Source organism: Mus caroli, unplaced genomic scaffold, assembly GCF_978045245.1.
Source record: "Mus caroli unplaced genomic scaffold, Mus_caroli_1 scaffold_3, whole genome shotgun sequence".
In the NCBI taxonomy this organism is placed as follows: domain Eukaryota; kingdom Metazoa; phylum Chordata; class Mammalia; order Rodentia; family Muridae; genus Mus; species Mus caroli.
In genome coordinates, this window is record NW_028227258.1 from 77,460,585 (window position 1) to 77,604,763 (window position 144,179).

The window sequence follows — 144,179 nt, forward strand, 5'->3', positions numbered from 1 at the left end:
TCAAGTTTCAAAGTTGGGTTTTTTTTTTTTAACTATTTCAAAGTAGAACAAAGCAAAATTAAAACTCCTCTGACTTTTAAAGCTAACCTTCTCAAAAACTAAAGGCATCCCCCAAGTAAACCAGGCAGTGTCGAAAAGCTAACCTTATCTAATGACTCCAGGGCCTTTGGAACTTGACAAGATTTCCAGAATTGCTCATGGGGGCTTGGGATGTCTGCAGTCCCCATAGGAGCAGCTAAGTCACTGAAAGTGTTGGCTTTTTAATTTGCCTCACAAAGGATGCACTACCTGCCTCCTGTCCTACAACACCGGCCAGAAGTGTTTAACTGGTTCCGATACAGTGAGGTGGTGCTTGGGTGGTTAATTAGGAACTGCACCTTTTCCACATGCAGAGAGGTTTGTAAATCGCTCAGCAGAGTGTGTGCCTGCTACACACACTGTGGAAAGAAGGAAGGCTGCCTAAGCTTGTGGTGAAGGTTCACACAGAAAATACAAATGTGAACTCTCTGATAACCAGGGACAGTATGTGGGATAAAGTTGGCATCTTTTTTTTTTTTTAAAGATTTATTTATTTATTATATGTAAGTACACTGTAGCTGTCTTCAGACACACCAGAAGAGGGAGTCATATCTCGTTATGGATGGTTGTTGTGAGCCACCATGTGGTTGCTGGGATTTGAACTCAGGACCTTCCGAAGAGCAGTCAGTGCTCTTAACCACTGAGCCATCTCACCAGCCCCCTAAAGTTGGCATCTTGTTAACTAAATAAGATAGGGTGGGGCAGAGCAAGGTGATTCAGACTACCCATTAAACTAATGTTTAAAAAGCTGCTTTAACATGCCACCCAAACCATCGAGATGACACTTCAGCCATATCAGTGAAGAATGACTATTGCTAACATATTATTTATGTACTTGTTTATTGATCTCAAGGGACATTTTTTTGAGGGAGGGGTTTGGTTTTTCAAGACAGGGTTTCTCTGTGTAGCCCTGGCTGTCCTGGAACTCACTTTGTAGACCAGGCTGACCTCGAACTCAGAAATCCGCCTGCCTCTGCCTCCCGAGTGCTAGGATTAAAAGCATGCACCACCACTGCCCGGCGTGGGGACATTTTCTTGGGGATGTTGTGTTGAACTGGCACTAATCAGAGCCCAAGACTAGGCAGGCATGGGCTCACCCCAGGGGCGCTGGGCCGCTTCAGCACTAAGTCAGATCCCACAGTCCCTGGGCCTTCACATAATGTCCCTTTCATTGACTTTGATTGTAATACTTATTCATGGATGAACTTTTTATGTCAATTCCTTCAACTATTTGTCCGTGGGTTCAGGACCCAGCAAGAACCAACATTCTGTTAGCTGCCCAGTAGAGTGCAGAGAGGCCTGCTGCTAAGAACCAACGTTCTGTTAGCTGTCTAGTAGAGTGCAGAGAGGCCTGCTGCTAAGAACCAACGTTCTGTTAGCTGCCCAGTAGAGTGCAGAGAGGCCTGCTGCTAAGAACCAACGTTCTGTTAGCTGCCCAGTAGAGTGCAGAGAGGCTTGCTGCTAAGAACCAACGTTCTGTTAGCTGCCCAGTAGAGTGCAGAGAGGCCTGCTGCTAAGAACCAACGTTCTGTTAGCTGTCCAGTAGAGTGCAGAGAGGCCTGCTGCTAAGAACCAACGTTCTGTTAGCTGCCCAGTAGAGTGCAGAGAGGCCTGCTGCTAAGAACCAACGTTCTGTTAGCTGCCCAGTAGAGTGCAGAGAGGCCTGCTGCTAAGAACCAACGTTCTGTTAGCTGCCCAGTAGAGTGCAGAGAGGCCTGCTGCTAAGAACCAACGTTCTGTTAGCTGCCCAGTAGAGTGCAGAGAGGCCTGCTGCTAAGAACCAACGTTCTGTTAGCTGCCCAGTAGAGTGCAGAGAGGCCTGCTGCTAAGAACCAACGTTCTGTTAGCTGCCCAGTAGAGTGCAGAGAGGCCTGCTGCTAAGAACCAACGTTCTGTTAGCTGCCCAGTAGAGTGCAGAGAGGCCTACTGCTAAGAACCAACGTTCTGTTAGCTGCCCAGTAGAGTGCAGAGAGGCCTGCTGCTAAGAACCAACGTTCTGTTAGCTGCCCAGTAGAGTGCAGAGAGGCCTGCTGCTAAGAACCAACGTTCTGTTAGCTGCCCAGTAGAGTGCAGAGAGGCCTGCTGCTAAGAACCAACGTTCTGTTAGCTGCCCAGTAGAGTGCAGAGAGGCCTGCTGTCCTCCCTTGTTCTTTATTTCCTCCTACAATGGGAAGGAGTAGCTTTGAGTGTCTGAGTGTTTGAGTAGTTTTGAGTGTTAGGATGCTCCTTTTGCAAGCAGGTGCCCTTGAACTCCTCAGTGTTCAGTGAGGAGTGGCTTGGTGTAGAGGGTAAGGCCCTTTCCCCAGAATCTCCTTTTTTTTTTTTTTTTCCTAACATTTTCCATCTGTTCTGGGGCCCAGGGCTCTGCTTATAGTCAAAACTTTCAAAAGCAAAGATGGGAACTTTTTCTCCCCTCCCTGTCCCTATATGTAAAATGGCTATTGAACCCTAACCCAGCTAATTGATCAAGGCCAGGCCTCCTCTACCTCAGGCCAGTTCTTCCTCTGGACGTTTCCTTCAGTTCCTAACTGATGGCGGCATCCTCCTCCTGAGCCTGACACATGAGGCACTCAGTGATCTCTCCCATCTTTCCTCCCTTGCCTAGTAAAACTCCAGTTTATCCCAGGAGTCCAGAACTCAGGTTTTGGCTCTAGACACCTTGCTGATTCACTCCATCTCAGGACCAGCTTCACGTTGCCTGACTTTGTAGACACAGATGCCATGTTGCCAGTGTTCCTGTCGTTACTGAACACATGCCTGCTTCCTTCACTAACCTGCCAATGTCACAACGAAGGCACTTTTTCTCCCTCTGCTCTTACCATTAACCTTCGGTGCCTAGCACTATGGACAGGATAAACCCTTCCTAAGGATCAGGCGCCCCTCCCCCCTTTATTAGAATCTTTGGTCACCAGATTTGAGCTGATTCTACTTACACCCCAGCAACTGAAAGTGAGGGGAAATCAATTTGTTCTTCTCAAAGGTTAATATGACTTATCTAACTGAACAATTGGGTCTGGAAAACAATGGTCAAATATGGAATAATAATAATAATAATGATAATGATAATAAAAAACCTCAACAGGGTTTAAAGCTGAAATTGCATAGCTCAGTTCAAGAGACGTTATAAAAGGTTACTCACTTGTGTGGTGGGTCTGACTTACATAATGTGTACATAGTTCAGGAATGAAGAAAACTAGTTTTACCCGCTCACAAGCCATCAGTAGAAATCAAACTTGATCTCTCCACTTCTATAGTTGTCTTTTGGTTCAAACTTTCTTCTGGCAATTATTCACATACTGTACAATTACTTCTAGGGGCAGGTACAGGATTTGCTATAGACAGGGCTTAACTCCACAGTGAACTGGTAGCTTCTTGATGTAGGGCAAGCAACACTGCATAAAGCACTCTAGGGGCTGAAAGGTGGACTTCCACACCCTCTTTGGGGAAAGTTCCTCATTTGTTCCCAAGGTCTCTGGAAACCAGTGCACAGTGCTGAGTTATAACTTTCGCAATGTGGAGGATAGGTGTGGTATCAGCCAGCAGCGTACCACAGTGACTGTGCATTCAGAAAGGGCTTACAAAGAGGAAGCAAGGGGAAACAGGTCGTGTCTTTCCCTTTGACTTGTTCCTAGGTTAGGAAGCTAGACGACTATCTTGACTCAGTTCTTACATCTGACAGGCATGCAGTCACACCAGGAGCCTGCTATGTATTTAGTATTCTCTAGGGATATAATAAGATTATACAACTGTCCCCACTTAAAAGAAGTTGCTGAAGGGTGACAGCTGAGAACAAATTAAGTAGACATGGAATGGGTGGGGGTGGGGATGGGGGTGGGGAGAGCTATGCCTTTTGATTTTGTTCTGACATATTACACAAGAGTTGTTCCATCCAGAAGGTGATTCCTTCAATTAGTGAATACATGAATGTGGCCATGCTGTTGATAGTATAGCATCCTGCACGGGTTTCACCAACTCATCTCTATGCCACAGTGCCTGCTGTATTGGGTTAGGACTCTAGGGTCTCCCACTGGCCATGACCTTCTGCTGACGTACCTGCTCTCTACTGTATTTCATTCAGGGAATCTTTGTGCAGCAGAGACCCAGTCCAGCTCCCCACTGCACAGTGAACCTGAAGAAGGCAGATGTCCACTTCTCAGTTTGTGCCTGTCCACAGGGAGCTGGGGCCCTGCTGATGCAGTAGGTTCGTTTCTCTTCTCCTGGGGGGTGTTCTCCTGGACAGCTTTCCTTCAGTTCCCCTTCTCTCCTCGATTCCTTCTTCCAGCTAATCTGTCTCTTATATAGTGAGAAGAAGGTTTGCAGTGAGGGCAGAGCCTGCCTAAGAGCAAGGCGGGCAGGATGAATCCCACAGGCAGCGGCTAGTTCTGCACCCTCCTGCTTTAACTTGAACTAAACCTTCCATTCAGTAGTTCATGAACAACTCAAAGGGAAGAATGTCCTGAATGTAATTCAAGATTTGTTCTTAGTAATAAGTAAAGATCACTGTCGAGACAGCAAGGACGTATAGAGTAAGAACAATGAAAAGAATTGAAAACCAGACTAACTGTAAATTTTTTTTTTTTTTTTTGAGAGAGACAGATGGGTGCTCAAGACCTCTTTTAGGTCCATGAGATTGAGCCAAATTAAAATTACACATCAAATTACAAAGTGCTTTTAATTTAAATAGTCAATGTTTAATAATAAAGGAAACTCCTAAAATATTAATACATTTTAGGGCTCAACTAAATCCTCAGAGCAGAGCAAATCAACAATAGAAAATAAGAATGGTTTGTTAAATTATTTTCTTCTAAATGTATAACCTTTTGGCAGATTAAGAATTCACAACAAATCATTATGCTTTGTATTTTTCTAAAATACTTTCCAAGGGAACCTAAGTTGGGTATAATAAGTTACGTAAACATGCTACTTAAAGCTGAGCAGTGGGAAAGGCTGGCACATTGTTAAAATTTTGTTCAATTAATATTTTTTAGATGGTGAGTAGGTAATTTCCTACAGTATTTTAATGTAATAAATTGGCAACACCTTCTCTGAAAAATTTTAGAGAAGAAAATATTGGAGGGAGAAAATTAAATACCACAATGTGCTAAAAATAAAATGCAGTAAAATCAAGAACAAAACTAGATTTTTTTTGTCTTTTTTTTTCTTTTTTTTTTTGTTGGATATTTTCTTTATTTACATTTCAAATGTTATCGCTTTTCCCGGTTTTTCCCCCTCCCGGAAACCCCCATCCCATTCTCCCTCCACCTGCTTCTATGAGGGTGTTCCTCCACCCACTCAAGCACTTCCACCTCCCCACCCTCGGTTCTCCTACACTGGGGCATCTATCCAGCCTTCAGAGGACCAAGGACCTCTCCTCCCATTGATGTCTGACAAGACCATCCTCTGCTACATATGCAGCTGGAGTCTTGTGTACTCAAAAACAAAACTAGATTAAAAGCTGAGCTCTTGAAATTTTTTAAAAAGCCCCACAAGTTTTCTTCTTGGTGACTCTAAGTGGGTCTTCAATTGCCTCCCTACTCAAATATAAATATGAGTTTAATAAATATTTCCCTTCAAGTATTTTCCCACTAAACAAGCACACACACATGCACAGCAGAAGGACCCATCTCTCCTGGTGATAGAAGGCAGAGCAATAGCTTTCCATTTGACTTAATTTGACAAGTAATTTGAAAGCAGCAAGAATCACATTGTTCATCATCTTGGTGCACAGCAGCTTAGAATATATTTTCATAAATTTTTTCAGTCTGGAAGATTAACTAATTAGAACATAATTTTATACTACTATGATGCTCAAAAGTTTAATTAGACTGTGTATATTGGCTCATACCGACAATCCCAGCATTTGAGAGGCCAAGGCAGGAGCACTGGCATGAATCTGAGGGAACTTGAATTACCCAGTGAGACCCTTTCTTTAAAAACCAACCAAAAAAAGGAAAGAGAACAAACGAATTCATTAGCATAGAGGTGGCATGCATATGACTTTACAAAAACAAATAAGCCTTTTTTTAAGACTACAAAGATAAAATATTCTAGAACATGATCTGAACTTAAAAACAAAGATAATGAAAACCTGCAATTTCATGCGCGTGAGTCAGCCAGCTGGCGTTCTTTCACACACATGCTAAGTTTCTTTCAAGTATAAAGCCTCTGAAACACATTTTTTTTATTCTCCCCAAACCTGCTAAACGGAATTTTGCAGTTTTACTGAGTCATTCTTTACTAGGGAGCCCCCGCGATGCAGATCAAAGGCTCTGCAGTTAAGCCACCGATTATTATCAAGCTTTCTCTCTTCTTGTTTAAGTGTAGTTTCTGTTTACATTCCTTGGGTAATAAGATACCCGAGGAAAAGTTACTGCTCGGCAGCCCAACAAAACGTGACTACTTAGGTGACAAAGCGTTAATAAAGTTTTCAAGGTCTGCTAAAGAACCGTGAAGTTCATCATTCAGGTCGTGACTTCTAAGAAACCTTTTCAGAGTGCCTACAGCTGAGAGCGCGTCCTTCTTGGATGGTGCCTGCAGATCCACTTCTAGCGCCCCGCTGTCCTCCTCCTCTTCATCGGAAGTATAAAGACCAGTTTCCTCTTGCTTACTTTCTCCGGCCCACTCGGCACCATCTTTCGGGGTGGCTTCACAAGTCTCCAGGTCCTCATCCAGGGCAGCGTATTCCTCTATGGACAAGCCTTCAAGAAACTCCACTCCTGCCCCCACTGCATGGGCAGTCAGGTCAAGAGCAACAGCAGCATCTGCACTGGCTGTGTCATTTTCTCCCTTTGGAGACCTGAATCCTGCTTCTTCATAGCTTTTAACAATGGTCTCTGGAGTTACAGCTCTCCAGCAGAGATGCAATGTATCAACTGCATCTAGAAGAGAAAATGTAAACTCTTTGCTACTTTCGACTGAACTTAAAAATTTCTTGATAAGACAATGCCGATATTTGATTTTAAGGCTTTTGATAACACCTTGATTCATAGCTGCAAACCCGGAAGACAAGCATGACGGGAAGAATGCTAACTCAATGGACTTTAGATTTTTCACTTCTGGATGTGCGGGGCAAGAGTCAACAAAAATCACCACTCTTCGTTTCTGGGCTTGGAATTTCTCATCCAGCTTCTGCATCCACTGTTCGAATATGGCTGCCGTCATCCACGCCGTTCTGTTAGCTTCATAGTACACAGGCAATGATTTTATGCCCTTGAAACAACGCGGAGCTCGGTTTTTCCCGATGGTCAGCAAAGGGAGCTTCTCAGAGCCATCCATATTTGTACCGAGTGCCAGCGTTATCCTGTCTTTGCACAACTTTCCAACTGAGCATGTTTCCCCTTTGAATGCAAAAGTATTTGTAGGTAACATTCGATAAAGCAGCCCAGTCTCTTTTACATTGAAAACATTTTTAGGATGATAATCATTTAAGTAATAAGGTAGCACATTTTGGTACCACACAGTGGAAGGGTCTATAGATATACCTGTGGCTTCTACGGGTTGTGCTCTGAATACTAAGCCATACCTGGACTTAAAACGATCCAGCCAACCATTGCTGCACTTAAAATCATTGTGTCCCAGCTTCTGCGCAAAATCATTAGCTTTTAGACGCAACATCGGACCATTAACTGGAACGTTTAGACACTGAGCAATCCGATACCACCTCATCAATGCCTCTTCTAGATCCGTATAAAACGCTGTTCTCAGTCTTTTTCTCTTCGGATCAAACCTCAAAGACTCAAAGGCTTCTAGAACTTTGTCTTTGTTTTTCATAATGGAAGACAATGAATTTTTCTTTATGCCATATTCAGCTGCAATCTCTGCCTTTTTCTTGCCACTTTCCACTGCATTTATGATGTCAATCTTTTCCTCGATGGACAGGCTTTTCTTTTTCTTCACGGTTACAGGCTGAGTCCCGATATCCACAGAGGCTTCTGCCATCTCAGATGCGGCTTGTGCAGACCTTGGCTCTGAGCTCCTGGTGTAAGTTTCCGTAATCAAATTTGGTTTTCAGTAGGATACAGAGCAGGGCTTTCTACCTATCATTTCCTGTATTAAAGTTGGTAAGTACCAACAGTCTCATTCTCTAGGAAAACAACCACTAGATACATCTTTTCCAAAAGTCTGAAGAAAAGTTCTATATGCGGTTAGAAGAGGCACCACCTTCTTAGGATCTTGTGTGGCTCAATTTATAGTTCTTCAGAGTTCCAGAAGTCAGGCTAAAATAGGAATGTCATTATGTCAAACCTGCCCAGTCCTGCTGGGGTATTTTTGGACCTGCAATCCTTTAAGACGATTCATTTTATCCATGCATGTCTTGTACTAAATTCTCCACAGCAGGTTCAGAGATAAGAAACATTCAAAAATGTTCATGGAAAGATATCCCAGCTTAAGTTCTAGTTTCTTCAAGGGTACAGAATGGAAAAAAAAATGGCACACTCCTTCTACTTCTTGAAAATGCCAGGGGAAAAGGCAGAAGTTTAGCAACATGGAAACTGGATACTGCCATGCTCAGAGCGACAATGAAAAGGAAGGGAAGAAGTTTCTGGAAATGTAGTAACCAAAGCTTCCAGACGGATGCTTGCTTCCCGAGTGGCCTCGCCATTAAAAGCTCTGCTCTGTGGCTTGCATCCCCCCTTGTGCTTTGCAATACATACTTCTAAAATACATTGGACAAATTTAATCTGCTTTGAAAATTGTTTGTGCATGCCAAAACTAAAGAACTAAAAATGATCCTGGATAGATTCTTGGTGGCTATTTTCTACATGAGGTCACAGACTGTACCCTCTGGCTCTACAAGAAAAAAAATAACCACAGACTGCAGTCATGAGCTCAATTTTTAATAGCACATAGGAGACGGTCTTCTTCATAGGAGTCTGCTAGAAATACTTCATTGAAATACTCAATTCAGGTGATGAATATATCCCATTAAAATGTCTAAACCCTATGCTCCCCAAAGCTAAAAAAAAATCCAGTAATTTTTACATCCGTTTAGTACAGTCTATGAATATACACAGGTCAGTGTTGAGAACATGCTTCATAATAAACACGTTGTTAAGGGATATAAAGTAGAAAATTATCTAGACTAAAATAAGAGAGTAGAGTGATCATGTTTCTTACCCTTCCAGGCCCTCTATGTTGGTTTGTCTATGTGTGGGAAAGTGACTTGCCATAGTATGGATCTTGAGAAGTGACCGCTGTTAGAACTTAAGTGGTCCTGGGTCTTAACCATTAAAGCCTCGGCCGCTTTACCCATAAAAGGGGAGAAACCACAGGACTGACTTCATACTGCTGCTGTGTACTTAGTAAGGCTCAGTGAATTTCCTAAGAGGCACTCAGAATAGCTTCTCTCTCTCCCTCTCCCTCTCCCTCTCCCTCTCCCTCTCCCTCTCCCTCTCCCCTTCTCCCTCTCCCTCTCTTCCCCCTCCCCCTCCCTCTCCTCCCTCTCCCTCTCCTCCCTCTCCTTCTCCCTCTCCCCTTCTCCCTCTCCCTCTCCTCCCCCTCTCCCTCTCCCTCTCCCTCTCCCTCTCCCTCTCCCTCTCCCTCTCCCTCTCCCTCTCCCTCTCCCTCTCCCTCTCCCTCTCCCTCTCTCTGTCTCACACACACATCTTTGCACATAGACCAGCTGGGCCTCAAACTTGCCATCCTCTTGATTCAGCCTCTCAAGTGCTGGCTAGGTCTAACAATACGAAACCACCATGCCCAGGATAACCTAATAGTTGAAGAAAGTGTCCAGCGAATGTGGGCTGATGCTTTCATTATCATGGTCTTCTCTTTTCAATCTTTTCAGCTCTAAATTGCAGATTAGGGGGCAGGAATGGCACTTAAAAATAGACTAGAGGGCCGGGCGGTGGTGGCGCACGCCTTTAATCCGAGCACTTGGGAGGCAGAGGCAGGCGGATTTCTGAGTTCGAGGCCAGCCTGGTCTACAAAGTGAGTTCCAGGACAGCCAGGGCTATACAGAGAAACCCTGTCTCGAAAAACCAAAAAAAAAAAAAAAAAAAGACTAGAAATGGTAGGGGGCGGGTCAGAGGAGGATGTTGGATTTCCTCTTCTTTACTCTCTGTCTTCTGCCTTTCCTTTCTTGAGACAAAGTTTTCCACTGAACCTGGAGCTCACCATTTTTCAATCAGGCTGGCCATCTGTCTCCATGCCCACCCCCAGCATCCAAGTTACAGGTGCATGAAGCTATGCATGTTTTTTAGGTAGAGGCTAGGCTCTAACAGAGGTAGGTAGGTCTTCATGCTTGAGCAAGTACCCTTAGCTGGTGAGTCCTCTTCTTTTGCCAAGACTCATTCTTCTTAAGCAGTAGCAGTGAGATCAGCCAGGGGTTCCAGGCAGGTTCACATTCACCTCCCAGACACCAGCTCTCTTGCCAGAATCTATCTATTCTGGGCATGCTGTGGCCAAGTCAACAAGAAGCTAATTTGAAAAGTGAACATTATTATGCGGGCACCCCAGTCTTCCTGTTGTGTCTCCAGCTTCCGAGATGACAAGATACATCTTTTTGCTTCTGTTTTGTTTTTAAGACAGGATAGCTCTGCATGATCTAGGCTCACCTTGACCTCATAATCTTCATATTTCACCTTCTTGAATTGCTGGGGTTGTAGGTATACCCAGCTTACAGAAAAGTTCTCATTAAAATTTTTCTACCCCTGTTGTCCAACTCAAAGGAGTAATTTGAATCACCAAAATTACAACTCATACATTTTTTTTCTAAATTGTTGTTGCAAAAAAGTTCTCAATAATAGTGACATCATCATGGCATTGGTTCTCAAATTGCTTTGCTGCCTATATTCCAACTAACTAAGGAGGTAGGTAGAACTGCATTTTAATAGTCTCACAGTTATAACATGTTTGGAATGAAGTTTATAATCTAGTCTTTTTAATGTCCAGTCTGTATTCTATTCGTTATATTAGAGTATATGTAAATCATATTGACAGGGCCTTCCCTGACCATAGTGTACAATCTGGATTCCCTGTACCAAACCAAGTCAGCTCCTACATAAAGCTTGCAGTAACCCCCCCACCCCAAGACAGGGTTTCTCTGTGCAGTCCTGGCAGCCCTGGAACTCCCTCTGTAGACCAGGCTGGCCTAGAACTCAGAGAGCTGTCTTTCTCTGCTTTCCATATGCTAGGATTAAAAGCATGTGCCAGCATGCCCAGCTTACAACAACAACTTAAAAAAATGTTTATTTTTATTTTATGTCCATATGTGTCCCTGAATGTATGTATGCATACTTCATGGGATCAGGAGTCTGTGGAAGTCAGAAGAGGCATTGGGTCCCCTGGAACTGTAGTTAGTTGTTTATCTGCCATGTGGGTGCTTTGTAAAAACAACTGCTCTTAAGCACTGATCCACCTTTGGTTTTTTTTTTTTAGCGCTCTCCAGCTCTAACAATAACACATTGTAAAGGCAATATTAAGTGTCTAAGGAAGAATAGACCATCCTGGATGCTGTGAGCATCCATAGCACCTTTAGCTGACTGTCAGGGAAAGCTAGGCTGGCTAAGGAAGTGAGATCTGACCATCTGACTCATTCCCAAGGAAAAACGTGTTCATTTCCCTGGAGGAACTCCTTGTGTATTCCTGCAAATCCGTGACTACCTTGTATGTAAGTATTTCTCTTATTAGTTTGGTATCAGCATCCAGGGATTCCCCCTCCCCCATCTTACTTTATTGCCAGAGATGAGCAACAAGGGCTGCAGAAATGCTAACTTCCTTTCTTTGTTCATCCTAACGAAAGAAAAAAAAAATGACTGAAAATCTCTAACCTCCAAATGTTAAATCCAGGAGACTTACTTACCGACTAGGGATGCAACCTGTGAAGTCCATGCGAATATTCCAAATAAAAGAGTCAAACTCTGAGCCTGGAGGTGGTGGAATATGCCTTTAATCTCGGCACTTAGGAGGCAGAGGCAGACAGATGTCTATGTGTTTGAGGACAGCCTGGTCTACATAGTGAGTTCTAGGACAGCCAGGGTAACACAGAAAAACCCTGTCTCAAAAACCAAACAAAGATTCAAACTCTGAAATACTTTCGTGAAGCCCTTCAGATAATGAATACTAAGCCTGTATACACAATCACAAAGACCAATTCAAATAGAAACGAGCGATATCTTTATTTAAGAAAATATTCAACTTCCATCTTGAGTCAACAGTATCATTTCCTTCAACAACAAAAGTCAAAATTTCCACAATGAAATGTAATACATTCCTAAAACAATCAAATATGTGATGTAAACCAAAGTAGACCTTTCCCCTAGAAAAGTATAATCATCAATACTGCCCAATTAATAAAATGGATGTTATTCAACCTCGCACAGAATAATGGCTGATGTTGGCTTTTGCAAGGAGTAACGGCAGTAACTAATATTTACTGTGAGTGCTCATCCTTTTAATTAAGCTCCGTATCCATTTTCCCCTGAACACACCGCAGAGGAGAAATGCTGTCCTACAAGCTAGAGAATATTTTCTTGATGTCAACAGTTAGACTAAGTAATAGTAACAGGCTTTGCCCTAAAGAATCCTACAAGTGGTAAGAAAAATATAAATCCTCTTTGATATGTTTGGATTTTTCCTAGGAGAGTGGTAGCATCTTGTGTTGTCCAGGGTATAGTTACATAGGTTGTTCTGAGGCACATCAATTGGTACAAAGCTTATGGGAGACAAATTAAGCAGTATGAAAGGAAAAACTTTAAATGTCTTTAACTTTTTAATCTTGAACGTCTGTATCTAGAACTCTATCTGGAATTGGAATTCCAGGCAATTGTGAACCACCACTGGGAGCTGGGATCACCTGGGAGCAGCTGGGGGGAGCTGGGGGGAGCTGGGGAAATGGGGGGAGCTGGGGGGGAGCTGGGGGGAGCTGGGGGGAGCTGGGAGCTGAGCCTCTACAAAGGTTTGCAAGGTCCTCTCCACTAGGGGCAGTAAGTGCTCCTATCCACTGAGCTCTTTCCAGTCCAGCAAGCATTTATTATCACAGATGTCCATAGGGCAGAAGCCCAGGAAAACTTAGATGGGTCTCCAGCATCTCACAGAGCAGAGATCAGGATGCCAGCCTCTTATCTAGAGGCTTCCAAGCCTCACTGAGGTCATCCAGAGCTTAGCTCCTTGCTGCAGTAGGGTGAAGTTCCTGGCATTTGGTGGCGGTTGCTGGAAATCACTCTCCACACTCAGAGCCCTCCGTCATGTCCTTGTCACTAGACTTCATTCCACAACAGAGAAAACTCCTGTCCATGTCTCCTTTACATTTTGACTTTCTTTGATTCCTCTCCTAACTGCTACAAGGTCCTCTACAAGGGTAAAAGTTAAAAAAGTAAATGATGAATCTACAGGCCAGAAAATATGGAAAATCACAACAGTCTGGCACACCACAGGTTCTTTTTTTGTTTTGTTTTTTGTTTTTCTATTTTTATATTTTATATAATTAATAAAACAGTGCTTGTATAAAAATTCACACAAAGTTGCTAGAGAGCATGCAAGTTCCAAAACTGTCCCAGGTCTGTGGTACATTCAGTTTTCTAAGGGTGCACTCAGATCAGTGTAGCAGGCAGACATGATGTGGTCTCGAGTTCTCTTTGGTAAACCTATGCTCCTTACTTACTCCTCACAGTATCGCTCTGATATCCACGTTGTGCAGGGTCTGCGCTTGCTGGGATGTCAGACATTAAGGCTGGATCTACAAGAGACAAGGACTGCCCACAGCAGTGACAGCCCCTGGGCCCTCACCCCCTACTTCAGAATGACCCAGTGACCTCCAACTAGGGGTCTTCAGGTCCCTCTGGATCAGGGAGGAAGCAATTGCTCCGGGAATGGTAGGAAACCAGGGCAATCTGTACAAGAACCCAAATGGCCACAGTGTGGCCAAATCCAGTCACCACTAAGTAGAACCCATTGGTCAGTTGATGATTATTGCTGATATGAACCCCTCATCCACTAACTTAATGGGAAGGAAGGTTTGGGGTTCAACATTGAAGGGGAAGGGCAGCGAGCACTGACACTAGACATTGATCCCCTGACAAACGTTTGCCATCAGACAGACAAAGCCACATGAACTAAAGCAGTATTCAGACACTGTACACTCAAGAGTATCTTCAGACATTCTTTAACAGCTTACTAACAGAGAAAACCAAGACCACTACCACCTACTGTGACATACGATTTTAGTGAACATCAGAATGTCGGGACTATTCTTTTTTTTTTAATTTTTAATATTTTTATTACATATTTTCCTCAATTACATTTCCAATGCTATCCCAAAAGTCCCCCATAGCGCCCCCCACTTCCCTACCCACCCATTCCCATTCTTTTGGCCCTGGCATTCCCCTATATTGGGGCATATAAAGTTTGCAAGTCCAATGGGCCTCTCTTTCCATTGATGGCCGACTAGGCCATCTTTCCATACATATGCAGCTAGAGACAAGAGCTCCGGGGTTCTGGTTAGTACATCATGTTGTTCCAACAATAGGGTTGCAGATCCCTTTAGCTCCTTGGGTACTTTCTCTAGCTTCTCCATTGGGAGCCCTGTGATACATCCAATAGCTGACTGTGAACATCCACTCCTGTGTTTGCTAGGCCCCGGCATCGTCTCACAAGAGACAGCTATATTTGGGTCCTTTCAGCAAAATCTTGCTAGTGTATGCAATGGTGTCAGCATTTAGAAGCTGATTATGCGATGGATCCCTGGATACGGCAGTCTCTAAATGGTCCATCCTTTCATCACAGCTACGAACTTTGCCTCTGTAACTCCTTCCCTGGGTGTTTTGTTCCCAATTCTAAGAAGGTGCACAGTGTCCACACTTTGGTCTTCATTCTTCTTGAGTTTCATGCGTTTAGCAAATTGTATCTTATATCTTGGGTATCCTAAGTTTTGGGCTAATATCCACTTATCAGTGAATACATATTGTGTGAGTTCTTTTGTGATTGTGTTACTTCACTCAAGATGATGCCCTCCAGGTCCATCCATTTGGCTAGGAATTTCATAAATTCATTCTTTTTAATAGCTGAGAAGTACTCCATTGTGTAAATGTACCATAATTTCTGTATCCATTCCTCTGTTGAGGGACATCTGGGTTCTTTCCAGCTTCTGGCTATTATAAATAGGGCTGCTATGAACATAGTGGAGCATGTGTCCTTTTTACCGGTTGGGACATCTTCTGGATATATGCCCAGGAGAGGTATTGCTGGATCCTCCGGTAGTACTATTTTCTGAGGAACCGCCAGACTGATTTCCAGAGTGGTTGTACAAGCTTGCAATCCCACCAACAATGGAGGAGTGTTCCTCTTTCTCCACATCCTCGCCAGCATCTGCTGTCACCTGAATTTTTGATCTTAGCCATTCTGACTGGTGTGAGGTGGAATCTCAGGGTTGTTTAGATTTGCATTTCCCTGATGATTAAGGATGTTGAACATTTTTTCAGGTGCTTCTCTGCCATTCGGTATTCCTCAGGTGAGAATTCTTTGTTCAGTTCTGAGCCCCATTTTTTAATGGGGTTATTTGACTTTCTGGAGTCCACCTTCTTGAGTTCTTTATATATATTGGATATTAGTTCCTTATCTGATTTAGGATAGGTGAAGATCCTTTCCCAATCTGTTGGTGGTTTTTTTGTCTTATTGATGGTGTCTTTAGCCTTGCAGAAGCTTTGTAGTTTCATGAGGTCCCACTTGTCAATTCTCGATCTTACAGCACAAGCCATTACTGTTCTATTCAGGAATTTTTCCCCTGTGCCCATATCTTCAAGGCTTTTCCCCACTTTCTCCTCTATAAGTTTCAGTGTCTCTGGTTTTATGTGAAGTTCCTTGATCCACTTAGACTTGACCTTAGTACAAGGAGATAGGAATGGATCGATTCGCATTCTTCTACATGTTAACAACCAGTTGTGCCAGCACCATTTGTTGAAAATGCTGTCTTTCTTCCACTGGATGTTTTTAGCTCCCTTGTCGAAGATCAAGTGACCGTAGGTGTGTGGGTTCATTTCTGGGTCTTCAATTCTATTCCATTGGTCTATTTGTCTGTCACTATACCAGTACCATGCAGTTTTTTATCACAATTGCTCTGTAGTAGAGCTTTAGGTCAGGCATGGTGATTCCACCAGAGGTTCTTTTATCCTTGAGAAGAGTTTTTGCTATCCTAGGTTTTTTGTTATTCCAGATGAATTTGCAGATTGCATTTTCTAATTCGTTGAAGAATTGATTTGGAATTTTGATGGGGATTGCATTGAATCTGTAGATTGCTTTTGGCAAGATAGCCATTTTTACAATGTTGATCCTGCCAATCCATGAGCATGGGAGATCTTTCCATCTTCTGAGATCTTCTTTAATTTCTTTCTTCAGAGACTTGAAGTTCTTATCATAGAGATCTTTCACTTCCTTAGTTAGAGTCACGCCAAGATATTTAATATTATTTGTGACTATTGAGAAGGGTGTTGTTTCCCTAATTTCTTTCTCAGCCTGTTTATTCTTTGTGTAGAGAAAGGCCATTGATTTGTTTGAGTTAATTTTATATCCAGCTACTTCACCGAAGCTGTTTATCAGGCTTAGGAGTTCTCTGGTGGAATTTTTAGGGTCACTTATATATACTATCATATCATCTGCAAAAAGTGATATTTTGACTTCATCTTTTCCAATTTGTATCCCTTTGATCTCCTTTTGTTGTCGAATTGCTCTGGCTAGGACTTCAAGTACAATGTTGAATAGGTATGGAGAAAGTGGACAGCCTTGTCTAGTCCCTGATTTTAGAGGGATTGCTTCAAGCTTCTGACCATTTACTTTGATGTTGGCTACTGGTTTGCTGTAGATTGCTTTTATCATGTTTAGGTATGGGCCTTGAATTCCTGATCTTTCCAAGACTTTTATCATGAATGGGTGTTGGATCTTGTCAAATGCTTTTTCCGCATCTAACGAGATGACCATGTGGTTTTTGTCTTTGAGTTTGTTTATATACTGGATTACGTTGATGGATTTCCGTATATTGAACCATCCCTGCATCCCTGGGATGAACCCTACTTGGTCAGGATGGATGATTGTTTTGATGTGTTCTTGGATTCGGTTAGCAAGAACTTTATTGAGGGTTTTTGCATCAATATTCATAAGGGATATTGGTCTGAAGTTTTCTATCTTTGTTGGGTCTTTTTGTGGTTTAGGTATCAGAGTAATTGTGGCTTCATAGAATGAGTTGGGTAGAGTACCTTCTGTTTCTATTTTGTGGAATAGTTTGTGAAGAACTGGGATTAGATCTTCTTTGAAGGTCTGATAGAACTCTGCACTAAACCCATCTGGTCCTGGGCTTTTTTTAGTTGGGAGACTATTAATGACTGCTTCTATTTCTTTGGGGGATATAGGGCTGTTTAGATCATTAACCTGATCTTGATTCAACTTTGGTACCTGGTATCTGTCTAGGAACTTCTCCATTTCATCCAGGTTCTCCAGTTTTGTTGAGTATAGCCTTTGGTAGAAGGATCTGATGGTGTTTTGGATGTCTTCAGGATCTGTTGTTATGTCTCCTTTTTCATTTCTGATTTTGTTAATTAGGATGCTTTCCCTGTGCCCTCTAGTGAGTCTGGCTAAGGGTTTATCTATCTTGTTGATTTTCTCAAAGAACCAGCTCCTTGATTGGTTGATTCTTTGAATAGTTTTTCTTGTTTCCACTTGGTTGATTTCACCCCTGAGTTTGATTATTTCCTGCCGTCTACTCCTCTTGGGTGAATTTGCTTCCTTTTGTTCTAGTGCTTTTAGGTGTGTTGTCAAGCTGCTAATGTGTGCTCTCTCTAGTTTCCTTTTGGAGGCACTCATAGCTATGAGTTTTCCTCTTAGAAATGCTTTCATTGCGTCCCATAAGTTTGGGTATGTTGTGGCTTCATTTTCATTGAACTCTAAAAAGTCCTTAATTTCTTTCTTTATTCCTTCCTTGACCAAGGTATCATTGAGAAGAGTGTTGTTCAGTTTCCACGTGAAGGTTGGCTTTCTATTATTTATTTTGTTATTGAAGATCAGCCTTAGTCCATGGTGATCTGATAGGATGCATGGGACAATTTCAATATTTTTGTATCTGTTGAGGCCTGTTTTGTGACCAATTATGTGGTCAATTTTGGAGAAGGTACCATGAGGTGCTGAGAAGAAGGTATATCCTTTTGTTTTAGGATAGAATGTTCTGTAGATATCTGCCAGATCCATTTGATTCATACTTTCTCTTAGTTTCTCTGTGTCCCTGTTTAGTTTCTGTTTCCATGATCTGTCCATTGGTGAAAGTGGTGTGTTGAAGTCTCCCACTATTATTGTATGAGGTGCAATGTGTGCTTTGAGATTTACTAAAGTTTCTTTAATGAATGTGGCTGCCTTTGTATTTGGAGCATAGATATTCAGGATTGATAGTTCCTCTTGGAGGATTTTACCTTTGATGAGTATGAAGTGTCCCTCCCTGTCTTTTTTAATGACTTTGGGTTGGAAGTCAATCTTATCAGATATTAGAATGGCTACTCCAGCTTGTTTCTTCATACCATTTGCTTGGAAAATTGTTTTCCAGCCTTTCATTCTGAGGTAGTGTCTATCTTTTTCTCTGAGATGAGTTTCCTGTAAGCAGCAAAATGTTGGGTCTTGTTTGTGTAGCCAGTTTGTTAGTCTATGTCTTTTTATCGGGGAGTTGAGTCCATTGATATTAAGAGATATTAAGGAAAAGTAATTGTTGTTTCCTGTTATTTTTGTTGTTAAAGTTGGCATTCTGTTCTTGTGGCTGTCTTCTTTTAGGTTTGTTGAGGGATTACCTTCTTGTTGTTTCTAGGGCGTGGTTCCTGTCCTTGTATTGGTTTTTTTCTGTTATTATCCTTTGAAGGGCTGGATTCGTGGAGAGATAATGTGTGAATTTGTTTTTGTCGTGGAATACTTTGGTTTCTCCATCTATGTTAATTGAGAGTTTGGCTGGGTATAGTAGCCTGGGCTGGAATTTGTGTTCTTTTAGTGTCTGTATAACATCCGTCCAGGATCTTCTGGCTTTCATAGTCTCTGGTGAAAAATCTGGTGTAATTCTGATAGGCTTGCCTTTATATGTTACTTGGCCTTTTTCTCTTACTGCTTTTAGTATTCTATCTTTATTTAGAGCATTTGTTGTTCTCATTATTATGTGTCAGGAGGTATTTCTTTTCTGGTCCAGTCTATTTGGAGTTCTGTAGGCTTCTTGTATGTTCATGGGCATCTCTTTCTTTAGATTTGGGAAGTTTTCTTCTATAATTTTGTTGAAGATGTTTGCTGGTCCTTTGAGTTGAAAATCTTCATTCTCATCCACTCCTATTATCAGTAGGTTTGGTCTTCTCATTGTGTCCTGTATTTCTTGGATGTTTTGAGTTAGGATCTTTTTGCATTTTACATTTTCCTTGATTGTTGTGCCAATGTTCTCTATGGAATCTTCTGCACCTGAGATTCTCTCTTCCATCTCTTGTATTCTGTTGCTGATGCTGGTATCTATGGTTCCAGATTTCTTTCCTAGGGTTTCTATCTCCAGTGTTGCCTCATTTTGGGTTTTCTTTATTGTGTCTACTTCCCTTTTTAGGTCTAGTATGGTTTTGTTCATTTCCATCATCTGTTTGGATGTGTTTTCCTGTTTTTCATTAAGGACTTCTACCTGTTTGATTATGTTATCCTGTTTTTCTTTAAGGATTTGTAACTCTTTAGCAGTGTTCTCCTGCAATTCTTTAAGGGATTTTTGTGCTTCCTCTTTACTGTCTTCTACCTGTTTACCAGTGTTCCTTTGTATTTCTTTAAGTGTGTTATTAAAGTCCTTCTTGAAGTCCTCTACCATCATCAGGAGATATGCTTTTAGATCCGTGTCTAGCTTTTCCGGTGTGTTGGGGTGCCCTGGACTGGGGGAAGTGGGAGTGCTGGGTTCTGATGATGGTGAGTGGTCTTGGTTTCTGTTAGTAAGATTATTACGTTTACCTTTCGCCATCTGGTAATCTCTGGGGTTAGTTGTTGTCGTTGTCACTGTTTAAAGATTGGAGCAGAAGCTGTGTTCCACTCACCAGCAGTCTCAAAATCCTGTGGCGGGGGTCGTGGGTAGCTGGCGGTACCCCGGTGCTGGTCCAGCCGGAAGAGGCCTGTGGTCCTACTCAGGCCGGTTTTTTGCTTCCCTAACTAATGCAGTCTCAGGTCCCTTGCGCAATTGGATTGGAGCAGAAGCTGTGTTCCACTCACCAGAAGTCTTAAGATCCTGTGGCGGGTGTTGTGGGTAGCTGGCGAGTGTCAGCTGACCCTGCGCCCTAGCTACCCCTGTGCTTTTCTGACCGGAAGAGGCTTGTGGCCCTATGTAGGCCGGATTTCTCTCTCCCCAACCAGAGCAGTCTCAGGTCCCGCGTGATTGGACTGGAGCAGAAGCTGTGTTCCACTCACCAGCAGTCTTAAAATCCTGTGGCGGGGGTCTTGGGTAGCTGGCGGGTGTCAGCCGACCCTGCGCTCTAGCTACCCGGGTGCTGATCCGGCCGGATAAGGCCTGTGGCCCTACTCAGGCCGGTTTCTGCTTCCCTAACTAATGCAGTCTCAGGTCCCGCGCGCAATTGGATTGGAGCAGAAGCTGTGTTCCACTCACCAGAAGTCTTAAGATCCTGTGGCGGGTGTTGTGGGTAGCTGGCGTGTGTCAGCCGACCCTGCGCCCTAGCTATCCAGGTGCTTTTCTGACCGGAAGAGCATGTCGGGACTATTCTTTAGTCCTCTGGATATAAGGCAAAAATAATCCAAAACACAAAAAAAGGATTTAGATGGGAACAGGGAAAGCAGTTGCCAACAGATTTCATGAAAACTAAATTCTGAAAAAATAAGTATTTTATATTTATATTGCTTCATGGGAAAAAAAAAGCCCACTGGAGCTCCTTGTATGGACGGACAAGTGAGGACACCATACAGTCCAGCAGTCAGGAAACAACTCCCAGAATGTCCGGCTCTTTTCACTGAAGGGACGATGAGGGATGGGGGTGGGGTGGGGGAGAGAATCCCTACATAGTTAAAGTATTAAGGAAACCAAAATACAGATCCCCAGAATTTAACATGCTCTGAGTTACAAAAAGTCCCGCTCTGTACCTAGAGCCTGCCTCTCTGATGTGAGTACACCATAGGTTCTTAATAACAATTTGTCAAATAAATGATGAAAAATATGAATAAAAAGACAACCAGCCACAATGTTGTTCATGCTAGAAAATGAACTGTGAGTTAAGCTAAGCCACCCACATTTCCTCCTTTTTACTTTTTAATTCTAATGCTCAGTCTGTGCCAGATTGTAAAAGGCCGCTAAGGCATGGGGAGACATAACACTGGCAGCCTTCCCGTTCAGATAGCGGGGTAGTAAATTACTCTGTTCTTATCCATGGCTTACAGCCCTCTGCAGAATCTCGACCACACCACTTCCCAGACTGAAAAGGCACACACTTTTGTCTTTCACAACTAGATAGCAAGTATGCACACTTAAGCCTGCCCACTCCACTTCTCTAAATAGCAGCAATTGCTGGTCTTTGCTACGTTTCATAGTGTGTTACAGATAACATGTTCTATAACCCAAGTACTGTTAACTTTCTAATGGTTCTGAAAGAATAAAACAAGTCCAAAGTTCAGTCTGCCAAAAAAGGATCCTGAGGGAGCCAATGAAGTGGCTCGAAGCTAAAGTACTTGCCATACAAGCCTGGTAACATAAGTTATCTTTTTTTTTTTTTTTTTTTTGGTTTTGTTTTGTTTCGTTTTGGAATAGGGGAAACAGACATGAAGAGTCAGCAGTGTAAGGCAGACCAACTGGGGTTCAAACTAGGGGCTGCCGGAAATAGGTGGCAAAAATGAATTCTCACAGGGAGAACAGGAATGGGTTTGTGACAGAAGCCAGGGCTGAGCTCAGAGCCATGTTGAGTAGGAGCGTGGTGGTGAGGTGTAGGAGAGGTCTGAGACCATCTCTGCAGAGTAGATGAGACAGCCGGCGTGTCCAGGACAGAATTACAGGGCTAGGAACATGCCAAGCAGATCTGTGTAATCACACCATCATCTCCCTGGCTGGCTGGCTGGTGTCGGCTAAATGAGCACTCCCACTCCACATACACAAGAGTGCTGATTTGGTTGATGAGTTATGCAACAGAAAACAATATTGGGGCCAGACCCTGGTGAGTCTTGCATATCGGTGCAGGAGGTCAAATTTATTCAGAATGCTACCAAAGCCAACTGGAGGTCCAGAGGGAGAAAGTTAGAGTCATATGAGAAGGTTCCTCTGTTATCAACAATAAGAGATGATATAATGAGATAATGAATTAATGAATGAATGACTTAGCGCCTGTGCTTAAAGCCTTCATACTACAAAGCTCACACAGTGTACTTTATACATAACAGGAGTGAAGCTGTACACATACTTACTAGAAAGCTTTCAAAAGTATAGTACCTTTACTTTTTTGTTTTGTTTTGTTTTTTTCGAGACAGAGTTTCTCTGTATAGTAGCTGTGGTTGTCCTGGCACTCACTCTGTAGACCAGGCTGGCCTCGAACTCAGAAATCTGCCTGCCTCTGCCTCCCAAGTGCTGGGATTAAAGGCGTGTGCCACCACTGCCTCGCACCTTTACTTTTTACTGTCTATCCGGGAGCTGCTGTTGCTGCTGCTGCTGCTTTTTCCTTCTCCTTTTCTTCTCCCTATCTTCCTCCCCTCTCCTCCTTCCTCTTCTTCTTCTAACTTTTATTGATTTTTTGTGAATTTCGAATCAGGCACTCCAATCCCACTCATCTCCCTGTACCTCCATCTGCCCTCCACACTTGCAGCCTCCCCCACAAACAAAACAAAACAAAACAAAACAAAACAAAACAAAACTCTAAAATGGAAGCTGAGGTGTGCCACGGTGTTTACCCTTCTGCCCAAACAACTTTCCTGGCAAATATTCATTACAATGAGTCATTGATCTGGTTAGAGGCCTCTGACTTTGGCTACTCTATCAATACTGGATCTCGCCCTCTCCCAGGGCTCCTCTTAGATATTCTGTTGTTACCCTGTGTCATGGAGATCCTGCAGCTTTGAATCTGCAGGGCCAGCCCTTTCACAAAGTCCAACAATTCATAGATGGAGTAGATGTTGGGGTGAGCCAACTCAAAGCCCTGGATCTGGGGAGAAGTAGCTGAGTGGCTGGGTTGTCAGTCTGCCAGCTCTCCTGAGCCCACACCACCAGGGCCAGCTTTCTCACTTTGCCCAGGTGAGGAACAGGACTGGCTTGAAAAGCACTGGCTGCTCTTTTTTGTTTTTGTTTTTTTGTTTTTGTTTGTTTGTTTTTGTTTTGCGGTTGTTGTTTTTGGATACAGGGTTTCTAAGTGTAGCTCCAGCTATCCTGGAATTCTATAGCTGGTCTCCAAGGAAGGTCTGCCTGCCTCTCAAGTGCTGGGATTAAAGGCTGCGCCACCAACTGGCTCATCTGGGAACTTAATCTCTTTGTTCCCTGAAGATTGCACTGTGTGATTAGTAACCTAAATATCTGTCCATGAAGAGAAACCTACTGACGAAGAGTGCTGGAAATTTTGACGCATTATCAGAATTCCCATAGACAAGATATGGATGTAGCACCAGCCGAGAACCTGTGGCTTATCTCCTTCCCTTCTTGATGATAAAATGAAAGGCAGGCAGTCTACTAATGTCCTCTACAACTCCAGGGAATAAAGAGTATATGACTTTGTAAAAGGTGAATACATTATCTCCATGTCATGATTATATGTGACAGCAAACTCTTTTCTCTTACCTCTCTGATCATATATATCAGCTGGGAGGAATAGGAATCTTTTATCCTTTCTAAGCAGAATGGATAGACAGAATTCTTTGGGGGCAAAAAGGGACAAAAATGTAGTAGAAAAAAAGGAGAGAAAGAAGACAGGAAGAAAAAAGAAGGAAAAAAGGAAGGAAAGAAAAATAAATTGTCACTTAAGTAGAAATAGGTTTAAACGTTTGGTATAAAAAATTGATCTCAAGTAACACACACACACACAAACGAGTGAAAAATTTCCCCAAATCCAAAGAACACAAGCCTCTGCTTCCTTCAGTCCAAATGATGTACAGAAGTATTTTGCAATTTTTCATCACCAACTGAAGCAGATTTCAGTGTTTCTAAAGGTGGGCCTATATTTGAATTTCTCTTGGAGCAAAAGAAATCTTGGAGAAATAAATTAATCCCATCATAGTCTTGCTCACCACACTATTATGGATAAGGATAATCATGCAGAATACCAGAACCTCACTGGACTGATCGATCAGTTACTTAGAATAGACAACTAATAGCATCTTTATCAAAGGAAATTAGCATTAGTTCCAAGTCCACCAGAACCATCATAAAAACTATCAGCAATTCTTAGAGAAAGTATACCACTTAAGAACAAATAGACAATAAAAGAAGCCAAGTATCCCCAAATTTAAAGAAACACCACCAGGCATCCTCAAGGAGACACCCAGTTTTGCTAAGTACTAGCTGTCCACACCATTCATACACAACTGGGCATTGCAAGACATGTTTTCCAAGTCACCCTTCAGAAGCCCTGTACATGATGACACTTGCACTTAGCTACAAGTCTTATTCAGTTCTTACATAATGAGAGCAAGAGTTACACTAGACAGGGGCCCCTTTCTAATAATGGAGAAGACTAATGGGTTTCAACTCAAGAGGATGGCTTTGACTAGGAAAATTCACAATACATTGCTGAGTAATTACAGATTGAGAGAATGCCCCCCCCCCACACACACACTCCCTTTATAGCTCAATTTCAGAACAGAAAAGCCCTTTATACAAGATTTATGTTTGGGCATGTCAGCACTGTTTTTGTTGATGTTTTGTTTGAGTTGATGTGCTAGCAATCTAAGACAATACCGTTATTTAGGTTTGAAATAAGTGTAGTGCATTATGTAAATGTATGTAGTGTTACTATTAACCAGACCGAGGAAGACACAGTACAGGGATATTTAAACTCATTATCTAACACCGTTGGGGATAGGGAAGATTCTCGCAGGTACCCCCAAAGCCTGGTAGGAAACGACCAAGAAGAGCTCTGGGAGAAGGGACAGTTGAACTGTTTCTGTGGACAGGGCGTCAACGATCTACTTAAGAGGGGATGATGAGCAGGAAGGCAGAGTTCGGTTGCCGGCAAAAGAGGAGCAGCGAAGAAAAGTACTATGAGCCCACTGTCAGAGAGCGAGCACAGAAACAGAGCTACCACCGCACGTTCACGGATGTCGGTCTTGACGCACAGACTGGTACGAGTGCGGTGGTCGCGGAGAGCTATCGAGACACCTAAGAAAGCGAGGGGCGGGCTTCCGTGCTGCCAGCGCCGGTATACTCATCTTCGCTCCATCCCTTCCACATCCCGTTCGTTCTCTCCGGTGGTTGACGAACTTTCGGCTGCGCGGTGGTGAGCTAAGGCCACCTCCACCCTCCAGACGCGGAGTACGCGTGTGGGAAAAGGGTAGAGGATGTCTGGCTGGAGGGCTGCACTTCGCAAACTACCGACTGTTCCTCCACGCTGCAACCCGGTTACCCCGGCAACGGCCCGTGCGGATTCCCGGATGTAGTTCACCGGCCGCGGCCCGGGGCGGAGTCGGGAGGACCCAGCCCCCTGGGAGACGGCGCGCGCACCATAGAGACGTGGCGGGGCCCGGGCTTGGCTTCCAGAGAGAGGCTGTCCGGGACCCAAGACCCCGCACTTCCGGTCTGCTCACTTCCGGCTTCGCGGGTAGGGTGCAAGCGTCGGAGGCCGGGTTGAGAGGTCGCGGGTGCAAGTGTCCTCGGCGGTTGGTTGCCGGGAGCCTGTGACAGCTGTAGCTGCTCCCCGCCCCCGAGGCGTGGGGGAGGAGACGAAGGAAAAGCTCCCGGTTGCGCTTCCGGTCCCTTCTGCCTCTGGCCGACGCGATTCCCGAAGGCTGCGACCGGGAGAGCCCGCGACGGAGCGCTGCCGGCTTCCCCGCTGACAGACAGGTGAGGGCGGGGCCGCGGCGGAAAGGATGGGGTTGGGGTGGCGTGCACCCCGACGGATGGATGAGTCGCCTGCGGCTACTCTCCTCAAACTTGCTCCTGGGCACTTCCATCCCTGGGAGCAGCCAAGTCCGCCCCTTGGTCCCTCCTGTCCCTCTGAGTCTGAGTGTGTTCTGGAGTGAAGGGGGGCAGCACCGGCCCCTGGGGCGGCTCCGCTCAGCAGTGGGAAGAGTTGGCAGGGTCTGGGGCTTTCTGGACTCTGTCCGAGTGGGCCGCCTTTCCCCCTGCTCTTCCCTGAGTGTCCTGCTTCCTCTCTCCTGCTGTGAGAGGAAGGGAGGTAGCAATCTCTCGGAGAGATTGCCTGACACCGTTGCCGAGGGAGGCGCCCTGCCTGAAAAGTCCCAAGCCTGAGTGCTGGTGAGGGCGTCCAAGGAATGCTGGAGTTTGGAGGAGGAAATTGTGGCCCTGCCTTCTGGTGCGCTCCTTATTGCAAGTTAACTACTCTTTACGTGTCTAGGAAAGGAAGCGTGTGTGTGTGTGTGTGTGTGTTAAGTGCTTAGATTCTAGACTTTCTCCCCTGTTATTGCTTCCTTGGCTTTGTTCTTGTTTTCCTCTTGAACCCTCTGATCTCAAAAAGTTTATATTTTACACTTCCTGCAGATCCTTTAAGTCATCCTTTCAGGATTTCTGTGCGTCCCTCCTTTATTTTTTCCTGAACTATCCTTTCTTGGTTCTTATCTGATCAGGGGGGCGGAGGACGAATGAAAGAATCGCAGAGCTTTTCACAACTGTGAAAAGTTGCTTTCACAACTGTGAAAAGTTGCTTTCACAACTGTGAAGGTGTGTTCACACTTGTCATTTGATTAACTTGATTGCTAAAGAAAGGTGCACCAGATTGGTGACGGTTGGTCAGTTCTCTGGAGGCTGCAGGAATGGCTTGGCTTGTATTTCGTGGCTGCTCTTTCAGAGCAAGTGTTTCGGCAATGTACACTTTTCTTGTATTTGTTCTATTTTTACTTGCTTTTAATTTTCGTTTTTGTTTTTCTTGTTCACCGTGACCAACGCTTCCTTCTAACTCCAAAGTTTAACAGTATATATGAAAACAGCATATTTCCACTATGATTTTCTGAATTAAAGGCTTTGCCTGAGCTGTTTTGTTTCCTGCTTGACAAGATGTTACTTTTCTTGGATTATGCTTGCTTTAATCCTGGGTTGGTGTCTCAGTCCAGGAATCAGGGGTTTTTCTATCTCTACCCCGAAATGTCGTGCAAAGTTTGTATGTGTGTGTTCTGGGGAAATGCATTCTTCTTATCAAATTCTTAAAAGACGTGGAATGTGCAGCATGATTAAGAAGTACTGGTCTAGTGTCTTGTTGAAGCTAAAGGAAACAGTTTATTCACGGAGCTGCTGTTTCCCCAAGTTGCACATGGCTTACTCGGGTGTTATGCAGAGTAGAGTGCAGGGATTTCAGCCTGGTCCTGAAATCTCACTACTTCAAAACTGCCGCATTTCTACATTCCTTTCTGGACCTATAGAAGGAACCAAGTTAGTTCCTGGTTGGTGGTTTTGAGGTTTCTTTTTAGGGAAGGCTGGCTGTGCCCATTGCTTTGCCAATACAGAGAATTTCTAAGCTGGTGTGTTTATCACTATTTAATGCATACTAAATATCCCCAGCCCACTGGGTACAACTCAGAATAAAGCATTGGAATGAAGGCTGTCCTTTACTTTATATTATCTTGCTTTTATCGGGAGCTGTCTGCCTTGGGCTTCCCTAAGGAAGGGCAGAAATGTTTTCTGTAGTCCATATGGCTTCAGCATTTTTGACACCCCCTTCTCTTTATTCCATATTATGCATGCTATTTATTGTTTCTTTCTTGTAAGTGAGGATCTTTCTAAGCTTTATGTAAGTCTTGGAGCACATATTTACTTACTGATTTGGTTTTAAAGTGTTTGGAGGTTGAAACTGTAACATTTTGAAGCTCATTTCATACAGTGTTACCTGCACAGCTCATAATAAGTTACCTAAAGTAACTAATTTCTTCTCTTCACAAAAATCATGATTTTCCCCTCAGTGTAGCATCCTCACTTGGCGGAGCAGTCAGTGCTAAGCTAGTTGCTTGTAAGATAAAAGCAGATTTAGAAGCTAGATTCTGTGTAGCCCCACAGTGACAGGTACATTTATTTGCTTGCTTTGTACATGGTGCCAAGTGCTTTTCACTATCGACCCATCCTCCTAGCAACCGTCTAAGGATGCTCCCTCCTCCCCATCGTTCAGATCAGCGGTCCTCAACCTGTGTGTCATGGCCTCTTTGGGAGCCTTTCGCAGGGGTGAACTAAGACCTTTGGGGCACACATAGTTACGGGATGCCTCATACCAGTAGCAAAATTACAGTTATGAAGCAGCAATGAAAAGAATTTTACGGTTGGAGGTCACTACAACATGAGGAACTGTGTTAACAGCTTTACGAAGGTTGAGAGCTACTGTTGTAGACGAAGAGACTGAAACGAAATGACCAATAGAGCTAACATAATTTGCCTAAAATAATCCTGGTGGAGCCAGGATTTGACCTTAGGTGTATGCCTGTAGATAGCTCCTAGAAACTTCCATTGTAACATTTGTGGAATGAGTTGGAGATAGCTTGTTGGTTATATCTTAGACACTGAGAAAAGGATCTTCTCCTCTATTACTCTTTAGTGGATGAGCACCTCCTTGAATATCGTATTGTAACACGGGACAAAAGGCCTATAGATTGGTAGCTGATAGGGCTCTGGAGAGAGGTACAAGTTTGTTGGATTGTATGAATTATCACCTATAAGATTGGAGACTAACCAGCCTTGGCCGAGTTTGGAACCATGAATTTCAGCATGATCATTTGGGATAGAGGGAGAACTAAATTTAGCAAAGTACTTAAATTCACATAGCCTTGGGTGGAAGCTAACACTACTGGTGGATGTTGGAAACTGAGTTACTCTAGGGGCTGCAGAGCATGGTGAGGTTGGGAAGATGGTGGCTGTCTGGAAGTCAGGCTGATAGCAGTGCCACCTCGGGGTTGTATAAAAAAAGGCTGTGAAACAGAAGTCTACCTGCTGAGCTATCTCTCCAGCCTTATATTAAATGGCCTCGAAATACAATTTTCAACTATATAATAAGCAGATGGAATGAAGATTTCTTCTATTCTCAGTATCCCACCCTTACCCCTAGGTCCCAGGTCCCCTCCCAGTTAATTCAAAATATATTGAGGATCAAATTAACATCAGGAAGCCTCTAATCTTGTGGCTAAGTTATTTGAAATTAAATAAAATTCTCTCAGTTGTACCAACCACATGTCAGTGCCCAGTGGTCACTTGTTTTGGTGCCTGCCTTTTAGGACAGCACAGATTTAGAACATTTCTAACAGTATTTTCCAACCTGGTAAACACATTGAAATGCTGTGATTTGTTACATAATTAGTATGTTACTGAACCAAGATGTGAAAATTTTCTATTTCCCCATGGTGTTTAGCAGCTTTGTTTTAGCTGACAAGATATAGCTGTGTTCTCTCTTGGCTTTCTAACTAACTCCAGATGGCCAAAGTCTAATGATTTTCTTGCATGTTTGGGATTATTATGCTGGTAACTCTTTTTCTAGGATAAAGCTGTCAGCTTTGCTAAGGGCATGTAGGTTTTGTGTTTCCTTCGAGCTGTAGGTTTGTACTCCTTGCTATCTGGTTGATGCCTTTCCTTGAGACCTAAAGATGTCATTATATCCAAAACTAGACTCATTTCTCTTCCTTCCTCCCAGACATTGCTTTTCTTTTCCTTGTTTCTGTTTTCAGTGAGTGATGACATTATCTGACATAAAATTTTGAAAATGTGGAACAATTCTTACCTCCCCTCCTTGGTAATGTCATATGTGTCAACAGATAATAATTTTTCTTTATAATGGCTCTTGACCCTACTTCCATGCATTGCTTTAGTTTGCACGCTATCATCTGTTGTTGAAAATATTTAATGGGGGGTTTCTACCTGCCTTGGATAATTCTGTTCCCAGGTGAAAGACACAGAACTTTTATATTTATAAGTAGCCTTTAAACAGCACTAGAGCTGGGCAGATATCTACTTAGTCAGGGTTTCTATTCCTGCATAAACATCATGACCAAGAAGCAAGTTGGGGAGGAAAGGATTTATTCAGCTTCATCACTGAAGGTAGTTAGGACTGGAACTTGGGCAGATCAAGAAGCAGGAACTGATGCAGAAGCCATGGAGGGATGTTCTTTACTGGCTTGCTTCCCCTGGCTTGCTCAGCCTGCTCTCTTATAGAACCCAAAGACTACCAGCTCAGGGATGGTCCCACCCACAAGGGGCCTTTCCCCCTTGATCACTAATTGAGAAAATTCCTTACAGTTGGATCTCATGGAGGCATTTCCTCAACTGAAGCTCCTTTCTCTGTGATAACTCTAGCTGTGACAAGTTGACACAAAACCAGCCAGTACATCTACCCTCTAAGCTATTGATATCTACTACCTTATCAATACTCCTAAGATATGACTTGCCATGTTCTGCTTGGGCTCTTACTTTAACTGGCCAGCCCTCAGGGCCAATTCTTAGGATCATTTACCCCATTGGGTAGAGATCTCCTCTCTCCACCTTCTCTTCTCTTCCCTTGTAGTCTCCTGCCTACCTCTCTTCTACTCAGCGATTGACTGTAGTCATCTTTATTCACCAGTCAGAAATAACTTGGTGGAGGCCAGGTTACATAGCCTCACTTGTGTCTGTGAGGATCTCCATCTTCTTCCCTGAGGCAGCCATGGCCAGCCAGTATTTAGCATTATAGTACATAGCAACCATCACCTTGCCTGAAACTTGTATGTAGCCTTCGTTTTGTGACTTTGCTTGCTTTTAGAGTAAAAAGAAAACTCCTTAACAGTTGTAATTCTTAGGCCTTACCTTGAATTATGTTCCATGAAACTACACTTAACCAAGCTGGCCTCCATTGGTCCTTAAAAGTTTTTTTAAATAACTTTTTTTTCTTTATACTTGTAAGTGTGTGTGCCTGGTTGTCTGTATTGTGGATGCATTCTGTGCTAGGTCTTTTGCAAGAGCAGCAAGTGTTCTAAACAGTAAGCCATCTTTCTAGCTCCTGGTTTATTAATAATTCATATATATTTATTGTGTTTATGTGTGTGTATGTAGGTGTACATGCCGTGGCTCCAGACCCAACATCTAAATATTTATTCATTATTCTAAATTGCTGGTATTAAGGATTTCAGCTCATAGCTTTTTTTGCTGTTTTTTTTTTTTAAAGATTTTTGAGTTTGAATTGTTATAATAATTAAAATAATAATACATTGTAAACTAAATTGCTGGTTTCTCAATTCTCATTAATACAATATTAATAATTTATAAAATAGTGTGATTTTTTTAGATTATTTTAATGAACTTTTGGCTAGACTTAGAGAATTGCTAAGAAGATGATTCAGAGGTACCCGAGCATTCCATTTCCCTATGAACATATGTCATTAGTGTGACACAATTATTTACATTGTGTCAGCTTTTCCCTACTGTCCTTTTTCTTTTCCAGGATCCCACCCAGTCATCAGGTATTCTTGGCATTGAAATTCACAGATTTCCTTGCTTTTTGCAGGGTGGGGATGAAGGTTGAGACAGGGTTTCTCTATGTAGCCTTGGCTGTCCTAGAACTTGATCTATAGACCAGACTGGCCTTGAACTCAGAGATCCGTCTGCATATGCGTTCCCAATGCTGAGATTAAAGGCATGCACCACCCCTGCCTGGCCCAGTTTCCTTGCTTGTCATGAGTTGGTAGTTTTGCAGATTACTATTTAAAGGTATCTTATACCTACATCTGTGGGGGTTATCTAGTGTTTTGTTGTGATTAGCCTGGGGAGGAGAAGCTCAGAGTAAAAGTGCCCTTCCTGACTGCACTGTAACCCCACTGCTGATGGTAACCTTTATGACAGGCAGGCAGTCTCGCTTTGTCAGATTTGTTTGCTGGGATGTTACTACTCTTTTTGAGCCCTTCCCTTTGAATATTGCCTTTTATAGAAGGCATTTCTGTATATGGTGCAACGATAGAAAGTGGAGAGCTATGTTATACTTCCTAAAGGGAGGAGTGTTCATATAAACATTTTGGAAATAAATTGATAGGGGAATATTTCTCCTTGTTTATTGGTTCATTCCGTCATTTCTATAAAATTTATATTAATTTAAGGTGTGTGTGTGTGAGTGCTGCCTGCGTAGGTGCCCATGGACTTCAGTCCCCCTAGAGCTGGAGTTACAGGTGGTTGTAAGCTATCTGACATGGGTGCTGGGGGCCAGTCTCCAGTCCTGTGTGAGAGCAATACGTACTCTCTTAACAGCTAAGCAGGATCTCCAGACTGTCTTGTTTGGACAAATGAATACATGTTTTATACTTTGGGTTATAATTCAGCAATGCTTTTTATAAGTTGTTCTTACAGCCTTTTTAATTGGTTTCTTGAAATACCTTTGCCATTATGTTGATTGGTTTTTTTTTTTTTTTAAAGCTCTTTTTGAGGTTGTTCATTTGGTTTTAACTTCTCTTCTGCCAGATACTCCTGGGTCACCTAGGGTATTACCTTCCCTGTTCTTGAACTATCCATTCTCCTAGCGTGACCGTTCTTTTTATTGGAAAATGCTATTAGAGATCAGTATCTGCGCTGTGTATGTTCTCTCTGCTGAGAATATTGTTTGTCATTGCTTCTAGGGCCTCTCAGGAGATAGAGCAAGGAAATGTTGTGTGTGTGCTGATTTGTACAGGAAGAAGAATGTATTTAAGCATTTTATATGATGATCTGTACCTGTCTGTATTAAACTGTGCTTACCATGAGCTCATTTTCTACTGAAGTTCTGCCTGTGAATTTTGAGGGGGGCTGTTATTTGATATGGTTTTGGGTAACTTAGTAACTTTCCAATGATCAATTACTAAGGCAGAAAAGTAGTTCATACCTGTAATACCGAGTAACAAGGAAGTTGTTGGATCTTGGAGTGAATAGCAATCACTGTAGTGCCATTGGTTCTGCTGACATGCTGGAGCCCAGCTAGCCATCTGTGAAAGACAGAGGCCACACTAAACGGAACAGTCTAACATTTATTTACAGCTAGCTTCCTTTTCAGAGAGTAATGCAGGTGTGAGAATCTTACCACTTTCCACTGCATTCGTTTCTCTGTAACACAATGGAGAAAAGAAAAAGGCTTTTCCAGATAGTTGATTTTATTACATATTTTAAAGGTTGGCTATGGTGGTAGGGATGGCTGTTGTTGACCATCTGTTAGGTTAACTTACCAGTTTTTCTCTTTATGACATATAATAAGAGCTAACTGTAATTCAAAGCTTTCTACTTCTGAATTCCAGACTGATGCATCAATTATTAAGTAATACAAACTCAACTTATTTCTCTATCAAGATAAACACTTACCAGATAGTTGTTGATACAAAGACAGAAGTATTGTTTCTTTTTATTTGGCTATCCTGCTTATGAAAAGGAATATAATATACTTTGAATATGTTGTATGGAAAGCCATTTTCAGTTTAGTATAATTTTCATTGGGATGTAAGGGAAGGATTTTTTGCTTTGTTTTAGGAAGACTGTCATAGAAGACAATTAAGTTGTTTTGACAGGGAAACATCATATTTTGGATATTACTTTCAACTCTAAATAACTCTAAATATATAGAGTTAATTAACAGAACTGCTCTATTTCTTAAGTTGTAAATTAGTCAATTTGTCATGAAGATTAGTCCTGAATTGTGGCATTAAAACAAGCCTTCTTGTTCATCACACTTAACTGAATGGAAAAAAAAAAATCTCAAGGAAATAGAGCCACTAGTCATTATAATGGTTATCAGGCTCTGGAATGTCAAACGTAAACACTGCAAAGAAATCAAGCAAAGTTAGATCAAAGTAAGTCCAAAGCTTGCTGCTTTCTTCCCTTAGTGTTCCGCATTACCCCATACCTCCTTGACTCCATTTGTAGTGTTCCTCAGAATGCTTTTATTAAAGTATTCCTACAGAGAATAACTCTTAAGACCTCTCTTTGAAGACTCACATTTTAATATTTTACAAAAGATTTTTGTGCTGAGATCTCATATAGCCCAGGCTGGCCTTGAACTCACTGTGAGGATGACTTTGAATTCTTGCCTTCACCTCTTTTTTTTTTTTTTTAATTGGATATCTTTTTTATTTACATTTCAAATGTTTTCCCCTTTCCAGGTCTTCCCTTCCGAACCTCCCATCCCATCTCCTCTCTCCCTGCCTCTATGAGGTTGCTCCCCCACCCACCCACTCCTGTCTTTCTGCCGTGGCATTCCCCTATACTGGGGCATCAAGCATCCTCAGGCCCAAGGGCCTCTCCTCCCACTGATGTCCAGCAAGGCTATCCTCTGTCACATATGCTGCCAGAGCTATGGGTCACTCCATGTATTATACTCTTTGGTTGGTGGTCCAGTCCCTGGGTACTCGGGGGGTGGGGGTGTCTGGCTGGTTGACACTGTTGCTCCCCCCAGGGGACTGCAAACCTCCTCAGCTCCTTCAGTCCCTTCTCCAACAGGGACCCTGCACTCAGTCCAATGATTGACTGCGAGCATCTGCCTCTGTATTTGTCAGGCTCTGGCAGAGCCTCTCAGGAGACAGCCATATCAGGTTCCTGTCAGCAAGCACTTCCCAGCATCCACAATAGTGTCTGGGTTTGGTGACTGTATAAGGGATGGATCCTGAGGTCCGTCAATCTCTGGATGGTCATTCCTTTCATCTCTGCTGCACACTTTGTCTCCATTATTTCCTCCTGTGAGTATTTTGTTCTCCCTTCTAAGAAGCACTGAAGCATCCACACTTTGGTCTTCCTTCTTCATGGGTTTCATATGGTCTGTGAATTGAATCTTGGGTATTCCTGGTCTTCCTTCTTCATGGGTTTCATATGGTCTGTGAATTGAATCTTGGGTATTCCGAACTTTTGGGCTAATATCTACTTATCAGTGCGTGCATACCATGTGTGTTCTTTTGTGACTGAGTTACCTCACTCAGAATGATATTTTCAAATTCCATCCATTTGCCTACAAATTTCATGAAGTCATTATTTTTTAATAGCTGAGTAGTATTCCATTTGTAAATGTACCACCTTTTCTGTATCCATTCCTCTGTTGAGGGACATCTGGATTGTTTCCACCTTCTGGCTATTATAAATATGGTTGCTATGGACATATGGAACATGTGTCCTTGTTATATGTTGGAGCATCTTCTGGGTATATTCCCAGGAGTGGTATAGCTGTGTCCTCAGATAGTACTATGTCCAATTTTCTGAGGAACTGATTTCCAGAGTGGTTGTACAAGCTTGCAATCCCACCAGCAATGGAGGAGTGTTCCTTTTTCTCCACATCCTCGCCAGCATCTGCTGTCACCTGCGTTTTTGATCTTAGCCATTCAGACTGGTGTGAGGTGGAATATCAGGGTTGTTTTGATTTGCATTTCCCTGATGACTAAGGATTTTGAACATTTCTTTAGGTACTTCTTGGCCATTCAAGTTTCCTCAGTTGAGACTTCTCTGTTTAGCTCTGTTCCCCATTTTTTAATAGGGTTATTTGATTTTCTGGAGTCTAACTTCTTGAGTTCTTTGTATGTATTGGATATTAGCCCTCTATTGGATGTAGGATTGAGAAAGATCTTTTTCCAATCTGTTGGTTTGCCTTCACTTCTTAAGTGCTGGGATTACCAGTGTGAACCATCATGCCTGGTTGAAGTATCACATTATTATTTGTAAAATCTGTAAGTTTCTTTCAAGTCTTATGTGTATTATTCATATGAATTTTGCTTTAGATTCCATAATATACTTTCTCACTAAAAGAAGAATTTACATTTATATTCAATATGATATTACCATGTATGTCTTGTTTATGTCTTCCTTGCAATGTCTGTTTTTCTTCAGCTTACCTCCAGAGCTCCTGGGGTATATGGCATGTTAGTTTGAAACACTCTGATATCTGTATAGTAGCTCTCATCTCATAGATGTTTAATATTCAGCTTCGGAATCTTAGACTCGGTGGGTCATAGAGACTATGACTACTGGGATTTTGTTTTTTTCTATGTTGTCCGGAGTTTTTTGATTCTTATTTTGGGGAACCAGGCAAATCTACTACCTGTTGCTCTATTTTCCCTGAGTTCTAAAAAGACCCTGATTGCATTTAAATTTTGTAGGACACAGAATTCCCCTTACTAAATTCTCCCACATTAAAATTTTTATTTGACTTCCCTCTGAATATGTTACTTTCTTCAGTTTGTAGAAATCAAGTGATTTTTATTTAGTAAAAGCTAACGAATCTCAAATCATTGTAATTGACTTATAAACTTGAAATATATATATATGTATATATATATATATATATATATATATATATATATATATATTCATTTTGCAACTGTTAAAGGACCTAAAATTAGAACAAGGGCTTTAAATAATAAGCATTTCTAAGCAGAAGTGGAGAAGCTACCTTGAGCTAGAAGGGGAAATTTCTTCCGCTGAGATGGGACTGGAAGGAAAAGGCCTACAGATGGAAAGTGAAAGACAGCTCAGGCACTCATTTATATATATATAAATTACTGGTAATTAGTAGTTTATTAGCTAATGAATACCTCTACCTGGTTATAGAGAATAAGCCTGAGATATAACGTAAGATATTTGGCCTATGATATAACTGGCCTATGAGGGCTTGAACATTATTGGTAATTTGTAGTAGTAATTTGTTACTCTGTTTGAAAGACAGTATTAAAAAATGGCTAAATTTAGCCAGGCAATGGCATGCCTTAATTCTAGCACTCAGGAGGCAGAGGCAGGCAGATCTCTCAGATTGAGGCCATTCTGGTCTACAGAGTGAGTTCGGGGACAGCCAGGGCTACACAGAGAAAAACCTATCTGGAAAAAACAAAAAGAAAGAAAAGAAAAAAAAGTTACCTTTCTATAAAGTTCAGAAAAGGTGTATCTTTTTTGTGAGACTAGGTAGGCTTTACTTCATGGCTTTGCTAATTCAGAGCACTACAGACTACCACTTGAGATATGCCTCTAGCAGAAAATGGATGGCTTACTCCGTGTGTGTGTGAGAGAGACACAGAGAGAGAGACAGAGACAGAGAGACAGAGACAGAGAGACAGAGACAGACAGGCAGGTACTCATTAGCCTAAACTGGTAAGGTTTGAGGCTTGAATGATCATCCTGCCTGTCATGTGTATGTATATATGTATATGTCTGCAGACACACACACACACACAGAGCACAAATTACAAGTCCCTAACTTTTTTTGTTTTTCAAGATAAGTTTCTCTGTTTTGCCCTAGCTGTTCTAGAACTTGCTGTGAAGATCAGGCTTGCCTTGAACTCAGCGATCTGCCTAATTCTGCCTATTGATTCCTGGTATTAAAGGCCTGCACCACTATGCCTGTCTCATTAACTTTATTTTTTTAAAAGTGTGTGCATGTGTGTGCTTGTGTGTGCGTGTGTGTGTGTGTGTGTGTGTGTGTGTGTGTGTGTGTGTGTGTCTGAGTCTACAGAGGTCAGAGGCGCTAAGTTCCTCTGGAACAGGGTTACAGGTGGTTGTGAGCGACCTGAAATGGGTGCTGGAAACCAAACTTAGGTCCTCTACAAGAGCAGTGTGTGTTCTTAACAGCTGAGCCATCTCTCCATCCCCACGAACATGGTTTTTAGGTCTCATGCCCACATATGTGTATTAGTCATCTAAGTTATGGATAAACATAACTTTAAAAAATAAGCATGGAATAGAATGGAACAGGTAAAATTGCATGGATTTAATATCTCTGCAATTCTCAGAAATGTTGTAGCCTCTGTCTGCCTTGATCATTTATTTAGTTGTCTCATAGTTTCCTAATTGCTACTGTTTAATCTTGGAGACAGTTACTCCCTTCTCACCAAAGAGAAGATAAGGGAAATGAGGGCCTGAGCTGTCTTTCATTTTCCATCTGTAGGCCTTTTCTTTCCAGTCCCATCTCAGCGGAAGAAATTTCCCCTTCTAGCTCAAGGTAGCTTCTCCACTTCTGCTTAGAAATGCTTATTATTTAAAGCCCTTGTTCTAATTTTAGGTCCTTTAACAGTTGCAAAATGAATTTCTTATATTGCTCACCCTGTTCCCCTTATTGCTAATGTCTTACATAACTGTAATTATCAAGAGCAAATAATCAACATTAGTATAAAATTACTGATAAGCTACCCTTGTTGAAATTAGCCTAAATTTTTAACTACTATTTTTCAATTATAGGATCCTGTCTAGGAAGGAACCTGCACTGAATTTAGTTCCGGTTCCATACTTTTCTCCTCTTCCTCTTCCTCTTCCTCTTCCTCTTCCTTTCCTTTCCTTTCTTTCCTTCCCTTTCCCCTTTCCCCCTTTCCCCCTTTCCCCCTTCCCCCCTTTCCCCTTTCCCCTTCCCCCTCCCCCCTCCCCCCTCTCCCCTTTCCTCTCTTCTCTTCTCTTCTCTTCTCTTCTCTTCTCTTCTCTTCTCTTCTCTTCTCTTCTCTTCTCTTCTCTTCTCTCCTCTTCTTTTTTGAGGTAGGGTCTCAATATGTAGCTCTAACTGTCCTGAAACTCACTTAGTAGATCAGGCTGGTCTCAAACTCACTGATATGTTCCTACCTCTGCCTCCTGAATGCTGTGATTAATGGTGTGTGCCACTATGTCCAGCTTCCATAGTCTTTTCTACTCTGTAAATTTCCTTTGTTTGTCATGAAAATTATACTTTTTGACAAGTATAATCAGATACTTTATAGACTGTGCCTTAGTGACTGTTCTATTGCTATGAAAAGATACTGTGACAAAGGCATCTATTTATCTATCTATAAATAAAAGAAAGCATTAATTGTGGGCTTGCTTACAGTTTCACAGGGAGATCATTATCATCACGGTGGGGAGCATGGCAGCACTCAGGTAGATATGGTGCCGGAGAGGTAGCTCAGAGTTCTGTGGGAGGAGAGGCAGGTGCGCATGCTCATGTGTGTGCATGCATACTGGGTCTGGCTTGGACCTTTGAAACCCAAACCCAGTGAAACACTTCCTCCAACAAGGCCACACCTCCCAAATCTTCTCAAATAGTGCAGCTCCCTGATGACTAGACATTCAAATCTATGAGCCTCTGGAGGCTCTTCATATTCACGTCACCACAGGGTCTCTTAATTTGTGTTTATTTTGTTTTCATGATTAGTTCAGGCCCACACATTTTTAGCAAGAACACCATGAAAACAATATATCTCATTTGTCATAGTTCCTTGGTCTCTTTGAGTTTGAATGCTGAATTTTTCCACTCTGAAGTTACTGGTTTTTTTCTCTTTTAGTTAGTTGGTAAGCATATTGTGGGAAAATCTGGAAAACCAACTTTGATCCATTTTTTAAAAAAATTGGCCTTCTAATTTTAGCATCTATCAAGTGGGTTTGGTCTGTAATGTTTGTGGTGTTTACCTGATGATCCTGTTTCCCGCTCTCCTCCTCAATCTGCGACCCCCTTTGAAGATAAAGGTCTCACTGTGTATCCCAGAAACTCAAGATGTAGCCAAAACTGGCCTCAGACTTGAGGTACTGGTGCCTCCGCCCGCCAGTTGTATCATTGTATGGATGGTGTATGAGCACAGTTGTGTGCCGGCTTGCTGTGCATTCTCAGAAACCCCAGAGGAGGCTTTCAGGGGTCTGCTCACCCACTCTCCACTTCATCCCTTTGAGACTGATTCCTACTTACTGAACTTGAAGCTGGCCTGGAGGCCAGGACACTTCAGCAACCCTTGCCTCCCCAACGCAACATGACCATGCCCAGCTTTTTATGTGGGTGCTGGGGTTGGACCTCAGGTTTGCACAGCGAGCGCTTTGAACCCATTGTGCCGTCTCACCATCTGCTTCCGTTTGTATTGTCAGTTCTGAGGGTCTTTTCCCCATTTACTTATTTATTTGCGAATATTGTTAAGGGCTGGCTCCTGGTAGTCTGTTTCCTTAAATGCTGTTTTGTTGCTGTTACTCAATTTAAGCCAACTTTAGCAACTAGTGGCTCCTTCAGCTGACACCTGTTTTCTTTGGATGTGTTCCCATTCTTTTTGGAATTTTTCCTTATTTCTCTGACACTAGATCATATTGTAATCTCTTCTGTTTTTCTTGACTCATCCTTAGAGTGAAATGTTTGTCCCCGAATCTTTATTCTTTTCATTGGAGAATGCTGTTTAGAGACCAAGACTGGGCGCAAGTATACTTAGTCTTTCTAGACTCCTCAGTACAGAGAGAAAACTAACGCACATATATGCAGACATATTAAAAGTTTGATTCCAGGCCAACCCCACAGGGTTCATGTTAGCATTTTCCTCTCTTATAACTTTCCTGTGACAGTTTGAGATGTAGTTCCCAATATCTATATTTTCTTTTATTCCTTTTTTTCCTTTAAAACAGATTTTCATTTAACCTTTAGGTAGCCTCCCGCTGTGCCCAGCTGAGTCTGATCTTGAAGTGCTGCTCCTCCTGCTTCTCCCACGGGTGTGTGTGGGGGGGGGTTACCCATTTGCTTCGTGACCATCTGCACACTCCATTTGACTTCCTTTTCCTCTCTGCTTTCTTAGTTATCTGTCTACTACACAGATTGGCTTCTTAGTATTTCTGTTTCTCAGTTTCTACTCACCCTGTTAGTTATAGTTTTCATTAAAATTATTTTCAAGGATATATGAGCATTATGACTCTAAGAGTCAGAGTTAGTTTTAAAACTATAGCTAGAGGTGTCAGTACCTTGCCATCCTCCCAACTCGTCATCCCACCATTTTCTCACCGCCCCTGTAGAGGAACCATCTACCTTGTTTCCGAGTTATGCTTCCTGCCCACTTTCTTATGTTCCTTCTTAGATAGAGGCAGCAAAATGAGCTTGTCAGACTTTGGTTTTTCAGTGAGCAGTTACAAAGTTTCAGACATGTCCAACCTATGGCTTGTGGGCCACATGGGCAACAGGTAGCTATAAGTGTGGCCCAGCACAAAACTGTACACTTAGGACATCGTGACACTTTTTCCTAAACTTAGCTACAAGGTTCTTGAGCATGAACCTTGTGAATGGCAACACTTCACAGTGGCAAAAGCTGAACTTGCCTGGTTTAGATGTAGTTTAATCACTTTTGTATGTATAGACATAGATGATTTCCAGTGTTTTATGGTCTCGAAGAATGCTACAGTGTGCATTTACACATTGCTTATTTTATTACTATTTAGTCTTGTTATTACAAATGGGATTTTTTTTCTGTCATTTGGCCTACTGATTGTTGTTACATATTCAGGCTGATGATATTTGAATATTTTGTATCTTGCTACTTCAGTGAATTCTTTTCGTTTTGAATTACTTTTATCATCGATTCTTTTAGGGGGACATGTACTGTCTATTGTTTGCAAATAGAGATAAAGTTCTTTATTATTACTCTGATTTCTCTTAACTGTTTGGAATGGTCAAGACTTCTAGTACAATGTTGAATAAGAGTGGAGATGGCTGAAATTTTTGCCTTATTCTCAATCTTAGTGGAAATGCCTGTTATTTCTTTATTAAATAAGATACAACACATGCTTGTACTAAGATGCTTTCAGTTATATTTCTATTTCTTTGAGTATTTAATTTTGAATGAGTGTTTAATTTTGCCAGCTATACTCCATCTCGGTATACTTGGAAAATACTATGTTTATCATGTTAAATTTATGAGGATAGTATATATTAATACATTTTTCGAATTGAACCAATCGTATGCTCTTGAGCTAAATCCCACTCAGCCATTTTGTATTCTTTTCTCTTCTTCTTCTTCTCCTCCTTCTCCTTCTTCTTTAAAGATTTATTTATTTTATGTATGAGTACATTAGCTGTCTTCAGACACACCAGAAGAAGGCATCAGATCCCATTACAGATGGTTGTGAGCCACCCTGTGGTTGCCGGAAATTGAATTCAGGACCTCTGGAAGAGCAGTCAGTGCTCTTAACTGCTTAGCTGTCTCTCCAGAACTGTATTATTTTCTTAATGTGGTGTTTGATTCTTTTTGTTAACAATAACAATGTTCTTTGTAGTCTATTTTGAGAGTAGAAGCCCATTTCTTGTACTTTAGGGCCTAGCATGATGTCTGGCAATTCTGTTTGTTTCCCTGATTCGATTGAGAGTACTTTTTGGAACTTTTGTGCTTACCTGAGCTCTTTTATCTAGTGACATTCCCCATGTATTATTGGATACATTAGAAGCAGGAGTAGATCATTAAGCTTTTATCAGATGGAATCTGAGAGTTGTGTGTCACTCACAGAGCAAGCAGTCACATCTGTTACAGGATTGAAGGTTACTTTTCCAGTGTATGGGCAAGAGACGTGTGTTCTAGTTTGCAGCTTTGCTTTGGGAGACCACAGATCACTAACATTTGGCTTTAGACATTTGATCAGTTTTTATCTGTCAGCTCAAGTTGATAGTCTTTTGAAATTTCTTATACATATATATGGTTTTATAAAATTGTTTTCTTCATTCTATATAAGTACTTTTTCTGGTTTTCTTAGAACCATTTACCTGTGTAATCAATAGATAATTTATATAGCTCCAGATAGTTTTGTAAAACAAATTCTGACCACAAATAAGTTAATTATGCTGTGCAATATTTATAAGAATGTCAGTGGTTGATGTCAGTCTTTTAACTGAATGTTTAATGTGTGCCTAACACGTCTCACTTTTAGGTCTGTCTGATTGTGGCACTGATGCTTCAGCTCTCGGTACAGCTCAGCAGCCACAGGAGAAGTCCAGTCTAGAGTTGAGGTGATTGGAGTGTTTGTATTGCTTTGTAAGGTCAGCCCATCTTAATCAAGGCCTCGGACTGTCCAGCTTGACTGAGTTGGCTAAAGGTATTCCATTCAATAATAAACTCTTATGCATAGTGACAAGATAAAATGGGAGAGGCTTCTTTAAAATAAGGAATAACTTACACTTGCTTTGGTGACCTAAAGCTTTATAGAATAGCTTTTTTTTTTTTAAAAAGATTTATTTATTATATACATATGAGTACACTGTAGCTATCTTCAGACACATCAGAAGAGGGCATTGGATCCCATTACAGATGGTTGTGAGCCATCATGTGGTTGCTGGGAATTGAACTCAGGACCTCTAGGAAGAACAGGAAATGCTCTTTGCCACTGAACCATCTCTCCAGCCCTATAGAATAGCTAAAAACCTAAAATTGCTTTATTGAAATTAACTCATAAATAAAAACATCACATAGCTAAATCCACTCTAACAAACACTTGTCTGGTCTCAAACTCTAGAAGGTAAAGCTTATTTGTCACATCAAAATAAAAATGAAAACTGTACAGGTTTTATTTACTATATAATGAAATATGACAGTGGTTCAAAGTTTCTATCAAAATACTAGTAGTATTCAGTGTCATAGGTGGCTCCCATTTTGGCTTACCTATTCCCATGAATGTTCACTCTCTGAGCGCTCATCTGAACCCACCTGGGAAGAGAGCTTTTAAAAATGACTGAATGCCATGCTTGAGACTCAGCACACCTGCAGTGATAGACACAGGGTCTGATTCCTGCTTTGTTTTTCTTTTTTCTTTTTTTCTTTTTCTTTTTGAAGGTTTTATAATTGGTTCTGATGAAACCCTATAAGGCTGACCATTGTAGCTCATCAAACTAGGGAGGAAAGAAAGAAGGAAAGAAAGGAAAGAGAATAGACTATTGTAGGTAATTAAATGGGGGAGAAAGAATAAACAATGACTTTGTTTAAAATGAGCTCAAGTCAGGATAGTTGTTTTTGGCACATAATAATATTAAGCACAAGCAATGCTTTCTTTTGTTCCACATAGATCTATAGAATAATTCAATTCCATAGTTAAAGCAGTTACTGATTTTCTATTGTTTTAGTTGAATAAACTTAAGTTTCAGACAGACAAAAGACAGGTGACTGACTTACAGAATTTGGTAAGGCAAAAATACAACATGGGGCCCATTAAATCCTGTCTTTTTCAATAGTGTGGATAGAATTGGAGCTCTTTATGTTTTGTGGAGTAAGCCAGGCACAACAGTAGTCCAGTTGTACCACTTGCTGAGATACTCACATATGCCAGGCATCGGACTAGGTTTACGCTATAATCTCCTTAGGTTTTCCTCCCAAGTGTACACAGTAAGACTTTGCATCTTGGAAAGATTAACAGAGTTATTAGGAACCATCACTTGAAAGTGGAAAAGATTAGACAATCTAAGAAACTAAACAGAAAGATTAAGACAGGAGCAAGAATTTGGGAAACAAACGTAGTATATTCTTTAAGTAACATCAGAGAAGACAGGTTGTATTTTATTGTTCTGGAATTATAGCCTGAGTTCTTTTCTGCCTTCCTCTTAATTTAGCAATTTTATATAACAACTGGTAATACTCATGGAAAGTGATAATTATTTGCATTCTTCTTTTGTGTAACTCTGAGGTCTAAACAGTAAATTGAATTTAGTCCTCGTGTTTAAAATGTATGCTGATTAATTGATGAAATTTAGAAAGAAACCATAAGGTAATAGTGCTTGTAGAGTGACAGATTAAGGTTGTGGAAGTTTAGAGGAATAGGATCAGGAATGTTGGAGACAGTGCGATTACACTCTTGATATGTGTGTAGAATTGAGCACGTGGGTGATGTCCTTTCCAAAGGTGGGGAGAGGAAATTGGGAAATAGGTATGTGGAGAGTGAGTTTGATTTAACAAATCTAAAGAAGTATAATTAGTGGAAAGAAAATAATTGGAAGGATTCTGAGGGTCAGGTTGAAGACTTGGCTTTTATTTTGTAGATAGAGACAGACATGTTGACTATATGTTTATTATTCTGTAGTATAATGTGTTATATGCCATGAAGCATGGCAAAAGGCTAAAAAGTGTCAAAGAGGACTCACTAACAACTTGGGTAAAGGTAGCGGTCTGAGGATACAAAGTTTCAGTAGAAAGTTGAATGACGTGAGAGTCATGCAAAAATCTAGAGTAAGAGTCTTCCAGGCAGGGAACAGCAAAGCTAAAAATAAGATTGGTATGTCTGAGGAAGGGGTGGAGGTCCTGAGGCCATAAATGGGTGATTGAGGGAAGAAGGGGAGCAGCTGAGACTGGTGCAGAGTAGACATGACAGTGACAAGCAGAAGATGAGTCATTAGATACAGTGGGACGCTCAAGATCATGATGGTCACGCTTGATTTGCAACAAATAAGAAAATGGACAAAATTCCCATAGACTTATTCAAATCCAATAATTGTCTGGATTTAGCATATCTGTTTTCTCTATTTATAATAATGGGATTGAGAATCCTCTGTCTATGGAAGCCATGGAATTATCAAAATAACTTAAAAGGTGAGGAGAAAAAAGGCTCTACACATTAACATTTATATCTGTAATTTAATTCTCTCTTGATTAAGGTCTGCTGTAGAAAACTATAGAGTGCCCCTCAAGTGGGTTTGGTGTTGAAGACAAAGTGTGAAGTGGAAATTGAAGGAAAGGCCATCCAGAGACTGCCCTACCCAACATACATTCCATATACAGGCATCAAACCCAGACACTATTGTGGATGCCTGGAAGGAAGTGCTTGCTGACAGGAGCCTGATATGGCTGTCTCCTGAGAGGCTCTGCCAGAGCCTGACAAATACAGAGATGGATGTTTGCAACCACTGGACTGCATGCGGGGTCCCCAACGGAGGAGTTAGAGAAAGGGCTGAAGGAGCTGAAGGGGCTTGCAATCCCATAGGAAGAACAACAATATCAACCAACCAGATCCCTCAAAACTCCCAGAGACTAAACTACAATCAAAGAGTAGACCTGGAGCTCATGGCTCCAGCTGCATATGCAGCAGAGGATGGCCTTGTTGGGCATCAATGGGAGGGGAGGCCCTTTGTTCTGTGAATGCTGGATGCCCCAGTGTAGGGGAATGCCAGGGCAGGAAGGCAGGAGTGGGTGAGCACCCTCATAGAGGCAGCGGGAGGGGGGATGGGATAGGGGATGTCCGGAGGGGAAGCCGGGAAAGGGGATAATATTTGGAATGTAAATAAATCGAATATCCAATTTAAAAAAAAAAAGCCCGAAAGGGTTTCCATTTGACAACTGGGCACTTATAGTAGATTGTCATAGAGACAAGTATCAATGACAAAGTTCATCCAAAGGCCAAAAGTTATCGTAATAAGGTAAAACAAACATATTAGAAACAAGTTTATAAAAAAAAAAGAAAACACGTTTATGCACGATAACCTTTAATTTCTAAAAAATGCTTAGAAAAACCTAGAATGTTCATAGAAAAGATCTACAGCCTTGCCACCTATATCATTGTTTAACAGCAGTTTAATTTATTTAACAATTTAATTAACAGTGCAATTTCAAACCAATGTAACTGCTCAACCTAGTTTACCACCAAGCAAGTAAAATTAAAGGTATAATAATAAGTTTAACGTTTCCTCAGATGTTTCCTCAATCTATCATATTTTTATAAAGTTTTCTGAAAAGGCAGTAAAAAGTACCCCAAAATACTTCAACATTAGGTCACTGCTTATGTTCAGATGGTATTTTTTATTTTTGCTTTCCAGTAGTTGTATTTCCTACCAGTTTTGTAGGATTAAATTCTTAATTTCAGTCAATTCTAGATAAAAAGAAGTAAAGAAAGTAGGCAGAGAGCAAAAGGAAAAGCTGCAAATATTCCAGCCCAATTGTGCTAGTTCAGGCTTAGACGAGGAGGGTCGCGGTGCTTAGTGGGCTCATTATGCATCCCTAGACAAACCATATTTTGTTCCAGAGCCAACAGTACAAATGCCTTTTGTGTTAGATGAAATTATTCAGATTTTTGTTTGCCTGTACAAAGACAAAGCAATTCTAATAAGCTCATAATTTAAATACTCTGAAATTTCCTCCACCACTGAAACAAACACAATCTATCAAAATGAGGGACTATATGTATCACAAAGTGTCAGTTCAGTATGGCTCCAAATGAACCTGCTAAATGAAACTGCGGAGAACCAGCTCAAGTGCTAGGAGACACTGACCTCATCCATACTTAAGAGAGAGCACTTCCTTCCTGCAACCTTTGTGCCCCTCATTAGGAGCATGGATGTGCAGAATTGACAGTTCATCTTGGTAGAGTTTTCTTTTGATGAGCATGAAGTGTCCTTCCTTATCTTTTTTGATAGCTTTTGGTCGAAAATTGATTTTATTAGAATGGCTACTCCAGCATGTTTCTTGGGACCATTTGCTTAAATTTTCCAGCCTTTTTTCTCTGAGGTAGTGTCTGTCTTTGTCACTGAAGTGCATTTCCTGTATGCAGCAAAATACTGGGTCCTGTTTACTTATCCAGTCTGTTAGTCCATGTCTTTTTACTGGGGAATTGGATCCATTGATTTTGAGAGATATTAAGGAAGTGATTGTTACTTCCTGTTATTTTTGTTGTTAGAGGTGGAATTACGTTTGTGTGGCTATCTTCTTTTGGGCTTGTTGAAAGATTACTTTCTTGCTTTTTCTAGGGTGTAGTTTCCCTCCTTGTGTTGGAGTTTTCCCTTTATTATCCTTTGTAGGGATGGATTTGTGGAAAGATATTGTGTAAATTTGTTTTTGTCATGGAATATCTTGGTTTCTCAATCTATGATAATTGAGTTTTGCTGGGTATAGTAGCCTGAACTGGCATTTGTGTTCTTTTAGGGTCTGTATGACATCTGCCCAGGATCTTCTGGCTTTTAGAATCTCTGGTGAGAAGTGTGGTGTAATTCTGATAGGTCTGTCTTTATATGTTACTTGACTTTTTTTCCCTTACTGCTTTTAATATTTTTTCTTTTGTTTTGTGCATTTGGTGTTTTGATTATTACGTGAGGGGAGGAATTTCTTTTCTGGTCTAGTCTATTTGGAGTTCTGTAGGCTTCTTGTATGTTCATAGGCATCTCTCTCTTTAGGTTACAGAAAGTTTTCCTCTATAATTTTGTTGAAGATATCTAGTGTCCCTTTAAGCTGGGAATCTTCACTCTCCTCTATACCTGTTATCCTTAGGTTTGGTCTTCTCATTGTGCCTTGGATTTCCTGGATGTTTTGGGTTAAGAGCTTTTTGCATTTTGCATTTTCTTTGACTGTTGTGTCAATGTTTTCCATGGTATCTGCACCTGAGATTCTCTCTTCTATCTCTTGTATTCTGTTGGTGATGCTTGCATCTATGACTCCTGATCTCTTTCCTAGGTTTTCTATTTCCAGGGTTGTCTCCCTTTGTGATTTCTTTATTGTTTCTATTTGCATTTTTAGATTCTGGGTGGTTTTGTTCAATTACTTCACTTGTTTGGTTGTGTTTTCCTGTAATTCTTTAAGGGATTTTTGTGTTTCCTCTTTAAGAGCTTCTAGCTGTTTACCTGTGTTCTTCTGTATTTCTTTAAGGGAGTTATTTATGTCCTTCTTAAGGACCATGAGATGTGATTTTAAATCTGAATCTTGCTTTTCCAGTGTGTTGGGTGCTGGGTGGTGGTGGCGCACGCCTTTAGTCCCAGCACTTGGGAGGCAGAGGCAGGTGGATTTCTGAGTTCGAGGCCAGCCTGGTCTACAAAGTGAGTTCCAAGACAGCCAGGGCTATGCAGAAAAACCCTGTCTCGGGGGGGGGGGGGGGCAACTCAGTGTGTTAGGGTATCCAGGACTTACTATAGTGGGAGAACTGGGTTCTGATGATGCCAAGTAGTCTTGGTTTCTGTTGGTAAGTTTCTTGCACTTGCCTTTTGCCATCTGGTTATCTCTGGTGTTAATTGGTCTTGCTGTCTCTGATTGGAACCTGTCCCTCCTGTGAACTTGTGATATTAGGTGTGTTCGAATTCCTGGGAGACCAGCTCTCTCTGGGTAGGACTTAAGTTCAGAGAGCTGTGCCACAGGGTTAACTCTGTGGCACACCAGATGCTCCATGTTTCTTGTGCTCTGTGGTCTCCTGCCAGGTCCCTTTTTGGCCAGTTATTGAAACAAAAGTATTGGTCTCATCTGTGAACTTAGGAGTCACAGCACTACTGGGAGACCAGCTCTCTCTGGACGGGATTTGGGTATGGAGAGCTGTGCCACAGGGTTAACTCCGGGGTGCAGATGGAGACTGGAAGGTTCCTGTCCCCAGTTGCTCTGTGAGGAAACCCTTTTGTAACATCAAGATATCTATTTCCAGGATTTAGAAAAAACGCTGTATGAACATTTAACAGGCTGGTCTTGCCAGCTATAGAAAAGGTAGAAAAAGAGTTGAGTTGATAGTTGGCAGAGTTATTCTGTATCCTTAGGGTAAAGATGAACGCAATAAACATTTGGCTGCCAAATTGGCTAATGTGAGGAGAGTTAGGGAAGGTTTTGGTCTGAGAAGCAGTGGGAGAAGTGAAGAGGGGACAAGCTAAGTTGTTTTCTGGATCCATACTATTTTTTTTAATTGGGTATTTATTTCATTTACATTTCCAATGCTATTCCAAAAGTCCCCCACACACTCCGCCACCCGCTCCCCCACCCACCCACTCACTCTTCTTGGCCCTGGTGTTCCCCTGTACTGAGACATATAAAGTTTGCACGACCAATGGGCCTCTCTTTCCACTGATGGCCGACTAGGCCATCTTCTGATTCATATGCAGCTAGAAACATGAGCTCTGGGGGTGGGGGGGGGAGGGGTACTGGTTAGTTCATAATGTTGTTCCACCTATAGGGTTGCAGTTCCCTTTAGCTCCTTGGGTACTTTCTCTAGCTCCTCCATTGGGGGCCCTGTGATCCATCCAATAGCTGACTGTGAGCATCCACTCCTGTGTTTGCTAGGGCCCAGCATAGTCTCACAAGAGACAGCTATATCTGGGTCCTTTCAGCAAAATTTTGCTAGTGTATGCAATGGTGTCAGCGTTTGGAAGCTGATTATGGGATGGATTCCCGGATATGGCAGTCTCTAGATGGTCCATCCTTTTGTTTCAGCTCCAAACTTTGTCTCTGTAACTCCTTCCATGGGTGTTTTGTTCCCAATTCTAAGAAGGGCCAAAGTGTCCACACTTTGGTCTTCGTTCTTCTTGAGTTTCATGTGTTTAGCAAATTGTATCTTATATCTTGGGTGTTCTAAGTTTCTGGGCTAATATCCACTTATCAGTGAGTACATATTGTGTGAGTTCTTTTGTGATTGGGTTACCTCACTCAGGATGATGCCCTCCAGGTCCATCCATTTGCCTAGATCCATACTATTTTTGTTGTGTCTGGAAAGCTTGCTGGAGAGCTGCTAGGTTTATTGAAGGCATGGGAGTGTGTCCTCTTCTAATGCAGCTGCCATGGTTGCCTTTGTAAGAAAGAGTGAATAGATGCTAACTTAGGCCTGCTGGTCTGAAGAGTTTGCTTACCGGACTGTCTACTGAGTTTCTCAACCTTGGCATTGTTGATATACTTGATTCGATAATTTTAATTCATTATTTAATTTCAGTCATCCTTGAAGAAATAGTGTATTGTAAAGTTAAAGTTTCAAACCAGAATGCCAGGTTTGAATCCCAGTTCATCAGTGGCTAGCTGACCTCAGTGGATTTCCTAAAAACAGAAGTCCTGAGGCCCAGAGACAGTTACATGTGTTGGCATACATGAAGCAGAGAGAATCCAACCAGTTCTTATGTGACGTCCACAGGAGAGCATCTGACATAGTTAGTACTGTTGTTAGTTCTTCCTCTCACAGGAGGATGTGCAATGCTTAATTTAACTCTTTAACTTTTTAGCCCTTAGTGTCCTCACTGTCAGTTGAGAACATATTTATCTTCTAGGCAGCTGTGAGTATTAAGTGAAATAATTCCTGTAATGCTCTTACTTGAGTGCTGGCCTGTAGTAAATCACGAGCTCTTTAGCGGTGAGCTCTGGTATTAGGGTAAGTGTGTTGTATTAGAGTAAGGATCCTTTAAGCTAGGAAACCAGCTCAAACATACTGGTATCTGGGGAGTTGGTAAACCATTTCAGAGTTACCCTAAAACATTCATAAAGATACTGGAGGACCTTCCATTCATCTGCTGTTGAGTCTGAGGCGAGCTCCCACTGAGGTACTCAGAAAAGGAGGCTTCCTAAAGCTTCCCCCACCCTGCCTTCAAGACTTAAAACATGGAGGGTTTCTCAATATTGAGAGGGAACTGCAGCTGGGCAGCCAAACAAATGAGCAAATGGGAAATCCATAACCCTTGGCTGAAGTCTGACTCGGCAAACCAGCTATGCCTTCATTGCTACTTCAGAGACCTAAGATGGGTAGCAGGGATTCCTTCCTCTGACTGAGTGCATCTCAAGCACTGCCATAGTTTGATATTTCCATGTTTGGATGCTCACAGGAGGCATTACTTAGGATTCTCAGGTTCTGGATTGAAACAGGGTGTTTGTAAATGGCACTTAGGCTGCTGCACCCATTTTATAGTGGTAGAGGACAGTTTTTATTTTCTTTGTTGTTTAAACAGTTGGCAAGATGACAAACTTCTTTTGCTGCTGGGTTGTAGAGCCACAAGTCAGTCCCTTATAGGTGGGCACAGTGATCAGAGTGACACCACATACCTTGCTGTAGGTGGAGTTTGGACTTCTAGGAAAAATAATCCCTTTAGCATTAAAAAATGGTGAAATGGGAGCTGGGCATGGTGGTCCACATCTTTAATCTCTGGAACTAGGTGCCAGAGGCAGGCAGATCTCTGTGAGTTCAATACCAGCCTGCTCTACAGAGGGAGTTCCAGGACAGCCAGGCTAGGCAGAGAAACAAAATAACAAACAAGCGAACAGGGAAGGGGATGGTGAAGTGGGAAGTGAGGTGTGCTGCTTTGTGTGCAGGTGCTCCCAGCCGCACAGCTTCTTCAACTGCAAGTTCTCAGGACAGCAGCATGGTGAGGCTTTGCCTGTGTTTGTTTGGAAGTCTTTCTCATCTTCTTCAACTGCTGTAAATCTGCCTGAAGCAACTGAGTCTGCAATGGAGAAAACTTTAAAAATGGTTTCTTTGGAGAGGAAGCAGAAAAGGAATCGTTCTATAAACTCTTTATTGGTTTGAAACCACAGGAGGTTTAAGAAGCGACTTGGAGCAGCATGGAAAGCTTACAGACTGGTTCTGAGGCATTGTGAGCACAAGGTAGTATGGTTTGATATGTAGCGTCTCATCCTTGGCTGAGGTTGATGCTGCCTTGACTGCAAAGCCTCATGTCATAGATGGGAGAGTAGTTGAGTCAGACATTTCATATTAAGAGAGGAGGCTGGAAAACCTGCATATCTTGTAACTGAAGAAGCTGTTTGGTAGGGTTAGGGAGATCCTGAGGAACACCGCCTTACAGAATACATTGGAGAATATGGGAAAATTGATGTTGAAATAATTCCTGATAGCAGTCTAGAAGGAAGAAGAGGGGCCTTGATTTTGCTACATTTATGACTGTGATTCTGTGATTAAATTGTATTGCAAAGTGATCATAATGCAAAAGTGAGAAAAGCATTATCTAGGCAAGAAATGCAGGAGTCTCAAGTTTTAGGAATGGAGTGGAGGTTTGGGGAGTTTTGTGGTGACTGAGGCAATTTTGGACCAAGACCAGGAAGCAATGTGTATGTGCTTGTGGGGAATGCAGAATATGATAGCTATAGAAGTGTCCATAGCTGTGGGGATGGCTATAATGGGGGGGGGGATACCTATACCTGATGGGGGAAGCTGTTGTCCTGAGGCAGTGGAGGGAGTGGAAGGAGCCACTATGGAGCCTCTTCCTGTCTGCTCTGGGCTTGGTTGTATAGATTGGAGAGGGCAAGAGTCTGGGGAACAGAGGAGCTTTAGTTACAATTACAGTGCTTGCTGAGCTGTGGAGGTGCGTGCATGCCTTTAATCCCCAAGAGGCAGGCCAGCCTCTCTGAGGTCTCTCTGTGAATTCGTGAGTAGAGTGAATTGCAGGACACAGAGAACTACTGTCTCCAAAACCTGAAAACAAAACAACAAACAAAAATCAAAACCAAAAAACAACAAACAAGACAAAAAAACAGTGCTAAGGAACCCTTATCTCAGTTATGCACAAATATGAAGTGATGTGGCTGAAGACACCAGAGGCTCTGAATGGACTGGACTGTTTAATAACCTTCCTATGGAGGAAGAATTGTTTGTAAAAAATGCCTTCGAGACAGTTTCTTTTCTTTTAGACTTTTGTTTGTTTCTAGTATTTATTTGTAAAAGTCTAGAAGCATTTCTTCCTTGATAATTTTATATTTGTTTCAGGTGATACATGCAACCATTTTCTCAAATGGTTTCATAGTATAATAATTTTTCCTTTAAAAAATGTAAGCACATGTGTAGAGTTAAGCTGTTGTACATTTATGGCTTAATAAAACAATTCTGAAATGAAAAATAATGGTGAAATGTGTCTTTCAAAACTTTGTTTCCCCAAAATAAACTATCAGATTATTGTGGATATATCCAAAATAGACCTGTTTCATATGTGAAGCCCAGTGAATTTTCACAAATGCATAAGGTTGGCAGTCTCTAATCCTCATGGTACAGAGCAGCTGTCACCCACTCTCTTGAGCCCTTTTGCATCAGCTTACCCTGCACCCACTCTCCTGGGCAGCACCGATCTCTCATGACAGAACGGCTGTTCTAGAATTGTGTGTAAATGGGCTCTTACAACATGTAATTTTCTTATTTGTTCAGCTCTTTCACTCGACATGTTACACGAGATTAAACAGGGATGGTGTGTGTTTGTCAATAGGTTACGGCTTTTGATTAGTAAGGAATATGCCATGGTATGGATGGACCACAGTTTATTCTATTCACTAAACTATTGGCAGACATTTTGTTTCATTTTGGAGGTGTTATGAGTAAAGCTGTCATGAATAAATATGTACAAATGAGGATATTTGTTTTAATTGTGTGTGTGTGTGTGTGTGTGTGTGTGTGTGTGTGAAGGCTTCAGTGTAAAATAGATACCATGCACACATGGGTGAACACACACACATAGACAGAGTGACATTTCTTTGCAGTCTGTGACTTGCATTTTTCAATTTTTAAATAGCTTTTGGGGATTTTAGTTTCTGTTGTTTTTAACACAGGTGTCACTGTAAAACCCTAGCCAGCCTAAAACTTGCTATACAGACAAGGCTGGCCTCTTATTCACAGAGATTTGCCTGCCTCTGCCTCCCAGTTGGTAAGTGTTCACTGACATGCCGAGCTTGGAGGTTTAGTGTTGATACACTGCAGGGTTTCATTGTTTTTAATTTATGTTTTAAACTCTGTGTGTGTATAGTGCTGTGCCAGGCCAGAAGAGGGCATCAGGTTCCCCTGTAGCTGAAGTTACAGGTGACTATAAGCTGCCCAGGGTGGGTCCTGGGAACTGAGCTTAGGTCTTCTGAGAGAGCATTACAAACCCTAGACCACTGAGCCTTCTCTCTAGCCCCATTTTTATTTTTTGTGTTTAAGAAATGTTTGAGTACTCCAAGGACATGACTCAGAATTCTTCCATTCATGATACCAATGATACTGCCTTGTCTCTTTATTACTATTACTACTATTATTATTTCTTTTTTATTCAGTCACATATTATATACTCTTTGAATCTAGCTTTGTTTGGAGAATTAAGTCAGCTGTTTATAACAGTAGTTTATTCTGTTTTATTGCTATGCAGTATTCTTTTATATGACCGCACTACCATTTTATTTGATCAATATTTGGATTGTCTAGTTCTTGGATATTAGGATAAAGCTGTTTATGAATGCTCTTATACATGTCTCCAATAAACATATGCATTTTCTTTCCTTGGGTATATTTCTTAGGAATAGAATTATGAGGTTATTGGATAGGTATATGTTAACTAATATCATTACTAAATACTTTTCTAACATGATTTTATTAGGTTTTGTTTGTGTCTTGGGTGGATTTTACCTTTTTTTAAAAATTAAGCTAAATAGGCAGTTTTTTAATATAAACTTTAAATATGAAATGCACCCATTTTATGAATACAGTTGCTTCACACGTGGGGTAACAACACTTGGTTTTGTCTGTTTGAGTTGTAGCCATTCTAATGCATGTGTAATGCTGTCAGACACCTTGAACAAGGCAACTTTATAATCTGTCCAGTACTAAGTTCAGAGTACAAAGTTCTAAGTACTCTGGTTCAAAGAGAAACAAAGTTTCTCTTTGTAAATTTCCTGTAAATGTAAATTTTCTGGCCATCCGTATGGCCACTAAATTGTGATCTCCGTGGAATGGTTAAAAACTCCCCAGGGGGTTTTGAGGTTGAGAATTCATGGCTTCTTGAGACCTTGCTATACACCGTACGCTGTATGGATACCCCACCTATAAAAGTGACATTAATTAATGTCCTTTCATTTACCCTAATTTTATTCCATTGAAAGAATTCACGAAGCTAGTACCTGGAGCAGGAGACATGGCTCCTTGGCTACACACACTTGCTGTAACTCTGGCCCCATTACAATGCCCTCTTCTTGCCGCTATAGGTACCCAAATCTATAAACACAATACACAAAATTAGAATTATTATTAATTGTTTTAAAGAAGCAGCTAGACTCTGTCTTCTGTGCATAGTTATTTTTTGGGTTGGACCCATGCTCAGTTTCCTGATTTACATTAGTCTTAGTATTTATAAGGTTAATTCTGTTTTAAAAGGATATTCAACTACATATGAATCAAGAGTCAATTGCTATAAAAATGAATGTCCTTTTCCTGTCAGCATAAAAAAAGCAATATTTAGCCATGTAGAGTATTTGACTAACTTTGATCTCATCCTTAGCACAACAGTGAATTTAAAATGTGCCTAGACTTATCAGGACATGAAAGAAAAGAGGTACAATTTGGTGTTGCCTTATAAAATAGAAAATAGAAAGTGTGATCAGCTTTTAATTTATCTCCAGACAAGTCTATTATTGGCTTTTAAACATTTTGTTTCCAACGATCTAGCAAAGTGTGTGCTGTATACCCATCCCCTTACCTGGGATTAACTCAGTGGTGGTAGACAGTGGATGTGCTGGCCTGCAGAAGCTGATTATCATGTTTTAAAGAGTTTTTGTCCCAGACTAGCGAACAATAAATACAGTCAGGATGGCTAAAGGTGACCCCAAGAAACCAAGGGGCAAGATGTCTGCTTATGCCTTCTTCATGCAGACATGCAGAGAAGAACACAAGAAGAAAACCCAGAGGTTGCAGTCAGTTTTGCAGAGTTTTCCAAGAAGTGCTCTGAGAGGTGGAAGACAGTGTCTAGCAAAGAGAAATCAAAGTTTGATGAAATGGCAAAGTCAGATAAAGTACGCTATGATTGGGAGATGAAAGATTATGTAGCAGCTAAAGGAGGCAAGAGGAAGAAGGACCCAAATGCCCCCAAAAGACCTCCATCTGGATTTTTCTTATTCTGCTCCGAATTCCTACCCAAGATCAAATCCACAAACCCTGGCATCTCCATTGGCGATGTGGCAAAAAAGCTGGGTGAGATATGGAAGAACTTCAGTGACAGTGAAAAGCAGCCTACGTCACCAAGGCAGCAAAGCTGAAGGAGAAGGATGAGAAGGATGTCGCTGACTGTAAGTCTAAAGGGAAGTTTGAGGGGGCCAAGGGTCCTGCTAAAGTTGCCTGGAAAAAGGTGGAAGAAGAGGAGGAGGAGGAGGAAGAGGAAGAAGAAGAGGAAGAAGATAAATAAAAACTCTGTCTTCTTATGAATACCTTAGAGTAGGAGAGCGCTGTGATTGACACATATCTTATTTGAGTCGTGTCTATTGCCCTTGATAGGTTTGATTACAAAATTTGATCAGGATCATATTGTAGTTTCTCAAAGTGTCAGTGGTTTACATAAAGTGGCTGTGGTGTCCAGAGTGCCCTGAAGCTGTATCAAAGTTGTACATAGCTCCAAACATTTTTAAAATGAAAAGGCACTCTCGAGTCCTCCTCACTCAGTGCACTTTGCTGATGGTGTGACAAGGCATTTGAAGATGTTTCTGGATTTTGTTCTCAGCTCGTAAGGTAGTGTTAACTATATGGCTATTGGCCAGAAATCCCGAGTTGTCAACTGTACATATCTATAGTTTGTAAAGAGAACACAACAACCCAGACAGATTCTTGATGCTCCTTGTTTGGCGTGGAGGCTGTGAGGGGAAGATGCCTTTTGGAGGGGGCATAGCCCAGGGCGTGCACTGTGAGGCTGGACCTGTTGATACTGCAGTGAGCATCCTTTGGCTTCAGGTTGTCTTGTTTTTGTATATAGTGGCATAGCATTCTGCTGACATTCTCAGTTGTGGAAAGGGGGGAGGGGTCAGCTGGCATGAGAAGTGTTTGGAGTTTTTTCTTTAGTTAAGTGCAGTAGGTTTTAAACTTTTAAAAGAAACTGTAGAACTCATCGTTGTCAGCAAAGCAAAGAACTACTGCATCAGTGGAAGTCCAAGAACCCTCTGGAGCTAAATGCAATTTGCAACATTCTGTTATTTTTTTGTATGTTTAGAATACTGAAATGTTTTTGAAGTTAAATAAACAGTATTACATAAGAGTTTGCAAGCCAGCTATTATTTCTAACGTTGTAACTGTATGAATTTAAGATTAGGGTCTGGAGAGACGGCTCAGTGATTGCCATTTGCTGCTCGTCCAGAGGAACTGAGCTCAGTTCTCAGTGTAATTCCAGATCCAGGTCATCTGACTCCTTCTTTAGGCCTCCTTGGGTATGGTATATGTATGGCAGCCACACACAGAACTACACATAAATAAAAAAATAAAGATGATTCTTTAAACGTACAACTAAAACAAAAGTAACAAAACAAAGGTAACACAAAACATACTGGTTCCTAAATATTTTCTATTATATGTGCTCCAGTTATTTATGTTACGATATTTCAATAGTAGAAATGCTAATGTTGTATATATTGTACTGAACATCTTTTTGCTCTGAATTCAAACTCAGTTTGATCATATGAGAAGCCTGAAAAATCAGCTTCAGTGAGTGTGGATACCATGAAAATAAGCATTAGCAATCCAACAAGATCGGCTTTATTTTAGCTTAGTTTTCAAGGAGATGTGGTTCGTTGTGGTGGAAGGACTGATGGTGCTGGCCTTGCCTTGCTGTAGTCAGGAGGCAGAGTGATCAGTGCTCAGCTCGTTTGCTCCTTTTCAGCTCAGGAGTGGTGGTCAGTCTTCTCATCCTCAGCTCACTTAGTCTAGGTAAACCCCTGCACGCATGCCCAGAGGCTTGACTCGTAGGTGACAGTCAGTGTTAACTGTCACAGTGGGCAAATCCTCTGCCCATCCTGTTACTGAGATTTTCAGTATTGAAAATGTTCATTTTTGGTCAGGTGTCATCGCACATGCCTGTTACCCCACTACTGGGAGATGGCTGAAGACACTTAGGAGTCATCCTTGGTTTGAGGTCTGGGAGCTCTTGTCTCATACAAGCAAGCAAACAACGGGAAAGAAGAATCACAACAGCGGAAATAAACGTTCCTTTTAATTGAAAACAGCAGCTTCTAGGTCTTCATTAGTTTCAACATCTCACTAGATTGGATTTTCCCTGGGAATGTATTTCTTGGTTTATTTTATGTTTTAGTTTGTATTCTGGACATTGTGAACTGTGGTTTGAATAAGAATGGCCTGATAGGCTCAGATATTTGAAAGCTTAGTCACCAGGGAGTGGAACTGTTTGAAAGGATTAGAAAGATTAGGAGGTATGGCCTTGTGGGAGGAAGGGTGTCATTGGGGTTGGGCTTTGAGGTTTCAGAAGCCCATACCAGGTCCAGTGTTTCCCTGCCAGTAGATCAGGTTGTAGCACTCAGCTACTTCTCTAGCTCCATGTCTGCCTCTGTGCTGCCATGATCCCCAACATACTAATAACAGACTAACCCTCTTCAACCGTAAGCAAGACCTCAATTAAATGCTTTAGTTCTAAGAGATGCTTTGGTCATGGTCTTTTCACAGTAAGAGAACACTGACTGAGATAGAAACATTGAGATATGGAAGTCCAGACTGTTAGTTTCTCATCTGATATCATTTCCTTTGTAGAGTGAGTGGGTACTTTTCTCAGTAGGGCTTGCATTACAACTGTTTCTTGGTGGTGACTCTTCTATGGAGATCTTTTCTTTGTGGTTGTGTTCCTTTGGGTCTTTCAATTCCAACAAAATTCAAGGGTTGGAGATGTAGGTAGACAGAATTTGTCAGATGACCTTACTAGGTCGGTCCTTTCCTGGATTCTCTTTCTCCTCTTTTTCTTAACTTTCCACTAGTTTAAGAAGGTCAGCTTTCTCTACATGTTCCCAGCCAAAAGTAAGGATATTACCCAAATTTTGTATTTGAGATTCTGTGAGACATATGTGTACAAATATATGCATAGAGATAGAGACAGGCAGATGGACTTTTCTATTCTCTTCCAGTATAAAACATTTATTGGCCAAATGATGCTGCACTGTTTCTGATAGCTGTGGTAATGAGTGGATCCTAGTCCTGAGGCCCTACCCTACCACAGTCATACCAGTCATGCTTCTACGTGCACACTTCAAAGTACAGTCTGAGCATAAGGGCCATTGTCTTGCAGGAGTTTTGCTCATGCCAGTTGAGGAACGGAAGCTAAACTGCCACGGCTTGGGAAGTTTAGACCTTTGGGTGACATCCATGAATGTTAGGTTACCATAACAGTCATTTGATAGGCAAAGCACAGAGGAATACTTTTCCTGCTGTGTAAGGGGTCAGACAACATTAGAGTCTGGTGCTGGGTTATTCCCATTGGATTGGTTATTGCTCAGGGCTCTCTGTGCTGGAGTAGGCACTGGTCAGCTGTAGGTGATTGCTGCAGCTGTGCACGTATGGGGAAGAGACAGAGCAGATACTTGGGAGGAGCATTGTCTTTGGTGAGAGATGAGAGAAATGATGAGCTGGTTGTAGGTGGAAAGAAGCAGCTAGCCCCTCAAGACTATTTACATGGAGTTTCCCTCCCGTTCAAGTTGGGTCAGTGTCTTCCACCCAGCCAGACAGCTGAGGAGAGGAGAGGAAGCTCTTTAGGTTGGAGATGTCCTAGAAAACAGGACTCTTGCAGTTGAGAGCTCAATAGGGATGGCTTGCTTGTTTGTTTGTTTGTTTTTCGAGACAGGGGATCTGTGTAGCCCTGGCTGTCCTGGAACTTGCTTTGTATACCAGACTGGCCTCGAACTCAGAGATCCACATGCCTCTGTCCCCAAGTACTGTGACTAAAGGTCCCACCAACCAGCTAAGCCTAGAAGGTTTTGGGTTTGGGTTTGGGTTTTTTTTTTTTTTTTTAAATCTCTTTTTAAAAAAATATCTTTCAGAGAATACTCATTGATTTTTCTTTTTCCAGTATTAATGATCAAATCCAGAACCTTGCTAATAAGTTTCTTAATTGTATTTTTTGATTCGGGTCCATAGGTTAATTGTACATGTATACACACAGTTATAATTAGTTGTTCATTATGGTTTTGTTAACCACAGTGTAAGTGAGACAGTAGCTAGACTCAGGTGTCAGCATTAAAACACATGTCCATTGGGAGTTACTGATCTGTCCCTGACAAATAATTACCCCAGGGTCATTATTTTAGTGTCTATCCTTGTTAAAATATAAAGAATGAGAAACACTTTTAAAGACATCAGTGACTAACAACTAGTACGGAGGAAACATGGTCATTAGTTCTTAATGGAAAGTTGAATCAACTTGGTTTACTTTGAAGATTTTAAAATTTTAAAGTTGGTAAAAGTAATTTTAAGGTTCTTTGTATAAAATTCTCACATTAATTTTTCAGAAAAACCTTAAAATCATTGCTGAAGTGCAACTGTTTTAACAGTAATAATTGATGTTCTGCTGTTGTTTAATTTCTGAAAAATTATACTTCATGTGGTTATAAAATTAAGGATTATGTTTTTAACTATTGCTTTGCTTTTTGAACTGTAAAACTAGAGGATAAAACTTTAGTTCTTCTGATTCACATATTTAAAATTTTTGTTATGGTAAGAAAATGTTTCCTGTAGACAGAAGCTTATTTTGAAGTCCATTAAATAAGACAAGTCGACCCTCTTTGTATAAGTTATACAGCAAACATGGCGTTCTGAAGTATTTCTTCTATTATGACTGGTATCTATCATAATTCTAAGAGGCAAGGAAGATGCTCCTGGTTTTTGTCATCTATAACTTTTCTTTAAATCAAAGAATCTAGATTGAGTGCAAAGAAAGCAGCCAGGTACATTTATCTTACTATATTGTCATCATGTAGAATATATATGAAAATAATATATGGATAATATATCAAGTTATAAAAATATTAGATTGGTAGATAGTAAGTATATGTGACTAAGTCTTAAAAATGTGCCTTTTATAGTTTGGCATTAGTATGGCTTTTTCTCTTCTCTTTAAAAAACTTTTATTTATTTATTTATTTTTTTAAATTTAGGTGTCTGCCATGGCTCAAGAATCTCCCAAAAATTCTGCAGCAGAAATTCCAGTAACTAGTAATGGAGAAGTTGACGATGCTCATGAACATGGCTATAATAGGGTAAGAACACTTTACTTTCGGTTAATGTAGAGAATCGTGGCATACTTTTGCCAATAATTTGAGGATTATTGGATAGGCTGTGGCTCTGGTTTGTCAAGGTTAAGCTTTGCTGCTTAGCTCACTAATAGACAAACTATGAAAAACCCTAAACATTTATGTCAGCAACCAGAATGACAATGTATCTTGCAGTTTTGGCATATAATTTTATATAGTTTTTATTTTACTTTGATAAGAAAAAAAGTGTAGTATTTTACCTTTTTTTTTGTTTTGTTTTAGCAGGATGAATCAAATTTCAGATTCTTTTTTTTTTAAATATATTTTTTTTTATTACGTATTTTCCTCAATTACATTTCCAATGCTATCCCAAAAGTCCCCCATACCCTCCCCCCCCACTTCCCTACCCACCCATTCCCACTTTTTGGCCCTGGCGTTCCCCTGTACTGGGGCATATAAAGTTTGCGTGTCCAATGGGCCTCTCTTTCCAGTGATGGCCGACTAGGCCATCTTTTGATACATATGCAGCTAGAGTCAAGAGCTCCAGGGTACTGGTTAGTTCATAATGTTGTTGCACCTACAGGGTTGCAGATCTCTTTAGCTCCTTGGATACTTTCACTAGCTCCTTCATTGGGGGCCCTATGATCCATCCAATAGCTGACTGTGAGCATCCACTTCTGTGTTTGCCAGGCACCGGCATAGACTCACAAGAGACAGCTATATCAGGGTCCTTTCAGCAAAATCTTGCTAGTGTATGCAATGGTGTCATCGTTTGGAGGCTAATTATGGGATGGATCCCTGGATATGGCAGTCTCTAGATGGTCCATCCTTTTGTTTCAGCTCCAAACTTTGTCTCTGTAACTCCTTCCATGGGTGATTGTTTCCAATTCTAAGAAGGGGCAAAGTGTCCACACTTTGGTCTTCGTTCTCCTTCAGTTTCATGTGTTTTGCAAATTGTATCTTATATCTCGGGTATACTAAGTTTCTGGGCTAATATCCACTTATCAGTGAGTACATATCATTTGAGTTCTTTAGTATTTTACCTTTTAAAATATTATTTATAAATATTAGTACATTCTTTTAAAATGTAGTAGCAGCATCTAACTGGTTTTAAAAAGTACTTAATTCCTAAGAGGCTGGTTTTGATTTTGCTGTTGTTTTGCTATTTTGAGTTGCTGTGATAAAGTACCATGACCAGAAAGGGCTCATGGAAGTGAGAGATTATTTTGGCTATGGCTCTAGAATGTTAGTCCATTGTGGGTGGGGAGTCCTGGCCCAGAGGTTGGAGCAGGAAGCTGGCAGATCAAATTTCTGTCCACACACAGGAAGTGTAAATTTAGAACAGGAAGTATAGTGAGGCTGTAAACTCTAAAGCCCATCCCCAGGCTCTGCCTCATACAGGTTCCCTAACCTCCTCAAGCAGGGCATCCCCTGGGGCCAGGGTTCAGACCCGTGAGCCCATGCGGGGCGTGTCTCATTAGACCCAGCAGAGCAGTTAACGTCCTGAAAGTGGACAGTCAACTCAGAGGGAAACTGAGGTTGGAGGTGCATATGTGCTGGGATCGAGGCTGAGACCTTGTGAGTGGTAAGCGTAGTCTCTACCACTGAGCTACAACCCTAACCTAGTGCAATTAATTTTGCTCTGCCTCTGAATTCAGTTTAATGCATTCTAATGAAACACTATGATATTGGAAATAATCTGCGTTCCAATTTCAGCTGTGTCATTTCTAACAGTGAAACCTTGATAGTGTTTCTACATAGAAATATTTACTTTTATTAGGATATTAATAGTAAGTAAGATGAGTAATGTGCCTTATAAAGTCAGAAATGATGGTGATACTTTTGATTTCTGAGATTAAACATTCTTCTAATGACATTTGATACAAATGTACAACTTTAAGGAAAAATATGGTTCTGTGGTCTTAAAAAGGTAGTTTTGTTTTATTATGCTGTTTGCTTGCGTGCTTGCTTAGACAGGGTCTCACTGTGTAGCCTTGGCTGGCCTGGAGCTCACAGAGATATGCTTGCTTCTGCCTCCTGAATTCTGCTGAATTCTGGGATTAAATGTACACACCAGCATGCCTCTCTCTCTCTCTCTCTCTCTCTCTCTCTCTCTCTCTCTCTCTCTCTCTCTCTCTCTCTCTCTGTTTTCTTGAAAAACTAGTGGTTGAAAAGTTTTTAAATTATTTTATAATTCTGTTATGCTTCTGCTTCCTATTTAAGAATGAAACCTTTTTGTGATATTTTAGCTCAGGACTCTTGAGACAGTATCAGCTCATTCTCAGTTGTGGTCTGTGACCCATCTTTGTAGGTACCAGGGGCATCACCTTTCTTTTCTCCTGGCAGCCTCACCTTTATATATTGCTCAGGCCTGTAAGGGTGGGGAGAAATGCACTTCTGGTTGGGAACTACTATTTTAGATAGCTCTTTGTGATAGTCTTCAAGCCTGAGATTTATCTTAGGTTTTTCTACTGCCAGGACAGAATACTTGAGAATGGATAATTTATAAAGAAAAGAGGCTTGGAAGGGAGAGAAGGCCGAAGAGCTAAATAGTTTGTAATAATGTGTTGAGAGAATTCATTCAGCTTCATGAGAAAGCCATTCATGTCTCTTAGAAGCCTCACTTTAACATTACAGCATAAATGGCAGCATGAATTTCACCCAGGACAGACCACAGTTACACTAGTTATTTATTTTACTTGGCAATTACTTTAATTGGGCTTCTGAGCATGTCTAGTCCAAAATAGTGTAACTGAAGGAAGACTTGAATTCTGAGCACACAGTGAAATCTCTTACCTCTAAGATAAGCCTGCATGATAAGGAAACTCAAGTTACTGTCATTAACCAATTACTTAATAAATATCTATTAGCACAAATAACTCACTGTACCAAATATTTAATTCTTTTTTCTTCCAAATTTTGATAACTACTTTAGCACATGTATTCTGTGAATATTTAGTAAGTAGCTGCTGTGTACTACACAAGGCACTGGAGATACAGCAATGAAAAAAATACCTACTGCAAGAGACTTGATATCCTTAAAGCCTATTTGAAGGTGAATCATCCCAGCGCTTGGGAGCAGATGCAGGAGGATTGCTGCAAGTTCTATGCTAGCTTATTTACACAGAAAGTTATAGGCCAGCATGGCCTACAGATTAAGATTCTGTCTCAACAGAAACAAACAACAAAAATAGCTAATGAAAGTAGAAGCCCTGTGATCAGTGAAAATGCACTATATTCAAAGAATGTTAGGTGTTATCTCAGTGGTGGAGTGTGCTCACCAAACCCAGTGCAAAAAGTAAAATAAAAAATTGAAATTAGGTTCAGTGTTGGAAAGATCACCACAACCTATTCTCTTTCTTAAAACTTCTTGTTATTAGAGTCTGGCTTACACACAGGGAAAGCTCCAGTGTGAACACCGCTGAATAAGGACTCAGTACATTTCCAGGAACTCAGACCGTTCCCTCATTGCCTGTTGCTAAGCAATATGCTTCCCCCTTTCCGGGGGTGGGGTGAGGTAGGGTGCCCCCAATGTAAACCTGTCTTGATTGATTGATTGATTGATTGATTATGTGTGTATGTATGTATGTATTTGTTTGGTTAGTTGGTTTGTTGTTTTGAGGCAGGGTCTTCTTATGTAGCCTAGGCTGTCCTCAAACTTGTGATTCCCCTTCCTCAGTCCCCAAGTACAAGATGTGCGAGCATGTATAGCCATTGGACTGCTTTTTCCTGTCCCTTTGATTGTCAGTGGGATTGTACAGTTTGGGTTTTGTGAACTCACTTTGACTAAACATCCGAGACTCACTTGCACTGTTGCTTGTTCTCTGACTTGTATTATAGTTTCCTATTTATACTCTGGTTTTGGTTGGTGGGCAGCTAGGATGTGTCTGGTCCTTGTCCATCATGCATACAATTGCCTTCCCCACACCTGTACAGATGTTTGTCCTACACAGTCAACTGTGGAAGGGACAGAGGGAAGTGTGCAGGTCATAAGTACACACTAGCAGTGATGGAGAGCTCTAGCTTTCAGCATCTCAGATAGTTCCTCATAGTTGATGTATAATTCCTCCTTAGCCATTCTTATAGAGGTAGCATGATATTATCCATTTCTCTGGGGGAGAGCCAGGCGGGAGATGGGCCAGGAAGATGTAATGGGTCTGATGCATGGGACCTGAGCTCAGGGAACCAGCCATGTGGCAGAATGTAGGTTAAAATAAATGGCTTATCTTTAGTTATGATCTAGTCAGAGAAGAGCCTAGCTTTATGGTCAAGGTATTTGTAAATATATTTTGAGTCTGAGTCTTATTTCTGGGAGCATGGCTGTGGGAGGCAGAACTAACTTCAACATATTAATACATCTGATTTTATGTGCAACTTTATGCTTTTAAAGTACAATATATATTAAAAGTATTGTAGCCAGGCATGGTGGTGCACGCCTTTAATCCCAGCATTCGGGAGGCAGAGGCAGGCGGATTTCTGAGTTTGAGGCCAGCCTGGTCTACAGAGTGAGTTCCAGGACAGCCAGGGCTACACAGAGAAACCCTGTCTGTAAAATTTTAAATAAGTGGGGTACTTTTCTTTCACTAAGAGCTTTTGCTATTTTATTAAACAAGGTTATTTATACATGGTTTTGGGTTTGAACTCTGCTTTATTTCTTGGTCTCTCCTTAAAACAACACCATACTATCTCACTCTAATAATGAAATTGGGCAAAACTACCAATTCCAAGCTGAATATGTGGCATCACATTGCTCCGGTGTATTTCCTCAGGGCTACTTTGTACACTAAATCCTTTCATGGGTCTTCAGAGTCGTGCTTGTGAGCCTCACTTACAGAGAGTGCTTTGCTTATGCAGGCAAAGCTAGTTAAGTAACTTGCTTATCTGCACATTTATTCTTCATTGGTATCAAATTCTCCTTTTGGGTATTGTCCTCCAATGTAATTTCGCTTCATCTTAGAAGGCAGAGAAAGGAAGAAGATGGTTGTCTCGGAGCCCTCTCTCCATATTGAGCATGCATTTTTATCAGTGGCGATATTCCTGAAGATGCAGTAATATGCTTGGACCAGAGTGTCCTCCCTCACCGCATCCAGAAGCTCGGCACCATGATGCCTGAGGTCGTTTGTACCCAGTCTCGTGTGTCAGGACTCTCTTAGATAGTTGATAGCTTTCAGTTAAAATTAACTTTAGTTGGGTGCCTTTCTCAAGAGTGGAAACGGTATTTCAAAGCATCTTTTGACGGTTTACAGTGTATTTATACTTAAGATCTATCAGGCGTATGCTAACCTAAATGTTAGTTGCCTTCTCATTTCGTTTTCCTAGTTAATGACGGGAAATTTTGTTTAACCCCAAATATTTTAATAAAAGTGAAATTTTAGAAAGAAAGAGTCAAATGCATTGCCTGATGTTAGACTATAGATGTTTATAGAACAGCAAAGCAGTCTCATGGGGGCAGGATTCCTGAACAGATTTCATAGACACTTACATACTTCTTCCTTCATGGCTGTTCATTTAGAATCTTGTACTTTTTTCTTGCCTTTGCATAACAGTCACTGTCTTTGTCAGGGTTTCTTTTGCTGCAAGCAAGTTGGGGAAGAAAGGCTTTATTCAGCTTACACTTCCACATTGCTCTTCATCACCAAAGGAGGTCAGGACAGGAACTCACCCAGGGCAGTAACTTGGAGGCAGGAGCTGATGCAGAGGCCATGGAGGGTGCTGCTTACTGGCTTGCTTCCCCTGGCTTGCTCATCCTGCCTTCTTGTAGAACCCAGGACCCAGGGATAGATAGCACCACTCACAGTGGACTGGGCCCTCTCCCCAATCACTAAGAGAAAACGCCTTACAGCTGGATATCATACAGACATTTTCTCAACTGAGGCTCCTTTCTCTATGATAACTTTAGCTTGTGTCAAGTTGACACATAAAACCAGCCAGTACAGTCACTATAAAATTATAAAGTCTCACGTGAACATGATATATTACTGAGTTGCAATGATTTGGTTGGCCAGCTGGTGTCACTGTGGCACAAGCAACGAAACTGTAAAACCTGTTGAAGTTGGTATTTTGGTTTCTCAGTACAGATCGTGTTTTGTTCTGAGAGGCCATCCTCTGCATTCACATCTCTGTAGAGATTATAATGAACATGCTTAGACTAGAACTGCACCAGCACTGCAGTCCTTGCTCCTATATGCAACTCTAGAGATGATCAAGGCAGGGAGCTTGCTATCTCGGGCCTCCACCGCCCTCAGCAAAGATGCTGTTATTGTCTAAGTGAAACAATTTTTGTTCTTTAAAGTTTAATCTTCACAGATATAAAGTTACTCTCTAGTTTTGAGCTGTATGTGATTTACAATGGATGCTATTAACAATTACTAAAGAGCAATTGGGTGAAGTGGTATAAATCTGCCAGTCCTCTGCTTATGGGCCAGAGGCCAGAGGCTCAGGGTCATTCTCAGCTACACAGTAAGTTCAAGGCTGACTGGACAACATAAGACTGTCCCCAAAACAACAGAAATAGAAAGCAAAATGAAATGTGATGGATGTTGTTATCTCGTTTCTTAAATAGTAACTAGATGTTGGCAAGTTGTAGCTTGAGTTAAAGAGAAGCAAGCACAAGTTACACATGGTTGTGTCTTCTTGTCAGTTCAGCTGTGATTATCAGGTTAGGGAAATTACTTCATTAGATATTGTGGAAATGGAACTTTTCCTGTGGAATGTCCAGAATAAAAGTACATAGATTACGTGTTTCCCAGCTCTGAACTCCTTAGAAATTGCATACATATAGCAAACTATCAAAACTTCCTATTAACTTTAGGGAGTTATAATCCAGGATCATTAGGACTTAATTACAAAGCACTGTTTGAGTAGGAACCTGTTAGAGACCTTTGTCTCTCACTACTTTATTTTACGACAGGCAGAGGAGCCTGGAAGCTCAGACATAGCTCCTAGGATTGTGTAAGCTATTCCCGAAGCCTGTGTGACGTGGCTGTAATTTCAGTGAGGGGCAGGAATTTTCATTCATTTCCTTATTTTCATGCCTGGCAAAACTGTTTGGTGTGTAATAGAGGCTTTCATTTCATAAATGTTTTGTGAATGAGCACATTGTTTTGTGAGAGCTGGCCTAGAACCTGGAGGTAGGGGAGAGGTACTCACTTAGATTGACTACATTTTGCATCCTTACTTGTGCTGCTTGGGCTGTTGTTTGCTTTTGTGTATAAGCAGTCTTTGTTGTTTTTAAATGACATGTGGAAAATGATAGACTTGGTCAAATAAAGCATGCTGATATGTGGAGGAAATAATTGCCTGAGGAATTTACTGATCAAACTGAGAGCTAGACAGATGAAGAAGGATGAAGACTATTCCCCTCAAAGAGTACCTGTAAAGAATCTAAAGGAGGTATAAAGACCATATTATTTACAGTTCACCTGCCAAAGTATGTGTGTGTATGTGTGTGTGTGTGTGTGTGTGAGCGAGTGAAAGAGAGAGAGAGAGAGAGAATATGAATGAATGAATGAATGAATATGAATGAATGAATGAATGAATGAATGAATATGAGTGTTGGAGGTGTGGGCCTAAAGTGTATGATGAGAAATGACACTAGAAAGATAAGTAGACCCTGTAAAAAGTCATGTTAAGGTACTAGCTTATGTAACAGGCAGTGCAGCCACAAACTGGTATAAAAGTGGTTATCTGTCTCAACCACATTCCCATTTTAGAGGTTGTATCTGAGCTGAACATGGTGGTATACACATTAAGTCCTCACACTGGGGAGGCAGAAGGATTATGAGTTAAAAGGGAGCCTGGCCTTCTTAGCAACTTCTGTAGCCAGACCCTGTGGGAAAAAGGGGGGTGGGTGGAGGGGAGGAGGACAAAGAAAGTTGTTTCTCACTACAGTGTAAAGATTCCATTGCAGGGCTGGCAGGACAAGAGACAAAGAAAACAAGGATAGTCACCAAGAGAAGAGAGGTAAGACCTAGACTCTGGTAGAGAAAGTAGAACTATTGATGACACCAACTATCTAAGATAGACAGGTGGAAAACACCGTGGTGTATGCAGACGAGAGTAGGAGCTGCTGTAGATTGTAAAATCTTGAAGGATCCTTGAATGAGATTTCTTTCTTTACTAACACTTTTCCTTATAGCCCAGAGTAAGAAGGGACAGTTAGTTCTTCTGCAATTCTTCTCATGTGTTTCAGTGTCACTAAGTCTTAAAACATCATTGACTACTTTGTAAAACAACACATTCTTATTCAGAAGGAGATTTGTAGGCCAAGTTTTAAATTGTGAGTTTTAAAATTTCATTTTGGGATCGAAATGGCTCAGCAGTTAAGAGCTCTTGCTGTTCTATAGTGAGAACTTGAGTTCACAGCACCCATGTCAGTAGCTCACAGATACCTGAATCTCTAGCTCCAAGGGATCCCAGGGGTCTCCTGGCCTCCACAGGTCTCCTGACACACACTCAGACACTCACACAAACTCTAAAACTTTTGCATTCTTTTTGTTTTGTTTTGTTTTTTTGTTTTTTCAAGACAGGGTTTCTCTGTATAGTCCTGGCTGTCCTGGAACTCACTTTGTAGACCAGGCTGGCCTCGAATTCAGAAATCCACCTGCCTCTGCCTCCCGAGTGCTCAAAATGTGCAAAGCAAAGAGAAATTCCCAAGGTTTGAATGAGTACTCTTTCATAACTTTATAAAATCTAAGAGTCTAATTTTGTATCATTTAAAATACTAAAAATGCATATGACACTTACTTGGAGTTTTTAAGGCATCATATTTTCTTATAGGCTAACTGAAAATGACTTTTAAATGTATTAAATACTTCAGTAGAGTTGAGACTTAAGCCATTTTAAGTTTGAATTGAATATCAGTAACATAAAAAAATGAAGTGGGGATTTGGTTTTCATTCTGAATAAACTATTTCTGAAGTATACCTTGTAAAATGTAGGACTAAATACAGTAGCATATATTCAATGAGTTATTAAGTTATGTAGTACCTTATAACTGCACACACAAAAGCTGAAAACTAACATTATACGAAGAAGGCACATTTGAAAATTTTATACATTGTGAGTATATATTGTATTACTTAGGAAATACAACACTCCCAAAATAGACAAGTGGACACACCCAGACTCCTGAATATTATCTCATAAATTACCATCTCATACATTGAATTACTTTGTACCATCAAACTGCTAGTCTCTATTTAGAAATTTGCACCACTTCATTCAGATGTTGCATTTTTTTTTCCCATAATGGCAAGAGCTCTGCTTCTTGAAGGATTGCTGCTTTCTGAGTCAAGGAACCCTGGCCACCATGAGGCCATCAATTTTATTACTGATGGCATTGTATCACTTAAAAGTGTCCACAGTCAGAGATCTCTTCCATTTCTGTTTAGATCTTTTCCTACTTCACCTCACACCCAGCACTCCACTCTGTTACTTCTTTTTAAGAATCTACACACTGCTCTCATTAAGAAAACGATTCAAATGCCTTAAACTTATGAGTAGGGAAAATAACGATTCGGGGTGACGCCCGAGTCCTCACTGCTTATGTGAGAAGAATTTTTGAGCGGGTATAGGTTGCAATCTGAGGCGACCCGCCTACTTTGCGGGATGCCTGGGTAACGCGATCTGCCCGACCCCTAAAAAAAAAAAAAAAAAAAAAAAAAAGAAAACGATTCAAGAGGCTAGTGGCCTTTCAGCTGTCCCAGGATTCCTGTATATAATTTGTAGACTACTTGTATTGGGTGCTTTCTTTCTCCTGTGATGACGTACCTGACAAAAGCAAGCTGGTGGTTATTCTGGCTCACAGTTTGAGAGTCCAGTCCATCAGCACAGAGAAGTCATGGCAGCGACTCTCGAGGCAGGTCAGCTCACTCCCTGTTCTATACAGAGTAAGACCCTAGCTCATGAAGTGACCACTAGTATTAGCTGGAATGATTCCCTGGAAGACGTGCCCAGAGGTTTATTTCTACGCTAACTCTAAATCCTGTCAAGGTGATAGTGCAGATTAAGGGTTAGCGGCATTCGACTGTGTTTATATTTTTCCTTAGGAGAGCTTATCTTCACTGAGAGGTACATGCCTAACATCCTTGAAAAAAATAGGGAGACTGGAAGTGAAATGGTTAAAGCAGGATGACTTGATCAGATTAAATAAGGATGTTAAGTTAAAACAGCAGAAAATTACAATAAATAAAAAAGCAAGTTCTGAATATTTACATTTTAATCCTATATTGTAGGGTAAAGTAAACTATAAAGAAAGGAATTCTCAAACATGTCCAGAGGGTAGAGCTCAGTGGCAAGAGATTTTCGTTGCACATATCCAAGGCTTTGGTTTCTGTCCCAACACTAGGGGCTTGGGACACTTACATCCTTTTGTTTTCAGTAAGTAGTCTCTGTGGAAAATCTTGAGAGACCTCTCTCTCTCTCACATGCACTCCAGAAATCTGGTGCTGTAAGAAAGCATTGAGACCGAAGACCCATGTTTTTCTTCTGATACACAAGAGGCTTGTTGATTTCTGTATTTGGAAGAAGGTGTTTGGTTTGGAGTTGATGTACGGCAGGGGCATGTGTCCCTTACACTCGTCCGGAGCAGTATTCCTGGAGTCTGGAGGTTCCTGGCTCTGGAGTATCCTCAGATCTTCAGTAATGACAAGACCATGTCGTATTTCCATGACAGTGTCTCTGTCACTACTTAATACGTTACTGTTACTGGAATTCATGATCTGTCTGCTGGCCTCTTCCTCTCTTTTTGTTTGTTCTCTATACATTTCTTATTTTTAGTATGAACATACTCCTATCCTTTAAAGACTGTCTTTCCTGTATTTTTGTCTTCATAGGCAGTTTCTATTATACATATTAGCAATTTATATTCTTTTATTTATTTTTTAATTTATTTTACTTTTATTTGTTGCTTTATATATCATTACTTTTATTTAGTATCTTTATTTTTGAGGTGGGCTCTTGCCATCAGACTGGGCTCAGTGCACCCTATTCTTACTCCCCAGTATCTGTGCTTAGCAAGCGTGTGCCACTGCACCCATTTAGTATGTAGTATTTTAAACTTGAAGCTCTCAGACGTAAAAGCTCTTTGTAGATGTGTTCTTTAGAGTAGTGAATATTAGAAGTTAATTATATGGTTGTTTTAAAATGCAGGCATGCCCTAATATAATTAAAATGCATTGTTAAGTGTATTACTTAACGATGGGTCAAGGATGAGTGCTTATAATTCCATGTTTGCAGATGATAAGGAGATCCACTAATGACTTTGGTGTCTTCCACTGTCTGTCTTTCATAAGGCAAAGATCACTCATCCTAAATTATATGAAACATACGTAATCTTCTGTTGATCCAACTTCAAACATTGAGCAGAGTTCTGTTTATAAGTTAATATGGGAGGGTATTGTCCTTCGCACTCTGTGTGTGCTGCCTGTGAAGTAAGAATTATTAACCCTCAATTATCTCCATTTTATAATGAAGAAACTCAGCAAGTTAGAGAAGCTGCCTGGGATCACGTGGTCATAAGTGACTAAGCCAGATTCCCAGCCGAGGTTTTTCTGACCTGACTCCAGTGCAAATGTTGCAGCATTAAGTCAGACTGATCATTCCTGTTATTTTTTAAAGTAATTAATCTGCTTGGTATCAGAACAAATTCTTTCCTGATAACCAAAGTGCTAAACAATCTTGTTTTCTTTCTGAAATCCTGCGTGCATCTCAGTCTAGAAAGCATATTGTAATTCAGGGATGACCTCAACCCTACCACAGTGTAAATATTTTTCACACTGAAGTTGATGACTGCTTTCGTTTCAATCACTATTAGTAACAAATCCCTTGAGACTCCCCTTGCTACAATACCAGTGTAGACACCAGTATGGGGGGAATGTCAGGGTTGAGGACTGTAGCATTAAGAAGTTGTTCTCAGACATGCTTCCTCCATTTTATTTATATTTTGTGATAAATCACTCAGTAGCTCATCTAGCTAGAAAGTTATGAAATTTAAGGTTGAACAGGTAGAATAAAGTTTTTCAGAATTAAGCAAAGATGCCTAAAAGATAAAACTATAGTCACTTACTACAGCAAAGTAAAAGTTTAGGTTTATATCTGGTCTATAAATGCGATGGAAACCTGTAGGAAGTCAATCAATATATATTTAATTTTCTATTCTTAGGAATAATTAGGTCTGGGAGAAATCTTAAAAATGAATTAATATTTCAGTTACTAAAATGGGTTAGCTGAGTATAAAAGAAAGAACAATCATAAGCAGTATTAAAGATGAGGGATATCCCTAAGTGAGGACGGCTTTAATTGCTGTGTGTTTAATTACAAGTCATGTATGCTAAGCCAGATCTAGTGACATGGGTGTAGTTCCAGTACCAAGAGGCTAAAGTAGAAGAGTTGCAGGTTTAAAGCCAACATGAGGTAGACTAGCAAAGTTCTCTAAAATAAAAATATATTCTAAGTCTTGTATTTCTTTAAATACTTAGGGTTACACTAAGGAATTATCATATAACCATTCAGCAGGTTTTAGACCTGGGTACTCAGTCTTAATGGAATCCCAAGGATTCCTCCAGAGGTGATCTCAAAGTTAGAGAAAGGCACACATTTATGCTTAGTCACCAGAGAAGATTGTTCCACAGAAGTCCATGCTCAGGAAATGTTTACAGCTCTCAGTAGATGTGTAGCACACACTTTCCCCAAAGTGTAAAGATGATCAGCAGAGTCACCTTTATTTTATTTTGGCCTCTTTGTGTATGTTGCCAAGTTCTACATTGATAATAGTGGAAAGATGAAGAAAAATGAGTTGAGCAAGAGAAGCATAAAGGATACTTTGAAGGACTGGAGGATTTCAGGAATCAGAGTTCTGTAGCAAGCATTCAAAATGCTGTCTTCAAATCATGTTGTTGCTACAGATGTCATTTAGCCTGTGCTAAAGAGTTCTTACTCTAGTAGCAGAATGGACAGTTACTGAAACTCAATTGTGTGTTTACCACTGACTTAAATTACCCCTGTCTATTCTTTCTAAATGGATATAAAACTGTGATGCCAGTTGTGTATATCAGATATTCCACTTACTATGATACCAAACATGTAGCAGATTTTCATCACAAGTTTTAGTTGTAATTATTCCTGAATTTTGTGGGGGAAGGAAAGTGGGTCTACTTCTCTAATTTTAGGCTGGCTTTAGATGAGATAGAATGGTATCTATCTAGTTCATGATTGGTCTTGCCTTCGGCTTTGAATTCTTTTACGCTGTTCTTTATATCCTTAAAGTCGTTCTTTCAGTACATCAAGCACATGTGCTGCGTAGAACTCATGTTTTGGTTCAGTTAGGACTAAACCTCCTATTTTTATCTGGCCGCTGCCTTCTAATTCTTGCTCCCCACCTTGCAGTGCGACTTGAGCTGCACTGGCCCTGCATTGGTTGCTGGCCTCCCAGTCTCCCGCCTCCTCTTCTGCAAGGGTCTTTGTTGGCCAACCTGCTTTACCCTCATTCCCAACTCTCCAGCCTTCCATGTCCTGATACCTTAAACTGTGATCAGTGTAAAATTTTGTCACATCCGGCACACACTGTATCTCCTAAGTCTTGCTGTATCGTCCCAGAATGCCATGGCAGTTTAAGGAGGTAATATGTAGAAAGAGAAAAAGAGCACAAAATGTAGTAAAAGGCACAATTCTGAAATTTTATGTCATGTGAGATCTTTTACCAAGTTTTTTTTTCCTTTTATTCAAATGTTACCAAGGATTTGAAGCATTCATTACCATCTGGACTTGGACTCTCAGAAACTCAGATTACATCTCATGGCTTTGACAGTACCAAAGAGGGGGTTATTGAAGCAGGAGCATCCCAAGGTAAGAACCCGCTTACTACAAAGATGGCTGAAGTGGAGGATGGCAGCTTCACTAAGTGCTACTTCTGCTAAAGAAGACTAGAGTTGAACTCTTTATTTCTCTGAGGAATAGTGACCATAAACATAATCACCTTTCTCTTCAGTTTCAATAATTTGAGCATTATTTTGCTGATCTTCGTAGAAATATATTGGAATGACTAACTTTACTGATCACCTCCTTTCCAGGATGAGGCCCATGTGCACAGCAGGCACATGCCCTGCCACTCATGCACGGCCTCGTCAGGGGACTAATTAATAACTTTTAAATATTGTGAAATAAAGCTGTAAAGTTATTTCAGGAGTTAAACAATTCACAAAACTGTAACTATTGATTTGTGTAAATACAGATTACATATTTCAAAAGAAATAAGAAAATGCAGCTTTTATTTTCCTATGCTTGCCATATAGGAGATCTTCAAGATCACCTTGGCATTTGGTCTCAGCTGATACTCACGCTATGGCTTATTACGCAGTCAGTAGGGCACAGAGACTGCTAAAGTCTTTCATTGGGAGACTGGCGACATATCTAAAGTGTAGCTACTTGGGGAAGACCATTGAACACTTAGTGTCCAAGGCTTTTATAAGGATTGATTCCACACACAGGCACCTTTGAGCACTGTCAAGATTCTCGACTTAACAGAAGTCTGTAGATTTCAACCTAAGCCACATTTGTGTGAACAGTTTAGGCCTTGGGATCCAAGCCTTCTGGAGGGAATTTTTCAAAGTAATCTTCTGAGGATCTGGACAAAGCTGGTCCTGTAAATAGCATTTTTAAGGATAGACAATAAGACCTGCTGTAACTCTTTCCTGCACACAAACTAAGAAGTGTATATACACATATATCTGTATATTTCATGCAGAGGAAAAATTGCCTCTTCTGTTAGTGACCTTGTTTATAACTTTTCTCAATGTGTTTCTAATGTAGTACTTTCATTCTTGGATATTTTATACATGTATACAATATCTTTGATCTTCTACATCCTTTCCCAACTTCCCCTTTAAAGAGACAAAAGAAACTAAAACACTTAGTCCAGAATGTGCCTTCCACATACACGCAGGGGTGTGGGCCCACCCACTAGTGCGTGGGCAGCCTACCAGGGCCCTTAGTGCCTCAGCAGGGAGTCCCTGCCCACTGTCCTGCAATGCTGGCTGCTTAGACCTGGTATAGGCCACAACTGTCAGAGATCAGGAAAGCAGCGTCCTGTCAAGTCCAGAAGACACTGCTTACCCTGTCCCCACCCACTCTTTCTGCAGCTCTCCCTGAGAAGTGTTTTGGTAAAGGAATGGAAGAAAACCAGCAAACATTGGATGTAGAGCTGTAATTAAGTAGCTATAGCTAGCGTTCAGTGTGAACTTTGTTAATTTTCTTACTGTGTTGTGGTTTGATAGAGTAGATCTTGCTTTGTCAGTACTTAGCCCTCTTGCAGATAATAACATTGATCAATCTTTCTGTTATATTATTGGCCAGCTCTTTACTCAAGGGCAGTTTAGATTTTGAACTATACTATTTGTAATTTCGGTCTTACATTCCGAGCTGTAGGCTGGGGAAATGAATGAGTGTTGCTATTCCTTCCCCTTCATTGTATTTAAAAAGCTAGAAAGGAAGCAAATATGTCAGTTTGGTATCTGGTTTTTGTTTGCTTGGTTTTGGTTTTTTGAGACAGGGTTTTTCTGTGTAGCCCTGGCTGTGCTGTCAGTCACTCTGTAGACCAGGCTGGCCTTGAACTCACAGAGATAGAGTTCTGCCTCTGCCTCCCAAGGTTTGTCAGTATCTTAACAGTATATAACTGTAAAGCTCTTGAAAACAAAAGTTAATACGTGGCTGTGAAAACTAAAGTCTGGGGCCTGTAAAATGTCTCAGCAGGTAAAGTCACTTGTCACATCATGGGATGAGAACGCTGAATCCTGCAAGCTGTCTTCTGATCTCCATGTGTACACCATGACTGCCTTACACCCCCCCACCCCACCCCCACACACACACACAATAAGAAATGAAGTCTTACAGTTGGGAAGTTGGTTTGCTTGGTAAAGTGCTCAGTGTGTGAACCCAGCCTTGTCAGTTCAGTGACTCCCAGGCCAGCATCTGAGAGCATCTAAACAGCAGCAGCAGCAGCACCGGGGTCCTCTGCTTTCACAGGCATGCACCTGCAGGCATCCACAGACACAGGCAACCCAAGCTCCTCTTCATTCTCAAGTGGTAGAGCATTCTCATGCAGGCTTCTTTGTCTTTGAAAGGGTTGACTAAATGCCTAAAATTATGATTGCTTGTTGTGTCTGGCCAGCCGACCACATGTTTGGATTCTAGGCTGGAAAGGCATCTTAGAAACCTGGAAGAGAAGAAGGGCTAGGCGGGTGAGAAAAAAATGCAGCTAAGACAGTCATTCTGATCAAAGCTCAATTTTACTATTCTGCACGCAGTTATGAAGCAGGGGAAGGGGGTCCGATTCCCACCAAATAATCTTGGGTTCCAGTAGCAGGGTGACCATGTGATGGCTTCTGAACAGCAAAGCGGCAAGCTCCAGCAGTGGGCGTGGCAGAATGATTTAGTGGCAAGCTCCACCCCTGAGCAAACAGGTTTCAGGCTGGGGGAGGTTACAGTTGCTTAACATATTGGTTTACTTTACATAATCTGATTACTTACTACTTACTAATTTTATTTTATTAAATTTTGTATTATTGAGAGTTGAACTCAGGGTCTTGTACATATCAGACAAATGCTCTACCACTAAGGCTACATCCCAGTCCCAATTTGAAATTTTAAATGTCACCATCAAATAAAAAACAAATGTGCTATTTAGATATTTTAAGTGATTTTTAATGAAATTATTTGTCTGACATTTGATTTAATCTTTTCTTCTGAAAGTTACAGATTATAGAGCAATTGGACAAAAATGACCATTATAATCTGCAGTAAACATGAAAATGCTAGTTAATTTGCTTGTAAATACTTTCTTTTCTATTATTACTTATTTATATGAGTACACTGTAACTGTCTTCTGACACATCAGATCCCATTACAGATGGTTGTGAGCCACCATGTGGTTGCGAGGAATTGAACTCAGGACCTCTAGAAGAGCAGTCAGTGCTCTTAACTGCTGAGCCATCTCTCCAGCCCTTTGTAAATACTTTCTAATACTCTAGTTGGTGTGGCAAGTGTGTTTTGTGCTAATGGACTGAGTTTATAAAGCTTGTTTTAACCTAAAATGCATTATTGGTCAGTGTATTCATAAGAGGATTCTGTGTGCTTGGACTAACTCGGTACTTATAGAAAGGTACAGTTATCTTAAGGGCACTTGTTTTAGGATGTACAGATTATTGAAAGGACCATGGGGAAGAATGGCATGCCAAAAACTTAGGAAGTAAATCTGAAGGGTTGGGGGAATTAGGTCAGTGTTAGCTCTCTGAACAAAAGAGTGCAGCATTTTGACTTTTTATTGCTTGAACAGTTACTATAAGATAATTAATACTATACTTTTCTATTTGTTCCTAAAGTTACAAAATTATACCTAAATTTAGCCTTAAAGTCAACAACAGAATTTGGCAAAATCAGTAACAGCATGAGTTAAAAGTAAATCTAAGTTCCTGGCAAGAAGGTATGCTTGTTCCCCGAGTTTAGTTTGGGGTTATTTTTAATGAGAGTTCTAGTCCTTGCACCTGCCTTGATTTCTGTTGAGAGGAAATTGGCTAATTCCCCCAAACTTAGTCACTTAGCAAGATCCTGAAGTTGTTTGTTTTTTCCTATTTTTCTCTTTTGAGGGATAGGATCGTGCAGTGCAGTTCAGGTTAGCATAAATTCACAGTCCTCTCTCTCCTGGTAGGGTTTCCTCTCCTGGGTCCTAGGAATAAGAGGTGTGTGCCGCCATGTCCAGCTGTAACATTTTGGATCCCCAAGAGGTTTTTGTGGGTATTAGTGAGCACTTTTGATAGCTAAATTCAGTTGGGAAGGCTGATTTAAACTACGCCAGTCGGAAGGCTTAGAGTTCAGAAGATAGGAAAAATGGAAGGTGACTTTGAAGGCAAGGCAGACAGCTGAAGTCCCACCCACTTAAACACCACAGTATTTGCCATTTTAGTATGGAAGCTGTGTCTCTTTCAACATATATTTTACACATGTCAGGTTGTGCTGTGACATCATTTCTTACAGATCTTAGGAACTGTGACAACCAGAACAACAGAGCTCTGTTCCTGGGGTCATCAGACATGTTCCTTATGTTTACTACTTCCTTATGGGAGCCCTGTGCCTTGGATAATAGACATATGGTCTTTGTGTGATACGGTTTTTACCCTGGATAGCCTCTTGAATGTCTTTCAACTAAAGACAAGTAACTTGTAGATAGTGATTTGTATTTAATTTGATAATGGAGATCCTGGTGCAGATTCTGTACTTTCCCATTTGAGACTGTTTCACCTACTGAGCCTCATTTCTCATAGACTTTATTGTAGGTGTTCGGACCACTTTATATCAGCCAGTCTGGTTTTAAGTTTTGTAGTTCAGAAGTTTAAAGGGACAGTGATCTCCACTTTAAAAAAGAGTGGCAATCAATTTAGGTCTATCTGAGTCTATACTGAGTTCAGCGGAAGTGGGTTTTCATCCTTTTACAACTAAAGCCTATCTTTACCAGAACTTTGTGTATGTGTATATGAGATATGTACATTTCTAATTATATATTGATTTTTTTCCTGTCATGAATGAATTTTATATATGATTTTTTCCAGAAAATTGCAGGAGATTATTATTAAAATGATAGTATATTATAGGCATTAGGATCCTCCCAGCTAGAGCTAGAGAGATGGCTTACTGAGTAAGAGCACTTGCTTGGTAAACATGAGGATTTGAACTGGAATCTCGTGCATCCATGAGAAAGCCAGGCATAGCTTCTTGTTCCTGTGACTCCTGTGCTAGGTAGATGGGGGGAGGAGGATACCTGATATTCTCTGGCTGTCATGCATACATGTATACAGATAGACCACACAAACACTCTCAGGGATACAGATACATAGAGAAAATCAAGTATTCTCAGCTAAATAGTGAAAGGATTTCTCATGTTTTTATTGATTACTCTCTTTAACTTGATTTAATCCTGGGCTTTATCAACAATGATGGGTAGCATTCCTTTTTTTAAAATTGCATTTATTTGTTTTGTGTGCATGTATGTATGTGGGTGCACATGCTATAGTAGGAATGTATATGGAAGTTAGAGGACAGTTTGTGAGAATTAGCTACTTATACCTGAATTCCAGGGATCAAGCCCCCCCAGGGTGTTGGCTTAGGAGCCAGTGCCTCTGCTGAGTATTTATTACTCTTCAGAAGACTACAGAGGCTCAGATACATAAGTAAGTGGTCAGGGTGTTCCTGGTACTATGTCTTAGAAAGAACCAGAACCTTATACCTAGAATTAGAACTTGGTTGTGATTTACTTAAAATTTGATTTTTTCCACTTGTTCTCAAACTTGACTGTTTGAAAATCTCCCAAGTAGCCTTCAAAGGCAGCAGGTGCCTTTTGCAGTGGATCTTGAGAGAATTGCAAATATTCCCTAAAGTTCCATTAGTGATTCTCATGATCCCTTGGGAAACATGACAGCCCTGATTCTGAAACTTCCCAGTACCCAGAGCTCACCCCTGGTGCAGCTCCTGGTTCAGTATGCCTAAGCGTTTGCATTTCAACAGGGCTCAGGGTCCTGAGTTGCTGTGTGTTCTCTGCATTCTCAGCATAAGGAGCAGTAGTCTGCAGTGTATCATACTTGGCTTGGGACTGGAAAGTTTGGCAACAGTTTCTGTAAAGGCTGTAATTCTTATGAAGAACATCATTCACATTTTTTTCCTTTTTTAATATTTTTATTAGGTATTTTCCTCATTTACATTTCCAATGCCATCCCAAAAGTCCCCCATACCCTCCCCCCCCACTCCCCTCCCTACCCACTCCCACTTTTTGGCCCTGGCATTCCCCTATATTGGGGCATATAAAGTTTGCGTGTCCAATGGGCCTCTCTTTCCATTGATGGCCGACTAGGCCATCTTTCGATACATATGCAGCTAGAGTCAAGAGCTCCAGGGTTCTGGTTAGTACATCATGTTGTTCCACCTATAGGGTTGCAGATCCCTTTAGCTCCTTGGGTACTTTCTCTAGCTCCTCCATTGGGGACCCTGTGATCCATCCAATAGCTGACTGTGAGCATCCACTTCTGTGTTTGCTAGGCCCCGGCATAGACTCACAAGAGACAGCCATATCTGGGTCCTTTCAGCAAAATCTTGCTAGTGTATGCAATGGTGTCAGCGTTTGGAAGCTGATTATGGGATGGATCCCTGCATATGGCATCATTTTTATAAGAAGGATTAAAAATGGTTTAGTATTCCTTTCTACACTTAAGCCTTTTTCTTCATAAAAAGCCTGGGAAGTTATGAGATATATACCTAAACTACAAGTCATTGAACTCTAGGACTTTCATATGTCTTGGTGTTGAAAGTAACAGACTCCAGGGAAACTTTAGATATGATTTTACCAATTCTTTTATAGAGTGAGGTGCTTTGTTAGGTCTTGATAGGCTAGTGGAAAGTTTATATAGAACTTAGTAAGGTCTATAGCATCTTACTATCAGTCCTTGCCTGCCAAGAAGCAAGCGCATTCATTGTAATCTTAATCGCCGTGTTTGACCACACTGTCCCCTGTGTGGAGGAGGAAGTGGATTTTCACAGTTCAATGTCTGCCTTTCCAGGTTCCTCAGCACCACCTTTGCCATGTGTGCTGTCTCCCAGCAGGGTGGCAGCTAGTAAGCTGCCCCAGCAAGCAAGTGATCTGACTGTCCCTTCAGGTACCCACTGTTTGTCCTCCCGCTGAAGCCAGCCTACCTCAGTTTCATGATTCTCGCTCTGTGTATGTAGGCATGTGCTCTTGTGGCTGCTGCTGCTGCTGCTGCTGCTGCTGCTTTCTCTAGGAATAAGAGAAATAAATCACTTTTCTAGCCATTGCCTACCTTTTCAACACAATTAGGTTGTATCTCAAATCTGAAATTTAATTCTTTTAAAGGTTAAAAGCATAATAAAATATAATTTGTTTTAATCCATTCTTTCTTTCCTCTGGTTGGTATAGCTCTACCTATTTGATTCTTTCTTCTCAGCTTTGCAGCTCTGCCCTCTTTACAAACAGAAAGGGAGCTTGGACAGTTATAGTATTGAGAATGGGACAAGTGTATTCCTATCAGTCTCAGCATACAGATAGATTGTAGATTGCAACAAAAATCAGCTGGATTTAGTAGTACATGCCTGTAACGTCAGCACTGACAAGGCTGACTTGGGCCATGTAAGGATACTCTTAAAATCAAAACTTGAAACAAAAAGAAACGGAAAAAACAAACTACACAGTTCTTTTTTGTATGGCATTAATGCTTTATTTTTATGAGACTTTTTATAAATTCTTACATGGTTTTGTGGGGTTTTGTTTTGTTTTTTTGGGGGTTTTTTGGTTGGTTGGTTGGTTGGTTGGTTGGTTGGTTGGGTTTTTGGCAGTGCTCTGATTCTTAGGTGTGTGGCAAAGGATAATTTGGCTGTTGGAGTAAGTGGGAGAAGAAAATGCATACTCACCCTGAGTCCTGGTGTTTGTTCCCATGCACACATGTGTGCATGTGTAGGTCAGCCTTGGTTGTCTTTTACCACTAGTCTCTTGACTTTGAGGCCAGTGTCTGTCACTAAGCCTGTAGCTTATCAAATCAGCTGGGCTGGCTGATCAGTGAGCTCCAGGGACCACCATCTGCACTGAGGTCACCGACCTGCACCACCTCATTCAGGTTTCTACATGGGTGCTGGAGATTTGAACATGAGTCCTATTGCTTGTGTAGCAAGCACTTAACGGAACAAGCAAGCTCCTAGACCAGATGTTGTTTGGTTTGGTTTGGTTTGCTTTGGTTAAGTTTTTTTGTTCTTATTTTTTAGGTACATTTGCAGCAGAATTTGTTTCTTAGAGTAAAACAAACTATATGTTTGTTTAGTGGACAGAAATGTTTGTAAGTGATTATGAAATTATCCTGTGCATTTCCAGGAGGCTCAATCTGTCACACAGGGGGAACCTTTGCATTTTTTATCTAAGTAGTTCAGTTTGAATAGCACCAGGCTTCGTATTTTCTCTCATGCCCTTTGTTGATCTGGGTTGTACTTTTGTCTTTTATTATGATCACGCAGGTGGCCAAAGAACACACACAAAAGGAGGACCAGTTATTCTAGCAGATGAAATTAAAAATCCTGCAATGGAGAAGTTAGAACTTGTTAGAAAATGGAGTCTCAACACGTACAAGGTTTGTAACTTTTAAATTACTTCTGTGACCTCATTTATATGTAATTCATATTCATTATATGTAATTCATATCATAGTGTTTCATCATTTATCTTTATAAATAAAATTGTACTGTAAAATTGAGTACAAAAGAATTTGAAAAAGACCTATTAAAATACGTAATTCTGGCAGATTATATATATGTGTGTGTATGTGTGTGTGTGTGTGTGTGTGTGTATACACACACACACACATACACACATATATATTTAAAAAGCAAAACCCAACCTTCATGCAGTGGCACATGCCTGTAATCCCAGCACTTAGGAGGCCAAGGCAGGAAGATTGTTGTAAGTTCCAGGACAATCAGGGCTATACAGACACACACACACGTTCTTGGAATATCTTTAACCATAGAACTGCTAAGGTCATACTCATTCCCTCTCCTTTTTTGGTAATTCATTTACTTTGTAAGACACACGGTCTCACTGTATTGGCCAGTCTGGGCAGCCGTTCCAGGAATCAAGGGGTCCTCTAACTTCCGCCTACTGGGTTAACTAGACTACAGGCTGATGCCCCTGAAGCTGATCTTTTCTTGATATTTTATAACAGCTGAAGATTAAGAGAGGCACACTAGTTCTCCAAAGCTGGTAACTCTGTGCTCCTGTAGTCATCCCTAAGTGTACAGGCAGGACCAGGTTATAAGTTCAGCAGGGCTATTTGTATTGCTTTGGAGTCATTGGTGGCTATTTTCCTAAGGAGCTCAATAAAATAAGTAAGTCATTTTTAGATCTACAGCACGTCTGATGCTGTCCAAGGCACAGATCTTCTTATCTTGGCACTTTTGGATCTTACTAGGGATCAGACACTGGAAGTCAATGGACATGTAAGATGAGAGACCCCAGCAGCATAGGCCGCAGCATAGGCTACAGTGCTTGTGCTTTAAGTTGGTTATGGGTCTAGTGGTTGGCAAGTCAAAATAGTTTACATTATACCGACAGAAGTTTCCTCTAAGGTGTCTTCTCAAGAGTAAAGCAGAGTGGGAGTATTCTTTCAGTGGTTTAAAGTATGACATGAAGCCCTCTATACAAATACAAGCTTTCTTGCAATGTGACACTGAACTTGTATGTGCTAGACCAGCACTGTTTAATAAGTTTTCTTCATTTTCTAGATGTATATTTTTATTTTTTGTGTACGAGTACTTTTCCTGCCCGTGCATATGTGCGCATGTGTGTGCCAGGTGCCTGTTATGAGAAAACATCAGATCTGGAATTGGAGTTATAGATGGATATGAGCTACCATGTGGATGCCTGGAATTGAACCTGAGTCCTCTGCAAGAGCAACAATTGTTCTTAGCTACAGAGGCATCTTTCTAGCCCCCAAAGTTTTCTTAATAAGATAAAGGTGCTTTGAAATCTGCTACATGGTTTTTCTAAAAGTTATGTAGTTCATGTCATCATGTGACCTGAGAAATGCTGGCGGTAGTTTGTGAAAAGCGATGCCTACTACAGCATTCTTCTCACACAGGGGTATCCTTGTCAGTCCTTGCTCCCTGTTCTCCAGGATAGGGGTGTATGATTCTTGCCTCTGTGTTCTCTCATAATACAATTGCTACTTGAACCCTCCTCCCTTCCTTTTGTTGAACCTAGTATCTAATCAGTCATTACATCCTATGGATTCTCCCTTGGTTTTCTCTTACTTTCTCTGGTCCCTATCTTTATTACTCTGTCACTATTGTTACGGGTTACCAGCCAGTTATTCTTGGACTGGTGTGGTCATTGTTACATTAACATACCTCAGCAAATCCTGTTATCTTTAGCACCCACATGACCCTTACCCACCTTCCCTGTTATTACCTTACTGCTTTTGTCTGCAGATCCTAGCCATAGTGTCACCAGGAATCTGCCTGAGTGTCTGCCTTCCCTGCTCTTGTCGCTGCACGAGGGTGTGCTGCCAGCTGTGGAATTCCCCTTCCTGTCGCTTGTGTAGTTTTCATGCCACACTGAGCTCCATTCTTTAAAACAAACAAGCAAGAAAATGTTTTCCCGAAGTCGTCTTCCATTATAGATGAGGAAAAGAAACAAAAACCGACTAATAAATAAATAAATAGAACAGGGTACCCTATCGAACTATTTATTCAGATAAGAGAAATTAAGGAAACTGATTTCAGGTGATGGATGGGTTCAAGACCTGAACTGCAAGTTCCTTCTGGTTTGTCTGTTTTGTCTGTCTGTCTGTCTGTCTGTCCTTCCTGCTCCTTGAGGCAGGGTCTGCTGTATTGGCCCCCTTTGAAATACGTTTCTTTTCTCATTTGTTCTCTCACTTCCCTCCCTCGTTCTTCTTCCTCTCCCTGCCCCCACCCCCAAAGAATAAATTGTCTGTTTCAGGCATTGAGAGCCAACAGCTTTTCTGAATATGAAATACTGTTTTAAAGTCATATTTTAAATTCTGAAGGAGTTTCCTTTGGCATTCGTGATACAGTTGATTACCTCTGCCTTTAAGGCTATGTCTTGCAGCTTCCCGTCCTGGTTTTCCTGTAGGTATTGCCCCATCTGTTCATGGCATTCATCCATATCCTCTGTTTATTGCCCTCTCAGGCTTCCTTCTGTATTTTGTATAGTAACCTTTCTTTAATCTGTGAAATTGTTCTTTTCCTTGTATTTAAATGTCTGTATTTTGTCATCACAACAAAGCTCTTTGTGCTATTTAAATCATCAGAATGCACAGTCTATAGTGTCACTTCCTGAGCCTGGAGGATGGTGCCCAATGGTATTCTCTGTACTTTATCATTTCATCCACCTGCCACAGTTAGGAGATCTATATAGGTCAATATTTTTTTTTATTTTTTATTTTTTATTTGGTTTTTCAAGACAGGGTTTCTCTGTATAGCCCTGGCTGTCCTGGAACTCACTTTGTAGACCAGGCTGGCCTCGAACTCAGAAATCCACCTGCCTCTGCCTCCCGAATGCTGGGATTAAAGGCGTGTGCCACCACCCGGCTAATAATTTTTTTTTAAACCATCCAACTCTTCAAGTTAGCTTCATTTGGAAGCTGTTACATTCTAAATGATTTTGGGGAAGGTGAGGGAGGGGTGACAAGATCTTGGTAGTAGCGTGGGACTTGCTATGTAGAGGGGTCAGCAGGTCTAAATTCAGAGGTCTAGAATCAAAGGTGTGCACCACCACACCCTGACTAAGTGTATTCTTTATGTGGGAAACTTTGATCAGTTTATTATAAATAGTCTCTATTTTCAAGGACTCTGAAGCAGGCTAAAGAAATCAGATTCTCTTTGTAAACTGCTATGTAATGTATTCTAGTCTTCAGTTTTGCATTTGAGTTTCAGAATGTTTCAGGGATCATGCCAGAAACTTTCCGAGACAGCAAATACTGAAGGAATGAGTAACGACCATATACTTTCTTTACCATACTGCAAGCACACACACTGGTATTCTCAGTTTTGATTATTTAGATTTTCCTTAAGAATGTAGTTACCTCCTATAGGTTATGTAAATATTTATTTAATCTGTCTAAACTTATCTCAGTTTGCCTCATAATCAATATCCTATTCTTTCTACTGCCCTAGTTGTGGGCAATGAAAGGCATGTCTTCCTTAGATCTTGACCTCAGCACCTGCCTGTGAACATCATTTTGGGTTTTTTGGTTTTGTTTTTTTTTTAAATGGTCACGAATTTTCATTTTTATGCCATCTGCAAACCTCAGCCAATGAATTTGGCTTCTTTATTCAACAGGTTTCTGTTTCTGGGTTGTAGTGGAAAGCACTATGCTTTGGTTTGCTAATAAAATGGAAGTCTCTGATAGGGAAACTCTGGGAACAAGTGCTAGCTCTCCTTTTATTACAGATTCAGATACCATTTTTTGGTCATTATTTTTCTCCTTAAAATCAGTATCTCCAGTTAAACTTTTTTATTTTGATTTTATTTCCTAAAACACTTTTATTTATTTATTTATTTATTTATTTAGAGTGACTGTGTGTGTGTGTGTCTGTGTGTGTGTGTGTGCATGTATACTCATGGTGTAGCACACAGATGTGGGGGTTAGAGGATAACTTGCTGGAGTTGGTTCTCTCATTCCACCATTGTGGGTCCTTGGGATCAACCTCAGATCATTAGGCTTGGCTGGAAGCATTTCTACTGGCTGTTAGTCCTGTTCCCTCATCCTTTGCCATGGCTCTGGGAACTCGGCCTAACAAGAGCCTTAAGAAAACAAGGCAGTAAGCCTGGACCTGAGCCAAGGCTGGCTAAGATATTTAGTTTCTTTTATTATAAATCAGTTATTGATTCTGTGCAATCAGAAAGCACAACTGAATGCTGTGGTCAATTCTACAACTAGTTTTAGGTTTGTGACTATCTGATGTGTTGCCAAAAGGTCTGCTTCTAAATATCATTTTCTTGGAGTAATAAAGAAATGATAATAAAATAAAATAAAATAAAAAACAAGGTAAACATACACACAGAAAGAGCTGGGGTGGGTAGACTTGGCTCTCGGATGAAGAAACTGCAGCACCTCAGCTCAGTATGTTTTTTATATGGAATTGAACCCCAGATAAACAAGGAGGCATACAGCTGGATCAAGGACGTTGTAGCTGATCACAGTAGAGACAGTCTCTGTTTGGGCTCTCAGGCTGCGACCATCCTGGGTGGGAAACCATGGTGGACATTTTCTGCTCACACTGTCTTTGTTGTTCTCTGAGCCTCCCTCCCAGGCAAAGGCTTTGCTGTTTCCCCCTGGGTCTGAGGCTCTGGGGTCCTTGATGTGGCTGTGCACACAATCACTCAGGTCCTCACTTGGGTCCTCATCCCCCACATCCGGGAACTTTGGGAGATGTGATAAACAGCATATTTAAAAGTTAAAATACTTTTACTACCAATTTTGTTGTTGTTGTTGTTATTTTCATTACTGTTGTCTTGGGGTATTTTGTTTGCTCATTTGTATTGTTTTTTTAAGATAGGGTCACATGTACCCTAGACTGGCCTTGGTCTCCTGATCTACCAGCTTTCCAGTGGGCCACCACTCTGGGTTTTTATTACCTTCGTAGAATATTTTTTATTTTAATGATGAAGAATACTTGATATGTTATACAGTTATTCTTAGAATAATAAAATATAATTTTTATTTTCATAAAAATTATTACTAGAAAGTTTACTTTCTTGTTCTCTGAAATTAGGTACATTTTTTTTTAAAGTATGTTTCTGGGACAGAATAGAATAACAGCTAAGTATTACGCTGAACCTGGAGAATTTCTAATCTCTCTTCGTTATCATCTTATTGTTTCTTTTTCTGTTCTCCGTCTTTTCATTCTCCCTTCCTACACAAGCACAGATTATTTAAGGTGAAGGTTAGGAAAGTAACCAGTAAGAGAGTTACATCTAGGCAGTCTTTGCTTCTCTCTATACAAGTCTTCATGCTATTCTACCAAACTGCCAGGCATTCTCATTGCTTTAAATACTTTATCCAAATGCAGTAAACTTGAAATATGATTATGTGGATAGTTCATTTGGCAATATATAAACTAGCTAGATGTATGTCAGAACATCCTTATCTTAGTAATAGTTATTAATTAGACGGTCCTGTAAATACATTTCCTCAGTCGTGGGAGGGGATAGTAGTTCAGCTGGGTAACTAGCTCTTAGGTATGGAACTAGCTGGGCAGTGTGCAGTGTGGTATTTTGCATTGTTTTATTGTTCTCTTTTTCTTCCTAAACAAAGTGCATCTTTCTGCTTTTAGTGTACCCGGCAAATTATATCTGAGAAACTAGGCCGTGGCTCAAGAACTGTGGACCTTGAACTTGAAGCTCAGATTGATATATTAAGAGATAATAAGAAAAAATATGAAAACATTCTGAAGCTGGCTCAGACCTTGTCGACGCAGCTTTTCCAGATGGTGCATACCCAAAAGCAGCTTGGAGATGCATTTGCTGACCTGAGTTTGAAGTCTCTAGAGCTCCATGTAAGATTATGAGAATAACTTAGGGGTTGTGGGTGTAAGGGCACTAATAGAAGTATTCTCGGAGGTAATTTTTTCCATTTATGATGTGCTAAACTCTTAGTAAGATTGACATTGCTGTGTTTGTTTAGGTGCTGGACATTGAACCCAGTGACCATTGGTGTTAGTCCACTGGTCCACATCCTCAAACCCCAATGTAATGAGATTTTGAGGCATTCTTCTTTTTTTGTTTTTTTGGTTTTTTTTTTAATATATTTTTTCTTTTTTAAAGATTTATTTTATGAGTACACTGTTGCTGTCTTCAGACACACCAGAAGAGGGCATCGGATCCCATCACAGATGGCTATGAGCCACCACATGGTTCCTGGGAATTGAACTCATGTCCTCTGGAAGGGCAGTCAGTGCTCTTAACCACTGAGCCATTTCTCCAGCCCCAGGACACTTCTTTTTAAGATACTACATCAGACAGTCTTTTGTTTGTTTGTTTATTTTCCTTTGTTTGTTTGTTTGCTTGTTTTGTTTGAGACAGGGTTTCTCTGTGTGCCCTGGCTGTCCTGGAACTTGCTTTGTAGGCCAGGCTGTCTTAGAGCTCATGGAGATCCCTGTGCTTGCCTCTTACCTCCTGACTCTGCCTTCCGAGTGCTGGGAGTAAAGGCGTGTGACGCCACTGCTCGCCTGGCTTACATCATGCAGTCTTTAAGATGACTCTCAATGTAGTGATCCACTTCTACCTGGAACAGATGTCAGCTGGAGGTCCTAGGAGACAGTTCTTGGCGAGAGAGAAGGAAAAAGATTACCCACTATACCCAAGCCTACAAAGAATTGTAACTGATTCTTTGGTGGGATATAGAGTAAGTAGGCACTTACTGTAAAAACCTCTTACCAGTCTTGAAATATGTTGAACAAATAGTCACTTGCTTGAGTGGACTTGAGGTATGTCTTTATTAAAATAAATTAGATTTTGGGCTAGGATGCAGCTCAGATAGAGTATATGTTTAGCATTTCTAAAGACAGACATTTAGAATGAAGGCCTTTTTTTTTAATCTATCATTTATTTATTTTTTATTTATTTAAATATGGAACAGAGCATTCTTGTTTTCAGACAGTCTCTAGCTGAGGCTGGGTCTTAACTCCCTACACAACTAAGAATGACTTTGAATTTCTGGTCCTCCTGCCTCTGCTCTCTGAATGCTAGAACTGATCTGTGTGCTCAGTTATTATATACTGAGCTCAATTAGACACTGCTGGAGCTCAAACCCACGGTTGACAAGCGCTAGGCAGTCACTCTACCAACCGAGCTGCATCCCAAGCCCAGTGGAAGCTTCCCTGAGAAGAACTTTTGCAGTCTTGTGATTATTGATGCCTGGCTGTTTTTCTTGCCTGGAACAAAAGATAATCCTTCATGCTACAGATGTCTAACCTGAAAAAGTAGATAATTTAAAGCAGAAAATTACTTGGTCCTAGAAACTTGGATAAGAAATTTAGTACAGACATTGATACAGAGCAATAAAAAAAAATACAGAAATTTAAATTTAGATGATCTATTAGACTTACAGAATTTGCTTTTGATTGGATGCATGGATTTATTTTCAGGGTCTCTTTCTGTTGCACAAGTCTCTGGGTTCTTTTTTTCCCCCTCTCATTTGTTAAAATTATAATTTAATTGTATCATTTTGTCTTTCCCTTTCCTCCCTTCAGATTGTCCCATATACCCTTTCTTGATCATCAGTTTGTGTGTGTGTTGTATGTGTATGTGTGTTGTGTGGGTGTGTATCCTTAAGTACATAATACCACCTGCTCTGTCTATGTAATGTTACTTGAACGTGTGTTTTTGGGATAGGCCACTTGGTTTTGGATAGCCAATTGCAGCACTTTTCCCCAGGGAAGACTATTTCTCCCTCTCCTGGTATTCCCAAGTACGTGGAGGATTGAGGCCTTGTGTGCATGCCCCCCCTTCATCATCCTTCTTCCTGTCCCTATCCCCCAACATTTCATCCACTCCCATGCCAATAACTGTCCCCTGTCCACATCCATGTTAACATACCTATTGGTATTGTTCCATGCTCTGTTATATGGACTCCTTAGTTGATAACTGTTATGCTTATATTAAGTCTAGTTTTTGGTTTTGATTTATTTTTTAATCCTTTCTTTAAATCTATCTACCTACCTATACCTATTGACAAGGTTTCTCTGTGTAGCTCTGGTTGTCTTAGAACTAGCTCTGTAGACTAGGCTGGCTTCAAACTTGCAGAGACCTGCCTGTCTCTGCCTACAAGAGCTGGATCAAAGATGTGTGTCATCACGCCCAGCTATAAATCTAGTTTTTAAAGCTTCCCTATTTTTTTGCTGAAACTTTTTTTTAGTTTTTGGCTTTTACCTCTTAATGAATGTCAGAGAAAATAAGTACAATTATAATATTTTAAATTTTTCTAGAAGTTAAAGAAAGTGTTCTCTGCCATGTATTTTAAATACAGTAGCATTTACTTATACTTCATATGTAATCTAGCTTGTACAAAATAGCAGGAACATCTGCCATTGTACCTCTCATTATGAAGATGCTATAATGATGATAGAACCAATAATTGCCTCCCTGTTTATTGTTTGTTTTGAGACAGGGTCTTGCCCTGTAGCTCCAATTTGCTTGACCTTGGAACACTTCTGTTGTTTCATCCATCTGAGTGTTAGGATCACACGTGTGCAGCATTCTTCTTACACATTTCTACATTTGTAGTTAGTCTACACCATTTGGAAAACTGAGTCGGGAACAAAGTACATGAACCTCTCTTAAATGAAAAATGCTTTTAGCACAATGTAATTTTACTCTCCTAATACTTAACTGAATTATTACATCACTTATCATCTGGAAATTAATTATATGCATAGCATCATATTAAATTTTCATCTTCTAGTTAACTTTGTTACTTTTTTTGTAGCCCAGATTGAAGTGTTTTATAACAGACTGGAGACTTCAAGTTGACTGATACATCTTACAGTAAGCTAGGATTACTTTATTTGGTCAGATGTGCTCCTGAGTAATCTGCTTTGGCTGCTGAGCACGAAGAGTTTGTCCTTGCCACATACGAAGGAGTTGTCTGAAATGGTGGCTGGGCCGAGACATGGTTTATTAGAATGAACCGAAGCTGGTGTTGAGTGAACCTCTCAGCTCTGTGCCCAGATAGTCCTGATCTTGCAAGGCACCTGGACCACATAAGTTTACAAAGAAATGTGTCTTGTCAATATTTATACTTTAAGGAAATTCAGTCAAAACACAAAAAAGAATGTAATCTATTTTATGTCTGAAAGTTTTAACCAATTGCTACCTAATTTGGTCCTGAAAGTTCTCTGATTAATAAGCTGCTGTATTTTCCCACACAGCTGTGCTTATAGTGTAATAGAAACAAAATCTGGAAACAAAAATATTCTGTATATTACAAAGTAAGTTAGCTTTTAAAATTATTTAGATTTAGCTGTGTGCCTGGGCTAATGATAATTTTGGTTTGCTAAACTTTTAGTAATTATGTAGCTAGCTATGATTTAGATTCGTAAACCTTTAAAGATTAGCAGAAAAAGTAAAGACTTCGGTTGCTAGATTTCTAGCCCAAACATTTTCCCATTGATAATATGTTTAGGATTTCAAAGTCATGTCCAGTGATTAGTGGAGCAGCTAAGATGTGGTCTTTGTTTCAGGAAGAATTTGGCTATAATGCAGACACCCAGAAGCTGCTGGCTAAAAATGGGGAGACTCTGCTTGGAGCCATTAACTTTTTCATTGCCAGTGTGAACACCTTGGTGAATAAAACAATTGAAGATACGCTAATGACTGTAAAACAGTATGAAAATGCCAGGTGGGTACTGCTGTTATGTTGTCCTTTCTACAGGTGGCTTGTATTTAGTCAAGGTTTTTGGTTCCTAACAAGAGAAACTTATTGTCCAATATGAGAAGATAAATAATGTATGAGGAGAGAAAAAAAAAAAGATGGTTAGGCGGCTCTAAGGTCAAAGATGCTTGTTACATAAGCCTCCTGACTGGGTCAGTACCCGAGAGCATGGAGAGATGGAGAGAGAACCACATCCACAGAGAATGCCCTCTTTTCCAAAAAAGAATAGCAGGTTGGAGGTTAGTTCCCAGAAAGAACAAAGTGGGAGAGCCAGGTTTTGAAGAAGGCAAGAACCAAAGCCAAATAAAGCCTCAGGTTTTTATCAGCACCTGACCCAGTGCCCTAGTGCTTGAAGCTACTTCTTCACAAGTGACTTTCAGAAGGCCCCCAACACTTCTCCTCGGGGTGTCCGGTTGAGCCTTAGTCATACCCCAGCCTTGCTTGCTAAGCAGTAGGGAAATGGAGGCATTCTCAGTCCTAGCGTCCCTTGTCCTACCAACTAGACACTCTGGAATCTGACCTGATGTGAACCTGTAACTTGTTATTGGTGCATCCCTCTGTGAGCATCACCCTGCTTCCACTGTACCAGCTCTTGATTTTCACTTAGCCAGGTTCAAACTGCCATTAAATGTTTTCACATTTGACCTTATACATAAATATTTCCCTTTATCTTGGTGGTTTATAATACAGATTTCCAAATGTACTATTTTATATGTATATCCCTCTCATGATTTTGTTAGGTAAACAAAATGTATAGTAATAACTAACTTTAAATATCTAAAAATATTCTTTAAAAAGTACCACACCTGTAATACCTTTTCAACTTTTGGTTCCACGTGCATTTCCCCTGTGTCCCGACATTGATGCTTGTTGTCAGCCTCATCTTCTGGTAGTGTTCTCTGAACACTTGGGATGCTGTCTTTATGTTACATTTTCATAGCATGGTTGAAGATGGTGCCAAGTCTTAGCTTTGAGGAATAGAACACAACGTTTGACCTCTGACCCTAACTAATGGCAGTGCTTGTGAGAACTCAGAAAGCAGGTATCTTACCATTTTGTAGTTGGATACTTATTCTTAGGTCTGTATTGTCTATGCTTTATACAGGTCAAAACTCAGGTATGTGGAAAACTTAATTTTTGATTTTGATTACAAGGAGAAGTGCTCCTGTTCTGTGCTATTTGTAATTTCCAGTTTAATATTAACGTGGCATCGTTACTGGCTTAGAAGTAAAGATCACGGTAACAGCTAAGACTGTCTGGTAGGAAGTGGGAGGGTCCTGGTTTGCAGATTATTTAGGCTAAAGGCTTACTTTTTATTTGAATTATTTATTAGCATAAAATCAGGTGGTGAAAAACAGAACTGGAAGCATTGAAAGTGTTCTGCTAGAACTCCCCTCAACAACATCCGCAGTAATGATCTGTTAGTCTGCGTAAATCCTTTCTTTCACATTGTGTTTTTCATGGATTCATACGCATATGAATAAAGGCTTCATTTGCCTTACTGCTGTGTGGATCTTTGCTAAATTTGTCTGTCATAATCTATCTATAATCTGTTTTTTGTTTTTTTTTTTTTAGTTTTTCCAGTTTTTAGGAGTCTAGAAGATTCAAAGATAAGAATTCTTTGCCTTGTTTGCCTCCTAAGTGCTAGGGCTACATATTTACATTTACATATTATATGAGAACCTCAGAGGATAATGTGGTATCAGGTCTCGGGATATACAGTATACTGGCTTTTTTGGAACCTTTGGATAGTTACTTAAAGGAAACTTTCAGACAGCCTCGTTTGTGTGCCTGACAAACTGGCAATGATGTCATCTCATAAGCATCCTTTTTTATTCAAATTATACTAGCATATTCTCTAAGTTTACCTTGGGGCTTGATCTCTGCTTATCAATTCTCTGAGGGCTTGGTTAATAGTGATACTTGGACATTGGCTTCTTAAGGGACAATATTGAAGAAGTGTCTAAACTTCAAAGTTTTAAGTAGCAGTTTCTTTTTTTGTTTGACAAATTTAGTGCCTTTTAGGGCAAGGGTCATCCATGTGACCAGCATTAGAAGTGGTAATTAAGGCGGATGCTGGGTGGTCTGTTAACCCCATCTGCATTGTGTACAAGTCCTTCCTGGCCTCCTCCAACAGCCCATTCAGTGTTTCTCCACAGCAGCACCAACAAGCAGGCAATTGTGACCTTTTCAGATTTGGACACCTGTTCTCCAGAGAGTACAAGCTCAGGCTGGCAATCTTGAGGTGAAAGTTGTGCCTGGAAGGCTGAGTGCCCATCCCTGGGTGGCACTGAGTGCTTTTAGAGAAGCGTTGCTGGGAAGTTCTGCTTTTCCCATTTACAAAATGAGTGTCAAAGCTAAGGAGTGCGAGGTCACTATTGGAACTTTGTATCTATCTCAGCCAGCGCTACTATCTTAAGAAATGCTGCGCTCATGACATCCTACCAGCTTTAGTTTGCTTCTACTTTTTTGTTTGTAGCTTGCTTTTAGCTCTTCCTTTTTTAATACTAAGCATTCTAAAGGTTTTGATTATTGCCCAAAGTCATATAATGCACATGGATATGAAGTTTTGTAGTAATTATTGTTCCTATTCATAAATGAAAAATGGAAACACAAAAAAATGCAATGTAAACTGAAGACAGGAAAGGGAGTGAAAGGTAGTTTAGCCTCTAAACCCATGGGTTTAACTAACTTGTTGCCAAGTTTAAGTTTTTCCTACCCCATTGGCTCTTTATGCCTGTCTAAATCCTTACTGCCTTTGTTCTAGTTCTGAGGCGTCTTATTCCCCTTCGTCTTGAGACTGGCACATTTTTTTAGTCTACCCAGTCCATCTCCCTTCTATACCATTAGAGGGCCAGCTCTCTATCCTAAACAAATGAAGTCAGGGCAAATCACAGCTCTTCAGTGGCTTTTTACTGCTTATTCTTGCTGGCTTACCACTCAACTGTTTATCAGGAACTGTGGGTGTTGCAGGAAATATTAAAAAAGATTTGCATGCTTACTGCACTACTGCGGGCCACTCTCTTTCCCAGCGAGGTCCCGCCAGGCTACTCTCTGCCCGCCAACTCTCCGGCAGGGTCAGAGCTCCCATGTTCCCTTTGCTGGTTCTCCAGCCGCACCCAACGACCTTCCACCCCGCAATCAGCCAGCACAACACCCAGCAACACGGTAGAAACAAAACTATAGAAGTTTATAATTAACAAGTCAGATTTATATATCAATAAATTCTCAATTCACAAGTTATCAATACAATAAATTCAGAACCAATTCATAACGATAAAAGTTGCCCACCTAGATTAGACAAATTATCCCAGTTATTCTAACCTTTATGATATCATAACTACCTGTGGCTATTTAAAGCCACGCTGGTTCAGGTTCTTCTTCCTGTCCCTCCAACTCCATCTTGGCTTTTTCTCTCTCCTCAAACACTCTTCTGTCTCTGCAACTCTTAGCTCCGCCTCCCTTTTCCCTGTCCAATCACAGGCCTCCTGCTGCACTAATATTTTAATGTAATTGGACAGGGAAAAATCCTGCCTCTCGGGAGGCTGCCTACTATTCTGATTGAAATGTCTTCCAGTACTGGGCATTAATTTTGGGTTGTGATATACTGAATTAATTCTCACCTGTCTATGCCCGTGCCCACACTTTTCTCTTTTGGAGGCATTCTACCAATTTTATTTCCTAATATACTCTTTTACTACCCTTCAAATTTTAATTGTGTCATATTTTTGTTCTTAGAAAGGCTTTCTTAAATGTCCAGTCCCTCCCACTGTCTATAAGGATAGTTTGCATTATGCCATTTTGTTGCAATTGGGTCCTCACAAGCACATTGAGGATGAACTCAGCTCACTGGAAACACAGAAGATGCCAGCGTGGGTCACCATTCAGTGAGCGAATCAGTGGTCCTCATCGGCCCAGAAAGATCTAGTTTGTTAAATTTAGTACAGGTTAAAAATAAGCAGGGCTTGGATGCCAGGCACAGGCCACACGCCTTTAATCCTAGTATCCAGGAGGCAGAACAAACAGGACTTTGAGGCCGGCCTGGTTTTTTAGAGTAAGTTTAGGACAGCGAAAGCAACACAGGGAAACCTTGTCTGGAGAAAAGTAAAAAGTAAAGTCTTTAAAAATCTTGGGAAGCAGAAGCTGGCCAATCTCTGTGAGTTCAAGGCCAGCCTGGGCTTCAGAGTGAATTCCAAGACATCCAGGGCTATATAGAGACAGTCTCAAAAACCCCAAAATAAGTAACATACAAACTAGGGTTGAATCTGAGGGACTGACATATTACTTTTCAAGTTAAGGTATACAATATAGTTTATTGCTTAACATACTCTTCATTCTTGGGACTAGAAGATATGAATCTCCCTGTTGATATCTGAATAAAGACCTTTGGCTGTAGCACATGGATTGTTTTTTAGTAAATTAGAGGTCACTTGTTTTCTTTCAGTTGAGTACAGAATACTTGAGGCAGCTGGGTCATTGCTTTCCATAGCAGTACTGTTAATTTCCACAGGGCTATGACAGAGGTGCTGTGTAGCTGCACGGAGTGAGGTTGATAGAGTAACAATTTTAGAATCATTAAGGCAAAGCATCTCACAGAACCAGGCCATAGTGTCTATAGGAGATGTCATTTTCACATTCTAGATGCTGCTATAACCACAATCCATCTAGCATTGTACTATCATATGTGCCTGTCAAAAACACACACACACACACACACACACACACACACATACAACAAAAGACCAGTATCTGTTGGAATATGATGATCTAGAAAATATACAGGGGCTTTCCAAGAGTCAGTGCCCAGCCTTCAAATATAAAGTAGCTCATTAGCAATTTTCTACATTCATTACATGTTGCAGCAATGGTATTTTCAGTGTGATGGGTAAAAGTTGACATTAATATTTATTATTTAAATACAGTGATGAGAACATTTGAAAGTGCATGCATGCCATGCTTTGGTAACAGTCAGTATGACTTTCAGCAGTTTTGCTAGGCATTCTAAGTTGGCTGGTTTCACCAACTTTGTCTCATCATTAGTAGCCAGTTCACATTAAGAATTGATAACTGCTTTGAACTTGGTTTGGCATCTGTTAAGGTTGACTTTTTTTTTTTAATTTAAGTAGTTGCTAAATGTTGAAGATTTTGTCATTAATATTGTAAATTTAGGGCAGAAATAGTAGATAAGAGTAAGAAGCGGCCCCTCCCTATTCGTGCACACACGTGTACATGCTTACGTTTTACAGTGTTGGAGAACAATGCCAGAGGCTTGCACATTCTAAAGCATTCTAGCACTGAGGTCCCCAGCCCCTTTGTATATTCACAGCTCTTTATTTTTAGGGAAAACTGATTTAAAAAGCATCAGATGTAGACTGGGGCCGGGGTGAGTGTTAATATGAGACTGTTGTTTTCCAGTCCGTCTCTTGACTGTCCCAGTGCTTTCAGGTAAGCATTCTTGATTCTCTTCTTTCAGAGTTGAATATGATGCGTACCGCACTGATTTGGAAGAACTGAACCTTGGGCCACGTGATGCAAACACTCTGCCAAAAATTGAGCAGTCGCAGCATCTGTTCCAAATACATAAGGAAAAATATGATAAAATGCGCAGTGATGTTTCTGTCAAATTGAAATTTCTCGAGGAAAATAAGGTAAATTTATTTGCTTTCTGATAGTTTTTCATGGATTTTAGAATAGTCACTTAAATTCACAGAAATTATTTGTTTCTGATAACTTTTTCATGACAATTGCATGAAGGAATTTGGTTCATAACTAATTTGAGTTTAGATACATAATTTCTGTGACAGGATTCATCAATCATACTGAGTCGTGCATGCTCTCATATATAACAACTGGGTGGGTAAAAAAATACTTGTGTTCAACTCTGATCTTCAGATTGAAGTTGGAAAACAAGGACTTTAAATAGTTAAATAACAGAGGGTTTAGTGGTCCATGCCTGTAATCACAGCATTAGGAGACAGAGGCTGGTCCTGGTTTTATTGTGTGCTTCTTTTTTTTTGGGGGGTGGGGGGCTAGGGGTTGAATCCAAGCCCTGGGCATGCTGGGTAGGTAAGTGGTCTACTACTGAGCTGTGTTCTCCGCCCTTGAGTTTTCCTTTGTGTGAAGGATCTGTTCCTGTGTTTGACATGTCTTCTTAGTTTTCTGTGGAAGATTGTAGTTGTAAATGAGAGAACAACCATGGTGCAGCTAGGTGTTGCTCTGTCCTGTGAGTGGATCTTTCATGGAAACAGTTCCTCTTCCTATGCTGTCTGCTTCCTCTGAAACCTGACAGGCCTTCAACCATGCTTGCTTCCTGGTGCCCTCTGAAAACTGGCATGCAGTCAGTCTGTGACTGTAGCATATACCTGAGACAACCCATTTATAAAGTGAAAAGGTTGGGTTGGCTCACAGTCGCAGAGGTCTCAGTAATAAGGTGCACCCCAACAGGAGGATGTGTCAGACAAAACTGCTTACCCTGTGGCAGCCATTGTGACCCTATTTCCTTACTAGGCCCCACTGCTTTGGTTTTTCTTCCTTTGTTTGTGGTAGGTTTAGGTTTTTTAGTTTTTTGTTTTTTGGGTTTTTTTTTATTTATTTAAGGCATTTTTTTATTAGATATTTTCTTCATTTACATTTCAGATGCTATCCCCAAAGTCCCCTATACCCTACCCCCGCCCTGCTCCCAACCCACCTACTCCCACTTCCTGGCCCTGGCGTTCCCCTGTACTGGGGCATATGATCTTCACAATACTAAAGGCCTCTCCTCCCACTGATGGCCAATTAGGCCATCCTCTGCTACATATGCAACTAGAGACACAGCTCTGGGGAGTAGGTTTAGTTTTTATTCTGCTTTATTGTTTTGAGACAAGGGCTCATTATAGCTCTGGCTATCCTGGAACTTGCTATGTAGACCAGGGTGGCTTCAGATTCACAGAGATTGTCATGCCTCTGTGTACAACACCACAGCCAGCTGTTGTTTTTATTTTTTGAGGTAGGGTTTAGTAGATAGAAAAGGGCTGGCCTTGTATTGATGATTAGCTCTGTTCCTGAGTTTTTAGCTAAGCAGGTGTGTGCCCTGTGCCTGGCCTAAGGCCACACTTAAAGATTCTACTATCCCCAGTAGTGCCATAGGCTGGCAGCCAGGCCTTTTACACATGGTCCTTTGAGGACATTAAAGATTTAAACTGTAGCAATTATTTTTATTTACTTCTAGAAAACTATATTTATATGCTCCCTCATGACATCAAAGGGCCATATTAAATTATTACCTTCTTGTTTTCTTTAAGCCCATAGCTACCATAACATCTGCAGAATAACATATTTCTTTGGGTTCTACCATGTCTAGAAATACTATTCCATTTTTAAAGAGACTGTGATGAAAATACTCACCTGGAAGCTACAGTGATAGAAAAAAGAAAGCTAAGTAGCTTATTAGAGAGATTGCCCAACATGATCGAAGTAGCACAGCCTTTTAAAGCGTTCATTAGCTAAGGTCCACAGGATTATGTTCATTTCAGTCTCAGATGTATTAATCAGTTACATTGTTTAGTATTTTGATGGATAGTATTATATCAATATTTACATATTTGTTGACATTATCACTGATAGAGTACTTAGAAGAGCCCTGGTCTAGAGTAATATGAATGTTGATAACTTTGCAACTAGCCAGGTCCTTTCTAAAAATTTTTTTGTATTACTTTTTTTTTTATAGTCCAGTTATTACCCCATTCCTCCTCCCTACCCCCACTCCTGTCTCCAAGAGTATATCTCCCCACCCCCTTCCCCCACCAGGCCTTGCAACTCCCTGGGGCCTCAACTCTTTCCAGGGTTAGGCGCATCTTCTCTGACTGAGGCCAGACCAAACAGTCCTCTGCTACGTGTCAGGAGCCTCATATCAGCTGGTTCGTGGCTCAGTGTCTGAGAGATCTTGGGGGTCCAGGTTGAGACTGCTGGTCTTCCTATGGGGTTGCCCTCCTCCTCAGCTTCTTCCAGCCTTTCCCTAATTCAACCATGGGGTCCCCAACTTCAGTCCATTACTTGGGTGTACGTATCTGCATGTATGAGGACCTAAGTTCAGATCCACAGCATGCATTTGCAACCTAGGCAATGTGAGGCAGAGACAGGAGGATAGGGCTGGGGCAGGGCGGGGGTGTCACTGGCCAGCCAACAGCTGAACAGTAAGCTCCAAGTTCAGTGAAGAGACCCTGTCTTTAAAAAACATACAGTGGGAAGAGGAAACTTGTAGAGTCTACCTCCAAGAGAAAGACAGGGCATCAAGTGGAGGGATGGGGTTGCCATCCCACAGTTAAAACCACTGACCCAGAATTGTTCCTGTCTGAAAGAACAGCAGGGACAAAAATGGAGAAGAGACTGAGGGAAAGAATGGCGGGCCCAGCTTGGGATCCAGCTCAAGGACAGGCTCCAAGGCTTGACACTATTACTGATGCTATGGTATGCTTACAGGCAGGAGCCTAGCAGTGCTGCCCTCTGAGAGGCCCAACAAGCAGCTGACTGAGAAAGATGCAGATACCACTGGAGGTAGACTCCTCAAGTTCCCTCTCCCCACTGTTGGACATTTCATCTAAGATTCCCCCCACCCCACCCCCGTTGCCCCGGGTGTCATCTCTAAATTTTAAATGTCAGTTAGATGGATCTTATCACAACATTATTTTGTAAGCACTGAAAACATTTTTATGTTGGGAGTAACAGAAAGTTAGTTGCAATTTACACACTCAGCAAATGTAAAGGATGGAATAGGCTGAGGTGGTGTGCGCCCTGATCCCAGCCCTGAGAAGCAGGGGCAGGAGCACCTGCGAGTTCAAGCCAGCGTGGTCTATGGAGAGAGCTGTGGGGCAGCCAGAGCTGTGCAAAGAAAGCTTGGCTTGAAAAACAACAACAGAACAAAACAAAAAGGACTTAGATCTGTGAGAGAACTTTTGCAGGGTTGTATGGTTTAACAACTTTTACCCTTTTTATTTTTAATAATGAGAATAAAAGCAACTGTCTTTCATACAGCTTGCTTCCTTCACAACTTCCAGTCAATTTTGTTCTTCTATTAAACTACTGCTGGGTTAATTTCTCTCTTATACACAGATGTAAATAATCTATTTAGGAATTGAATTTTAACAAAATAAAATGCAGTTTTTAATATTTTATATTTAAAATATTAAATATTTTAAATATTTATAGTTTATAATGCTTGTTCAATGTGTGTTGACTTTAAAAACAGTATTCCTGAATGTGGTAGTTTATAATTTGATGTTTTAAGGACCTGGCTTTGTAGTTCTTTGTAGGGCTGGGTGTTTTGTACTGGTTCTCTGGCTTGTAGCTTTCCATGGTGATACTTCACATTAGGCAAGCACTCTGCAACTGAGTTAGATCCCCAATCCACTCTCTTCTAAGATGAAAGGCCAAATAGCGAGGTGCTAGATAGATGATACAACCAAGGCAGAAAGCCCTTGAGTATGGAACAGACAGCCCTGTGGCAAAGCTATGAAGTCTTAGTGTTAGTGTTTTTTGTGGCTCCTTTTTATAACTTAAAAAAAATAAAAAGTGAGGCTGGCCATAAGATAGGTTCTTTGCTCTGTTTTAAAAGTCAAGGTGTTTACAGTATGTTCTTAGGATGGCCTTGCTGTGCTTTGGCAAAACAGAATGGTTAGGTCTATGGGCGGCAGGCAGCAGAGAGACAGGAAGCCTGTAGCTGAGGGGCTTGTCCTTAGGGACCAGCACTCTGACAAAGCTGGCCCTTAATGCCCTTAATTATTACACTGCAGAAAATCATTTCAGGACCTAGACTTTGAGTAGATGCTTGCCTAACATGGATTTAGGCCCTAGCACAGGGGAGAAGAAAAGATTTACAAAAGATTACAGTTCCAGCATTTGAGACTTGAGAGGCAAGAAGATCCATACATTGAGGTCAGTCTACAGTGCATACTCTGAGGCTAGTCTGAGCTACAGAGTGAGACCATATTTCAAACAAACAAAATGAATTTCAGGGCTGAAGTGAGCCAAGATATGGAGTGTAATTGTCAAAGATAAAAGGAGCACAGCCCTTGGATTTTATCAGGCCTGGGATGGCAGGGGACTTGAGAGGTAAGACTGCTTGGGTGTGGGGTTGTCAGGAAATAGAGGCACATCTTGAGTGTCTAACAACTTTGTTGTCTTTGAAGTTAACATTGCTCAAAGACTATCATCTATAACTAGGTTAGAAGAAAATACAAAGGTTAAAAATTAAGTAAAAACATAAGGTGGTTTACTTATCGTAAAAACAATTGTCTTGTAAGTGAGATTGTGAGGTGAGCCTGTGGTGCTTTGTTCAGATTTAAGGGCTGGGACACACAGCGCTGATGTGTTAGCCACAGAGGACACACACAGGCTCTGGCCCTGAGGAGCACAGACCATGTGCTGCCTTTACTTTCTTGTTTGAGCGCTCTCCCAGACTCAGCTACATGAACCAGGTCCTGGTGTGAGAGGAGGCTTGCTCTCTCTTCCCATGTTCCCTTCACTTCCCTCTGTTTGCTCTTGCTACAAGTGTGCACTGTTGTACACTTCTGTATGTGTGCATCCCCTAAGTCTGAGGAACAGATGGCCATATTTGAATTTGTTATTCTCCCTTTGTCAGAACCCATGTTCCACTTTATGTTTTCTGCCTTCCCTCCCCGTGATGTGCCTTTAACTTACACAATCTATATTACTCTCTGATGTGCCCTTCGTTGTTTGCTAACTAACACTGGGTTTGTAGCAGTGAGGACTGAGTTAAGTAGATTCTTGGAATGTTTCACCTTCCATCATTTCTCCTTTTAGACCTTTAAATAATGTTGTTTGAGGTATTTTGTGATCTAAAGCAACTTGTTTATCTGCCATTTGTTCTTTCAAGTCTCAAAGCAAAATATAGGCCACTTTAGTAAAAAAAAACAAACCCCAACATCTTTGGTGCTCTGCACAGTCTGTGAAAATAGGTACCGAACCCTCCTTTAAGCCTTCCTGACATTCAATGATGGTTCAGACATTCACCACAATGTGTGCACTCTTCCCCACAGTGGAGGTCTACTGCAGGATCTGCTCAGCCATCGAGACTGACTCACTGGCTTGAACCACTGGCTCTGACTGGCTTTCTGTGCTTATTGTTGACACAGAAAGAAGCAGATTAGCTCAAGCAGCTCATTTGTTTTAAACAGTTCTTGTGTGCTGGGGCCACCAAGAATGTGAGATACATGGTTCAAGGTTAATCTGAGGCTGGGAGTGTAGCTAATGGTAGAGAGCTTGTCCAGTGTGCTTGAGGCCCTGGATGCTAGAACTCAGAACTAGGAAAGAGAAGGCAAATGACAGGTATTTAAAGCTAATGCATATGTTGGGGATAGGGTTAAATGTTCAAAATCATCCAATAAAACCATTTAGGGTACAAATCTAAAAAGTAGGGGTTTGTTTTTAAGAAAGATAAAATTGCTCTTACCTTAAGACACTGTTAATTAGCTATGACCATCAAATGCAGATTTGTTTCATTAGTTTGTATTTTAATAACTTAAAAGATGGTGGGGGTCAGAGAAGGATAGGCTGGATTTTGGATAGAGAGTTCAATGGCAAAAAGAACAATTCACATTTTAAAAAATCAGTTATTCTTGTAAATAAATAAATCAGTTATTCCCAGTCTGAGGTTGATATAACAATAGTTGTTTATACTCTTGCCTAAAATGGTAGCATTCTTGATCACCTAGTGTGTGATGCTGAGCACAAAAGTGTGTGATCTACCTACATTTGGATCCTGGGAACATTCCTTTATCCATGTCATTTTGATCACCCACTCTCATTCCTTTGGTCCTCCTGGCTACTGTACCTGGTTCCCCTCTGTTCCCCCTCCCCCTCTCCTCACATTGTTCAGGGTCTTGTATACTCTGCACTCTTCCAGAAGTTCCTGCCTCTGGCTATGCTCTCCCACATATCTATAATAAGCCTTTTCCTCCACCATACCTAGGAGCAGTCATGTTTCTCCCCTCCCCTCCCTTTTCCTTTTTACTTCTTTTTTACACTCACCAGGAAGACAGAATATGCAGCATTTGTCGTTCTTAATCTGTCTTGCTTTACTTAACCTAATGATTAATGGTTTTTCATCCATTTTCCTAAAAATATCATGATCCAATTTTTTTACAGCTGACTAAAATTCCATTGTATGTAAGTCCTACATCTTCCTTATCTGTTGATGGGCACTTGGTGCTTTATCTCTTCGCTGTTGTCAGTGGTAAAGCAATGACTATGAATGAGTATGGATACAGAGACTCTTCTGTGGTAAGGTTTAGTGTCTTAAGATACTTGTAGCTTTCTTGGGAGCCTTCTGAGCCTCTCTCCAGGAGGGAGTTTTACATTCTGGGGTTTCTCTTTGTATCCATGGCTGTTCTAGAACTCATCTGTAGAACAGGCTGGCCTTGAACTCAGAGGCCACCTGCTCTGCCTCCCAGGTGCTGGGATTAAAGGTGTGTACCACCACACACAGCCATATTAAATTTTTTAGTCCATATAAATGTTCTACCTAAGCCAGGTGTACTGTAATCTCAGCTTCTCAAGAGGCTGAAGCAGGAGGATCATGAGTTCTAGACTAGCATGGGCGATACAGTAAGGTGATGACATTCCACCTAAAAAGCCACAGAAACAAACAAACAAAAAAAACCAGTCCCTCCTTTGTCAAAGCAAATACTGGACTAATGAGATGTTTCAGCAGGCGACAGATTTAATCCTGGAGAGCCACACGGTGTAAGGTGAGAAGTAACTGCCACGGTTTGTCCTGGGAGTGTTACACATTTGCGCTGGTCTTTGTGCACACACACAGAGATGTTTCAAGTTAAATTCTCTTCTAAGGAGAAAGGAGAATATATACAGCTAGAATATCCTTTTAAAAACATGCCTCACCATTTCTCCAAATTTAGTCTCAAAATAGAGTTCTATTTTCCAAACACAGCCAGGGAGGGCCTGTAATTCCCTGGTTTGCTTTAAAGCCTGGTGATCAGTTCTGTGCTAAGAAGAGAAAGTGAGCTAACGTAAGCACATGAGTTACCTCCCCTCATCCTTACAGGGCAAAGTAGGAGTCATGTGATGAAGAAGCTATTTGCTCATGGATAGTGTTTCCAGCTTGTGGTTAAATGCCTTCCACATTACTGTTTTTTCTTCTAAATCCAAGTAAAGGGGAAGTGTTTTGTGGTTGTGGTATTGCCTCCCCCTCCCTTCAGAAATCAGACAAAAATGTCCATGACCTATGAGCAAAGAGAACTGTGAATTGAGGGTTGATTTTGAAATTAGACTTATCTAAATGTGACTTACCCAGAACTGCTTAGAGCAGTGTGAGACGATGAGTGGAGGTGGCATTGAGCTGTGGCAGGACGGGCACACCAGGCTGACCAGGTTACTTACCACTTGCACTCATATTTCCAACAGAGTAACGTGTTCTAGTGCAGATGCTTGGTTCGTAGGTTTAGGGATTTGGCGTTTGGGTTTTAGAGACAGTGTCTCATGTAGCCCAGGCTAGCTAGCCTTGAACTCACAGTATATGAGAGTTACCTTGAGTTTCTAACTCTCCTCCTATCTCCACTACTTAAATGCTAGGACTTCATAGGCATGCATGTCTTCTGATTCTTCCTGGTTAGAAGTAGCCAGTTTATGTGCAGGGTAGAGTTGGAGTTTCAGGTTTCTGGTGGATGCGGTAGAGGAGTGTAATAAGTAGAACTGTCTTCTACTTTCAAGAGGATTTGCCTACAAATGTGTGTGCTTCTAAACCATGGTGCTGCACTATTCTGTAAATGGTGGTGGTGTCTGTGGGCTTCTCAGCTCCACATTTCACTGATACTGCTAGCCTTGACCATCTTCCAAGTTGTTTTGCCAGATGTTGTAATTTTGTGTTATATATAAGAGGTCAGTTTGAGGTTTGAAATGGGGTACTACTGTCCTGGACTAAATCTTAATAGTTTCTGTCTCTTGGATTGGTTACATTTTGAGAAGAGTTCAGAGTAAAATCTCAAGATAATCGCAGTGTTTGACTTGAACTCTGCTTCTTGGGAGCTTCCTGGGTTCCTGTCAGAACTTGGCACTTTGCTCCTGTCAGAACTTGTCTGTGCTCTGTTATGTGTGGTCAAAACAACTACTTGATAAGGGTGATTGGATTTTTAAAAAATCTTAAACTTAAAAAGCATTCTGGTTTTCTGTCCTCTTAAACTAAAAATCCTGATTTTTCTTTTTGTAGAACTGCATTGAACCCTGGGCTTACACATGCTAAGCAGGTACTCGGAATGAGCTTCGCCCAGCCCTTCCTCAGCTCAGTAAAGCTGAGCATGTTACTGCTTGCAGTTTTTAAAAGAATTTATAAATTTCATTAAAACATTTCTCCTAAGTAAATGAGATCAGAATTTTGTAATTTAGACTCATAATTTTTCTTAAAGTTAGTTTTCCATGATGTCCATAATACATTGCTATTTAAGAAAACAGTTTTGTGAATAGTGGTGACTGTGAATGGGCCTTTGCTTTCAGTCAGTTCTATATTACACAGTGTCCAAATGCCAGAGCACAAGGCTTTCTGCTCCCTGGGTGACTCTGTACACTCTTGTCTCTATTTTGTCACTAGCTCAGGGAGCAGTGTGGTCTGATAGAGACCTTTAAAGAGTTAACTGCCCGTAATACCCGCCTACACTCCCAACACACTGTTGTCCTTCTGCATCCAGGAGCACCTGAATGGTTAGAACTGATTCTGTACAGGTCAGGAATGAAGTCATGGTGTGAGAGCGATTCTGTTCACTGTTTCCTGGACCATTTCTGGGAAATGTCTGCCGTAGCCTGTCTCTGGACCTCAGTGTATCCAGTGCTCTCAAGCCCATGGCCATCAAACTCTTCTAGAAGATTGCTGCTCTCTCACCTTGCTTCTTTTGAAAATTAGCTTTAAGAACTCAGATGTTCGTGCGAATGACATACATGGCTTCATTTCCCTAACAACTTTCGTATTTCTTCCTTCCCATCTGTCCCCTCCCCATATCACCAGACCCTTCTTCAGTACAGCATTTGGTTGTATTGTCACTGCTACTGGCTTTAATTACCCTCACAGAAACACTCCGAGAATGAATCTAAAGTGCTCGGCATTTAGTCAGTGGTCACTGCTCTGTGAGAAGTCTGTAAATGGAGAACACTTGTTACAAGGATTTTGTATAGTATATATTTTTATCTATGTAATACACAATTTTGTTGTTATAGAGAGTGCTTACTGCTCTAGGACCAGTGGGCCCTGGAAGAATAGAACTGGTAACGTGAGGGAAACTTAAGTCTCATGCAATAGCCAGCTTTATTCAGAGCATCTGGTAATTTATACTCTGAAGGTCAAGATGAGTCACATGAGTAAAGTGTCCAATCATAAGGGCAAGCCACAAGGGGCAAAACATTTTTCCATAGAGGCACATAAGCAAATAATAATAGCCAGTTGTGATGAATAATTTGAAGTAAATTCACTCCTATCTGATACCCTGAAGGGGCACAAAAGCATAATGTAAGAACAATTCTGTGTTTTTTAAGAAACTGAGGTCACAAGAAACCTCTTGGTTTCTTGGAGATCAACGAGGCAGTGCCTTATTAGCTTTCTACCCCCACTTCCCTAATTGAATCAAATGAGTAAGACGTGGACCTCCCCTCCTCTCCACTCCACTCCCCTCCCCTCCCCTCCCCTCCCCTCCACTCCCCTCCCCTCTCTTCCCCACACTGTTGTCTTCTTCTCACTGCCTTCCCAGTGCCACCTTCTCTGCCCGTAGTTGCTTTGGCCTGACAGGCCTGTGAGCTGATGATGTGATACTTCAGGAACCTAGTGGCGGGCTGAGAGGGCCTGCTCACATCTGCCTTTTCTTCTGGTGGCTTCCTACAAAGCTCAGTGACAGACAAGGAAAACACCAAATGTTGATTTTGAAATAGCAGGGTGTGGGAGAAAAGTTCATACTTGGTGTCCTAGTAGTTGAGCCCCTCTTCAGGATGGCCTGTTGCACCTGTCTGCATGTGCTTACGCTAGTCTTTTGCTCAGGAATTTGGGTAGATTTAATGCAACTCCTGTTTCCTAGACTTACTGGGAGACCAGGTAATTACTTTGAAGTGCCTCACAATATGACTGTATTTATTAAGATCATAACATATCTTAACTGGGTGACACCTGTTGTTAATTCTCTGAATAGGAAGATGTGTGTAAGGCTGAGGCATAGCATAGCTCTTAGACCTGGCATGCATGAAGCTTGTGGTCTTACAGCTTTGCTATTGACACCCTAGGACTTACTGTAGGACCCCCATGGTGCTAATCATCCCAGAATGCTGTGGGGGATAGAGAAAGGGTTGTCCACAGGCGTCATCTCTAAGCAGTCGCTGGTGGGTTGTTCTGCCTTTAACAATTAAGTATTGTGTGGTACTAAGTTTAGGGCACTTGACAGACGGAGCTGGGGTGGCTCTGTGTAGATCTCATCTGGGCTGTTCACTAGCAGATCTTCATAAAGGTTCTTTGTAACTGAGCACACTGTGCTTTAGTATATTTCATTTTCAATTTCTTTCTTTCTGCTGTTACGTTTTAAAGTTTTGTCAAATTGGCTGTCATTTTTTGCCTGTAATAGTTACCCTTCTCACTCTTGTTAAGTCTCTGCTTTTGTTGTTTTATGTATCCCTTTAACCACAAAATGTTTTCTAAAGTAGTTCAGAAAGCTTTTCTCTGCTTTATATGTACAGAAAGACCTGTGAGAGCTTAATGTTGAGGCTAGGGATGTAGTTTAGGGACAGAGTGCTTGCTGAGCATACACAGGCTCTGGGTTTTGTCCTTAGCAATGTGTGTGTGCGCACACACACACACACACAGGTTTAGTGTTGTCCTTATAACTTTAGACTCTCTCTTGCTTGCTCCAACCCTCGTGCTAGGCTCTTGCCCCACTACCGCTGCTATTGGGCGTGCCCTATCCCCAGTGTCTGTCTCTAATTTTTGCTTAGAAGTGTTCTGTAATGTCTGCTGTCTTGTGAGTGCTGGCTGCTATACTAGGTGAAAGAGCATGCAGCCATCCAGGAGTGTGATTTCCAGGTTCCTCACACTCCAGTCTGTCCTCAGGAGGTCTAGCCTTAGGCGTTTCTTGGCTTTTTGAACTGTGAATCTTGATTTTCTTTCTGTTTCTTTTCTTTAAAAGATTCTCTGTGGGGTTGGAGCCATGACCCAGTTAGAGCATGTGCCTCACAACCCATAAGACCTTGGGTTCAGTCCTCAGTGCCCACCCCACAAAATGGGTTAAGTACAATGATGCAAAATGTATTTCATAGATTTACTTAATACACTATTAAGTGAAATAATAGCTCACTATAGTGTTAAATTACTGTATTATTATAGTACAGGCGTTACAAATATCATACCATGTGGATATCGTCTCTTAGTATCTGCTTAGACTAGTGTATTTTGGATTTCAGAGTTTCTTGAATTTTGGAATATTTGTTATGGTGAAGAAATCTAGTCCTAAGCACAGAATATGCGTAAATATACACCGTTACACACGTAGCCTGAAGGTGTACTATGTGCCACTTTCAATAGTCCTGCATTTGGACCACACATGAGGTCTAGAGGGAGACTTTTCCACTGTGTCATAATCAACACTTAAGATATGGATTTTGTAGTATTTGGGGTTTTTTTTGTTTGTTTGTTTTTTCAAATTGGGTTGTTTAACCTGTAATAAGATTTTTGCAAAATTTAGAAGATTTTTGCAAAATTTAGTTATTTTGAAATTGTTTTGCAACTGCTTTTCTAATACTGCTTAATTACAATTTTTATTTAATAATGGTTTCTCTATATGCTTGGGGTAGGGCGAGGCTGCCCATGCATGCATGCAGAGGTCACAGGAAGACCTTGGGTGTCCTGCAGTGTGCTCTCAAGTTTATTCCTTTAAGAAAGGATCTCTTACTGGACATGGAGTGAGGCTGTGCCCAACAAACCCCAGTGATCCCCCTGCCTCACTGCCCAGGATTTGGGTTGCAGATGTGTATGCAGTGCTCGGCTTGCTTCTTTTCTTTTCTCTCTCTTGTCCTCTAATATAGTTGCTAAGGTTTGAGTGCATCTCTTCATGCTCGCATAGCTAGTAGTCTTCCCACCGAGCCATCTCCACAGCCCAGCTCTTCTTATTTAATAACCAGAGCAGGGGTGGCACATCAGGGACAGCAGCATGGGCTCCCTCCATCATATGAACGTGTACATGATGCAGGATGGCTAGCAAGAAGCAGAGAATCAAACTATCCTCTTTTAAAATCAGTAAGTGTATTGAGGATTTACTTTGATTTACTAATGTTTTGAAATTAATGAATTAGTGTTTTAATGTTCTTATTTTAATTTATGTCTGATTTTTAAGACATTACTACGAACACTAAACACATGTCTCAGTTATCATACTCAGTATTGACAGACACATGAGTGACCTGTTTTGGCATAAGATAACATTAAAGCTGTGTTGGGGGAAACAGTGGTTTGTGGTGAAGTGAGGATGGAAGTTTATACTGGGTTACTGTTTGCAAGGCTGTTTGCTTGTGTTGCCTTCCCATTGTAGTGTCAAAGCTTTGCATGGAGGTTATCTTCAGCAAGGACAGCCAGGTGCTTTCTTTAGATGGCTTTTACACATCAGCCTCCTCATGGCTGGAGACTGCTTTTGTGGCTGTGGGTATCATATTGTTTTGTTGTGAAAACACAACTAGAATTTAGCCCAAAAAAGCCTATCTGTGTGTCGCATGGCTTATGTTCACTGTGGGATGGGGGTTGCTTTAAGCACAATAGATGCTCCAGTCAGAACTTTGTGAGCTGCCAGCTTTTCTTCAGCACTCGACCTCTCTCTCTCTCTCTCTCTCTCTCTCTCTCTCTCTCTCTCTCTCTCTCTCTCTCTCTCTCTGTGTGTGTGTGTGTGTGTGTGTGTGTGTGTGTGTGTGTGTGTGTGTGCGTGTGTGTGTGTGCAGTTTGTTGCCACCTCCAAGGCCGGGGAGAGAAGCTGACCTGTGTGACATTGTAGGTTAGCTAGTTACAGTTCTTTACAGGTTCAGTACATGAATTAAAGTTCATCTTCTTCTGTTCTCTTTCATTGAAAAGTATTAGGAGATAAATTTCAGGAAATATACTTGTGGCCCAAACAGCAGTAAAGTGACCAGTTAAAACTTCTTTGTAGAAATTGGACTTTCATGATCAAAATACAGTGGTCCCTTATTTGCTATGTAGTTCAAGAATCATCCAAAATAGAAGTGCAGAAACATAGGTAGAGCAGTACTTGTGATAGCAGAGCAAGGTGGAGTAACTGTGAGCCCTTGGAAGGTCTGCTGGGAAAGCCTTAGGCAGAAGGAACTGTGCTTTGTAAACTTTATAAAATGCAGTCAACTACCCCACACTCTTTTCTTCTGGTTTCTTTCACAGAACATTGGTTTCTTGCAGCTCACCCATGTTGCATGTAATCAGTTGCTTGTTTCTTTCTGTTGTTGAACATTATCCATCTTATGGGAATACCCCAGTACGTCTAATCACTGTGGTTGATATTTGAGTTGTTTCTTTTTTGAAGCTATCACAAGTAAATCAGCCCCTAACTCTAACCCAGCCTGCCTGAGCATCCCTGTGTGCACCTCGGCGTGCATTCTCTTAGGTAAAGATCTAGGAGTGGAGTGGTTGGATTGCACATTAGTCATATGCTTAACTGCTAAGAAACTTTTCCATTTCTCATTTCCACAAACGGTGCTGGAGTTCAGTCACTCTGCATCTTTAGCAGTGACGGGGCCACAGTGTGGGATTACTGTAGATTTTCCTAGTAACTAAAGAGTGGGAAGTATTTCCATGTGCTTACTTAGCCTCTCTATATCCCTTGGTAAAGTAACTACTCAGTCTTTTCCCATTGCAGGTGTAGATATTAACTTCTTACTAAATTATTTATATGCCTGTGATCAAACTCTTTAAATGTTTACCTTTCATTTTCATGGGGGTGTGTAAAAAGTAAATCTAAAAACAGTATTGGTGTGTTATTGGTATCACTGTAAGTAATAATAAGTACTTGGAAGTAACTGAGTTATATGAGTTTAAATGAACTGACTTTCTGGGCAATGTTTGCTGCTGTTTGATTTTTTTCAAAAAAAAAAAAATGCAGCATCTAAAAGTATTCAGCCTACCCAGGTTTATGCAAAGTTTCGCCTTAGTGCTGCCTATGCCTGGTATGCATCTGGTGGTGTATTGCAGCATGCTAACTGCAGATAATGTTCCCCTTTCTATACCTCACATGGTTTAAATATACTTAATTCCAGAAGGAAATATGATGGTATTTTTTTGTTAATATTCTCAAAAATGTTGTTTGGAAATGATTAACAGGACTGGGTATTAGCTCTCATTGGTAGAGTATTTTCTTAGCCAAATGCAAGTTCCTAAAAATGCAAAACCAAAACATCCCAAGTTGACCTGTCCCCTTTAGGAAATGAAAAGGTCACTGAGCAGACATTGTGTACTTGGTATTTGTGAACATTGTCATTCTATTAGAGTGGTTCTTTGGGAGACACGTAAGTTAGGGATGTAGTAAATCTCCCTGTCTGGTATGCCGCCTGTGGTATAACGCTCAGCCTGTCCCTCTGCCCTGTCCACAGGTGAAAGTGCTACGCAATCAACTGGTCCTTTTCCACAGCGCAGTTGCTGCCTACTTTGCTGGGAATCAGAAGCAGCTTGAACTGACACTTAAGCAGTTCCATGTCAAATTGAAAACCCCTGGAGTGGACGCTCCATCTTGGCTCGAAGAACAGTAAACTCCCCTGGACAAGAAGGAACAGTGTATTGTTAAACAACTAATGAACTAGTAAGAGTTACGTAGTGTTGGGGAGGCCGTGGAGTGACCACCATTGTAGTGGCCCTTGCACAGATAGCTTTTATTTTTCCCTTTTCATACATAACAATTGAGCTGTTAAATTTGATGGGAAGGTAGGTGATTTTTTATGTAAACATAATTTCTATAATTCTAAACATAATAATTTTCCTTTTTGAGAAATCCTTTTTGTATTGTGAAGGTTATGGCTATTTCTGTAGGTTGAAGTATTTAATATAGATTTGCACTGACAAGATAAAAATTCAAGGCTTTTTTGGTCCCAGAAATGAGGGCCAGCTATAGTTTTCCAAGGGAGGTTTACATGATTTGTATCAATGTCAGATATTTTATATATGAATATATTCAACATCTTTTAGAAGTTCATGTTTGTGTATTATCTTAAAGAAAAAAGAAGCTATTTTGCAGAGTAAGTTTTATGATGTCCTGCAGTGTCACACAAGGGGCAGCCGAATAAATGACTGACTGGCCCATAGCTTGTTGCAGATACACTTTAAAAATTAATCTGTAACACTGTAATTTTGTTTAGATATTTATAAAGGTCCGGGAATCACACAGTCATATTTTTATGATGTGTTTAAACTTATGAATTTGACAGTTGTGCTAGCAGTTTTGATTTATAATGAAATCTGCTTAAGAGGGATGGATAGGTTTTGTTATTTTGTTTTGGTTTTTTTTAACATGTGGACATAGAAATGGAAATTATTAGCAGTTTCTAGAGCAGAAATTTATAGATTAGAAAGCTAGTTTGGGAGTAAATTCCCTTTTGATAGAAGAGAATTTCCAGACTGTGTTCATTGGCTTCCGTGCGTGACTATACCAGTTAAGCCTTAAATCACAGATATGTGCCTTCTCCGATGCAGTAATTCTTGCCCAACCATTGTACATACATGAGGAAACCCCTATGAATAACATTTGATTCATCTGTAACGCTGGGATATTTTGTCCTCATAAAACCACACTTGAGGTGGATGGCGAAACCAACCTTTGAATTTTATATTTTGTTTCTCTTGAGTCCTCTTGAAGAAGGGGGTGATGGGAGAGTTTTCCCCCCTTGGGTAATGAAAAGGTTGTGTAAAGTGTGTTGAGGTCGTAGGACAGAAAATCCAGTGCTGGGTTGGTTACTTGTGCAGCACTGTGGTCCTGTGTATGTGGTTGGCTTGTCTACTGTGTGGTTCCTCAGCGATGTGATCTTGTTTAAATGCAAAGGTCCCTTGATTTTGTCATACATAGAAATGAGTATTTTCAGAGATCCCACTTTACCTGTTATTTCTATTGTGTTGAAATGAAGTACTTAAAATTACTGTTCTCCGTGAACTATGTAGACTGTATGATGTGTTACATATGGCCAACTGCCTTTAGCTGGCCTTTTTTATTAATATGCCTGTTTTGAGTGCTTAATACAGTATAATGTGATTGTAAGTCATGAGCCTATTTTAAATCATTCCCTCCTGTGTATGTGTGCTCTGAGAGAGCTTCACTCTATTCTCCCAGCAGAGTAACTTGTGATGGTATTTACATTCCCCAGAGTGTGCCTCTGGTGTGAATTCTGTCTTCTTATTAAAGTGTCTGCTGCAGAATCCAGTGGCCCTGGCCTTGTAAATTTTAAATAAGAAGTAACTATTTGGAACTTGAGAGGATGTGCTTTTCTGATCTTCATTTAGTGGGAGAAAAAGGTGCTTCTGTTACTCTGCCCAACTCTGAGTTCTTCTCCTCAGCCTGAATCTCTCAGGACCTGAGCACATGCAGCCTCACCGAAGTTCAGCAACATTGTAGCGGAGGAGCTAAATATTCATAGACTCCTGGATTGATGAATTTTTTTCACAAAAGTAAAAATAACAGTGATTTCTGAATAGTGAGCACATAGGCAGAAGAAGTGCAACTTCATACTGTACAGTGGTTTGTTCAGTTTGTTTCAGAGGCAGTTCCTAGCTACTGTAGCAGAATAAAGGTTCAGCAAGGGGACTCTAGGGACTCCCTTGCCATCTTCAGGAAGTCACCTGACAGACCTGAAGTTAGGTGTCTAAGTTGCTGGACTATTAGTACGATAAACTCGGGTGTAAATATTCCTTAGCCAGCTCTGTTATTCTTAGGCTCTGTTCGTAGAAGAGAAGACAGGCCATCAGAATGCATGCACACTTTAAAGATGGTTCTAGACTGCAGGCTTGTCTTCAGGAGTAAGATGTGCCCATTTCCAGAAGCATCTGTAGGAACTAAGCAGATTTTTTTCCTTTTAATTTTTTTTACTAGGTATTTTCTTCATTTACATTTCAAATGCTATTCTGAAAGTTCCCTATACCCTCCTCCCACCCTGCTCCCCAACCCACCCACTCCCACTTTTTGGCTCTGGCATTCCCCTGTACTGGGGCATATAAAGTTCACAAGACCAAGGGGACTCTTTTCCCAATGATGGCCGACTAGGCCATCTTCTGATACATATGCAGCTAGAGACAGGAGCTCTGGGGTACTGGTTAGTTCATATTGTTGTTCCACCTATAGGGTTGCAGACCCCTTTAACTCCTTGGGTACTTTCTCTAGCTCCTCCTTTGGGGGCCTTGTGCTCCATCCAGTAGCTGACTGTGAGCATCCACTTCTGTGTTTGCTAGGCACTGGCACTGAGCATATTTTTAAAGTAAAAATGTCAGTAGTAAAATGATTCTTGAGTCAGCGGAGTCACTTTGTGGTGTTGTAGTTGACAAGGGAGCTGCTGTCCAGAAGATAGATAAAGGATAAACGAAATCTGAGGACTTTGGAAATGTGCCTCAGGACAGTGGGCTGGGAGACATGGCTTTTCTTACATTGAAGTAGAAGTTATTCTAGAAAAACATACATTGAAGAAACTGGTTTGCTAAATTCTGTGCACCCGATAGCCAGAGAGCTTTCAGCTGGTTCTTCTGTCTCTGCTCCCGGGTCAGGCTGAGTGCTGAGGCTTCCGGTACACACTATGCCACCTCTCTGGCCCCTGTTCTTTTAAATCAGAGTCTGAAAAGGTCCCCAGACTTGCAGGAACAGTCTGGTTAAGTCTAAATGACTTTAAGGTCACTCCCCACATTGCCTCCCCCGACCCCTGCAAATGTGGGCAAACCACATTGACTTTACCTGAGAGACTGATGGGCCCAAGTATGTAGGCAGATAAAATAAGGATACAAACCAAACATTAACAGATAAATTATGACATCTAATTTAAAACAATTCTTTGGTCTACATCTAACTTTACAGTTTATTGGAGACGGGTACAGATTGGCATGGTAACGATATGGATGCACTTGCTTAGTGGTAACAAACAGAAAAGCACACTATCCAGTGCTACAGAGCGGCAGCTTCATTTCTCAGAGCTGAGCACGATAGTAATTTTCTAATCAGTAACACCAAGAACCCAGCTTTGTGTAGGTGTGTAGTATAAAGAGACATTTCAGAAATTGTGGGAAATGCTGTCCTACTAATCTCTACTACTCCTTTGCATGCGACTGCAAACAGCTGTTTTGTTGTAGGTGTTATTTTTACTTTCTGGTGTTTTGGGGTGGGGGCTTGTGAGGCCCTACTTGAACCTGCTGTGTAGTCAAGGATGGTTTTGAACTCAGCCTCCTGCTTCTGCTTCTCTAGTGCAGGGATCATGAGCAAGCCCAATGTCAAACAGCATTTAATTTTTAATGTTTTTTTTTTTTTTTTAGATTTAGTTATTTAGTGATATGAGTGTTTTATTTACATGTGTATCTGTGCACTAAGTGTGTGCCTGGTGGCCCCAGGGTTCAGGAAAAGGTATGTGTCCCATGGATGTAAGGGGTGGTTGTGGGCCATCGTGTGGGTGCTGGGAGCCAAGTCCTCTGGAAGAGCACCAAGTGCTTTTAAAGGCTGAGCCATCTCCTCGGCCCCCAAACAGCAGTTTTTAAACTTAAGCATCCTAACATGGCACAGTCTAGCACGGGGGAAGATGGCTCCTCTAGAAAAGGTACTTGCTGCCAAGCCTGATGACCAGAGTTCAGAGAGTGGGTTTTATTGCTGTGAAGAAACGACATAAGCATGGCCACTCTTACAAAGGAAAACATTTCATTTGAGGCTGGCTTACAGTTTGAGGCTCAGTCCATTATCAGCATGGCAGCATGCAGGCAGACAGTGGTGCTGGAGGAGCCAAGAGTTCTACATCTTGATCCACAGGCAGTAGAAGGATTCTGTGTGCCTCACTGGGCAAGCTTGAGCAAAGAGACCTCAAAGCTGACCCTGCAGTGACACAGTTCCTCAAACAAGGTCACACTTACTCCAACAAAGCCACACCTCCTAATAGTGCCACTTCCTGAGGACCAAGCACTTAAACACATGAGTCTCTGGGGCCAAACCTATTCAGACCACCACATGCATGGTGGAAGGGGACTCCTGCAACTTGTGCTTTGACTTCCACACAGGTGTATGCTCTTATAGACAGACAGACAGACAGACAGACAGACAGACAGACAGACAGACAGTGAGGTAAGGGACTGGAGCGAGCCCAGCAGGTAAGAGCGCTGCTCTTCCAGAAGACCTGAATTCGGTTCCCAGCATCCATCTCAGGTACTTGTAAACTGTCCATGCTAGTTCTAGGGGCTCCAACTCCTTTTTTTTTTTTTTTTTTTTTTTTTTTTGGCTTCCAAGGGCACCCACATAAGTGTAATGGACACCGATGCACTCCTGTCTTAGTGAGGGTGTCTGTTGCTGCAGTGAAGCACCATGACCAGAAAGCAAGTTGGGGATGAAAGAGTTAATTTGGTTTATCCTTTCATATCATTGCTGTTCATCAATGATGGAAACCAGGGCAGGAACCTGACGGCAGGAGATGATGCAGAGGCCGTGCAGGGCTGCTGCTTAACCAGCTTGCTCAACTTGCTTTCTTAACCCAGGACCACAAGCCCAAGGATTGGCCCACCGACAGTGTGCTGCCCCCAATCACTGATTAAGAAAATGCCTTACTGCTGGATATTAGGAGACATTTTCTCAACTGTGGGCTCATCAGTTCAGATAACTCTAGTTTGTGTGTCGTTGACATAGACTATGGAGCACAACTCATACACGTGAATAAAAAATATATAAATATATCTCTGATTGTTTTTTTTATTACAAATTTCTATGTTGCTCTAGAGCTTTCTAGTTGTGAATTCTGTTTTCTGATCAAAGCTATCGTTACTTTTGCATTCATTCCAAGCTTTTCTGAGGCTATGCAATCTTAACTATTATTACAGTGTCACAGGAGCTGTTATTAAAATAGAAAATGCAAACTACTTTCACTAAATTCTGTGTTCGCACTTAAAGGGTTCCTGCCCAGCAGGTTTCCTTGCATAAATGGTTCTTCATGATAAACTGCCACGTGGTCCACCCAGAAGGACTAGAAACAAAGGCTGCTCTTCAGGGCTGTGCATAATAAAGAAGAACTGTTGGTTACTCTGTGGTTTCCCCGCACAGGGAAGGGAAATTAGGTCCAGTCTGAGAACCCTGACACCACCGCAGTTAGTTTACTAATATGCTGTTGGAGCTGGGAAATTGGGTGACGTTTGTGAGACTGACCACAAAAATAAAAGCACTTAAAACTTCTGCTTGGTCCCAGCATGCCTTTCAGTCTTCTGTTAAAGACTTGAACTTAGGTCTGTTTAGATGACCGTGAATTGTTGAGTCACAAGAAAGGCCTAAGAGCCAGGCAGTGATGGTACACACTAATCCCAGCACTTGGGAGGCAGAGGCAGGCGGATTCCTGTGTTTGAGGCCAGCCTGGTCTACAGAGTGAGCTCCTGGACAGCCAGAGCCAAACAAAGAAACCCTGTATGCAAAACAAACCAGAAAGAAACAGGTCTAAGAGGACTGAGCCGCCCCCTTAGGGAGTTAGGGAAATGCTCAGTCAGAAAGCGCTTCCGGTGCAAGTGGGAGGTCCTGAGTCCACATTCCCAGCTCCCCCACCAAAAAAAAAAAAAAAAGCCAGCCCTGGAGCCCTTTGCCTATAACACCTGAGTACTGGGGAATGGAGACTGAGATGAGCTCTGGGCTCAGTGAAAGCCTCTCGGAAACCTAGGCGGAGAGCTACCAAGAGGAGACATCAGACATCAGCCTCGACCACACACACAATTAAAAACATTGGCTGGTTTTAAAGGTGACTTTCTGTAACAGATTTTCGTATTGCTCTGCATCTGGCTTGGGTGCACACATGTTTGTATAAATCATGGACCTAGTCAGCAGAGACAAACACGAAAGTAAGCCGTGCCACATTCACGCTGAACTAGAGCTTTGGTGCCTGAAGTGGCCACCGAAGCAACTACAGACTCTCACAGTGCCAAAAAGAAAAAAGTCGCTTGCTTGTTTCATAGAGAGGTCAGCAAGCAGTGAGGTAGGGAGAGGTGATAAATGGTCCAGTGAGCTACCTAAAAAGAGATGTGGAATAGTGACGGTTTGAAACAGGGAATAGAAATCTCAAGGAAAATTATATATGCCTCCTCACCTAAAATTGTTCTGTACATTGACTTATTTTGTGTGGACAGATCAATGTCACAGCATGAGTGGAGGACAGTGGGCAACTTGCAAGAGTCAGTTCTCCTGTCACGTAGGTTCCAGGACTCAAACTCAGGTCACCAGGCTTGGCAGCAATGCTCTTACCTGCTGGGCTATCTAGGCAGCCCACTCACTACCCACGTTTAGTCTCCCTCTAAATGATTTCTGACTACACTGGAAAGCCGTGTGTGTGTGTGTGTGTGTGTGTCTGCCTTCTGAGTGCTAAATTTAAAGGGATGCCCTTCCATGTCCCACAGGGAAAGGTTTCTTAAATAATGGCAAAATGCTACTGGTGAGGCAGATGGGTGGTGTATGTGTGGGGTTTGATAGTAGTCATCAACTTTTGTTAAAATTATCCTAATATTAATTTTCCAGTGGCAATCTGGTCTAGAAAGGCAATAGGATTCTGTCAAGTCTTTCTTCTCCCACTAGGGTGGCAGTGGGCTTTTTTTTTTTCTTTTTTAAATATAGTCAATGACACTTCTTGCTCCATGCATAAAGATTTTAGAATGTAAAACCCCTATCGCAGCATGTGAAAAGAACAGAGATGACAGCAGCAGCCAGCGAAGGCACAGAATGTGTCCAGGCAATGAGACTGAGGCTCGGAAACACATTCCCTAAGCCAGGCACCCCTATCCCTCTCCTTGGCTCTTCTGTAACTAGCTCTTCCAAAGTTCAAGGGAATTAAGCCCTAAACAAAGCTAGCTTTATTTTAGCTGAGTCAGGATGGTTCCTCCTGTCTCAATTGTGTGCTCTCTGCTCATGAACAAGCATATAGTATCGTACATTTCTGTGCCTTCTAGTTGCTTACAGTCTAACTGACTGCCTAAAAATTATTTTTCTAAATCTAAAAAGGTACTTTTTTGAGGTAGCCAGGTTTTCCCTAATTCACACTAATAAACTAATAAAGTAGCCTGACTGTATAAAGATAAATCCTAGCTGTGTGTGTTCTCACAGTCCCCTCTGCCACCAGTCCTCTCCCAGCTAAGACGGGGAACATTACTCCAGCCCCAGATGGCCTAGCCAGCTCATAGTCAGAAAGGAAGCCACAGAAACCCAGGCAGTGTTTGGGCACCGAGGTCTAGCCATGGCGATGGTTGCTATAGAGCCACTGCTTTATCACAGGATCTGTTCGTGTGTGAGTTTAAACAGTCCTGAGTATTTGCTGACCTTCATCGTCTGCTCCCACCAACACCCTGAAGAGGACCACATGGTTCCTGAATCGGATGCCAGCAGGCTCTCCTTGGAGGACAGACTCCCACTCTTGTTAAGATTTCCTGTGTGTGAGTTTATAAAAAAACATAATCCACAGGTCTGCTAGTGAGGCGTGGTGACGCTGCTCGTCTGGATTTGACACCAGGACAGCATCCCCACCACACTCATCTCTGAGTCTCTACTTTTCAAAAAGACAGGATTTTCTTCGTGACTTTTAGTCAGTGTTCTCCCGTTGAGCCAGCTGTAAAATAAGAGAAATTAGTTAGAAATAATAAGATGAGCAGCTCTTAATATGACAAAAGAAAAACAAAGTCTTGGTGCACAGAGATGATGCCTAAGCTCACAAGAAGAGGGAAAGTGCCACGCTAAGGCTGGCGGCAGGCTCGGGTCCTAACTTGCCTCTTTGTCCTTTTAAAACAAAACCGCAGTGACATAATGGGCTGTTGTGCTGGGCTGGGGTTTTCGAGACTTCAGAGTCACTGTTTGTGCCCATGAGCAGAGCAATGAAAACAAGTCCTTTTTCCCTTCAACACAAGCCATTCCAGTCCAGGCCACTTCAGACTTCCTTGCCAGCGACCTCCACAATGACCTTGGTTTATTCTAGGAAGAACTCTGCCTATTCAGTTCTTAGAGCTCATTCTTTATTGTGAATTCCTGCTCACTGGTGGTGAATTGGGCTCACCCGACTAAGGAAGCATTCATGATTATTAATCTGCTGACATTTCATTATTACAATATTTTCCTCCTCTCTTGTCTTCTTTGCAGCCTTATGCCGGACTTGTGGAAGCAGTTTGGTTCCAAGCTGTAAAGAGCCAGACAGCTTTCTTCTTCCCAAGGACATACTTAGTTGTCTTCAGTTGAAGTCAGGAGTCCTGTCCTCTCTCAGGTGTAACTAAAACAGGAGAGGTTCCACATGAAATGCTTTGGTCCTCAACCTCTTTGCTATGTTTTTGTTTTTGTTTTTATTCCACCTGAAAACAAACACAAAAACCATCTCCATCACCCTCCTTCCCAAGCCTCGTGAGGGAGCTTGTGTTGTTTTTCAGTCCACCTGTGAGCTGCCTTGTTTTGGGTCAAGCACCGGCATGTCTTCTGAAATGTTTACCAGCCTGTGCAAGCCTACGTTTCTTCAGTTCACCATAAAATGTTAGGATGCCTGACTGTTGCCTTCATGTTTTTATATCCTGCTTCAAAGAGCTTGCATCTCTCCGATGGCTCCCTCCGTACCGTGAAGGCCTGTGGAAGACAAGAGCTGTTGTGAACGTTTTGTAATCTCCATATTAACAAATGTGGCTTGCATGTCGATACATGGGGTTCTCAGCCAAAAGGATTCCTATTACTGAGGCCTCTGGCCTCGGGTGACTGAAGACCCACTGGTGTCACTGGGTGGTTGCAGGGAAGAGAAGGACCAATTCAGAGAGCGTATTTATGGTTCAGTATGGAAGCTGCTAGCTAGCCAGATAGGCAGTCTCAGTTCTGAGCTTGTGGCTGTAGAGGGGGCTGCTGCTGGTGGTGGTGGTAGTGGTGGTGGTGGTGGTGGTGGTGTATATTGCAACATGATCTGTGAACACAATCCCATCCTCGCTGCCCAACTAAACCTTACATCAATCAACTTCAGAGCACAATAACCCCTTTGTAGGCTTTGAAGCTTTAATACCCACCCCCACTACCCATCCACACAACATAGAATGCTTACAGGCTTGATTCGGTTTTGCCCAGTGCCATTCTCACCAGCAGATTATGGCTAGGGATCTCTCGGGGACAGAACAGATGGGCTCATCTTCATCGAGTTTTTAGGTTCTTATCAGCAGAGAAGGAATGCAGAAATGAGACTAGGCAAAACTTTCTTACAGAGTGTAAGTACACACAAGAAGGACTGGGGGGAGGGGGTCAAACTGAAGCAAGGGAAGGATTCTGGGTGTTCTATGGTGGGATATCCTGGGAATAGATGGGGATTTTCCTGGAATAGGGTCTACTCACCCTCTCGGGCTTGTAACAGGAGTTGGTTCCATGTGCTTGCCATGGTGTCAGATGCATGATGACAGCAGGCAGCTTTGCAAAGTTAATATGGAGATGAGAATAATGCACAGACCAGTTAGCTGTTGTCTTGGGTCCTGTTAGGTGCACTGATTTGGGGTGGCCTTGTATCTACTGCATGAGTGGGCACATACTATCCTGTTGTAACCACTTTCTAGAGCACAGGCCTCCAGGCATCTTGAAGACTGCCTCTCTTCTCCTTCTGCCTGACCAGCTCCCCATAGCCCTAGGGTTGGGCTGTTAGAAGACCTTGCTGTTTGCGGCTCTCCTCACTTTCCATCTATAGGCTGGGCCAAGTGCTTCCTTTTATAAGGAAAAGAAATGAACACCCAGCTGGCAAAGAGTGTAGATCATAAATGCAGGCACGTGGACTAGGGAACATGACTATTTCGGGGTGACCCAGGTAGACCATAGGAGCAATCCAAATGGCTTTCTGGAGCCCGAAAACAGCTCTGAAAGATATGCCCTTTATTGCAGCTCAATGCAGAAGAAACTGGCTTTTCATGATAGGAGACACATCCAAAAATATCGAGGTTTTTAAATAAAAGTCCTTGTTGGTCTTCTCAACAGCTTTGGCTAAAAGCGTGTGACTTTTATTAAAAGTCTAGATGCTAATAAAATCTGTGGTGAGTCAGAACCTCCTCAGCACCATTCCCCTCCATGCCCAGTCCCGGCTCCAGCTTCCCAGCTGATTCATTTAGATGCATTTACCCCACCTCTACACACAGCAAGGGACCATGAGCCACCAGGCAGGTCTACAGACCCTGGACCACGAGCATGGAGAACCCAGGGTCCCTGTTCCCCGTGAGCTCCTTTAGGTGAGACCTACATATTGGCGGTAGACAAAACAGCCACTCTCAGAAACTGGTGTCCTTCCAGACAGAAGCCATGGTGCTTACAAAGGAAAGAAGGGTTGAGTTGGAAACCACAGATCCTCATGGTGGGAAATGTGGGCCAGGGGTGGCGGTGTGTGGACGCCTACCACTGTTCTCTGCTCTCCTTAGATGCCCTTTAAAGCTGTAAATGTATATGATCCCAAATTTTGGTTAAGTAGGAATTCACAGTAGCTTGCAGTTTTTCTAGGAAGAGAAATCGCTCTCCATGTGTGTGTGTATTGTCATTTCCAGCATAAAAATAAAACTAATTTGTGTGTAGATATGCTTGTCCTAAATCCGTTGCCCTCCCTCTTTTAAAGAAGACACTCAGAGTAACTGTGTCCAGTCACCCTATGGAAAGTGTGGCCATTCAAAACCCTAAGTACCCGTGCCTTCCACACAGGGCCAGAGCGTATGGAGTGTGAACTTGTGCGGTCTTCTCTGTAGCCCAGGCCGGAGCGGTCCTCACCGGCAGAGTCCGTTGTGTGGATGAGTTTTACTGTATTGGCTAATAACCAGTTTAATAGCTACCGCACTCAAGTTGATTGTATGTAGAAAACACTACATAAAAGAGATCTAGGAGCTTGAGGAAATGTTCGCCATTCATCCTAAGCTACTGATTGTCAAGTATTTTAGTAACCCCTTTCTTCAGAAGGGGGCCAAGTAAGAAAGGATGAACGATAACTCATAGCTCTAATCCCAACAGACCCAGCTCCCTTCCGCCATTTGCCTGACCCGACTCAGGCAAATGGAAACATGTGAAGTCTGTAAACACGAGCTGGTTGCAGTGCTGAGCATTTGACAGCATTGCGTTCTGTATCCGGTGTCAAGCTAACCTTGACCAATGATATCCGAAACAGAACACCCTCTGTCCTTGCTCAGGAAAATGGTGATAGCTGCTTCTCTATGAGGATTCTGGTTGGGGCCTAGGCTGCCTGGAGCCTTGGGGTCCGTTGCAAACACTGCCCGAAGCAAGCCAAGCCAAAACAAAACGTGTTATTATTGTGGGCTGGCCTTAGTATTGCCTATCGGAGCCTAAGTATGATTATTAAACCTGCTTATTAACTGCAAAAGCATTCCCTCCCAAGCCTTCCTCAAACTGAGTATACTCTAGACTCCCAGGGGCACAAGGGGGCTGGGTTTTTTTTCTTTCTTTTACAAGTTACTAAGTCAACAAGTTACTAAGTCCTTTCTCCTACCTTTGTACCTCCTACAAAGTCTTCACATAGCATTCCCACAGGAAAACACACACACACACACACACACAATTGCTGATTCCTTGGTTTGTTTGGGAACTGCTTATACGATTAGAGTTATGGCTTCAAATTACTCTATTTGTTCCTCTAGCTTCTTGGAAGGGTAAACAACTTGAAAAGCTAAAGCCAGTAGCAAAATAAACAGGCACCTGACCATTCTAACTTTCATCCAGGCCCTCGCACTTGTTTTGGAGAAGGAAAGAAGTTCTGGGCTGTTAGAGCATATTTCACCTTCATGTGTTCTGTTCCAAGTTGGAATGTTGTTGTCTCAGCCAGGGTATTCTAAACCCTGAACTGGGGGTAAACTAAACAGTAGGTATGGTGAAGACTTTCTGAGGAAATTCAAAGTATAATGCTGTCTCCCTCTCCTTTTGTCTCTTCCTCTGTGCTCAACTTCCAGAACTCACTCTCTCTCTCTCTCTCTCTCTCTCTCTCTCTCTCTCTCTCTCTCTCTCTCTCTCTCTCATACACACACACACCTGAAGGGGCAAAGTGGAAAATTTGCTTGGCAGGCAGGCAGGAACAAGGGTACTCAGATATCTTATTACCCCATACCTATGTTGGGTAAGAGTTATTTTTAATCTCTTGACCCTTACCTCAAAAAAAAAAAAAAAAAAACGGCCACAGTTACTGACAAGTACCCACACAGCCTCAGGGGAGATGTTGATGGCTGCCATGGATATTAACAGAAAAAGCACTTGCTATAGAATGCATTTGGAAATCGTTACTTAGCATTGGACCAAAAAAAGTTCTACCCTCTTAAGGATCAGAGCCTGATGTTTACTTAAATATAAAGGCAACTTACTATTTAAATTCTGTAGCCTGGGAAAATAAATTGTCATTTTGCCAGTCCAGTGGAACACGACTTAGTGGCTAAAGGTGCTTACTGCCAAGCCTGTGACTCAAGTTCCATCCCTAGAACCCACGGGGCAGAAGGAGAAAACTGGCTCTGAAATGGTCTTCTCACTATTACAAGCACACACTACACGTATACACGCGCGCACACACACATACACACACACACTCGTGCCTTATGAATAATTGAAACAAAAAGGGGGGAACCTCAAAAACGTGTATGGAATATTATAAGACTATGACATTTGCATTTTTTCCAGTAAGTGTTTAAGTCAAGTTTGCATCCAGACTGATAGCCACATTCCGCAGTGTGATTGCCACCATTTAGAGGAAACAGTGTGCCAGTCTCTCTTAGCAGAGGCAACTGCTGGATAGGTTCGTAAGCCTTTCCTTTATCTGCCAGACTGTTTAACCATAGAACTGGCCATTTCTTTCTTCCTGCAGTTCCAGACCTTAGGAGGCAAAGCTAAACACTGAGCAAGTCGCCCCCTCAGGTGTATCTTTTAAGAAGAATAAAGATGAAAAGACTGAGCTCGGCAAACACCTGTCTATTATAAACATAGGAGAAGGAATGAAGGGAGGGGGACAGGGAAGAGGGATTTAAAGTCAGCGTGTTTCTTCAGATGTGTGCCTGGGGGAACTGACTTCAGTGTGTCCAGGGAGCCGTGGAGTCGGCACATAGGCTAAATCTACTCCTTTAGCAAATAAATCAGCTTTATAATGATGAGATGTGCCTTAGGATGGATGCCGAAACGGAGCCATGCCAATTTGAAGGTTTTGTTCAGTCACTGGTTCCTAACAACAGAATAAACACTATTTCTAAAGGGGAGGAGGGGACTGAGACTGTCTCAGAAGTGGAAGCCAGAAGAAAGAAAATTCATTTGGTGACAGGAATGGAACTTTCTGGAAAGACTATTCTGGAAGAGGCCAAAGCAAGCTGCACCGAGAGCAGGAAAAGTGAGTATGTCCCAAAGGACATTCTGCTGGCTCTGGGTGATGCCCTGGCCTTGCTAACTAGTATACTTCGAGTGTCTTGCTTGGGAAGAGACTGACAGTACCACCCTCCATTTGGTCCCCAAGGGCAGCAGCAGTAGCAGCCACCTTGCAGTCATAAATCTGGTACCCGGGCTGACTTCAGGCACACAGCTTTAGGAGCCTTCTGAGCCTTCTGAGCCTTCCCCCACAGGCTACTTAGCACGTTTTCCTATTGTACATGAAGCAAAGCTCTTGGCTGGTCATAGCAAACCTAGGGGAGGTGTGGACAGAATATGAATATATTGCTTCCTAGACTGGAGAGCTCTGCCTTGCTTAGCTCCAGGGCTTTCAAACCATCTCCCGTGCAAAAAGGAAATCAAGTCAAAATAAACAAGATCTATCCTGAAGGGCCTCACACAAAGTTATAGGGATGGAAGGCCCAGATGGCAGGAGATGACGCAGGGTGCTCCTGCTTCATCGGACTGAAGGCCACATCTATGCACACATGACCCAAAGAAGGATAGCCACTGATGTGGAAAGCCTTAGGATTGACCTGTTTGTACAGTAAACACAGTTCCCGCAGCAGTTTCTCACTGAGTGAATTTGGTGAAGTGGAGGTAGAAGTCTAAGCTTTGGGACATAGGTGTCCAGTTACACTTCCCTAAGGTGGAAATCAAAATGGAAGGTTGGTGGGTGTCTCACGCATGGTAGGCAGCAGAAGGGCAGTGCAGACCACCTCACTCTAGAGTTAGTGTGGTGACACTGGGACTTGAACTTCCCAAGCCAGCCATGAGAGAAAGGAAAGAGGGAAGAGCGATAGTGTGAGGGGAAAGTGAGTTGTCTTCCAGGCATTAAATCTGGACTTGTGTCACCATGAGACGGCTGTGGATCTGAGTCGCTGGCATAACTGACAACAATTGGCTCTCATTTTTCTGGGCTCCTTCCAAGGATGGAAACCCAAGGCCATGTGTATTCATTTTTTACTGCTTTTCTTTCAAAAGGGCACCCAGATTCAAGTCAGAAGTGATCCCCATGGGATTATAATGGACAATAGATCAAGGGTTGTAAGAACCTTATGACTGCACTCAGAAAAAGAAGGGTCACCAGGGAGGGCCAGAGATGTAGAGGGAAGGCCTGTGGGCCAGAACAGAAGCTGGAGATCAAAGGCCAGAGGAGGAGGATGGGCCACCCGGCTTGACTCCTCCAAAGCGGCCTTTTTCTTCTTGGAAATCTCACAATGTTGCCAAGGCTGGCTCTGGACCTGCTCTTCTCAGCCGTCCTGGGACCACAGACTGGAGCAGAAAGGGACTAGTCTTTCAGGGCAGGTGTCCTACAGTGTGAGCGATGGAGGGAGGAGACCAATCTCAGACTAAAGAAGGGGACAGGGGGCTGGCTTGGTGACCCATGCAGATCTCTGTGTTGGAGGGCAGCCTGGTCTGCAGAGTGAGTTTAAGGACATCTAGGCCTAGGGGGAGAGAGACAGATCCTGTTCCAAAGCACCAAAAACAATAAACAATAAAATAAAAAGGAAAGGCCATGCTCACACTGAGCACTCAATACTCTTTTACCTGAGTACCGATCAATATTCATTTGAACTAACCTGTGTTCCCAGCCTGAGACCGGCCTTGATATTTTCAGTGTTTGTGGGTTGTGAACTATATTAATGGCCAAAGAACCATCAAGATATAGGCTGCCACAGTTTTGGGGTCTTGAATACTGGGCTGGTTTGGACTAGTACTTCTCTTTTCCTATGCAAGACCCGCAGAAGGAGTCGAGGAATGATGCCCAGGACTTGAGGACCTGGTGGAGTAGCTGGAAGTCCTCAGGCCCCAGAGCTTGCGAAAGGAAAACTCTGGTCGGTTATCTGGGCGCACCCAGAAAAGGGTAGGATGACTTCATTCCCGCAGAGGGCGCTTCCCACCCCGGCAGCTGAGGTGCCAGCAGCCGGTTTGTCCAGAGTAAGTTTTCTTTGACTACTCACTTCGCTCTCTGCCTGGCGTCGTCGCAAGTCACTTTGAAAAAAAAAAAAAAATGCGATTAGACTGACTTCCCTGTTTCCATCTGTGAGTGGGCGGGCTCTTCCCAGTTCCCAGACAGAGCCCCTTCATTCAGTTCTGCTAGGCTTTTTTTTTTTTTCTTTCTTTAATAAAGCTCAAAAGTTTGTTACCATCATTGAGACAAAAGAAAATAAAGGAGAGGGAAGGGAAGGGGAAAGAAAGGGTGGGAAAGCGAGTGGGAGAAGAGACGATTTGGCGTGCTCCACAGGGGATCAGACCTCTAGACCGCTCTGGACCTCCTGAGAAGCGCTAAGCTCCAAAGAGAAGCTACTGTGGAGTGGAGCGGAGGTGTGTGAATGTGTGTGTGTGATATAAAGGTGCATGCGTGCCTACGAATGTGCGTGGGGTGTTCTTGCGTGTGCGCGGGTTAGGGTGTCCAGGAGACTGCCGCAGAGGTTCCTTTTGTGGAAGGCGGTGACCTGCTCAGTAGCGACGGCGCCTCCCACTTCGCTCCATTAGGACACCAAGGCTCATCTTTTCCCTGCAGCAATTTCCATCGTCCTCTGTGGTTGCCCGCCCAGCCCCGCTCTGGTCTTCAGGTGCCAGGAGCAGCGTGTTGGGCGGCGGCTTTCGAGTCTCGGGAGCCCGGAGCTGGCGAGGGCGAGCTCAGTGGCGGTGCTGTTCGGGTTGAAGGGGGAGCGAGGGAAGCAGCCGAGCAGGAAAGGGCGTGCTGTCCTTTGCGGCCGGCTGGAGGAGCAGCCGGGTAGGCAGCATTGTTACCTGCAGCGGCCCCGCCCCTCCGCACCGCCCTGCCCCCTCACCGTCCCCGGCCTGCAGTCCTGCGGAGAGACGGCGGCGCCGGGACAGCGGGCGGAGGCTGCGCGGGCGCCGGGAGCGGGGGCGCGGTGAGTGCGGGACGACGGGAGCTAGAGCCAGGGCTACCAGGCTGGGTTCGGGGATGCTGGGCTGAGCAGCGGCGCGGGGAGGATGCGGGGAAGCGCGAGCACTGTTCCCGATTCCGGGGACCTGATCCTGGAGCGCAGGCCCTGTGCCCCGAGGCGCATATGCACTCGACTGGCTCGGCATCAGACCCTGAGCTCTGTGTGGCGCTGTCCGCGGGTGGGACCTCGGAGGTTTGATTAGCTTTCGTGGCACTTATGCGGGTCGCTCAGGTCACAGGAGTCCCTTTTAACGAGGACTCGCTCCTGCTATAGTGATGTGGGGGTAGGCTTCCAATGACTGCACACCTCCCTGGAAGTTCACCTCCGAAGTGGCGTCGGCGCTTGTGGAGTGGCGGGCTGGCAGTCACCCACGGTCCCCGAGCGTGACGGTTCCCGAGCATGACGGGTCTCCGTATCCAGCCCCAGAGACTCCTTTTTGCGTTTCTGTCGCGGGTTCATTCCCCCCCTCTCTCGGTGCAAAACCGCAGTGCGGCCGAGAGCCCTTCTCTCAGGAGCCCGCGCTGGGGACTACACGGTGTCGCCGCAGCGGTGGTCCAAGCGGCTGACGGCCACTGTTCCGTGAACCACGAGCTCCGTAGAGAGCTGGTTCCCCGGTTTGGGCGGGGAAGCTTGGAAAGGACGAGCCACCCCGGGTCGGATAGGCACAGAAGAAGCCCCAGGGGTTTCGCGGCTGGCCTCCATGGCCTCTGAACTGGTCCGAGACTGGAGAGTGTGGGGCACTCATGGAAGCTGAGGGTCGATCCTTTCCCGGGAGGGTTGTCCCTACTGTCCCCGCTAGGGATCCTGCGCGGCGCGTGGGGGCGTCTCTTCGCCGCGGACGCGCGCCTTCCCGGCCCAGATAAGGCGGCCTCTGAGCTAGTGCGGGGACCGCCCATTCGGAGCTCGTCTGCTGTCCCGGGATCCTGGGCTGCGCAGCTGCGGGACGCTGGTAGCCTTGGGGGGCTTGGGCTAAGCGCCTCGGGAGCCGGCGGAGCCAAGGGCCTTTCGGTGAGTGGATTCGCCAAAGCGAGGGGCTAGAGACCGAAAGAGGTGGTGGGCAAGACTTGGGAAATAACTGCGTCCATCCTGACTGGAAAGAAATCGCGTTCTGGGTGCTCCCTCCCTCCCCTGTTCCGGGCGAGTTTCATAAAGACCTGGAGCTAGTGTTTAAAGAAATTCTACTTTGAGTTGGACACCCTGCGAGCACCCTCTTTAGTCCCCGTTGTCTTTCTGGAGCTTCTGTCTCTCCCGGAGCATCCTTCGGCGCTCCTGGGCCTATTCTTCCTGGTTTGGGAACTAGAAGAGTAGAGACTGGAAATGTGCTATCAGAAACAGGCAGCTGTGAATGTTTGTTTATGTGACGTGACAGATTAAACCTGCCGTCGTGGGTTCTCTAGGCCGGCTGAAGGGCCAAGTAAGACTGCTGTTCGCAAACTGACTGTATTTCTTGATCAAAAAAGGGTTTGAAAAGACAGGTTGAGGTGGAGAGATGTTCCTTAAGGAGTGAGTAGAGAGAAGAGAACAGTATTAACGAAAGGCAGGAACTTTCCCCAGCCCTCTCTCTCTTTTCCCAACTAAGAATACTATGTATGTAGCTTAGCCTCTTCCTCAGTTCATCAGGTGGACAGGCTGCACTCCCAGCTCAGGTTCATCTGTGACACATGTCAGGAGGCAAGAGGAAAGCCATCTGGCTCTGTGTCACTTTTTATTACTGTTGAACAGAGCGGTGCAGATCCCCTTTGAGAAAGCTCTGGTTAGAGCTAGGAGCCACACAGCTCTTCCAGGAACCCTTAGGAATGGTCTTATTCTAACCCTGTGTGCTGGCTGATCATACACTGAAGGTTAAGTTCCTGATATAGCTGATAGAGCATCGCTCACTGAAGTTGGAGTTAAAAGATGCTGAGCTGAGCAGCAGCATCCCCAGCGGGAGGGACAGTAACCCCACCTCTGATGACCGGTGGTGGTTATCACTCAACAGACTTGAAGATGGGTTCTGTCTTCAGAAAGCCTATTGGTGACAGCTCTGCTTTTAACGGCCTCCTCCTCGCTGTAGGGGAGAAGTTAAATACAAGCCTGCCTCTGTTTGTCTTAGGGAGATTGATGGGATAGTTGAAGGTTCCCAGACAGAATCAGGGCTGATTCCATTGTCCCTGCTGTTAACTGCCAACTCTGAGTGAGAGGCAGGGGACCATGTCATATGTAGGGCTGTTTGCATCACCTGCATTTCTCTCAGTGTCTTTGAGATTGTGTGGAGTCATCTCTATTGTGGACAGTATGGTAGAATTATTTTTTTCCGAGTCCTCGACTTTAATACCACGTGTGACTGTAAAGAGATGGGATGCCATCTGTGCCCTTCTTTTCTTACCACCTCTTTAACGTTGGTAATCCTGCCTAGTGTTAGTAGTAAGGATGCACTGCTTAAGTAACAGGAATAAAAGCTCAAGCATTCAGCTAATCTTTGCTGGTGAATCAACTCACTAGGTAGAGCTAGGATCTATAACGATTATGGGAGGGGCGTTGCCAGAGAAAGGGACCAGGGACAGAAAGCTACAACTCCCTTTGTTCCTTTAACTCCTTAAAGTGACTTTCTTCTCTCCGGCTAGGCAATAGTCATAGAATCATATCAATGCAAGTTCATGTGTGTCTCTTCTTAACTTCTGCAAGCTCTTATCTGGTACTTCCACTGTGCACAGCACAGTACTCAAAAAACAAAAGTCTTAGTCCTTTGGGGGTGCAGGTGACTGGGGGTATCCCACTACCTTTGATGATTCAGTTTCTTCATTTAGTATTTCTACAGAGGCACTGAGGGGTTTAAGGCTACGCCTGTAAGCACCAGATACAGAGTGAATCTTACTTTCCAGACCAGTTTTTTAGTTTACCCTCTTCTCTATCCCCCTGCCCAGTGCTGGGGGTCCAGTTCTGGGCTCTGAGGTAGAGAACTTGCCTGGCATTTGTGAGTCTCTGTGTCCAATCCTCATCGCTGGGGTGGGGGCGGGGTGGGGATAATATAGAAATACATGGGTATCTATGGAACCGGAAGTGATTTGGAGAGTTAGAAACTTTAAAAGGGTTCCTTTATGCACAGAAGTATATAAAATGTGTGAGAATAAACTGCCAAAATTACCTGTACAGTCTTGAAAAAAAGAGTTCAAATGTAACCATAAACTGTAATTGACAGTGAGTCATGCCAGCTTTAGGGGTGCCAGCTACGAAGACAGCCTGGTTATGCCCCTAATGATAATTATGAAAACTCCTTCTAAAAGCCAGTTTCATCCTAGTGAACCAGAAGTCAGCTCAGAGGCATCCTTAAAACTCCACTGACATAGAAACTACCTAGTGGTGACAGCTGAATGTACCGATGCCATTGAATTCTACACGTAAAATCACAAGAATGGCTTTTTTAAGTGTCAAAATAATAGTGGGAAATGTCATTTTCTGTTCAACAGTTAAATTGTCAGGGGATGAAAACACCCTGAGCACATGGGTTGAATGCCCAGTTCTAAAGTAAAGAAAGACAGGGCTATTTGATGAGCAGTTGAGGAGGGTTGCCTGGCTGACATGCGTAAGGGCCCGAGTTCAATCCCCAGCACCACAAATTAAACAAACAAACCTTGGACTGTTACCTATTTCATAAAAATATCTGTCCTATATCATAGAGACGATTTAACATGTGGTCACTAAATTTTTTGTTTGTTTGTTCTTTCTGAGACAGGGATTGTTTTTGTGTAGGACGGGCTGTCCTGGACTCCATTAGTAGACCAGGCTGACCTTGAACTCACAGAGAACAGCCTGCCTCTGCCTCCCGAGTGCTGGGATTATAGGTGTGTGCCACCACTCCCGGCCCGATGGCCACTGAATATTAAAAGGGGGATGGATCTCACAATTCACAGACTTTGGTAGCAAAGTGAAGGTATTACGTGCGATTCTAGCAGCCAGAACTTAGGCTTCATCTGTAAACTTGAGACATGCTTTCTTTCTAAAGAATATTTTAATTGTATGTATGAGTGTATGTATGTACATAAGTGCATATATGTATATGTGTGTGTCTGGGTGTATGTATGTATACTTGAGTGCAGATGCTTTTGGAGGTCAAGTGTCAGATCCCCTGCAGCTGGAGTTACAGGGAGTTCTAGCCACCTGGCCTAGGTACCAACTCCTCGAAAGAACAGTATTCACTTGTAGCCACTGAGCCATCAATTCGGTGCCCCTTTCCCCACGTGTTTTTAAGTCAAATATATTGTTTGTGAAGATGAAGGGAAGCTGTGCATGTGAGCAATGATTATTAGAAAAAGTTAACTACATTCCTGTTTTGGCACATTTTTCTTACACAAGCCCATGGAAAAGACGTTCTCTGATTTCATAGAGGAAGCATGCTGAAATTGAAGTGAGGCCATCCACCCTTCTCAGATTGCAGCTCAAGGAAGTGGCAGAGCTGGGCTCTGAGATGTTTCTAGACTCAATTCTTGCTCCCCAGGAAGTCCCACCAGTTGTGTGTACAGTGGTTCATAATGTCTGAATTAATGATATCAGGAGGTTCACGTCTGCCTAACCCAGTGTTGTGGGATCCGCTTGTGTCTGCAAGTTGAGGCTCTAACAGCGATGACATAAGTGGATAATTAGAGCCAGAGAAGTCATGTCACACACTGGGACACTGTATGAATGCCTTCCGTAGGTTCCTAGCACTCCCTGGCTCACCTGGCTCCTTATGAGAAGAAGTGAAGTTATTTTGTTTTGAATTGCGTTAGTAATAACCAGTATATAGTCCAAACCAAACATCTGTAGGTCCATGAACATACAAATCTTCAAGATAAGTGAGTCGTATGTATAAGGGCTAGGTATGTGGTAGGCTTGATAGGGGCAATGTATCCTTGTACATCTCCTTTGCTAGCAGTGTCAGGAACTGAAGTTGTAGGTGACAAGTTTCCGGCCTCTGAAGAGTGGCTTTTCTAGAATCCAAGGTGACAGCATCTGAAGGGGTCATGGGAGTCAGTTAATGTACTGTAATTCTGTGGAGGAGAAAATGGAAGTCTAGTGTGGTGACGTAACCTGTCTGGCACACGTTCCTCTAGTTGGGGGAAGCGCATCACCCTGTGGAACAGGAACATGGTGACCCTGGCTCCAGGGAAACAAGCTGGGCCATTCCTGTCTTCTTTAAGTGCCCTATCTGCTCCCTTCAACATGGAAGATGCCTTTTGACCCAGTGATGGGCGGAAACATGTCCAGACTGGAAAAAGGCAGGGTCACTAAGCACCTAACGCCTCAGCAATTTGGGCAGTTTCCCCAAGGGCTGGTATACACCGTCCAAGAACGCCAGGAAGCTCTCGGTGAACAAGTAGTTTATTCATAAAGACAACACTCCTGCTCCTATAGCAGGCACTGCTTCATTGATTAATGGGAGATTTCCAAATTGCTGAATTATTGCTGAATCTTTGGCAGGTTTTTTTTTTTTTCCAGGAGCAAAACGTAGTTTGGATTGAGAGTGATGTGTGTTCGTTACAGTGTGCTTTGGCATGTCCTCTTGACCCAAATATCTAACCATTGTGGGCCAGCCGACCCTGGCCTCTGAAGGAAAAGCTGGTGTGAGAACAATTACCAGCGCTGACTTTAAACTACTTGCTCCATCTTCGCAGGTCTGGAAGCTGACATGCAGCTCGCTTGCCTTCTCTTCTGGCAACAGACTTATGAGCCAAGAAGTCCGACTGGAGTTTGATGTTTGTGTCTGTTTCTCCAAGGTTAAGGAATTAGCTCCTTAGAAGGCAACAGTACTATGCATGTTATGAATTGTGTCTCCCTGGCCAGCGATAAAGAAAATGGGACTCTTGCCACAGCAGCTGCATTCATGACTGGGCAGACGTCACCCTCTGCATCTCCTCCACCTCCTCCTCCACCGCCTCCACCTCCACCTTGTCCACATTCAGGGGAGGGCTTTCCCCCCTCCCCTCCTCCTCCTCTGCCACCTCCACTTCCTGGGGGACCTCCCATCCCCCCTCCTCCTCCTCCAGGACTCCCCTCAGTTTCTTACCTGAATGGCTACAGCTCCCTGGGTAAGAAGAAACGAATGCGGAGCTTCTTCTGGAAAACCATTCCAGAGGAGCAAGTTCGAGGCAAGACCAACATCTGGACCTTAGCAGCGAAGCAGCAGTATCAGTACCAGATCGACAAGAAGACCATCGAGGAGCTTTTTGGGCAGCAAGAAGACACCTCCAAGGCTTCTCTTCCCAAGAGAGGAGGAGCTTTGAATTCATCCTTCAGAGATGCCCGGGAAGAGGTAAGATGAGAGGATGGGGGTGAGAGAACGGAAGGGGCAGAGTCCTGCTGTCAATGCTGTTGTGTTTCAGAACCTTTGGTAAATTTCACTGGGAAAGGAGTGCGTGCAAGCTAGATGTGCTCCGGAAGCCACAGAAAGCGCCCCCCCCCAGCCCCTCCCTTCCCAAAGGATGAGCTGGGGCTGCGTAGCAAGAGTATGGGGAGTGTGTGTGCAGGATCCTCCCAGGCATCCCCATGGATTATGACCTCATACAGAGAACACATAAGTTGGGGCCCCGCTTAAGAGGCTCTGACCTCCCAGCACCACCCTGCTGCTAGCAAATCTGCTGTGGTTCTCTCAGAGAGAGAAGTCCAGCTGGAACCCAGCTTTTGTAGTCTCCCCTGGGACAGAAGGCTGAGCTCTAGAACCCAGCTATCTGGGATGAGCTGCAGCCATCTGGGATAAAATGCCTTTTGTTAAGAGACATAAATCCTAGATCGATCGCTTTGGGATTCCTTCCCCTCCAGTGTGCCCTCAGCCTGTGTGCTGAGATGGCCTCCGTGCCTCAGATCTCTGGATTAGGTCACCGCTTTTGTGGGGATGGATTTCCAAAGAGCCAAACCGTCAGGCTATTTTCAGACGGATTTTATATGAAGAGTGTTTCCAGTTAACGCTAAATGTGTTCCTTTGAAGGAGGAAACGGTTGTTAAATTACTAAACACATATACAACTTAACGTGAATCCTGTGTTTTTTTAATCTGTTGTAAAGGAGCAGAGAAAAATAGGTCATTGATAGAGCTGCCTAGATAAGAAAATGGGCAGGGCCCTGGGGTGAAGTATTCGCTCCATGCATTATTGAATTCTTGAGCCAGCAGTATTGACCTCTTTTCCTGCCTTAGGAACATGTTAACTCCTTCCACCAGGCGCCCTGAGAGCCCTTTAAACTGGTTGTATAATCCCTCCTGAAACTGCTAAGAGCACTCTTAAGAAATACAGGAAACGCAGGGACCACAGTTGTGACAAATGGACTGTGAAGTGAATTGGAAAAGGGAGTCATTTGGAGAAGCTACAGTGTCTTCAAGTACTGGTCACACAGGCTTCTCTGTCTGTCCCTTCATTTGGTCGGACATCCTTTCAGTATTGGAAGAGACTCGGTCATTTCCTTAGTGCCCTGGCCTTGGCCCATCTCCCAACAGAGGTGTCTGAGCAGCCGGTCACGTCTCACCCTTGTCTCCAGGTTCTCCCTGCTATGATGATTAGACAGGTGTGTGTAGACTTGAGGCGTATGTCCCAGAGAAGCACCTAGAACAGAAGGGGTTCAGCTTTGTGTGCCCCTGGGAGGCAGCTCTCGGCTGAGAGAAGTAGCTCTCTCTAGGAGTTGGGAAAACTTCAAGGGGTTAAGGACCACTTAGTGCCTTATGGCCGGCCAGCCGAAAGCTGAAGAACAGGCTAGGGCCCTGAGAGACCAAGCCAGCAGGCAGGGCTGGGAGGTGACAGAAACAGAATAATCCCTATCTGGGCCAGAGCCAAACTTCAGGAACAAATGTCTCTCCAACTTCTTCCATCTCTGCAGCCTACATCATAGACTTTTATATTTTTTTCTTTAACCTCCTTTTGAAAAGAGTTATTTTAAAATGGTATGTGTGTTCGTTTGTGTTGAGGAGTGCTCCCATGCTACAGTGTGTGGGTGGAGGTCAGAAGACCTCTCTCTCGGTTCTTGCCTTTTATCTTCTCTGAGACAGGGTCTCTCTTGTTTACTGCAACCTTTACCACAACCTAATGCCCACTGGCCCATGAGCTTCCAGAAATTTCCCTGTCTCTGCTTCCTACCTTCACACAGGAGTGCTGGCATTGGAAATGTGAGCTACTGCAGTGCGGTTTTCTGTATGGGTTCTGAGGACGGTCAGGACGGCGGATGGTCAGGTCAACGTGCTTGTTTGCCAAACACTTTACCCGCCGAGCTATCTCCCTAGCTCGAAAGAAGTAGTTTTCATTTTGTAAAAGATTTACTCATTTGACTTTGATGTGTATGAGGACTTTGCTTGCATGTGAGTCTGTGTACCACGTGTGTGCAGTGCCCTTGGAAGAAGGCATTGGAAGGAACTGGAGTTAACAGATGGTTCTGAGCCACTGTGTGGGTGCTCGTCAGACCCAGGTCCTCTACATGAACAGCAAGCACCCTTAACCACTGAGCTATCTCTTTAGCCCATGTTGTTGTTGTTTAGATGCTGAGAATGGAATCTAGGGCATTGCATATGTGAGACAATTGTCCTAATATTGAGCTGCACCACCACCACCCCCTGCCCTAAACATGTATACTTAAATGTAAATTACATATTAAATGTTCTACCTTAATGGTTTCTGATGCATATTGGGGTGCACAGACCACCATTCGTCTCCAGAACTCTTTCACCCCGCAAACCTGAGCTGCATACCCATTAAACAAGGACTTCCCATCCCCCCACTCCCTCTGGTCCTTAGCAGGTCCATCTTTCTTTCTGTCTCTGTGAATTTTACTACTCCAGGTAGCACATTTGTCTTTTCATGGCTGATTTATTTCTTGTAACCTGATGTCCTCGAGGTCCATCCATGTGTCAGAGACAAATCCACACAATATTCCTCTGTGTGCTTATACCACGTTCTTCTATCAGTTCCTCCATCCCTGGGTAGTTGGGCTGCTTTTACTGTTTATACATGATGCTGCTATGAACCCAGGGTGGAGATAGTACTTTTGACACATATGGGTCTGACTCCAAGAGATAACATGTTAAAAAGTTAGCATGGCCAAGGGCCAAGGGATAAGCCAGCCCATCAGCTTTTCACTATGCAGGAATAAGGAGTATAGATTAGTCCTCTGAAGTTCATGCTGGTTGACATTGCCACCTAACAGATTACTGGGGGCTATTTTTGATTTTCTACATTACGCTCAGCATGACTGGAAGTACTGGGAGTGCCTTTCTTGTGGAAATAGCCTGGTATGTGCCATTTTCTTTCCTGAGTGGAAGTTCTCCTACAGAAGCTATAGTTCAGCAGGACTACACTCTAACAAAGATCAGCCATAAATCTTCCAGCTCACCCTGCAGTGAGTGGAGTCCAGGTCAAAAGCAATAGTCCTCACCCTCTGACTGAGTGCCCTGGAGAACATGCTGAGCAGCATGTTCCTCAGAGGGCCTGCTCCTGAACACAGACAGCAGGCCATATCCTGGAGGTTCAGAAGTGCAGAGGAGCAGGTTGGGTCCCTTGTCATACAACAACATCACATAGAAATGTCCCGATATGACATGATTGGCTTTTTGCTTTAAAGGGCTTATAGTGCATTACTAGAAAGTCCCATTGTGCTCGAGAGAAAGAATTTGCTGGAGGGTAGGGAAGATGTTGGTTTCAGAGTGCCAGGCATAGAAAAGGCAGCACTTAAAATAGTAAATTGGGGGAAGGAGGTTATGAAACGCTACCATGCTTGTATCCGTGTTACTGAAAATTAACTTGGGGGATCACAGATGTGATGGTATCATAGTAATTAAGCGGTAATAAAGCAATTGGAGATATACTGATATAGGCTGGGCTCCTAATAAAAGGTTCAGCTCAGACTTCCTTTCTCAGTCCACTGATGCCATCCAGGAGACATTGTCAAGTTCCTTCCATTCATTCCAGATGTCTCCAGTCCTCAGCACTGGTTTAGTTGTGTCCGTCTCCGAATGCTGGTCTTAGTTAGATTTCTGTCTCCCTTTATAATCTGAGCAATTCTTTTAAACATATTTTATATTTATAATGTTTATGTATTTATTGTATATGTTTACTTGTCTGTATGTGCACCACATACAGACAGGAGCACTCAGAGGCCAGGAAAGGAATTCAGACTCCTGGAACGGAGCTGCCATGTGGGTGCTGGGAACCGAACCTGGGTCCTCTGCTAGAGCAATAAATGCTCTTAACCACTGAGCCGTCTTTTTAGCCCCCTTGCGTGACTCTTAAAGATAACAGTATGGTTCATGGTTTATCAAGTTGGTGAACTCTAAAGAAAATGAAAGGAGACGCAAACAGAACAGACCCAGGGGGAAGGATCCACCTTCCTAGGTGAGGTCAGATCAGAATGGGGCTCGCCAGCTGTCATTCACCATCGTGGCTGTGTGGCACCAAGTGACTATTCACACAGTGTAGATGGTGGACCAGAAGAAGAGGATGGGAGTGAGAGGAAGCAGGAAGAGGAGGAGTTAGGAGCAGGGAGGGAGGCTACAAGAACGATGGCTCTTTCTAGATCTATGAGCAACGCTGTTTCACCCTCCCACGCCCTCATTTGGGAACCAGTCATTCTCCTGTAATCATGATTACATTCCCATTACGTCCTGAGATTCTGGGACATGCTCACAATCCAGAGCTGTAGAACTAGATAGTGTGTGTGGATTAAAACAATACATATACTTTAGGTGTCTTTCTCCCTGCCCCTCATAAACTAAGGGGTTCCGATAGATAGCCAGCAAAAGCTGAAACAGTGGAGAACCGAGTCAGCGACCAAAGTGACATGGAGCCTGTGCTGAAAGGAAGATTTAAAATTGCTTTGCTTTTCAGGTTTTAAATGGGGTGAAAATAGCCACTGGTTCAGGTGACCAACATATGTAAGGATGTCCCCTTTGACACTGAAATGAAAGCAGTTTATAGGGTTCAGATTTGGCTCAACAGTAGAGCGCCTACTTAGCAACACTAAGGCCAGCATTCAACACCAACACCAGGAAATCAAAACCCCAAACCCCAAAACCCAAAACACACCAGCAAGTAAACACACCAAGTGAATTAAAGGTTTACTCCTTACACACTGAAAGCACATTAAATGAAATAAGCCCACCATCCAGGGGAAATCTAATTCTGCCTATAAGAGGGACCTAAAGACCTGGAGAGATAGGTTAGTCAATAAAGTACTCGCCTCAAAACCATGAGGACCTGAGTTCAATCCCCAGGATCCACATGAAGATGCAGAGTGTGGTGGTATATGCTTGTAGTCCTAACACTGGAGAGGAAGAGACAGCTGGATCTCTGGGGCTTGCAGGCTTGCCAGTCTAGTCTAGCTGGTGACTTCTAGGCCAATGACAGACCGTGTCTCAAGGGAGGTGAACAGTGTCCCTACAGATGACTCAGTTGTTTTGCGGTCTACACATGTGCATACCAGTGCACATAAACACACACACACACAACTTAAAAAGTAGAAAAAGAGGATGGAGATCTCATGGAGATGGGAAGTACCAGCCAGGGCCATTGGCTAGGGTAGGGCATGGTAACTGCAGTTTGATGGATCCAGGGCTTTGGTCTTGCAAGGTGTGAACATTTTGGAGCTGGATGGCATCATAGCACCTAGTGGATGCACATAATGCCACCAAATAGTGCACCCAGAGATGCTCCCAAATCCTAAGTATGTATAGCTTCCCACAACTGAAACCAATTTCTCCTTCTTGTGAAGGAGACAGGAGACAGGCTTTGTATCAGATTGATGCTAAGGAAGGGTGTAAGAACCGTGAGGCTGCTGGGTTAGCACAGTAGTAGGGCTCTTGTCTTGAATGGCATGCCAGGCTTTGGGTTCTTCCCCTATAGAGAGAATGGGGATGAGGAGAGACCTGGTACAGGTGGCACAGAGCTGGTGAGCAAGGTGACCATGGTCATGGCTGGGTTGGCACATCCTGGATTTGGCACTTTGTCTTCTCTGACTTAGCTTTTACAGCCTACTGGGACTTTTGTCAAATGCCACTCTGTGTGCATGGTTTCGGCTCACCGCAGCCAGTCCTAAAGAGCTTTGCAGCCGAAACCCTAGCTCTGTGGCAGCCAGAGTTTGGGAAGTGAGATAAGCTCCTTACATGGGCAGTGATAACCCTCTTTTGAAGGACTTTAACAAATACCTTTATAGCCGTTATAAGGATCCCGTTTGATAAGACAGCAGACTCAGTCACTAGGTAAATCTGAGGGTGCCAGAGAGCAGGCGCTGTCCTGAAGTGCTGTTTGTCTCTTGTTCCTTGTTTGGGTGAAGCGCTGGCCTTTTGTTTTCTTCGTAAGCTGATCAGTCATGGCCAGTCCAGGCCTTTCCTTAGGGACTGGCTGACTGTGACCAATTTCAGAAACTGCTTGGGCTGTGGGGACATCTCCTGTAAGCTAGAGCTGCCCTTGACTTTGAGCGCGTTGGCTACCCATTGGGGGGCTTGGGCTCCTGGAGGCTGGTCTATCTGGGGAGGACATGATGTCACCTGGCATCCACACTAACAACTCTGGGGATGCCCCTTGACTTGGCCAGACTGTGGATGCTTTTCACAGACCTGTCCCCGTTTCTGGAGAGACCTCCCACCTTGGTGTGGGAGGAGACTACATTTAACTGATTCCATGGGAGATCCACCAGTACTAAACTCACAGGAACCAGAGGGAGAAGAATCCGAGAGAACCAGGCTACCACTCTGTGCCAACACTGCTTTGGGGGAAGCCACAAGATGACACGTCTGAGGCGCAGTTTCCTTATCTGTCAAATAGGGATAATAAGAGTAATTTCTCCCTTGCTTTCCAGCAGTGGTGGCTATGGACCTATGCCAAGTATTCAGAGCCCCAGAGGGTGGAAGGGTGAACAGGATGAGGGTGGAGTTGGAAGTGGGGAGGGGGGTGAGGGGAAGGATGCTGCAGCCCGGGGTTAAACACAACAAGAGGTGGCAATCTAGTGAGAGAATTATACAACAGGCTTGTTTCTATTCTAGATAGACACGGATACAACTGTATCGGTGTACGTGTTAGTACACTCGGCCTTATAATGTACAAGTTTTAATGAGCAGTTTTCTGTCTTAATAAATTGAGATTTCCCGTTCCAGCGGGAGTGTTTCTCTTTAGAGTGTAAAGTTTCACGGGCTTTATTTATTCCCCCTCTCTTTCTCTCCCTTCATACTGAACTTGAACTGAAGTCCCTGGGTAGGATTTCTGTGCGGAGGGTGCCCTCTCAGCCTGGAAGCTCATTTTATGGCTGG

The 144,179-nt window shown here is 42.3% G+C and overlaps 3 protein-coding genes, 1 non-coding gene and 1 pseudogene across 6 annotated transcripts in view; 4 read left to right on the plus strand and 1 right to left on the minus strand.

Annotated features, from left to right (window-relative positions):
• Positions 1-6,474: 6,474 nt before the first annotated feature.
• Positions 6,475-8,016, minus strand: Tigd4 (tigger transposable element derived 4). Its single transcript, XM_021157199.2, has one exon. The coding sequence runs from the start codon at positions 8,014-8,016 to the stop codon at positions 6,475-6,477; it is 1,542 nt and encodes a 513-aa protein (XP_021012858.1).
• A 17,655-nt stretch (positions 8,017-25,671) lies between these two features.
• Arfip1 (ARF interacting protein 1) lies at positions 25,672-115,874 on the plus strand. Of its 3 annotated transcripts, none has more exons than XM_021158821.3 (9): positions 25,672-26,020; positions 61,366-61,467; positions 75,198-75,306; positions 82,059-82,154; positions 83,518-83,630; positions 89,355-89,576; positions 93,261-93,418; positions 98,925-99,099; positions 114,065-115,874. In XM_021158821.3, the coding sequence occupies exons 2-9, from the start codon at positions 61,375-61,377 to the stop codon at positions 114,218-114,220; spliced, it is 1,122 nt and encodes a 373-aa protein (XP_021014480.1). In that variant the 5' UTR covers positions 25,672-26,020; positions 61,366-61,374; the 3' UTR covers positions 114,221-115,874. The 3 variants fall into 3 exon arrangements, with proteins under 3 accessions (XP_021014480.1, XP_021014481.1, XP_029331056.1); XM_029475196.2 differs by lacking the exon at positions 25,672-26,020 and adding an exon at positions 42,732-42,895; XM_021158822.3 differs by lacking the exon at positions 82,059-82,154 and having other exon boundaries at positions 25,676-26,020.
• LOC110291603 (high mobility group protein B3 pseudogene) lies at positions 56,027-56,785 on the plus strand (annotated as a pseudogene).
• LOC115030824 (U12 minor spliceosomal RNA) lies at positions 70,945-71,095 on the plus strand. The gene has a single exon (XR_003836385.1). It is a non-coding gene; the product is annotated as a U12 minor spliceosomal RNA (small nuclear RNA).
• Positions 115,875-130,348: 14,474 nt separating the features above from the next.
• Positions 130,349-144,179, plus strand: part of Fhdc1 (FH2 domain containing 1) — a 37,299-nt gene continuing 23,468 nt past the window's right edge. The window contains exons 1-2 of the mRNA XM_021158948.3: positions 130,349-130,913; positions 136,580-137,217. Of these exons, the coding sequence (XP_021014607.1) occupies positions 136,717-137,217 (501 nt within the window). The 5' untranslated portion in view covers positions 130,349-130,913; positions 136,580-136,716. The remainder of the gene's footprint in view (positions 130,914-136,579; positions 137,218-144,179) is intronic.

Coding starts and splice junctions, on each gene's coding strand:
- Tigd4 (XM_021157199.2), bottom strand. CDS start 8,016: ATGGCAGAAGCCTCTGTGGATATCGGGACTCAGCCTGTAACCGTGAAG.
- Arfip1 (XM_021158821.3), top strand. CDS start 61,375: ATGGCTCAAGAATCTCCCAAAAATTCTGCAGCAGAAATTCCAGTAACT. Junction 82,155..83,517: donor TGATCTGACTGTCCCTTCAG/GTACCCACTGTT, acceptor ATGATCACGCAG/GTGGCCAAAGAACACACACA. Junction 93,419..98,924: donor AAACAGTATGAAAATGCCAG/GTGGGTACTGCT, acceptor CTCTTCTTTCAG/AGTTGAATATGATGCGTACC.